Below are 105,540 nucleotides of genomic sequence, written 5' to 3'. Positions count from 1 at the left end.
ATATATGTGTGTGTGTGTGTGTGTAAAATGATAAATATGTAAAACAAATTATTAATTTTCATATTAATTATTATTAAATAATTTTAATTAAATTATTAACAAATTCAATATAAGAAACTCTTAAAAAATATATATAGAATCACGGTTCAATACTTCAAGACATCTATTATTAATTATTATATCAATTTAAAATCCACTATTGAAAAGTATAAAGTATTGAATCAATTCAATATATAAACAAATACGTTGACGTAATACAAACTCACTTATTTATTAAAATCGATGGTGTGAAAAATTCGAATGAAAAATAAAATAAGATGTTTATTTGAAAAAATAGATTATAACTCATTTCAATTAATTTAAATCGATTAACCTCAATTGTTGACAAGAACTTATTAAAATTATTGATTATTTTATCAAAAGATAATTATTTAAAAATTTAGATGATGTTTATTTTAACAAAAATAGATTATATCTCATTCTAATTAATTTCTTACTTTAAAATAAAACTATACATGACGAGTATATTAAAATATTATGATGTGATTTCTCTTTTAATAATTGGTTTGATTTGTAAAAATCGTAGGTCATATGATTTAATCATTTTTTTTACATTTACATTTTATTCAAATATTAGAATCGAACCGTAAGATTTAAATGGATTAAGCTCAAGTCCTTTCAATTTATTTTAATTTTATATTATATTATATTTGTTAATAATTTAATTAAAATTATTTAAGAATAATGAATATAATAATTAATAATCTAGTTAACATTATTTATTATAATTGTAATCATTTTACACCTTTTGTTTATGTGATATAGATTTTGTGCAAGTAGTTTCACAAATATTTGTCTTGGCTCATTGGTTTGGAAGCCATTCGTATGTGTGGGAACTTGAGTTCGAACCGACCGGAACCGGGTGGACCCGATTGGACACGGCCCGGCCACGGACCCGCCTCCCCGTGGGTCGGTTTCGGGTCCTTTAAAACTCAGACCCGGACCCAGACCCCGCCCGCCCCGTGGCCGTGTCTAATTAAGTGGATCACGATTGAACCGGTGCAATTCGGTTCAACCTGGCTTTTTTTTTTATCATTGTATAAAATTTAATATTTTAAAATATTTTTTATATATTTTTATTTATGACAACCACTCTCTTCACATTATCTAACTCATATCTTATTTCCATAATATATAGGTCAATGCATACAAAACTACAAAACTTATTATAACTAAATGACAAGTTCAACTAAATAAAAATATATTAAAAAAACAGTATTTTAAATAAACTCATTTCAATATCTTTAGTCTAAAATACCCTCCATAATATAACCCAGACCCCGCCCACCCCGTGGCCGTGTCTAATTAAGTGGATCACGATTGAACCGGTGCAATTCGGTTCAACCGGGCTTTTTTTTTTTTTTATCATTGTGTAAAATTTAATATTTTAAAATATTTTTTATATACTTTTATTTATGACAACCACTCTCTTCACATTATCTAACTCATATCTTATTTCCATAATATATAGGTCACTGCATACAAAACTACAAAACTTATTATAACTAAATGACAAGTTCAACTAAATAAAAATATATTAGAAAACAGTATTTTAAATAAACTCATTTCCATATCTTTAGTCTAAAATACCCTCCATAATATAATTATTATCAATTCCATCCATTATGCTCTAACTTCCTTAATATTACACATTGACCTCGGATTTAAACAAATATATCACATTAACCCTCATTTTAATAATTCTTTGAAAGTTTTTTTTCCAGAAAATAATTTATTTTCTGAAAAAAAAAATTCTGGCGTTGACTTCATTTTATTTTTTTGAAAACTTTTTTTTTCTGAATTTTTTTCCAGCCGGTCTCTGGCGTTGACTTTTTTCGATTTTTATTTTTCTTGGAATTTTTTTTTTAGAAAATTTTATTTTAATTCATATTACTGTTTTGGCTGCTAATTTACTGTCTCAGACAGTAATATTACTGTTTGAGACAGTAATATTATGAATATTATTTTTCCGAACAGTAATATTAATAATATTACTATCCCAAACAGTAATATTATTGCATATGATAGTAATATTACGGTCGGAGACAGTAATCTTACTGTTGAAGACCCTAATATTACTATCCTATGCAGTAATATTAATTAGTACAGTAATATTAATGTCTCAGGCAGTTAAATTACTGTTGAAGACAATAATTTAGCAGCCAAGACAGTAATATTAATTAAAATATTTTTTTTTTAATTAACCTTAATGGGTTTTTCTTCCATGTAAACTATCATTTTATCGTCTTGTGACTCCATTTTATAAATTTTGTGCGGTTTCAATTTATTTGGATTTTGAGCTTTTTTGGAGGATTTGTGAAGAAGGATGAGGAGGAGGGTGCGAGGGTTTTGTGTGTGGTATTAAACAAAGAAAAATCATATTTTTTATGTTTGTATGGTACTGATTTTCACTAAAGGTGCGTTTGGATGGAAGAATTTGGAGGAAGGATTTCAAATCCATAATAACAAATCAGCGGCGGATATATGTGTTGAGTGTAGATTTTACACCCAATACGTTTACTTTATGTGGATCTTTTGTTTAGATTTAATTATATTTGTGCTTTAATTGATTGATTTTGGGTTTTATAGGTGAAAAACGAGAATTAGGTGTTCATGAAGGAAAAAGATCAAAAAGGAAGGAAAAAAGTTGCAAATAAGGAAATAATCAAACTGAGATAAGGAATCTCGCCACAGCTTTGGCAGTGTTCACCATTTCAAGCATATCTCTCTCATACGAAATCTGAATCAGCTTATTTTTGTGTCATTGGAAAGCTAATTTCAAGAGTTATAATTCTTATTTGCGCAACATTCCAAAATTCGGACTCCAACATGGCAAAAATCGAAGAACAAATCCTGATGGGGGAAAGTAGCGAAAATTGATTCCTATTAGATTTCCACTACTTCCTTATCAAGAAAAGCCTATAAAAGTAACAAGCTTCTACACCATAAGCACGGAATTTTACACCACATCACAGGAAGCGCGAAGATCAACGAAGACTCAAGCATAGTTTATTTTATTTATTCTATTTTGTTTATCATAAGAATTACGAGTAGCTAAGTTTTTAATCTAGGATTTTATTAGAACCCTATGTGGTGATTCGAACCTATTTTTCTAATATTATGCAATTTTAAATTCCATGATTGTTTTTTCTATCTGATCTTATTTAGTGCATGAATCTAGCTAATTTATATTGCTATGTGTTATTGTTAGAATTGAATCGACAGATCGTTTTAATAATTAGAACAGGGATAGAAAAGCCTTCGAGTTGGTTTCACCGTATGAGTGTGTCAATTGCATGTATTATCGTAGACATATAGATAATACCTTAGGTAGCCGTTTACGAGACTCGTTATTAATATTTATTCATAATTGGTTTGCATAGACATATAGTGAATCGTTTATGAATAATAGACTCATAATACATGAGACAACGGGTTATGAGTAATTGAGCGTCTCGGGTTAATAATCAGGAATTGTAACATGCATGATAGAGGCTTAATTGGGTGATGAATTATCGCATAAGGAGAAGATAAAATCCTAGATCCATTTTTATGGATGTTTTCTGGTATTTATTTGCTTTAATAATTAGATTAGTTATTTAATTGATTAAATTTGACAATCTTGCGTAGGCTGGATAAAAATCATAATTGTTAGAATTTGGTACTTAGGATTAGGTAATTTGAGTATTCCATGTGGGATCGACATCCGACTCTCACGAGTCCACTTTTATTACTTGTTTGTGATACGTGCACTTGCGTGTTAGGTATTTAGCCCAACAAGCAAGCCCATTTTTTTATTAGTTCAAACCTACATAAAGGGGTTTATTAGTCCAAGCCCGTAAATTAATCTTATCTTATTACATCAAGACCAAAGAGGACGAATATACCTTTATCCACAAATAATACCCAAACACAAACAAATCCTATTTTTAATTTGTTCAAGACCAAAAAATCAAAAAAAAAAAAAAAAAAAAAAAAAACTCACGACTGCTACGGCCAGACCGCCGCAACGCCGACCAACGAGGCTTCCACCGCGCCGGCGACGACTAGCGACCCACCCACCGCACCACTACCAACAAGTCCTTTTTACTAAACTTTTGTTTGTAAATTCTAAAATATTAATCGAGCATCGATTTTTCATAAATATGCGTGGATGAATATTAATCTATGCTTATTTCTTGTTGGGTTGCAATACTTTAGCCGATTTTGGAAAAAAACATTGAGATTGAAATTGGTTTTTTTGCGTGTTTTCGTTGGCTTCCCAAATCGGTTTACCCATACCGATTTTGTACACGATATTCGGCGTCATAATGCCGATTTTTGTTAACCAAATCGGCGATACAACGTCGACTTTACAAGTAAAAATCGGTGTTGTAATGCCGATTTTTTATTTTTTTAATATTTTCTATTTTTTATTTGGTTTTGAATTCATTAAGGATAAAGCAGTATTTTTATGTTGGAGTTCTTGAACTAATAAAACAAGGGCTTGCATATATCGGCCGCCTAACAAATCCCTTACACTTGTTTGGATTGAGGGATTTGACAAGGAATTTTAAATCTCCACCCCTATTTTTTAGTTGTTTTTTGATCAATAGGGTGGATTTCAAATTACTCTAAATTCAAGTAATTTCAAATCACTTCCTCAAATCAAATCCCTCAATCCAAATGGACCCTAAAGGTATTAATGTCATTACGTATTCATTACATATTTTAGGGTAAATTACGGCTACCTTCTGATATAAGGTCAAATTACGAAACTCCCTCATTTTTGGGTAATTATAATCACCCCCTGAACTATGAATATTCTTACACGTCCACCCTTATGATGTCAAATTCAACAGAATCTTCTATATTTCGTGGAACGTTATCGGATTTGTACTCGTTTTGTGCAAAAATGCAGTTTCTGATACACCACAATCTGATATTTACAAGGCAAGAGACACATCTTATGATCATTTTATTTTAGAATATGGAGCTCAAATGGGGTAAAACATGTACAAACTAAAAAATATTTCATTTAACCGCCCTAGACACGGCCACGACCCGGGTTTGACCCGGACCCGCCCTGTTGACTATGGACCCGGACCCGACAAAGCACGAGGACCCGTCGGGTCCACCCTGATTTTGAGTGTAATAACACAAAAAATGGTGTGATTCAACACCATGAATATACTTACACGTCCACCCTTATGATGTCAAATTCAACAGAATCTTTTATATTTCGTGGAACGTTATCTGATCTGTACTCGTTTTGTGCATAAATGCAGTTTCTGATGCACCACATATTTACAAGCCAAGAGACTTATCTTATGATCATTTTATTTTAGAATATGGAGCTCGAATGGGGTAAAACGGGTACAAACTAAAAAATATTTCATTTAACCGCCCTAGACACGGCCACGGGCCGGGTTTGACCCAGACCCGCCCCGTTGACCATGGACCCGGACCCGACAAAGCACGGGTCGGTTTCGGGTCGAGACCCGACGGGTCTATCCGGCAGGGGGGCCCGAGGACCAGTCCACCCGGATTTTGAGTGTAATAACACAAAAAATGGTGTGGTTGGGTTTCGAACCCAGGTGGCCCGACTGGTTTAGTAAAGTACTAATCACTCAAGCAAAGTTAATTATTATTATATTTATCCTAACGCGATATATATATATATATATATATATATATATATATATATATATATAAAACACTGTAAAATGATTATAATAATTGTATAATTAATGTTTAATAAATTATTAATTGTCATGTACACTAGTATCTATCTATCTATATAATATACTAGTATTCACCCGTGCGATGCACGGGGCGGCATATTTTCAACTGGAAATACATGTCTGAAAAAAAAAATTACGCATATATAAATTATTACGCTCATTGAATTTAAATACAAAACGTGACCAGCAAAATATGTTTTAAGTATCATGTTCTTCATAGTTACATCATAAGAATAATATTAAATATTAGTATATCGTCAAAAATAAATCTTAAAGATAATAAGATTTTCACTGAGCATCCTAGGGACATGACTGAAAATAACATCGCACGGGAGAAATTATATAGAGAAGAAACACCTGCCAAAGAATAAGTTGTTAAAAAAAAAGACATGTTACATGAATAATTGATAAATATGAAAATATTTTCTACCTTCAAATTCGATGAAATACTTCCTTGTACACGATATTTCTAGTAACATTGGTGAGTTCACCCGAATCCGACTTGATGAATATCTTAATGCACCTCTGCTCGTAACTCTGGACAGTGCAACATATAGTTGATCATGGCTGAAGATATGCTTAGGAAGATACAAACCAACATGTGAAAGAGTTTGACCTTGGCTTTTATTGATCGTCATTGCAAAAGAAACAATCAACGGAAACTGTCTTCTCTGATCTGAAGTTAGATGGTATTAAAGTCATCCGAGGAATGAACACCATGTCACCGATATTTTTTCCGGAAAGAATTTTGCAACTCATAACGTGAATGCCAGTTCTAATAATTTGAAGTCTGGTTCCGTTACACAATCCTCTAGCTTGATCGATGTTTCTTATTAGCATAACGTGTGCACCAACCTTGAACTTCAACGCATGAGAACGAAGTCCGGAGCATCTTATTGTGTTGAGGAATTCAGTCGAATAAATTTATGTATTATCATCCATTGTTTGCTCGTCCCTACGCATACTATCTGAACTCAGGTACACCTTCTCCTCTCCTGGAAGGAGAGAGATTAAGTGATCGTTCACATACTCGATGCATTCATTAGTTGGTGCAAGAATTTCTCTCCCTTGAAAATAATCTGGATCATACATGTTACTCAACAAATCCGGGTAAACGAATTCCAGTAGGTCTCTGAATGGATCTTATGAATCACCAATCAACATGTCATCGGGAATCTCTATCGAAGCTTCACCATCATTTTGTTCCCCAACATCCTCATTACCAACCTTCAGTATCCAGTCTCCAAATTATTTTACCTCATCTACGATAGATGGAGAAGAGCATGACTGCAATCTCATGTTCTTAGTCAACTTCATGACACGACAGAAATTCCACAGGGGAGAGGAGTTTATCGTAGCATGTACTATGTCCTGCCTTGATGCTTTGAGCACAACTGGTAAAATTTGCCTAAAATCTCCTCTAAGAACACCCACCTTACCACCAAAGAGTTTGTCAACCTGTAATATTGACTTCATTGTCTTGTCAAGCGCTTCAAAATAGTATATATGCATCATAGGAGCCTCGTCCTATATAATAAGCTTTGCCCTTATGAGCAACTCCCCTGTGGACTTTGTTACGATATGCTGCAGGTGGAACTCTCGTGTACATTTATGGGTAGTTCGAATCGAGAATGAGCTGTTCTTCCACCGGGGAGCAATAACGATGCTATACCACTCGATGCAACGTTAATTACCATCTCTCCCTTAGAACGAACTGCAGCCGAAAGAGTTTACCATAGAGATGTTTTTCCCGTTCCACCATGGCCATATAGAAAGAACATTTCACCATGGTCATTGGATACAACATCCATGACTACATCATAAACCTTTGTTTGCTCGTTTGTAATTCAAGCAAGACACCGTTGAAGTTCCCTACCCATTTCAAACCGGTGGTAATCCAGTTCATCTGACACCAATATGTTTACGTATTGTGTCATCCGCTGAGAATTCGATTGGAACTGGCATGGGCGCGTAATTTCGCAGCCATTTACCATTGCTTTGCAATATTTTTTTCTATTTCGGTGAGAGTATAGTTCTTCAAGCTTTCATTCGATATATGTAAATTTTCAAAAAAAAATTGATAAATTATGTGCATTTAGTTCAAAACGTAAAGAGACAATATTAAAAGAATGAGTAATATTTAAAATCTAATTGAATACCGTGCTATACAAATTGCCGTACCTGGATTATTATGAAGACGTTGTAGTTTGTAAGCAATACCCTCCGCCAAATCCAACCAACAACTTTGTCAAACATGTTCGGGCCGACTTAAGCTATTGGAAAGAAGCATAACTACAAATAACCTTCTTATATAATCCCTCAGTGCCCAAGTATTCACTTCTATTATTGCATATATGTATTCTTTGTCGTCATCTAACAAACCCAACACATAACATGCATCCGTGAACGTAGGGTAGACGTTGTCAAAAACTTTTCTGATGTCCTCGTAGCACGTATATCCCATCTGAATGTTAAGTAGCAATCTAATGTAATAGTCTTCCCCCTTTCCAGGGGGAACATTCGCAAGCCTACCAATAGAAGATCATTGTTTCCTTGGCGCCCAAGTTCGAGAATCATCTTTATACACAAATTGTTGTGGAAAATTTTCGTACCTCGAGTCCCTAGCATGTGGATAGTTCTTCTTGGCTTCAAACCACGCTAGGAACATAGTTTGCTTGACAGATGGCCTATCCAGCACACTTTGTAATGACTGGTTTTCATTGAAGACAAGCGGCTCATGATCGGGGAGATGAAAGCTTAGCCAAATTACGGATGGGTCTCTGCAACGAATATCAAAATTAAACAACCTCCACATTGCCTCACATGTCGAAAGATATCTGCAGTCGTAGTACATCTTTATCGCATCACAAATCTCAACACCGCCATTTGTATTGCGTGTTTCATAAAATGCTGCCGTAACACGGTCATGCCCCTTGTTTACGTATTTGAACATGTATTTGATTGACTTATTATGGTTTCATAACTCGATATTAATGTGAGATCGGTATTTACTTAACAATATACGATTGTACGGGACTACAAACCCATTGTCAAGAGTAGTCTTCTTCTTCGAAACTGTTCTGCCATCTTCCATTCTCCTGTACACAGTAAAAACATGTGCATCTGATTCAATGCGCTGCACAAACGGCTTTGGAAATCGCTTCGTGCAAACTCGATCCTTCATACAGGGAGATTTCAAATTCGCCTGACCGCACGGTCCATGTATCATATACTTCTCCACCAACTGGTACATCTTTCGGTCATTTTCTTCGTCAGGATTTTCAGCACAAATGATCCTATCAATTTCTTCTAGGTTATTGGGCTTATCGCCTCGTTTCTGAAATTCAATTGTGCATACATCTGCATAGAAAATATAAACATTGGTATTAAAAAAATATGCATTAATTTAGTTAAGGAATCAATAAGTAGTTAAACTCACACATGAGCGAATACTTTAATTTATATGAATGTAGTAAATGTATAATTATAAACTGAGATCTAATTAAATACTTACATGCTATAATACGTCCGAATATACAACCCTTCTTGATTTTTGTCATCATACTATTGAGCTTCATCTTGAACACACGACAAAGAATGTCTGGCCGATCCTCCGGCCTGAGATTTGTATCTTTCAACACCCTTTGTATTTCTGGCCATTGAGGATTACATGTGATGACTATGAAGAGGGTTGGAAATCCAATCCAGTTACATATTTGAGGAGCATCAACGACGTTGTTAAACATATAACTTGGACCTGCGGTGAATGACCCTGGAATTATAATGCGTTGTCCAACTGATTTACCCTCAGTGTCTCCTTTAAAAATCTTTTCTTCGATACCCTTGTACATGTCAACCCTAAGTTGATCTTGATTGAACCTTACGAAATTCAACCTATGTGACTCTACCATCGAAAATCCATCAACACAGAACTGCTGAAATAACTTCTTGGAATGCAAAAGTAACAAATGTTATCCACGCCGTTTCTGGATTAGATATGCAAAGAACTCTTGCATGCTTACCTTCATCCATTTTCTATTATCAGTAAGCAAAGATTCTCACAAACTGATATCGTCTCGATAACCATCTTCACCGTAAGGAAATAGAAGAGGATACTGTAGAGGCAAGTAAAGAGGATGGAGCTCACTGATTCGTTGAAGCTTATTTGAGCGTGTCTCAACTACAATATCCCTAACACCCTCTTGTGTGTCAAAGTCCCCGACGATCAAGCCTGCTATTTCACTTGCGTTAGGAAGATTGTACGTCTTGCCATCAGTACTGCAACTCTTTAACAATCTAAGTTTTACTCATTGATGGCCATCATTGGAAAACCGATCTCGAAAAGCACGGTACGGTTGTGCAAGTACATTGTTACCATCAATCATATCTTTCAACGATGCAACGATGGTTGGGCCAAGATCATTAGATTGATTTCCGGACCTGCCAAACAAAAAAAATATAATTATAATTTGTAAGCTCTATACTCTTTAGAAACAGGAATATAATTCCCAAAATTTTACCTGACGACATCAATTCTATTATGAATCTCATTTTTTGTGTCAAAAATGTAAAGCTGAGCAAATTTAGGCCTAGTGCCTTCTTTCGGCAATAAACTGCCTAGTAGATGGTAATTTTGGACATGTAATAGAAATGTGTATGGACCAGATCCGTTATTAATAGATGTATGCACTTTTCCACAAGCGACGTGAAAGAAAACATCATATTATACGATTGTACATGCCCTTGGAAATGTTTGCTCCTTTGATCTGTTCCAAACACAAAATTATTAAGTGTAGGAGGTGCATCTTTTATTTTTGGGAGCTGGACTTTCCCGGACATACAACATAGGCCAAATTTGGGCCTGGATGTTTGTATGTGCTTGTCAATTCTTTCACCGTACCACATAATTGCACCGCAAAACGGACATTCATACGTCTGGTCTCCAAGATCTTTATAATCTATCCAAAATTAATTAAATGAGATTAGTTATTAAAAAAAGATAATGCAATGAATTTATATAATTAATAATGTAAAGATTAAAAGTTGTTAGATTAAAATAATATTTACCAATATCGTCAACTGCATCGTCACTATTCTCATCGTTGGAGACATATTCAGAATCTACATTTAAAAACAAAAAAATATCATTATAGTTGAAAAATATACTGACAATAACGCATAACAATGAGATACGTTATGAGATAATGACAAAGATAATTGCCTCCGTTGTCAGAAGAAATGTCTCTTACCGTCTGTAAATTCTCATCTACCAACATATAGGTACTGATTTCATATCCAACACACGTGTTACAGAGTCTATTGTTTTATGACTCCTTGACATCTTCTTTACATTCTGCACGGTACAACTAACAAAACAGTTAACATTCAACTTCTATCGAAATTAAAGAAAAAACTAATATATTGTCTACATGTATTGCACACTTAATCATTTAAACTCGGGCATAAAATTACTCACAAAAAAATAAGATCGCACCTTTTATTTTATTCATAATAGGATATTGTAACTTGGAATGGATCTTCACATGATGTAGATGCACCATTGTGATAGTACTCAACGTCATCTGTCGTAATAACAAAATAGCCTATTTATTATAAAATTCATTTATAATTATGTAGCGATAATTGTACAAAGATAACAGTATTAACGTCTAATATAAAATCGACACTACAATTAGTCCCCATTTAATTAATGCCGCTCGTTTTAATAGAAAAAAAAAAGTTAAAAAAAAACCACTTGATATAATACCTTTCTTCTTCTTCTTCAATTTTTCTATATATGTTGGAAATATTTTTTTTCGTACAGTATTGACAGCATCTGTGCAAGGACATTGGGAGAATATTATTTAGTTAGTTATGACCTATACGAAATAATGACAACAAATTAAAAAAAAAGCTATATGATTGAGTAGTTTGTGATATTAGTATTTAAAGTTAAATTTAATTACTAACCAATTGAACGATAGATTGTAATGTAACTCGATTGTGTTTGATCCATGTTCACTCGATTTGAAGCATCACCTAGAAATTTTGTGTGTTTAGGAATAATACCTTTAGCCTTTTCTTTTGCAACATGTTCTAAAGATGAGTGTTGTATACTGTGGAATATACATAAAAATCGTGGATATTAATTATATGTGGATATATATATATATATATATATATATATATATATATATATATATATATATATATATATATATATATATATATATAAATTCATTATATAAATTTAGTTATAATTAGATATTTATACTTGTAGTTCAAAAAATATTTTTAATCTTATAATATGGAGAAGATGTAAATATTCATTAAGATCATTCAATAAGATTTCATACATGCGTACTATATAATATATATTAATAAATACGGAATACCCTTATATAGTTAAATGGCTAACCATTGGATATGTCGGTTAGAACGCAGTTATCACGCCTTCGATCAAGATTAATTCCCTAGAAGGTGCCACCAAGCAATTTCTTTTGTTCAGTAACGATTCATTTACCTCGTTTACTTGCAACTTGTTCAATCATTATTTCTTTTCATTTTCCTTTGTCAATACAACCTACACATTAATATTGATAAATAATTATAATATAGTATAGCGTATATAATAATAAATATTAACACTAAACATTCATTAACTACAAAATAGGTATGTATATATAATTGTTAATTTAAAAAAAAAAGTTATTGAGATTTTGTATATGACGTACTATTGTTAGACATGTATTCCAGGCAGTGGTTCTCTTTCATCTGAGTTCCTTCCTTCTACAGTCAACGGGTAGGACTTTGGAAAACCTGCAATTTTTTTTTATGGTTGTAATGTTTTCATAATTATTTGTTGTAGTTTTATATCTGGAAGATATATATATATATATATATATATATATATATATATATATATATATATATATAACGTTTTTTGATAACTTACGTTGGTTCATACTAGTAGGAGACCTAGTGTTGTGAACGTAATCCTGTGGCCATGACCTTGCATCCCTTTTAATAATTGTTTCTACTGATAGATGTGAAGCTATAAATAAAAAAAAAAAACCGATAATACAAACAATAATATTTACATTTACAACGCGAATATGTAGCTTACCAATAGGTACATCGTATAATATAGATTTTTCAGGGGAAGAAGACGTCTTTCGTTATTGTCCATATGTAAATGTAAATACTATGCACATAAACGTGCGAAAACTAAATTGCACAATTAGAAGTGTGTATAACTGTTTATAATAAATATAATTAAAAATAATCAATGTTTTCATCACCAAAAAAAATGTATATTGTGTCTTAGAAGCGGAAAAAAGAATAATATGATTGTAATCATATGCATAGAAAATTGTGTGACTTTCATATAAAAAAAACTTTTCATATAAATTGTTAAATCATTTATAAGAGGTATGTATATAAATACATAGATCTTATATGAATAAGATATACTCGCCTTCAATTTTTTATATGTAAATAAATATAATAAAATTGTATGCGTAACATAAACATACATTGAAACAAATACGAATAAAATTATATAAACGTTCCACAAGATACATAATTTGGACTACCGTGTAATAGCATTAATATATGTAGAAAATTAAAAGTAGATATGTGATTTAGAGAGCCTAATGAAAGATGAAGAGATGATTACAAAACATGATCTATATATGTGATTTAATAACAATACATGAGAAATAACTAATAATTACATGTACTCGTTCGGTAATACTATACTCGAATACTATAAAATAAATGAAAAAAAAAACAAAGTTAAATACAAAATATCCATCTTATATGTCACGTTTCGTAATGCGTGGCTCGGATTGTAAGAATACAATTATACTCAACATTCAGAAAAAGAGAACGATGGCTAAATGATGATTAGATGGGATAATATTATTTTTCTGCACTTTAGACTACTACTGAAATAAATCGTGTATATATAAGATGGTGAGAATTAATTGTTCAAAAATTATAGTAATTGGTTGCTAATTTAATGGTTGATTTGAAAAAATGCAATGAATAATTAATTGCATTTTTTCAATTTTGCCCTTTCTCACTCATACTTAACTAAAATATTATTATTTAAAGATCAATTAATGGCATGGGCATTTTAGTGATTTCCTATACTTTTTGCTATTATCTATGCATATTTATTGAGTTTCTTAATATGTGTGCAACTAACAAAAGTGACAACTATTGACGGAAGGAGGGAGTATTTTCTTGCAATAAATACTCACATTCCATTTAATGAAACATAATTAACTAATTTTCAATAATTAATAGCAATTTTATATTAAAATAGATTTAATATCCGATTTAAAATTGAGTATATATTGGTTATAATAGTTGATGGTTAGTAAATTATAGTAATAATCCCTAAATTATAGTAAATGTTACCAAAAAAAAAACCGGACTCATATATTAATGCCTAAAGTAGAGTAAATGTGAATAATGTCCCTTTTACATATATAATTATTTTCCAACTAATACCTAAATTATAGTAAATATGGATGTTATAGTAAAGGAAAAAACATATATATATATATATATATCTACATATATAAACATGGACATGCAATATTGGAATATATATATATATATATATATATATATATATATATATATATATATATATATATATATATATATATATATATATCGATTATTATATGTGTAATAAACTAAAAAAACGTGTAACAAAAATATATGTTGCTCAAATTGACATTTTTTGAATGTACATAATCATTCATTGTTTTGTTATCATGGTAATCTATTAATTCTTTTATTAATATATATCAATAAAAATATATCCATTTTAAAATTTGTCCTAATTCCCATATCTAAAATATATTCATCTAATAAGTCCTTCACATATATCCAATTAAATATAATTTTATACATAATTTTACACTTGGATATATTATGGGTTTTGTATTAAAATTAAAAAGATAGTGTATACAATATTTTGTAACGATAAATATTAACCTAATATGGTCTTTGATGCATATAACATTAGCTGTATAAATTACCAAAACAATGCATATCTATAACATTTGTTATTTAGATATTGCTAAATTTTTTGCCCAATTTTGTGGCTCTTTGTGTAATATATTATAATTGCTTTATCGTTTCTATATCTTTATTTAGTTTATCATATGGGTAGTCGTTTCCGTGTGGATGCATACAATTATGTTACTGGAGTGCAATGCTCTTTCAGCCATAACATGGCTAGTATATACATTTGATTTAAGTAAATTTTTATATTTGTAGAAATTACAAATGATAGATAAACATAATAAAGGAAATCGAAATTATTTATAAATCGATGCAACTTATATTAATAATAATAAATCTTACAAAACTATGTCCAACCCTTCGTCAACAGCAAATACATTTTTCCACGTTTTTGTCGCGAAGATACACCAACTTGAAAATGATTTCCGTCCTCGTAGCGAAGATTGATAGTAGACAATCCTGTCAACCGAGAAGCTTCAACAAAAGCATTCCTCAAAGGCTGCATATAGAATTGAATGGCGAAATCAAATACAAATAAAGCAATAATTCATTGTTATACTACAAAAGGGACTATAATGAAGATACCAATGCAATTCTTTTTGAAGAATTCTCTCCATATCTCCGGAAAAAAAAATGTATGTGGAAAAGTTGAAGAAAGTGAATGTGTTAAATGGTAATTTAAAGGAGAGTTAGGGAATATAATAAAGATAATAAATAAAGTAATTAATGTAAAATGATATAATTACCTATTTTATCTAAATTAATTTAAAATAATAATATGTGAAAATAAGGAAAATATAATAAAGCTCATATGTTTTTTTAAAGGGGCTCTTTGAGGAAACCCCCTCATTATTTTTTTAATGGAGGGAGGACCAAAATATTTTTCTCCATTTGAGAAAAACCCACACCCTTTTCCAGCCATTATGTTTCCCAGCTTTACCCCTGTCCGCCACATCATCACAGGGTCACGGGCTCAGCGATTTTTTATTTTTTTTCCCGTTTTTTTCCCCTTATTTTATGTATCAGATTCCTTAATCGACTTTGAAGCATAGTCGATTAGCCTTAATCGACTATGCTTCATAGTTGATTAAGGAAATTCTTTAATTTTTTTAATTTTTTTTTTTTTTTAAATTTTCTTTTCTATATCAGGTATATTAATCGACTACGATGAAGCATAATCGATTAAGAATCTGCTACTAAACATAACAAATCACAACTGCAAAAAAATGCAAAATCATCTATATTTTACAAAAAACAAAAAATATACAAACATTATAATTGATTTATACATTTGGAATCAATAAACAAAAAATCCAAAAATAAATAAAAAAAATGGAGTCGATCAACCTTAATTGACTGCCAGAACATAGTCGATTAGCTTAATCGACTATTGAACATGTACATAGTCGATTAAGGTTTCAGCATGCGCGAAATTCTCTACACGCGCTGTCCTCCGTCCGATGCACAAAAAAACTCAAAATCAGCCTCCCATCGTCACCACACCACCCAGAGCTCCTGCCATGGCGGAACTCGTAAGCTTCTTAAGCATGTTCAGCTCCACCAATGAAGCAACGTCAGTCTTGAGCACCTTCTTCACAATCTCCTCCTTGATGATGGCATAGATGGCCTTGCAACCTCTGTTTGTTCTTGCTACCAGGCAACCCTCCGTCGTGGCCATAGGAACCGAGTAATCCTCTCCATCCAACAATAGCGGTCCTGCGATCCCTACCGGAATCTGCATGTAACCCACGGGCATTTCACAACATTGTCCCAGTATGGCCTCGTAATTGAAGCCTTCTAGGGGCAATCCAATGAGGGATTTGCCGGTGATGCGCTGCAAGGCCTCTCGGCGGATGCCGGCGGTAACCTCCGAGCTTCGATTCTAGGGCATCAACCTCCTTGAGCATCAACCTGTCGTAATCGTTAATTTCGTCTTAATCCATATGATCTTCTTCATCGGAAGAACGGGGAATAATGAGAACGAAGAAGCCGAGGAGATAGATGAAGGAGGCAACGAAGGTGACGATGGCGGCGATCTCAAAGAGGCCTTGACGGAGTCGGAATCCTTGGGCAGACGGTGTTGGTCAAGGGAGGCACCTTTCATCAATCTGGCGGCGGTAGCGGTGGACGACGGGGAAGAGGTAGTGGTGGTGGTGAGGGGCAAAGATGGTGAATTTCGGAGAGAGAGGAATTGGGTCAGTGGAGCGTGAGGAAAAATGAGAGAGAAATTAGAGTTTCAAATAATACATTGACAATTAAGGGTAGATTTGGAATTATAAAAATAACATTTAGTGGAATACTAACTAAGGGGATTTTCTCTAATTATTTTTGGGAGGAGGTTTTCCGTAACTACATTTCCTAAATGAGGGGGTCTTGCTAATAATCCTTTTTTTCAAATCAATAACCAATCAAATCATTTGTGAAATTATTAAAATTGCATTTAAGTCCTAAGTTTTTTTAATCTATATATTTATTGTTTATAAAAAACAAATTTATTAACCAATAAAAATACATTATTTTGACATATGGGAGTGATAAAATTTGAAAACCAACAATGTGGAATTATTTCATTAATAATATGGGTGATTCTTGTATGTGGGTTTTTTTTGCAATTGATATAATATTGTGCATAAAATTTACTCAATTGTGAAATTATAAAAATTGCAATTGAGTCCTACATTTTTTAAATCAAAATATTGTTTATAACAAAAAAAAACTCATGAACCAATAAAAATACATTATTTTGACATGTAGGAGAGATAAAATTTCAAAATCAATAATGTGAAATTAATTAATTAATAATATAGATAATTACGATAATTGGGGTTTTTTTGCAATTAATATAATATTGTGTATAAAATTTAATTAACCCAAAAAACGAATTAACGTATTTATTATGAAAAATGGGATTAAAAAAGGAAATTCAATAACCAATAAAAAGACACTATTTTGACATGTAGGAGAGATAAAATTTAAAAATTAATTATGTGAAATCAATTACATAATAATATAGTGATTATGGTAAGTGGGGTTATTTTAAAATTAATAAGAAAAATGTGGACTCAATCTCCTCAAGTGGATAAATTTTATTGTGTATCTTAGTTTTATATATAATATATAATATATAATATATATAAATTGAAACCCTCATGGTCTAGAATTAGGCCATGCGCTCATCCATGTCACCATCCATTTATGCATCTTAATCATGCTCCATGTGTCACTACATATTACATATATAATGTCTATTTAATTATAACTTTCCATAATGAGATATTGGAATATATTAAATATATGAGTATATATATTTCCGTAAATATATAATATATAAATGACATTTTTTATGAAAATTACATATTTCCGTAATATTATATAGATTACTATGGTAATCATTAATTATGTCATTTAATAATTATTAAAACAAATTAATCATAATTAGTTTAAAAACTAATTAAGCCTAATTGATATATATATATATATATATATATATATATATATATATATATATATATATTTGTATGGTTTTCCGTTTAATATTTACCAATTTCCTTTATCTTTCATACTTAATTGTTCATTTTATTTTTTTATTAGATGTTCGAATCAGGTCGTTTGCGGAAAGAGTTATCTGCCGAAATTTATGAAGGAATGCAAGATGTGGTACTACAAGGAGACATGAAAAATTCTGATATCGAAAAACGCATCAAATCGCCTTCTTCGTTTTTGGGGAATAATGTGAATGTTTTACATTTTTTCACATTGTTTTTGTATTCCAATTTATGGGAAAACAAAATAACACCGATATTAAATATGCTTGTTTACTCGGTACTTTTATAGATCTAGTGATAGCAAGGTATGTGTCATATGCGGCGACGTTGGCTTCAAAGTAGGCTTGCGTAGTTGTATACATTGCAAGGATATGATCCACATATATTGTATGGACGGAATGTGGAAAAAATTAGTTTTAATAGTCAATCTGAATATTATACACGTGATGATTGTAACTACATTGGTGAGGTACAAGAGATTGATGTTAATAAAGTTGAGCATGTCCCGTTTCATCAAAGTTTTGTTATATTTTTTAATTTTATATTTTTTGCGTTTGTATTTGTCTTTTATACATATGATTTAGCGTACTTCAACTTCTAAGTTTTTATTTTCATTTTTTTGTGGTTTTGTAGATACGGACGGATTCAATCCATGCGTCGTATGCGGTGAGGTTGGTTTAAAGAAATTTCTAAAGTCGTGTGGATTGCGAGGAGTTCAGGCATATTTTTTGTGTATCTAACTTTGATACAATAGATTGGAACGACTCTACCTTATCTTCTTGGTGGTAGTGTGAGTGTATCAAACGAGTTAGACCCCAATGATGAACTCCTTGATGTTATACATATATGAGTCATATGTTGTAATACATATGAATTAATAATTTCAATAAAATAGATATGATTTATGTTCTTATTTATTTTACAATCATCATATTATTAAATTTAAGTTCTTATTTATTTTACTATGTATTTCCTGTAATCAAATTTAAGTCATATTATTATTAATTTTTTTCGATTATTGATAAAAACAAGACAGCACAAACTTATTTTATATCCAAATTAAGAACATAACTATGTTTTTTAATTGCATTAATGACACATAATTTTGTAAAAATTATAATACAACCCCTATATAGTATTGCTAATTCAAAGAAAAGGCCCATGTAGCAGAACTGTATTTAGTTTTGCTTCATAGGTCTTAATTTGTATTTAGAGAATATTGTAATATTGTAATTTTGTATTTAGCAGAACTGCATTTCGATTTTTCTTTGGTATTTCGTATTTAGAGACACAATATATTTTTCTATTTGAGACAATATCCTTAATACTTTTGCATACAGCTTATTCAATAAAGTTACTTATGTTTTTTAATGCGGCAAACGGATTTATTCATTTATGCCAAATGAATTATGCATATTAATAAAATTATTTATATTTGAACATTAACTGCGTTGTTGTCTATCAAACATGTATACTTCATAACGTTATAGCGTTATACAGATCTGAGTAAATTTTAAAGTATAAATACATTTTTCTTTTATGTTTGCCCTTTTCGTTGCATTCCGTTACAAAGATTATGAGTTGCCATACGAAAGAGAGTACCCACATATATAACATTGTTATATTTACGTAAATATTTGTAAGCATAAATATAATAATCTATGTTATATTCTACGATCTACATACTATATTGTATGAAACATTCACGTATAATCAGATTAATCACCCATGTGTTAATATATTTTAAAATAAAAAGAATGAATTAATACACATGATTAGTAACTAATAAAAATACCGGTGAAAATGTTTTTTATAATTACATGTATTAAATTAACAATAATAAATTATTATACCATCTTTAATAACCAACTTATTCACGCCTAAATGACTTTTCAATATGGAAAGTAAATATTTTATATTCTATTAAAACCTATTAATATTTATGCTCTTTAATATCACATTGTGTTTATGGTAATAATCTCCGATATTTTAATTCACATATACATTATTTAAGGCAAATATATTAATGTACTATATAAAATTTTTAGCCTTTTTGTATTAACTTTGACATTAATTATGAAATTCGTGGACTATAATAATTAAATATTGATATGAATGCAGTGTGTATATTTTCTAAATTTATTTTAGGGTAAATTCCACTTTACCCCCTCGTACTCTGCCCGAGAATCACTTTACCCCCTCGTACTCTCAATTTCACCGATTTACCCCCTTGTACTTGTACAATTTCCCAATATAGCCCTTTCAATCATTTTTTGTCAATTTTGACTCTGACGCCGTTTGGTCAACTCTGTAAATTACAAAATTGCCACTGCCTATAACGGCGTCGTTTCTCCTCCGTCAATATTGTCATTTCTACTTCTCCCACCACTTCCCCTTCCAAGATATCGCCAAATTGAACACCTAACTTAGTAAAAATCAAGACCCAAAAATTGATCGATTCCACCCAGTGCAAAGAAAAAAACATATGAATATGTGAAACTTTCTCTTTTCTAATCTCGAGAGTCGAAATCGAAAAAAATCAATATTTACGTCAATATTTTGACTCTTAACCAAATGGCGTCAGAGTCAAAATCGAAAAAAGTTGACAAAGAGGGTTGTATTGGGAAATTGTAAAGTACAAGGGGGTAAATCGACGAAATTAAGAGTACGAGGAGGTAAAGTGGTTCTTGGGCAGAGTACAAGGGGGTAAAGTGGAATTTACCCTTTATTTTAAATACTCATATATTTTGAAATACTTTGATTATTAATTTATGTAAGGTTAACTTAAATCAATATATTTTTAAAATATTACCATATACCAGTTATTCATAGATTACCGCTCATTTTAAAATTTGAATTTTTAATTTTTAATCTACTTTCCAAATTACGCTTACAATCCATACTATATAATCTACCCAACTCAATGTTATTTTGAATACTCAAGCCACATACTTCAAATTGTTTTACGAAAATGTTTTCACTTCATAATTATTGATTTTATATTTTTTAATCGTTCTTTCACTCCACATTTATCTATGCAGAATATTGTACGGATTTTAGTACCCCCCCCCCCCCTTTTAATATTACAATCCCGAATCCAATTTCGTTCGACGGAAAAATGGAAGTTGAACTAACATTATGCGTACATTACAACAACCATTTAGATCGCACTTTGGATCCATGTATGTGTATTTCATGCAGAGAATCTATCAAAGTCGAACTGTGCACGGGGCCATGTTTTATATGTGGTGTAGTTGAAACAGAAGATTACAAAACTTTTTTCAATTGTGGGTTGTGTGAATGTGTGTTTACACATTATATGTGTATACCGTCGAATGGACGTCGGCACCTCGGTTGTGTATGAAGGTGTGGTCAATGCAATTGCTCTTTCAACATGACGATGTATCAACCATTTTCTAAAGAAAATGAATTTCATTTTGATGACGATGTAACTAACATTAATGCCTCATTCATCTACTTTCAGAGAAAGTTTACGTTCAAAGATCTCCAACAAAAGGTAAAATCATTTCTTAATGTGAAGTTTTCATTAAATGTTATTATAAACTTATCATTATATTTAATCTAATTTTTTCATTTGCATATGTTGTGTAGTATATACAAAAATATTTCGCTAAGAATCATGGGTTGATTGGCAAAAACTACATCGATGTTGAGTTTCACGGTAGTACAACGAGGAATATTATAATACGTACAACAAGAAGACGTAAAATACCTAATGTCTACCTCACTATTGGTTGGAAATCGTTTTGTTCATCTAATAATATGGTTATTGGGAATACATATTCGTTTGCGTTTGACAGTACAAGAAATGTAATTATTGTTGCGCATGTCGATTAGATTATTATGATTATTATGTTTTATCTTTAAATCATATTATCAATAAATTAATTACTTATTAAAAAATATTCCGTACCAATATTTTTTTTAATAATCGTCACTTTTATATAGTTTTTTTTAATGAATATTCAATCAAATTGTGCAGTTATATAAAATTATTATTACAAAATAATCCCTGTATACTATTAATATTAATACAAAACAATCCATGTATATTATTATTATTATTATTATTAACAAAAAACCCACGTGTCCTAAAATTAATTATATAGGAATTTTCATATATTTTTCTTAATCATAAAATTCAAATATATATTATTTAGGTTATTAACTGATTAAATTAATTAATTAATGAGTTATACATAAATTTCCTTATTTAATACACTTTAGTATTTTTTTGCTACGTATAGAATTCATGTAATTATGCCACATTCCCAGCTTTCCAAATTTATGTCCAATTTAAATATTCGTATTATATGGATACTTACATAATTATACCCTATACAAATAACATATATCATTCATTAATGGATTCTTACATAATTACACCTTATAAAATAATATATATCGATCATTGCTTGATTTCATACCTTACAAATCTATTAAAATCGATAATTAATTGATATTATAATCCACTAACTATGGAAATAGTCAATTAATAAATTCTAAACAAATCTTTCTTCAATAGTTGTATTATATGAATATATTTTTCTAGATTCATATAGATTGTATTCGTGAGTCTATATAATACATGTATGTTTATCCAATAACATCTCCATCATTCACAATTTGACGCTTTGATTTGCAAAAAAGAAAAAAAAATTACTACAAAATATGGTTTTGAGAATGTTAACCCATCGTTTATATGTATTATGTTGTCTGCGGATTACAAAAAAGGAATGGTGAGAAGTATATTTTTGTAAACATTGTAATTTTAATATCTATTTGTAAACATGCGTAATGATATACACCATACATCGTCTTATTGTTTCTTTACCGTTTGATTATGCAGCAATTGCCATCTGGATTTGTTGAGCCGTACGAAGAATTATTAACTACTACCACTGAAAAGTGGCTGAAATTTCAATCGGGTAAAAAGATGCGCGTGTTGGTTGAGAAGCAACCCATTGATGGCACGTCTTACTATTTCACGAAAAGGTGGAGATGGTTTGTCCTAGACATGAAATTAAAACACGCAAATGTAGTTCTATTTTCATTTGTAGGTAATAATATATTCGAAGTGAATGCTTTAACAATTCTTGGACAACCAAAGATCGAATTCGGTGGTCCTGCCAGGTTTGCCATTAAAAGTCATTATTGCAGACGATATGGGATATGTCAAGGATGAAGTTGAAACAAATGATTTTGACGTTTTATTCCGAAACAATAACAGTGAAGCTAATCTTAGATTTACCTATATATATATATATATATATATATATATATATATATATATATATATATATATATATATATATATATATATATATATATATATATATATATATATATATATATATATATATATATATATATATATATATATATATAACATATATTGACATAGTTACATATGATGGTTGATCCGAAAATTTATAATTTAGTTATTAGTTAGTTTAGTAGTACCCTTTTATAATATTTTACCGTGTCAGCTTCCATATTTATTCGATGCAATAACTATGCCTGAATATTTTCCTTATTAATTAAATTAGGAATACAAGTTTTAAATTTACGTTTGGTATTAAGCATTTCCGTTTTTACTATGGTGATTTATTGGTTTCAGAAGGGTTATAATTTATACATATGGGGAACATATATATAATTGATATAGGTGATTCGTATTAAAACTAAATCAAACTTTATTAATATAAATGTATAAATTAATTAATAGATAAATAAACAGAGGTTAATTGTGGTATCGCTATTATATTATATTATAAGTTCTATATTTGTACAATTATGGTTACATAATTATAAATTAAATTATTTTTTTTGACTTAAATTATAAATTAAATTAGAAGAGCTTATAATATATTACGACGTTGTAGCTCAAGGGTTAAATCACGAAATCAATTTGTTTTTCATATTATTTAATATTTTCTATTTTAGACTAACAGTAATCAAACCTCCTACTAATATATAAAATCCAACAAAAAAACCAATGAGTTTATATTAATAAAAATCAACCATACGTAAAATGTAAAAAACATTGCAACATTAGATTTAATAATAAACTAATAGGGGATAAACTCAACGATCCTGCTAATTTCCATCAGTAAGCTCCACTGTTAAGACATTTTGGTTAACGTTGTACTAGAAAGAGTACGTGTTCCCAACCTCCATGTTATATTTGACGAACAATGCTGGCCAGCTTGTTGACAATTCAAATCTTCTGTTGCCATAATTACTCCTCACATGCATAGTTATGCCATCTGGTGTTTGCCCTCCATACAACACGTTTATTTCGATTGTCTTCGTGAAACCTGACTGTTTAGCAAAATCTACAGGAATATTCTGCATTGATAATAAATATATTATTATATCTGAAAATATGCTTATATTTCATTGTTAATGAAATAAATATATTTATTAATTTATCAATCTCGACTTATTGAAATGTGTCATCGTTTTTTCAAACTTAATTGTTGTGATGTTGTTCTCCTCATAAATGTGGTTGTCGAGATCTTCATCATCGATTCCACACTCTTCTTCGTTATTTCTTATTTCCTGGTGGTCCTCAATCATTTATTGCGATGCATCATGTTATATCAATACCAAACATAACAGACAAGGGACAAGGATGTACATCAAAGTAAGAAACTACATTGAATTATTGCATAAATGATTGGAAATTACTCAAGTAGTATGTACGGATAAGATATGTATATCTTTTTTTAACCTCAACACTTTCTCCATTATGGATATTTATCTCTTTCTCCTTATCAACACATAGATATTTTGTTGGTTGTTCCGCATCATAGTTGAAGTTGTACCCAAATCCCGGCTTTTCGCACCCATCAGCACCATAGGCAATCACATGCATCGTTGATCCGTTAATAAGTGTGAAATGCAACATATCGTGTTGGCAGATGTTGTTTTCCATTACAAATTGTTTCCAACCAAGTGTAAAATATACCTCTCCGCTATCCGCCATCTTCTCCACGTGAACGTACCATGATTTACCGCTGCTCACTGTCAGTGTCGTTGAACTTGCACCTAACGGCAATGATGAACCGTACATCTTTGTCCGGCACAATCTGCACCGACATATATGTATATATAACAACATTATTATACATATTTTTTTTACTATTAACACATTAACGATTTGAGAACATTTACAGTATGCAATGTCAATGTACGGAAAAATATAACACAAGAACAAATTAATCATTAGTTTCAATTAATACTACTTATGATTCTTTCGAAGTAATCTGGCATAGGATGAATATAAAAAACGACGTTAGACAGAACGTGTTCTCCATTATGTATTCAAAGTTCTTAATTTTTTGTTTATGTTCTATCAGAAACTACAATATTTATATACTTGCATATAGTAATATTCGTTATTTCTTTAATAATACATGTGTGTATATTTATAGTTATATAACAAATATGTGAAGATCACACAATATTTTCTTCCCAATATTCGCAATTGTAACAACAAATTCTTATCTGCGATATAAACAAACAAGAAAAATTGAACAAAGATAATTTTTATTGAATTAAAATAAATAAATTGCGGGTTACAATATCTATTTTAATCCTCTGATTCTTCTCTCTAGAACAATATATGGTTGACTTGAATTTTCGGAGTCGGGTCGTTGACTTGATCTTCTCCAGATTTGATTTTGGATTTGAATAACGTTTTCCAAGGGTCTTGCGACTTGAATCTCGGATCGAACGTTGAACTTTGACTAAATTTGACTTGAAGATCTTGGAATTCTTGATAGATTTGGCCCTTCAATCTTCCAATGATCTTGACTTGAATTGATTAACGTTAATCCGAAGGTTTTGGCACCGTTATCTCGGATCGAACGCTGGATTTGATGAAGAGTGCCTTGAATTTGCTCAAGAACACCTCGAATTTGACGAAGAACACTTTGAATGTAGAGAGAGAATCTTACCTCCTACGAATTCTTCTTCCTTGCTTCTTGAATTGTAGAGAGAACTTTTGCTCCTACGGTCTCTGCTCCTTCAGTTGTGTGTGCTGAATTGTGTAGGGAGGGTCCCTATTTATAGTGGTAGAACAAGAGTCCTTGATGGGCCTTCTTGATGATGTGGCACGATTTGATTGGCCCGATTTAAATTGATATTTATCTCTTGTAACTTGGAAGAGAAGAAATAATTCGATTAGCCAATAATTAATTGATATTTATTTCTTATAACTTGGAAAAGAAGAAATAATTCTATTGGCCAATCTATATTTAAAATTAATTATCTATTTAAATTAAGAATTTATTTAATAATTAAATTCTTAATATTAAAATAGAAAACATATAATTGATATTTAATATATATAATATACATATGATTTTTGCGCATCGATATATAAATGACTTTGAATGTCGGCTCTATGGAAATTAGCAATTTAACTGCTTGAAAATTTGTTCGTCTACAAATGCCCCCTCGAGACTTGTTCACGGACAACGCGTCACGAATATAACCCGCAAGGGTGGCCTAGCGGTTGGAGCAAGAGAGCTTGGGTCAATTGACCCAAGTTCGAATCCCCTTGCCAACGGTCGCTAGGTCGAGCTTGTCACACATGGTTAGCCTAGTGTGGTTTACATCTCTCGTATGGTTTGCAAGCTATTATACGAGAGTGTAGGTTTACCCAGTGCACCTATATGGTTGGCTGCGGGTTCCTGCATTATCAAAAAAAAAAATCAAAAAAAAAAATAAGTCACGAATATATCGAGTTGATTCGTAAATATATTTGGAGCTTTTCATGATGTAATAACCCCTCACGTGCCTACTCTCAGGCCTCTAGTCCCGAGAATATATGTAATTTTGAGCCCAAATTGTTTTCTCTGGTCAATGTCGGCCCACCAATTGCTTTATGCCTATTTTGAAGTTCAAAATATGAATTTAGACATATTCGTTTCTTGTGAGGAGTCATCAGATTTCCATAATAAAATAAAATAAATAAAAATGGGCCCATCATCTTCGGCTGGCCCTTCTTGAAAATAGCTAAACAAACTTGCATACTAGCATGCCCCATATCAACAAAAGCAATGTTCAACGGCTTGTAATATCATAAGCTAGGGCCCACTCAAAACCAAGTACAATGAGAGAGTCCCTATGGAATTATAATTGCAACCTGATTTCCGTGTGGAGAGAAAATCTCAAACTGCGGACGTATTATTCATGTAAAAGGACTCTTCTGCAACTTGATTTTCCCAACTCAAACATGTATTATCCTTCTCCCAGTGGATTTCAAACTCCTTGTGATTGGAAAATCTCAATCCTAACATGAATGGGATAGTTATTTTTCTAGCTTATAAAAGGAGGTGACCCCTACCAATTTTTTCATTCATCAGCTTTCAACCATCGACCCTCTTGCAAAAGGATTTTCACCTCCATCGAATTTAGCTCTTTTTTTTTCGGTGGTTTTGCTAATTTCTTTGGCTCGATTTCAGGTCAGTTCCATATAAAAAAAAAACGTTTCCCTATTATTTTTTTTTTTTTTTTTACACTTGAACGTGCTTTTGATTCCTTTCTTTAACTCACCGGTCCTCTTTTCTTCGTTTTAGGTTTGGCCATTGGGTGGTTTTAGCACGATTCCTTGCCCTCGCTTTTTTTTTTTTTTATATCTCACCACATCGAACTTATCGCTCTTTCTTTGATCTGTTTTGATAGATTTTTCGATGGTTTATTTCAAGCAAGCTTTCTCTTCTTTAGGCGACGAGCAATTGGTAATTCTTGACGATCGTTACCAACTGAACGACAAAGAAACCGTCTTGACGATTTATGCCCCCCTTATCGGTCCTTACACAAAGCAATGGCCACGTCTCACGACTCCGAATCGCATGTCCGTTTGGTCCCACGAGCATCCTCATAATAAGTACGAGTACGTGTACAGTTTGCGAGCATCAAATCATAAACCCGACAGATCCACGCTTCCGGAAGAGTCAAGCAGTCCGAGCCTTCTGCCGACTTTGGGTGGCAACATCGTGAAAGGAAAAGTCAAGTGGGGAGATACTCTCGAGCTTTCCGGCGGCTTTCAGTTCTTCAGAGGGTACTGGGAATGGACCGAAGACGTTCTCAGTCTTTGCCAGCACAAGCTAAAGTCCGCGAAGATCTATGATTCTGTATATGCCTCCCTCTTCACGTACGACTACAACTCTGAAATTATGAAGGCGTTCTTCGAGGCATGGTGTCCGACTACAAATACCCTCTTGACGTCTCCTGGAGAAATGTCTATCTCTTTATGGGATTTGCACATCCTCTCCGGGCTACCGTTAACCGGGCTCTTTTACGATGAAGTTGTCCCTGCCTCTCAAGAACTCGTTGGTTCCGATGCAAAGGGTGTTCGATATTCTCACCGTTCCTGCCGACATCTATTCCATGCCTACCACTTACTTCGGAAGCGCTCTAAAGGTCCGTCCTCCAATGTCTCTGTCGAAAGCTGTATTCAGTTTTGGTCGAAGAAGCAGAAGAAATACACTCAACCTCCTCCGCGCAAAGAAAAGAAGGCTGTTCGCCCCAAGTCAACTGACAATCCTTCCGGCAATATTGAAGCACATGCAAAATGGATCAACATTGAAGAAGCTATGTTTTCGAGCATTAGCGTTGATGTCGAACTGAGGTCCGAGACATACTTGGCGGCCCATTTGGCCTGTTGGCTTTGCACCTTCGTTCTCCCCACTGATGATGTAGGCATGATACGTCCTTCAACGTTCAAGATGGCTAGCACAATGGCGAGTGGCGAAGAAGTCTCTCTTGCAGTTCCTGTCTTAGCAAGCATCTTCAACGGCATAAATAGGATTTCGAGATCCTTGAGACCCCATCAAGAGAACTCTCCGTTTCCTATTCACTTCGTCTATAGTTGGTTGGCGCTTTATTTCAAGACCCATTGTCAAGTTCTGCAAGGCGTAGCCGTCGATGGCCCAAAGATGATATCTTATTCCGGAGAAGGAAGCGCTAGATACTACACTCTCGCGGATGCACGCAAACGGATTCACAAAGGAGATCTTATGTCTTGGACTTGCACCACGATCCCTAGGAGCGAGTCTTCTTTATATGTCGATGATGGAACAACAAAAGGGTCCGAGAGAAATTATTTCATCGCCATTCGCTCGAGCTATCTCTCCTTGCGGCGTGGTAATCGTTTCGTTATTGAGCCATATAGTCCTCATCGGTTTAGCTGTCAATTTGGGTTTTACCAAGATGTGCCCGGAGTACTTGATGAAGACGTTCGCGAGGCTTCTTTAATAGATGGACTCCGTTATTGGCGTCTATGTGTTTTGCTCGAGTCCATGTCTAAAGTGATATTTTCCGTCGTTCCTCAAAATCCGAGAAAGTTTCACACGGACGGCTATAAAAGATGGTGGACTGAAGCTTACGGAACTTATCTTGAAAATAAAGCTGCGAGTTTGGTGAGTTTGGAGTTAAGTAAGATTCCACTTGAAGACAAAGAAGATGGGGCAAGAAATAGTCTCGGCAATCTTTCTCGCGAAAATGTGCTCCAAATCAAAAACCCTCCTAGAGATATAAAGAAGAGGAATGTTTTGCCTCCATCGGATGAGAGTGACGATAGCCACATAGAACGTCATTGGAAAAGGCCGAAGAGGGACCCGCAATCTTCAAAACCACAAGATCATCATATTGATAACAGTGTGGACAGTCATTCTCGAACAAATGACGCTTTTGCTGAGAAGGTTGCACTTAACACTTTTTTTTTTTTTTTTTTATATATATATCATCTTGCCTTAATGATTTTTTTTTTTAGTTGGAAAACGAGATAATTGACGTGGGCGATCGCGAGGAATCTCAAGCTAGTCATCACTCAACTGCCAAGGCTTGCTCAATGGGTGCAGCTTCGTCGCCGACTGCTTTGATGCCTGCCAGAACATCCAAGATGAAAGAGACCGCGAATGGGTCGTACAATGGTGCTTGTTCAGTTTTTGTGGGTGAAAATTTCCTGAAAAATCACAAGCGGGTTTTTCTTCGCCAATTATGGCAAGATCTTCGTGCGAGGATAGTACGGACTTCAATTGATTCCATTTTGTCTATTCAAGAAGATGTCCAATTAGTTCTTGGAACCATGAGGGATCTTGGTGATTTCGACATATCTTGCATAGAGGAATTATTGAAGTCATTATTTTTCCAGGCGACTGCTTATGATAAGGTGAGGTCGTCGAACTCTGAGAAGGCATCTAAAGAGATTCTAGCGCGATAATTAGATGAGGCTAAAGATCGTTTGCATACTGCTCAAGCTAGAGAACACAAAGAGACTCTTCAAGTTCAAGTCACCAATAATGATTTGGAGAGTGTCAAGAAAGAGCGTGCTGCTTTGAAGGTGAGGGTGGGACAGTTGAGATCATCATTAAAACGACAACGAGAACTCCTTCATACTGTTCAAACTGAAATTCGTGAGATTAACGAAGAGATTGCTGCCATTGAAAATACATCCCCTTTAAGTGATGATTTGGTAGAAGAATTGCTCGCTTCTGCCGAGCTTTTAGAAGATGCCAAAGAAAAGTTGAACGATTTAGACTCTTTCGCTTGAGCTAGATTTAATTTTTTTTTTTTTTTTTTGGTTTATTTCACTTTTATGATTCATGAAATAAAAAAAATTCTCCTTTTCCATCTTGCTCCCTTAGTATTCTGCACTTGTATATTCAACGATTTTTTTATTTTTTTTTTATTTTTTTATTTTTTTAATTTTTTTTAAGGAAAGGACTGAACTTAGAGAATATCTAAGCTGCCTACGTACCCGAAAGGGATCAAGTCATAACGTAGTTCAAAGAAAAAAAGATAGATTTTTTTTTTTTTTTTTTTTTTTTTTAGGAGAGGACTGAACTTAGAGAATATCCAAGCTGCCTACGTACCCCGAATGGGATCAAGTCATAACGTAGTTCAAAGAAAAAAGGTAGATTTTTTTTTTTTTTTAGGAGAGGACTGAACTTAGAGAATATCCAAGCTGCCTACGTACCCCGAATGGGATCAAGTCATAACGTAGTTCAAAGAAAAAGGTAGATTTTTTTTTTTTTTAGGAGAGGACTGAACTTAGAGAATATCCAAGCTGCCTACGTACCCCGAATGGGATCAAGTCATAACGTAGTTCAAAGAAAAAAGGTAGATTTTTTTTTTTTTTAGGAGAGGACTGAACTTAGAGAATATCCAAGCTGCCTACGTACCCCGAATGGGATCAAGTCATAACGTAGTTCAAAGAAAAAAGGTAGATTTTTTTTTTTTTTTTTTAGGAGAGGATTGAACTTAGAGAATATCCAAGCTGCCTACGTACCCCGAATGGGATCAAGTCATAACGTAGTTCAAAGAAAAAAGATAGTTTTTTTTTTTTTTTTTTTTTTTAGCCGTGCACAGTTTCAACTCATGCGGCCCAGGAGCCTTCTCCTCCGCTTCATGCGTAGTACCGCTTCAAGAATTTTCCATTTATCGGATCAATTCTTAAACCATCTTCGGCAACCAACTTGTACGCTCCATTTGTGTATACTTCTTTGACGACATAAGGACCGTCCCACTTTGAAGTAAACTTATTTCCCGTTTTATGAGTGACGATGATGGGCCTCCTTACGGCAAGCACCAAATCTCCAACTTGAAACGATTTTGGCCGCACCTTCTTGTTAAACGCCCTAGAAAGACGAGCTTGGTAGCATTCAATACTTTGTTGTGCCTCTAATCTTTTCTCGTCAAGAGCTTCCAAATCTGCAAGACGTAAACGGGCATTTTCTTCTTGAGTGAGTTCTTCTTGTATAGCTATCCTCAATGATGGAATTTGTTTTTCAAGAGGCAAGACCGCTTCCACACCGTACACCAACGCATATGGAGTGGCTTGAGTAGGTGTTCTATACGTTGTTCTATAAGCCCATAAAGCTTCTCCCATCCTTTTGTGCCAATCGCGTTTTGACTTGGCAATCACTTTCTTCAGCAAATTACATAAAGTCTTGTTGAAGGCCTCGGCGAGTCCATTGGCGGCAGTGTTGTACATTGAAGACTTTCTTTGCTTGAAGCCAAACTTTTCACAAAGTTTATCTATCATACCGTTGCAGAATGGCTTTCCGTTGTCTGTGATCACATATCGAGGAACTCCGTAACGGTAGATGATGTTGATGCGGATGAAATCGGCAACATTCTCTTTTTTTACTTCTCGAAGAGGCACTGCTTCAGCCCATTTGGAAAAGTAGTCTGTTGCTGCCAAGATATAGAGATGTCCAGCGGAAGACTTTGTCATGGGTCCAACTACATCCAAACCCCAAGCATCAAAGGGCCATGAGGCAATAGTAGGGTGTAATGGCTCCGGCGGTTGATGAATAAAGTTTGCATGAAATTGACAAGGTTGACATTTTTGGGCATACTCCATGCAATCCCTTACCATAGATGGCCAATAATAACCCATTCTTTTTATTCGGAAATGTAATTTGGGTCCTGACTGATGGGCGCCGCAAATTCCGGAATGAGCTTCTTCTATGGCTTGAATGGCTTCGTCATCACCTAAACATCTCAAAAAGACTCCATCAAATGAACGTCTGTAAAGTGTATCTTTGTAGTAGATGAAACGAGTCGCACGACGTCAAATATCAACTCTTTGACGTGGATCATTAGGCAACTTTTCGTACTTCAAGTAATCCACAAATGATTGACGCCAATCTTCCTTCTCGATTTCAAACACGTAAACCACTCGAGTTTCGTCTTCTTCAATTTCTCCATGTTCAACGATTGGTGGTACGACCCACCTCTTGAAAATTGATATATGAGCTCCGTCTTCGGGCATGGCTAAAGTAGAAGCAAGTTTTGCCAATGCATCCGCTTGTTTGTTATCATTTCTAGGCACATGTTCTATCGTCACATCACCAAGGTATCCGATAAGGCTTTTAGCATAATCGACATAAGGGAGTAAATCGAGCTTCTTAACTTCGTATGATCCGAGTATCTGATTGGTCACTAACTTGGAGTCTCCATATACCTCAAAATTTAGTTGCTTTATATCAACTGCCATTTCTAGCCCAAGGATAAGAGCTTGATATTCAGCAACATTGTTAGAGCAATTTTGTGTTAAGGTAAAAGAGTGAGGCAACACTTCGCCGTTGGATGTGACAAATACTACTCCGGCGCCCGCTCCTTCTCTGTGAGAAGCTCCATCAAAGTACATTTTCCAAGGAGGACTAGCTTCAATCACAAGAACATCTTCATCGGGTAGATCATCGGATAACTCCCACTCTGTAGGGATAGGATGATCTGCCAAGAAATCGGCCAGGTTTTGTCCTTTCACAGCCTTTTGTGGAATATATGTTATGTCAAACTGCTGCAATTGTAGGTACCACCTTGCGAGTCTGTCGGATAGGACGGGTTTTGACATAACATACTTTAGAGGATTCATCCTTGAGATTAGGCGGACAACATGTGCTTGAAAATAATGCTTCAACTTTTGAATTGCAAAAATGAGCGCTAAGCATGTCTTTTCGATTGGCGAGTAGTTCAATTCATTTGGTGTCATTGTTCTACTCAAGTAGTATAAGGCGCTCTCTTTTCCATCATCATTCTCCTGGGCTAGTAAAGCCCCGACAGATCGATCTTGAGCAGCAATATAGAGTATTAACGATCGTCCGGGCACTGGTGCAATCAACACAGGAGGCTTCGTTAAATATGATTTTATACTTTCAAAGGCACTAGTGCAAGCTTCATCCCATTCAAAGGGAACATTTTTCTTCATGAGTCGGTTGAATGGTTGACATCGACCGGCTAAGTTTGAAATGAACCTTCTTAGGTATGCCAACTTTCCTTGCAAACTTTTGAGCTCATGAATGTTCCTAGGCTCGCGAATCTTTAAAATTGCATCAATCTTGGCTTGTTCGATTTCTATGCCTCGGTGACGAACTACGAATCCAAGAAACTTCCCCGAAGTAACACCAAATGCACATTTCAATGGATTCATCTTCAATTGGTACCTTCTCAAGCGCTCAAAGACTTTTCTCAAATTTTGGAGATGATCTTCCCTTCTTTTGGATTTAACTACCAAGTCATCCACATAACATTCAACATATTTATGGAGCATGTCATCAAATATCTTCTGCATGGCTCTTTGGTATGTAGCACCGGCATTTTTCAAGCCAAATGGCATCACTTTATAGCAATAGATGCCCTTAGGAGTGCGAAAGGCTGTTAATTCTTCGTCTCTCGGCGCCATTCGTATTTGATTGTATCCTGATGACCGATCCATAAATGATAATGCTTCGTGGCCCGTAGTAGCATCAATCATTAGTTCGGCTATTGGCATTGGAAAGTCATCCTTAGGGCATGCTTCGTTCAAATCTCTAAAGTCAACACATACACGAATTTGTCCATTCTTCTTTCTGACAGGGACAATACTTGAAATCCATGTTGGGTACTTGACTTCTCGAATGAAACCAACATCAATAAGTTTATTCACTTCAGCCTCAATTGCAGGGACTAATTCAGGTCTAAATCTACGTTGGCCTTGCTTTACAGGGCGAGCTCCTTTCTTCACGGAGAGATGATGTATTGCCACTTTTGGGTCCAATCCGGGCATTTCTTTATAAGACCATGCAAACACATCCTTGAACTCGTGCAACAATTCAATATAAGTCTCCTCTTCGTTGACAGCCAGTAAAGCGCTAATGTAGATTGGTCGAGGATTCTCCGTATCTCCTAAATTAATTTCCTTTAACTCATCGATGGTGGCTTTGACTCCTTCTTCAAGCTCGGGTGGAGCAATTTCAGCGTCTTCCTCCTCAATCACGTCTATTTCACTTAAAGTGATATGATACGATGATGCCACACTTTCTCTGTCATCTTCCTCGTCGTCTTGGATTTTTGTAAAGACGACAGTTCGTATTTTAGCCTTCAACTCTTCACCACATGATATGGTCAAATAAGTACGCCGTTTCATGCGAGATGGAATTGAACTTCGAATCCTTCGTGTTTTGGTGATTTTAGTATTAGAGACACCCACATCTTGCTTGTTCTTTCTGTTATGCCCCCACTTTCTAAGTGGTCCAAGCCTATCAAAGACGGATGGCGTAAGTCTATCAAACCCTCGTTTGTCGCCTTTTTCATGCCCCCACTCTCTAAGTGGTCCAAGCCTATCAAAGACGGATGGCGCAAGTCTGTCGAAGACAGATGGTGTAAGCCTATCAAAGACGGATGTCCTTCTCACTTTTGTTCTACTTTCAAGAAAATCGTCTGTTGATGAGAATTCATCTTCGATTATGTAATTACTGGTAGCTCTATTGATAGCAATACGAATTGGCTTTTGTGGAACAAATCCAAGACCAACTCTAGGACTTTGAATAGCATGTCCCTTTTCTTTCAACATTATCTGAGTAGTATTGAGGCCATGCACCTTTTCGCCAACAACCTCGGCAGGAAGCCTTCCAAGCGTAGAATCTTCACATGGGTTGAAACCAGCTTTCACTAAGAGTTTATAAGCATTTGGGCCAAAACATTTTGTCATTTGGGACTCGGAGAATTCTTCGCATTCCTCTTGGGTTCCTTCTGTGGGATGAACAAATCCTTTAGGTGGTTGAGAAGTTGATCGCTTCTCGTCAATTGGTGTTAGGGGAAACATCAAATCTTTCAAAGCCTCACACGCTAAAGGAGCATTGTCTTGATTATTTCTTCGCTTTGGTTCTTCAACTGGTAGAATTTCTTTGGCCTTTACCGTCTTCTCATCATCAAGATAGTACTTAGCATCGGCAAAGTGGGCTTCTGCCTCGGTGAACGGTTTATCATCGGCGAGTATTATTTTAACTACTCCGTCTCGACAATACTTGAAACATTGGTGCCAAGAAGAAGGGACCACACTATTCTCATGTATCCAAGGTCGTCCGAGAAGCATGCGATATGAGGTTCTTGCATCAATGACATGGAACAGTGCGGTGGACAACATATCATCCATTAACAACTCTATCCTTATGATACCAAGGGCCCTTTGTCCTTCTTGATTAAATCCTTGGATCATCAAGCGACTAGTTTTGAGCTCCTCCGTGGAGATTCCCAATTCCTTTAAAGTCTGCTACGGCAAAATATTGACTGCAGAACCTCCATCGATTAAAATCCTATTCACCTTCTGCTCACGGGCGTAGCCGGCAACAAACAATGGCCTATTGTGTGGTTTGGAACCAAGAAGTAAATCTTCATCAGCGAAAGTCATTGTTGACATGCATTTACCAATCACGGTACAAACTTCATTTGGAGACGGAGTCGTTCCACTAGCAGCGGTCTCCTTTTCAATTATCGCGTTGCATGAGATGTTGATACAATCATCATCTCCTCTGTGTACGTTTGTTGTCGTCATGTCAAGGGACTCAAAAGTGGTGACGACAAAATTTGTAGTGGCGCTGATCTCTTCAAGTGATATCTTCCCTTGGCGAGCTAGCTGCATAACTTTATCTTTGAATACGAAGCAATCATGAATTGGGTGCCCGACCAACCGATGATACTTGCAGTATTTTGGGTCATCGGTCTTGTTAGCTTCTTCGGGGCGCTTCATTTCAGGCAATTCGATAAGTTTTAAACCTAGCAAATCATCAAATATTCCAGCCACATCGGTGTCGAGGAATGGATATTCCCTTGCTTGCATTTCTTTTAGAGTAAGTCTTCTTCTTTCTTGGGAAAAATCTTGTTTTCCCTCATTGTTTCCGTTCACTTTTCCTTGAAATTTGATAGGGGTTGCATTCACTGCCAAAGATTCTTTGCTTGAGGTCTTAGAGAAAACTCTACCCCCCTTCCGAAAGTCTTGTTTTTCTTTGGACTGTCGAGGCTCTTGAACTGGTGGTCCCTCAACTCCACTAGCCATAATGCTCAACTCCATGTCATGCGCTCTAGTGGCCAACTCTTCGAAAGTCTTAGGTTGAATCCCTTGCAGGATATATCGGAGTCCCCATTGCATTCCTTGAATGCACATCTCGATAGCTGAAGGCTCTGACAATCGATCCTTGTAATTCAGGCTTAAATTCCTCCAACGGTTAATGTAGTCAATGACGGCCTCTTCTTTCCACTGGCGAGAGTTTGTGAGCTCGATCATGCTCACTGTTCTTCGGGTGTTGTAGAAGCGATTCAAAAATTCTTGCTCCATTTGACTCCAACTATCAATTGAGTTCGGCTCTAGGTCCGTATACCAATCAAAAGCATTCCCCTTCAATGATCGGACGAATTGTTTCACGAGGTAGTCTCCAAAAGTCCTAGCATTGTTGCAAGTTTCAACAAAATGTGCCACATGCTGTTTTGGGTTGCCCTTACCATCAAATTGCTGAAACTTCGGGGGTTGGTAACCAATTGGCATCTTCAAGTCGTCTACTCTTAGAGTGTATGGCTTGGTGTATGTTGACGATGATTTTGAACCCTCATCAAATTTGTTCTTGATAGTTCCCATGATGAACTCCTTCAATTGGTCTATAGGAATCAACCCCTCTTACGAAACCTGGAATTCTTCAGCTGAGCTCTTCTCCCTGTCGGTTGGATGTCGCCTTGCAGAAGTTTCAGCTTCGGTGTGATTTTCACCTTGTTTTCCCATGTCGTGACTACCGTCAACTTTGTTCCTCAATATCGCGATTTGGGAGTCTTGTTCTTGAATGTGTTTTGTTAGCCCTTCAATGTCCTTGGTCAAGCTCGCCATTTGCTCCTCCATGGTCGTAGCATGTGTTGTCATGACGGGGGCCACCTCAGAGTAGTTTGATGTCGAACGGGACGTGGATGATGAAGCTTCTCCTCTAGATCCTTCCACGTCTTCACCTGTGTTGACGAGAGGTGATGAGCCTTTCTCAATGATTTGCGGTGTCGAGCTAGTCTCGGAGGATGCCTGCAGTTTCTTAGCCATACTCCTTGTAACTACGCCTACACTTGATGAATTCGAAGTAGCAGCTTTCATCGCGAGCGGTTACCGTAACACTTCGAGGAACTTCGAGAGAGAGAAGAGATGAGAGGTAGAGAGGTCCCACCGGGCGTGCCAAAATTTGTAACAACAAAATTCTTATCTGCGAATTTAAACAAACAAGAAAAACTTGCACAAAGATAATTTATTGAATTAAAATAAATAAATTGCGGGTTACAATCTCTATTTTAATCATCTGATTCTTCTCTCTAGAACAATATAAGGTTGACTTGAATTTTCGGAGTCGGGTCGTTGACTTGATCTTCTCCGGATTTGATTTTGGATTTGAATAACGTTTTCCAAGGGTCTTGCGACTTGAATCTCGGATCGAACGTTGAACTTTGACTAAATTTGACTTGAAGATCTTGGAATTCTTGATGGATTTGGCCCTTCAATCTTCCAATGATCTTGACTTGAATTGATTAACGTTAATCCCAAGGTTTTGGCACCGTTATCTCGGATCGAACGTTGGATTTGATGAAGAGTGCCTTGAATTTGCTCAAGAACACCTCGAATTTGACGAAGAACACTTTGAATGTAGAGAGAGAATCTTACCTCCTACGAATTCTTGTTCCTTGCTTCTTGAATTGTAGAGAGAACTTTTGCTCCTACGGTCTCTGCTCCTTCAGTTGTGTGTGCTGAATTGTGTAGGGAGGGTCCCTATTTATAGTGGTAGAACAAGAGTCCTTGATGGGCCTTCTTGATGATGTGGCACGATTTGATTGGCCCGATTTAAATTGATATTTATCTCTTGTAACTTGGAAGAGAAGAAATAATTCGATTGGCCAATAATTAATTGATATTTATTTCTTATAACTTGGAAAAGAAGAAATAATTCTATTGGCCAATCTATATTTAAAATTAATTATCTATTTAAATTAAGAATTTATTTAATAATTAAATTCTTAATATTAAAATAGAAAACATATAATTGATATTTAATATATATAATATACATATGATTTTTGCGCATCAATATATAAATGACTTTGAATGCCGGCTCTATGGAAATTAGCAATTTAAATGCTTGAAAATTTGTTCGTCTACAGCAATATTCCCACATATTTACGTAAAATTGTGACCACATTTAATTCACATTTAATTACATGGCTATATTGCACATATATTCATATATATATATATATATATATATATATATATATATATATATATATATATATATATATATATATATATATATATATATATATATATATATATATATATATATATATATATATATATATATATATAAGCAGGTTTAAATAAATGCAATCAAATATATATAATATCTTTGATTTGAATAGTTTTTCCTTATTAAAATTTTGATTGATAATATATAGATACGATTCTCGTATTTGTAGTATTAATAAATCTTAAGTATCTACCTTATATATTTATAAGAAAATCGAATCTTTATAATATATCTATGGCATCTTCCAATCTATATCGGTCATTTATTGATATAATATATATTTTACTGATATATAGGGCAAATATTATGTCTATATTATACACATATTGAGGTTATATCAATTTAAGGTAATGATCTACGGAAATCACTCTTGCAATTTTAATTCTACATATCTATTCATCTATATATACATACGTATATGCACACAGATTCAACGTGTTACTACAAAAGCTTTTACCACTACCAGATTCTTCTTGAATATTTAACTAAACAAACTTTCGAGGTCAGTATTACATGAGTACGTGAACGCAATTATGCTATTCTCGACATTGTTATATTTATTATACCACTATATTAGAACTTTTATAATGAAACTATTATGATTTGTTTTTAAGATAAGTTTCTCTTATTAAACGAAAGTTAGTTTTGGCATGATTTTCGTTGTACATATTATTAATGTTACGTTATTCATGCTAATTCAGATGGCCGGTCAATACGAATTAATTAATACTCTTGGGACGGACAAAAAATGCCCAAAATATGTGTTCGTGTTCTACACACTTGGATCGGCAAGAGGAAGTATGGAGATTCGCGCGAATTCATATTCGCCAATGAGCAGGTTAGTATTAAAATATTTTATTTATTATATTGATCGTTGCCATTCCTCATTAGTTTTTTTTATAGGGCGACCGAGTACAGGCAACCATCAAACTTTCATTACGTTCTAGGTACGAAGGGAAATTGGTAAAGAATAAGTCATATCTTATTTCGGATTTTTCACTCATTAATAATACTACAATGTACAAGTACAAGCATTGCATTGGTGAATATAGATTTATAACACTAAGATTAGGGAAATAACATTCCCAAATATACCAACTGATGTCATTAATTTTGTGTCATATCCGAACATTGGTGATGCTTCAGAGGACAACAAATTCCTCATTGGTAATATTTTTACTAATTTTTTCATTCCATTAATGCGCATTATTCTTTAAATAAAATTGTCTTTCTTTTTTATCAGATATCATTGGTTCGTTGATTTCTATTAGTGTTCTGAAAACGTTCCCCAAGGATGCGGAGGTAAAGGAGAACGTTACCTTGGATCTGGAAGACCTAGGGTATATATCAAGACAAATATTGAATTATTGAAAATGATTTATCAAATTTATGTAATTGTTTATTATATTCAATAATATAATTGGTTTGTTGAACGGTGTTATGTAGTGGTTTGAAGCTGCGTTGTGTTTTGTGGGGTACAATGGTGCATGCTATCATGCGCTATGTTAAAGAAAATGTTGAGGGTCCATATATTGTAGCACTTCAGTTTGCGAAGATACAATATTATAATATTGGTAATAGTATGTCAACTTTAAAACTTTGTTTTATTTTATGCATGCATTATTCAATTCAACTTTAATGTATATATGTATTAGGTGAAATCGAGGTGTCCAATACCTTGCGTTCGTCGAGATTGCTCATAAGTGTGACATTCCTGAATTGCAAGACTTTAGATGAAGGTAATTGTCCAAATTGTTGTTATAATCAAATGGTCTTTTTCCTATATAAAATTGTAATTTTCAAAATATTAAATAATCTTCCAATTGTTTTTAGGGTTCTTCAAATGAAACCAAATGAATGCAAGTCTGTAATTCATATTTCTTCCCAAAATACGTACTCAGTAGAGGAAGATTTTCTGCGACAAACGACGATGAAAACGTTAGACGGTTTAAAAGAGTCAACACAGGTATAAGTAACGTATTTGTTATACATTTCAAAATTCTACCTACACGTTGGTAAGTATTTGTATTAATACTATCAACGTGATGTTAAATGTTTAAATCGGTAAATGTGTTGTCTATCGAACTATAAAGAGTGTGTTGAAGCAAGGTAGATGGTGGTATGATGGGTGTGCGAATGTAAAGTGTTACAAAAAAGTTACACAAGATTCTGACAAGTGGTACTGTAAAAATTGCAACAAAAGTTGGACGTCGTTGGAAAAAAACGTAAGTGCATATTTAACTAAGTTAACAAGTCGATGTGTTTATTCATAAATCATTTTTTTATACATGTTTTTTACATTGTTGGTTATTAGTACATTAACCAATTTTAATTCAGTTACAAAATTGAGATGATCGTGATGGATGACACAAATGTTGCATCATTCATCGCCTTTGGCAAACAAGCGAAAAAGTTAGTGTTGATGCCGGAGCTTTAATCCGTATCATGGAAGAAAGAGTAAGTAATTAAATCTATCTAAAAAATTATAACACATTTTTACATGTTTATTAATGATATATATAAAGAACCCTAAATATATATTCTTAAGATGTGTATTACTTTTTCGGCCTCATTATTTAGGGTGAAGATCCTAATGAATATCTTGCTGAACTCGATGGACTGATTGATAAGAAGTTTCTGTTCAAAGCCAATGTCAAGCACAATAACATTGATGGCCCTGAAAATTCTACTTATATTATTCTAACAGTATGCAACGACAATGCTATTACTGATTCATTTTTTAAAAAGTACCAGTTGGATGAGGTATTAAATTTAATATTGTTTTTTCCAACATATTTTTCATTTCTTATATCCTATTAAAATATATTTTTAATTTTAATATGTATATGCAGCAAGTTAATACTAACCCCATGCAAGTGTTGATGATAGTTCTTCGGTCTGTATGTTGTCATCAAAGGTTGGTAGTCTTCCAATTTACTAAAACATTAGTATTAATTAATAACAGTTCGTTCAATGGTATTTTATTAATGGATTATGTAACGTTTCAATATAGGAAAACGAGTCCTTAACTGTTTCGAAGGATTCAGTTTTCGATTCCTCGGCAGTTGAAATCATTCCAATAAAGAGAAGTTTTGATTTCAGTCTTGATTCGCAAAAGGATGCGAATACCCCAATGCATTCGACCACTGTTCTCTTGAAGAAGATCAAACAGGAAAAAGTGGAATAACAACCTTGGTTTTAAGCATCACTTATTGTTTCCTTTGACATACTCTTTTCTCGGTGGAACCGATTTAGTTCATGGTTTTATTCGCTAAGACCTTTTACTTTTTGTTTTTTTGGGTATTTTGCACTATTTATTTATTTGAATTAGTATTTAATATTATAATCAATAATTCTATTTTTAAGAGTTCTTTTATATAATCCGTAGAATGTTTTTATCGTAAATCACTAATGTGTCTTTTACTCCATTAAATCCGCTAAAATACAAGTATTGTCACTCTTCTCTAATTGTTTCCCCTTTTTTTCATTAAAAAAAAAATTGTTTTTTACCTACTGTTATATGTTGTTTCTATAAAAAGTCCTATAAAAATAACAAATAATATTATATTCTAAATAGTGTAAAACAATATTTTTTTAAATGAATAATTATGTTAAACAATTAATCAAAAGAATTGCTCGAAACAAATAATTTAAGAGAAAACAACCGAATAAAATAGCCTACACTTGGTTAAATTAAATTTACTAAACAAAATTAAAACAATTTTTTTTTTATCATTTGACTCAATTCAACTTTATTTCACTACACCAAAAAGGCCCTTTTCTAACGGTTATCATCCGTTAGAAAAAATATTTCCAATGGAATAAAGCCGTTAAAAAATCAGCGTTAGAAATAGAGTCCAAAAAATTTCTAACGGATATAAAGCGTTAGAATAATTAAAAAAATCCGTTAGAACAATTAAAAGAAACGTTGGGAGAGAAATCATTTCCAACGCTTAAGTGCGTTAGAAATACCATTGGTAACGGTTCTTACTGCAACACCTCTACCTAATGTCCTAACGGATATGGCTGTTAGAATAATTAACGAAATAAATTTAAAAAAAATCACAATATTGAAAATATAAATGATTCGAATAATAATTATTCATAAATAATAGAATGAAAATTATTCTGTCAAATAGCCATATATTACAATTGACTGAAAGTACAAAAAAGTTCCACGTACAAACCACCATTACAATAAATCATCCACCACCATTCATACATATTAAATCCAAGTCCTTAAGATTTATCAAAAACTAAATAAAATGGAGTAAATAAACTTAATTACATACTAACTCGAGTCAAATCCCATATTTCCCTGCAAATGCCCGGCCAGAGTATCACATAGTAACTATATATTAAACTGTTAATAATATCACCATCTAGAGTTGAGGCTGTCAAACATGCTTCCATTAGCCATCAAGTGAACTACTTCCCATATAATTGTGGTACTTGAAGCAATTTGACCTGAATTTTATATAGAGAAAGTTAGGCAAATAAGAAATTAAAACGCTCATCTATGCTCAATTCGAAACTAAACAATATTAAATATCATTTCGTCAGGCACTTAAATGCATACATATGGACTAACCGACAATTTGAACTTCAACCCATTCAAATTTAGTTAGACGGTTCGAAGACAGTGACAGTTTATTGATTAAGTTGAAATACAACAAAATATCAATACATATAAAACATAACCAAACTCCACTTAAAATCTAATTGGATGAATGGGTTTAATTTATACTAATCAAGCAATGTTTCCTTTAACTAACTACTATTGTGTGCAAAAGAACTTTTGAGCGAGCTTCAAAACACATGAAAAAAATAATACAAGACAGTGCTATGATCTTACCTTGTTGAAGAATGCATCAGAATCCAGTGGTTATACTCATGTATACAAATCATCAAAGAGATCGAACTTGGAGAACCCCTCGCCCCCATTCTTCAAATACTGAATAAGAGAGAAACAATTTCAACTGGATTAACATGTCGTGACATACTCAAGAACAACATATTAATATAGTCATTTGGTATGCCAAAAAGGTCTCAAACATAAAACATAATTTGTTGTCATTTAACGAGGCCTTATATTCATTAATAAAATGGATACTTGTCACTGAAATAGCACATACCTTTTGTTTAAATCTTCATCATCGGTTAGTATATCCAATAATATTTTTTGTCACGAACAAAATACTCATCATCCTCACCAGTAGATTGCTTTAAAGTTTGTAGTATGATCTTCAACATTACCAAATATCCATGGGTTCTTATGAAAAAAAGATACATACAATCACCTAATAAAAATACAAGCATAAACAGAGTCAAATATTTATTCTGGCAAAAGGTGATGTTCATCCTTGCCCATAAATAAAACATTGGCTAATACAAGCAAGGGAAATAAATAGAAGCAGATATAGATTTGACATTTTTTATGGCAAAGGACATATAAAAACACTAAACAAAACCATGAAAGCTTAACATTTGCTCGTTTTTTAAAGAGAACCATCTAGTCTAGTGAGAGGAGCGAACCAATTTTAACCAACAGTGTGAGAACTCTACTGAAAATGAATATCAAATAATAAATGATGGAAAATTGAAAAGTACCAAATTATCACCCATACATTTCCTGGACCTCATTCTTCAAAAGATGCAAATGACTTGGCAAGTATTACCATAGGAAAATAACAAATCAGAGCAAAAATCTGAAAAGAAAAAACAATAAGAACAACTAAGAGACATAGATAAATGCTAACAATTTATCTTTTAGATACAAATAATTGAAGAATTCCAGGAATCATATTTTAGTTAATGAAACTTAAGGAAACCAACACAAAATTGATTATTAATTAAACAATTTTATATGGTAGCATCAAATATAAACACTAAATTACACACCGGGTCTATACTTCAATGCCTAAGGCCTCAATAATATTTTTTCCAATCTACAACTTCATAACATTCCAACAAATCAAATAATCATGAAAATTATAAACCTAATTTTCAGATTTCTTGTACGGAAAAATTAATACATTACAGAGAAATTAAAGCTTGAATATAAAGAATATGCGAATTATAATTACACAATTACCTTAAATTGTCGCTCAATTGTTATTATCACAGCCACTTTTGTTGTTCATATATGCAAATTTTTAACTGGAGTTGTGTGTTGTTGCCGGTGGTTAAAGAGAAAGTAGAAACCCAAACCCTAGAACCAAAACCGCTGACGATGTAAGTCAGGTCGTGTTAAGGAGGAAAGGGCGATGGCCTGTTTTGCGGTGTTGGCGGTGCCGTTGCCGTTCCGGACTTCCGATGCTAGCATCGTGCGATATGCTTCAATTCTCACCTTCTTAACATCGTTTCTTTTCTCTCAGACTATAATATCAAGGGCAAGGGAATGGTCGGTTTCTTAATTAATCATAAATAAAAGAATAATTCTTAATAAATAAGTTTACTTATTATTATTATAATAATAATAATAATAATAATAATAATAATAATAATAATAATAATAATAATAATAATAATAATAATAATAATAATAATAATAATAATAATAATAATAATAATAATAATAATAATAATAATAATAATAATAATAATAATAATAATAATAATAATAATAATAATAATAATAATAATAATAATAATAATAATAATAATAATAATAATAATAATAATAATAATAATAATAATAATAATAATAATAATAATAATAATAATAATAATAATAATAATAATAATAATAATAATAATAATAATAATAATAATAATAATAATAATAATAATAATAATAATAATAATAATAATAATAATAATAATAATAATAATAATAATAATAATAATAATAAAATAGTAAAAGGATATAAGCGGAGTTTAAGTATTACTAACACATTATAACCGTTAGGAATAATTAGATAAATATTAAATAACACTCATTATTAATACTAACTGATAAATTAGAGTTCAAACGGATTTTGACTGTAAGAAACTTTTAATGGATAATGACCGTTAGAAATCATAAAATATGGCTGCTAGAAAAACTCCATATGGTGTAGTGTTTACTGCTACTAAAAATTGAATGGCAAATATATATATATATATATATATATATATATATATATATATATATATATATATTACAAATAATTTAATAACAAAATTAAATTAAAGCAAAAATAACAAAAATAAATTAAAGCAAAAATAAGAAAAAAAAATAATAGCAAATTAAACCGGAAAAGGAGGCCGAATTGAAATTTAATAACAAAAACAAATTAATTATATCTTAATACTTAAATCTTAAATTTATTATCCTAAATAAAAATCAGTTAACATATTACTAACTATGTTTAGGAGTATTCAATCTTTTAAAAATGGGTCCCACCAAAAACTTAAATAATTAATATTTGTTGTCCACATGGCACACATTCACTGGTATACGTTTTTTGGATATAAGCGAACTTATATTGAGCATAAAAAAAATTCGATACTTATATATTTTCAGGAATATATATTCTTATAAATAACATATATCATTAACTAATTGATTTCTTGCCTTACATATCTTGCAAATTATATATTTAGTTATTATTACAATCCAGTAAATACGGAAACATGCCAATTAATCAAATCTTAATAAATCATTCTATATTAGTCGTAATATTTGAAGATTTTATGGTCTTAAATAAATTTAATAACAATGTTGCAATTATATAAATACGCTACTTCATTTTTGTTGTATCACATTGTAAGCTTATTTTTTACGAATATACAATCAAATATTAAAGAAAATGTCCCCCCGCGGGATGCTTTTAAACAGAACAACATTCATGATACAAAAGCTGCAAGGACAAATCGCATAAATTATATCTGAAACAAGAGAACATTAACACTGGCGAAAGGTAACAAATACTTTGTTGTTTGCTAATAAATTCGTGAAAATTGTTTCTTTATAATGTATATTCACAAGTATTCATTTTATTAATCATGTGATTAATATTTCACTCTAATATGGGCCTTACTTGATAAATAAATCAAATAATGAGACAATGAAGGATTTTCAATCGATCCATGGCTGCGTAAATGGAACAAAAATTGTGGGATTGTGCCCATCTAATATTATGAAAATACCAACCACAACAAACAGTTTAATTCTATCTGCTATGACAAATGGTTAGTATCATTTTTTTTATTTATGTATTTTCTATTTTTGTTAATTTGTATTTATATATTGTCACGATGTGTTTACCTACATTTGTTATACAATAATATATGTATCATTGGATGTAATAATACTTTTAATTTATTCATACAGATGATGGATACACCCATAATATGCAAACAATTAGAAACGACGAGGGGAAAAAGCCAATGGACCCCTCAGGTCAATTAAATTATGCATTTATATGTTCGGTTAATACAGATGTCTGCTTCAAATATCATTTAACAATGTCCAATTAATGAAAGTTAGTATTGGACATCCTTATTATATATATATATATATATATATATATATATATATATATATATATATATATATATATTCCGATAATATATATAAGAATTTTCGAAAAGAAATGCAGGCTCTTGTGGAATTTCAATCGATAAATCAAACTTTTACACCATAGAGGAGTTTCGATCCAGGCAGAGAGCTGGAATTCGATTCAAAGATCTTGAATTATATACACCAAATAACCCGACATCACCAACTACACCCAACAATTTAATTCTATCCGATATTACAAATGGTAATGATTAATTATTATATTTGTAGTTTACATACATTTCATGTTACTTAATTCCCCTTACATTTTTTTAATATGAATACATCATTATTAAATGAATTTAAATTATTACTATGATCTGTTTCAGTAATTAGAACTGAAAGAAACAGTGGAAGAGTTGTGAAAAATGTCGCAACAACAGGCACAAACAACATTACCATTTGTAATGACGAAACTCAAAATATATATATATATATATATATATATATATATATATATATATATATATATTATTTCACCTATAATGAAATAAGATTTATCTTTGTTTTACACATATGTGGCGTAATTTAATATATAAATTATATTAAAGAATTATATTTTATATTATGTTAACAGATTTGGAATACACTGTCAGCAAAAAGAGAGTTGCCCACTATAAATGAAAAACTCGAACTTTAAATGATAAAAGTATGTCAAGTGCAGATACAAATGACAAAAAAAATTATAAGAGAAATTGTGAGGTGACATATAACAATGTTGCAGCAAATTGTGAAGGTTTGCACTCTATTGATTACTTATCATCATTAGAAGAATTATTCAACATTTTTTTACGGATGTCTTTAATAATATTTCCAACATATGCTAATTCGTACGAGATAGATGGGATGCATAGCATTGGCAGTGTGTATATTTATGCTAATACATACTACGAAACCATCAAAAGGTACATTTCGTAATATGTCTGAAATACAAAATTAATACAATTATGTAACACAGTTGTATTTAATATGTTACATATCCAATATAGTAAAAATATAATATTTTTTTATTCATTGAATAATTTACAGTTTTTCGGTTCGTACCGGAAAAAGGATATCGAAGAGTCAAAAAACCATACATTCTGTTGCACGTGGTTTGGATATGGATTCAAGACCTGTCACTTTGGTCGATGAAGATTTACAGACTATACGGGAAATTACTTTGGACAGTGGAGGTATGTGTTATAATTTCGATCACATTTATCACGTAAAATTCGTTGTGAATAAATTTTTCATAATAATCAATTGATATCATCATTGTTTTTATTTATTTAAATAGAATAAGAATATGTATCAAATGACGAAACCTTCACTGATTCCGACGACGATGATGGTAAGTACTCCAATATTACTTACGTATGATAACATGTCGTTTTCATCGTAATAACGGATGTCTATGTCCTACGCAGAATACGATGATCCTGGTGATCAATCGTACGAATGCCAATCATGTGGCGCAATGATGTGGTACGGGGAAAGGATCGATAAGCAAAAGGGTACTTCAAATCCTAAGTTTTCAATGTGCTGTAATGGAGGAAAAGTCGAATTGCCCAATTTAATAGAAGCACCAGATCCCCTAAAGAATCTCCTACTTGGTACCGATCGAAGAAGCAAGCATTTCCAAGAACATATACGGTCTTATAATATGATTCTCATTCACATCTTTTGGAGGAAAGATACAGACTACGATAGACAGAGGATCCGGTCCGTACATGTTTCTACTCCATGGCCAAAACTACCATTTAATTGGTAGTTTGTTGCCAGATGAAGGATCACGTCCCAAGTTTGCTCAGCTTTATATATTTGACACAGAGAATGAAGTCAAGAATCGAATGGATGCAGTCAGGTATAAAGTACTTTCAGTTATATATTCTTATTTTTTTATATTATGAGGAATTTACTTTACGTTTGATTTTATCGTTGCAGATCCGGAGACAGTTCCAGTGAATTGGATCATGAGATTGTTTCTACATTGAAGGATATGGTCGACAGCTCAAATGTGCTTGCTCAGTCTTACAGAGCTGCCCGGGACATGCTCTCACAGACAGGAATGGAAGATGTCAAATTGAGACTCATAAAGAAACCAAGTACGGATGGCCGTACTTACAATCTGCCGAACTCCAGTGAAATCGCAAGACTCATTGTTGGTGATTTTGACACCCAAGAGGGTGTTAAAGACATAGTAATTGAGACACAGTCGAAAAAACTCCAGCGAATCAGTGAGTTGCACCCCCTATATCTTCCACTGCAGTATCCGCTAATATTTCCTTACGGCGAGGATGGTTATAGGGATGATATACCATTTAGGGAAACATCAGCGAGTGATACACTTATACGTAAGAAGTTAACAATGCAACAGTACTTTGCGTATAGAATCCAGAAAAGATTTGGCGATAGCGCGGTTTTGTTGCACTCAAAAAAAAATGTGCCAGCAATTCATGGTCGACGCATTTTCAATGGTTGAATCGGAAAGACTGAAATCCATAAGAAATAACCAGGATAAGTTGAGAGTTGACATGTACAAGGGTATCGAAGAAAGTATTTTGAAGGGAGATACGGATGCTAGATCCATTGGCACGAGGGTTATTCTACCAGGCAGTTTTACCCAAGGTCCAAGATACATGTTTAACAACTTCGTCGATGCTTTTCAAATATGCAACTGAATTGGATTTCCATCGTTGTTCATCCTTATTACCTGCAATCCACAGTGGCCGGAAATTCAAAGAGCGTTGAGCGGTACTAATTTGAGACCTGAAGACCGTCCCGATATTCTTGCTCGAGTCTTTAAGATGAAGATCGACAGTCTAATGTCAGATTTGAAGAAAGGCGAAATATTTGGTCACATTAGAGCATGTAAGTATCAATTTGTAAGTTAAAAATATAACATATTATATATTTTATACATTGTCTACTCTTATAATAGTATAAATATTCTATTACGTCAACCATTGAAAATATGTTTATATTAGGTCTGCCCAACTTTCAAAGATGCATGCTTTGTGCTTGGACTACTAGATGACGACAAGGAGTAAATAGCTGGCATAAATGAGGCAAACGAGTGGGCCAGTGGTGACTATGTGAGACGATTATTCGTCGTATTTTTTGTCGCAAATAATATGAGCAGATCGGAACATGTGTGGGAGTGTTGCTGGAAAGAATTCGCCGAGGATATTACGTACAGACTGCAACAACGTCGTACCAATTCAGGTATGAGAATACATCTTACGTTTTTACACAGTTTATTACACACGTTTGAATTAAAACTATATATTTTTATAATCTCCACATTATGCTAACTTTTCATATTATATTATACTGAAGGTCCACCTGTGTCAGAAGATACTATGAGAAACTACGCTTTTATCGAAATAGAAAACATATTGCAAAGCAACAACAAAAGCCTGAGTAACTCTTCCCCAATGCCGATTCCAATTGGGTCGATGACAGACGGCACGGTAAATAGATTAGTTCTCGACGAGTTGGACTATGATGTTGATGCGATGCGTGAAGAGCTTAAGAAATACCTTTCATCCATTACTGATGAGCAGAAAAAAGTGTTTGATGATATCATGGATGCTGTTACAAATAACAGAGGTGGACTGTTGTTTCTTTATGGGCATGGAGAAATGGGACGACTTTCATATGGAAAATTTTATTGGCTGATATCCGTTCAAAATGCGAAATAGTTATAAATGTTGCTTCCAGTGGTATTTCTCCGCTTCTACTTCCAGGTGGCAGAACAGCTCATTCGAGATTTGGACTGCCAATAATTGTACATGAGAGCTCCACATGCAGCATCAAACAACAGAGCCCACATGCAGAATTGTTGTCTAGAGCGAAGCTAATCATATGGGATGAGGCACCGATGATGCACATGTACTGTTTCGAAGCACTCGACAAAACAATGAAATCTATACTTGATTCAGATATGCCATTCGGAGGCAAGGTTGTAGTGCTTGCAGGGGACTTTCGGCAAATTATGCCAGTTGTGTTGAAAGCGTCGAGACAAGACATTGTTCATGCTACAATCAATTCACCACAGTTGTGGAGACAATGTAAGGTTATGAAGTTAAACAAGAACATGAGACTTGAGTGTCCTCCTCTTCCACCAATGCAGATGAAATAAGAGAATTTGCGGACTGGATATTGAGAATCGGCAATGGAGATGCTGGCGAGGTAAATGACGGTGATACCACAATTGAAATTCCCGATGACATGCTGATTCGGAATTCAGAAGATCTCTTTTTGGATCTTATAGAGTTTGTCTATCCCGATCTGGTGACCAACCTTTTCACTCCCGAGTATTTCAAAGGTAGAGCATTTCTTGCACCCACTAATGAAAGTGTTGGTTTTGTGAACGATCATTTTTTGTCGATCATAACTGGAGAGGAGAAGGTCTATTTCAGCTCTAATAGTATGTGCAAGGAGGAGTTGTTGTCGGATGTCAACGCAAAAATATATTCAACGGAGTTTCTCAACACCATATCATGCTCCGGAATTCCACCGCATAAGTTGACGTTGAAAAGAGGTGTTCCCGTTATGCTCATCAGAAATACTGATCAGGCCAGAGGATTGTGCAATGGAACAAGGCTTCAGGTTATTAATATGGGAAAACACGTTCTCAGCTGCAGGATTCTATCCGGTAAACATGTTGGTGATATGGTGTTCATTCCTAGAATGACTTTGGTACCGTCCGCTGATGGTATCATTCGGAATGACAATCAATAAAAGTCAAGGACATACTCTTTCTCACATGGGCATGTACTTACCGAGACTTGTTTTCAGTCACGGGCAGCTCTATGTCGCACTCTCGAGAGTTAAGAGTCGAAGTGGCATAAAGATTTTGATTAACTCGGAATCTGGTGACACGACCAACGTTACAAATAATGTTGTATACAAGAAAGTTTTTCAGCATATATGAAGGTAATTCTTATACAAAAAATTACAATATTCATTGACGACCTTTATTATCTATTATTTTTATATTTTGTTATTCCTCATTTGTAGGTTTATTTTAATTGTACTAGGAATTTGCTATGGACTCCACTAGCTATATTTCATGAAGGTAATCTTTTTTTCACTGATTTTATGCAATTAAACAGTTATATTGGTATTGTTTTGGTAATAATTTACATATTTCGTGTGACCATTGTACAACATATGCATGTCAGTTGCATTGTATTGGATTTGTGGCATGCGTTTATGGCGGTTGGTATCAAACAATTCAAGTTTTCAACGTTCATGTCATTATGGTTGTACAAGTTTGGGACCAACTATATATTCGTTGTTTTGTATGTGGAAATTAAAACCTTCGATGTTTAGTTTTTTTCACTTATTTCGGCTTATTTCATCACTTACACTATACAAATTATTTTTATTTTTGAATATTGTTTACTTCTTTCTTTTACTTATTAACAATTAATATTACTATTTTGAGAACCTTTTTTACTATTCAATATTTGTTTTACGATGAATACCCCGCGCATCGCACGGGTGTGTTGCTAGTTAATATTAAAAATCTCCACTAATAACAAATGCATATATATTTAATTTTGAAAAATATAAAAAATTACGATTTAATTTAAAAGAAAGATTGAATTTTGATTTTTTTTATATTTTGAATTTTTTTCTCAATTATTATTTTCACATATAAGGCGAAATGAGTGATAACCCCCTACTTTTCAAAATATATATGAGGAGACCCAACAAATTTTTCTTTCCTAGTTAAAAACCCAAAATCTGATCTTAATTAGTGAGACCCCCTTAGACAACTTGAAAAACCTATTTTACCCTTTTAGTTTTAATTCAATACATAAAACCTTAGCCCCAACCTTCTCTCTTTCAATCACACGTATCAGGCGTTATCCCCACCCCCTCTCCATATCTCTCTAACTCTCTTTCTCTCTCTAACTCTCTATATCGACAAACTCTCACCCCACCGCTGCTCCGCCACATCTGCTCACCCGCCCGCTGCTCCGCCACCGCCTTGCGACGCCGCTCCCCCACCGACGTTCACCGATGCTCCGCAAGCAGCCGCCGCCCGCCGACGCTCTCCCTCCGCCACCGTCTGCCACCGCTGCCCCCCACGCTGAGAACAAATCCATATTCCACCGCACGGGATCCGTATTTCACCGATGATTTGTACGAGACAAAGAAGAGCGTGGAGAAGTACGAGATCTACATCTTCAAGGTGCTCCATTTTCTATTGTTTGTATTATTTTTCCCCTGCTCCGATCCGTTTTTCCCGTCTTTGTTCTAGATTCGTTTTATATTTTCCCTGCTCCGTTTTCCCATCTTCGTTTTAGATTCGTTTTATATTTCCTCGTCTTTGTTTCAGATTCGTTTTATATTTTTCCCATTCTCTGTTTTCCCATCTTCGTTTGAGATTCGTTTTATATTTCCTCGTCTTCGTTTCAGATTCGTTTTATATTTTCCCGTTCTCCGTTTTCCCCATCTTCGTTTTAGATTCGTTCCCCTACGCATTTGGGAGGTTTTGTTCATTACGTGATTTAATTTACCAAGTTTCTATGGTTTGTCTTAGTACCAAGGTGGTAAATTGGAAACTGCACAAAGCCCAATAATTGTGTTTTGATTTTTTTTTTCGTGTATTTTTTTTTTTTAAATAAAGTATAATGAATGTTGCAGCAGCATCTGGCAGGGATTGCATAATTCATTATCTTAAACATGTGTGAACTTTTTTTGTGGTGTAGATGAATTTTATTCATATGCATATATAGTCATATGATCGTATACATATAGTCATATATAGTCACATATAGTAACATGAATGAACATAACTACATGTGACTATAGTTGACTACATATAGTCATATCTAGTCATATGCAGTAACAACTACTTGTGACTATAGTTCACCAAAATAAATTTATCAAAAAAATGCCTTTCATTGTTTTTTTTGTATTTTTTCACGTAATATAATTTGCTTGTTCTATTTTGTTCTTCGTTTTCTTTAACTTGTATTTTTTGTCACATATTTTACTTTGTGTAACATTATATATAGTCACATATAGTAACAAGAATGAACATAACTACATCTGACTATAGTTGACTACATATAGTCATATCTAGTCATATGCAGTAACAACTACTTGTGACTATAGTTCACCAAAATAAATTTATCAAAAAAATGTCTTTCATTGTTTTTTTATATTTTTTCACGTAATATAATTCACTTGTTCCATTTTTGTTCTTCGTTTTCTTTAACTTGTATTTTTTGTCACATGTTTTGCTTTGTGTAACATTATAAGATGCAAAGAATAAGATGCAGAGAAGTGTCATGTGACGTTTCATTGTAGATAATTGTAGATAACTATAGTCACGTGTAGTAACATATAGTTATATCTGTGTTATGTGTTTTTTAATGTATAGTAATGCGTGTTCATGTTTTGAAGATTTTATGGATGTGATTGTGTTTTCGTTTTTTTTTTGGGTTAGTTGATTTATAATATCAAGATTGAAATTGTAAATTTTGTTGTTCGTGTAGATTAATTTTGGTAAAAAAACAGTACATGATTACATAACATGATTGTGGTATATTATGTGTAGTATAATATAGTCATGTGTAGTCAATTTCGGTACAGTTAATTTATCAAAAAAATTAAAAAATTTAAAAAATTTAAAAAAAATTAAAAATTAAAAAATTAAAAATTAAAAAAAAATTAAAAAAAATTGAATTAAAAAAATAAAAATTAAAAAATTAAAAAAAAATTAAAAAAAATAAAAAAATAATTAAAAAAAAAAGAAAATAGGGTATATATAAAAGAATAATAATAAAATAAACATTTATATTTTTTTATTATAAAAATCTGTAAAAATGATAAATGCAGGCCCAAAATCTAAATGCAGTTTGGCATTATGCTGAATGCAGGGCGAAAATAATAAATGCAGTTGGGCGAAAATACACATAAGGGCACAATAGTACTTTTGGCACTCCAGGGGTTATCTCAAAGGAAGGATTTTAGGGGTGGACCTATCCCTATATATTTTCCATGCTAGGGGTGTATATCAAATGAACCCCACATATAAATACCCCTAATCCAATCTTCACAACTTTCATTTTATTTAGTTTATATCTCAAGATCTTAATCGTTTATTTTTTTCTAAAATTTTTTAGTGTTTAAATTCAATTTTTTTTGTTAATTTTGAACTTAAAGTTAATCTTAAGTTTTTTTAAGTTTCAATTTAAGTTTTTTTTTTTTTCTTGTAATTATTTGAAAAAAAAAAAATCGGTTGGACCCGAACCCAACCTGGACCCGGCTCGGACCCAGATGGACCCTACGGGGCGGTTTCGGGTCCCCTAAAAGTCGGACACGGACCACCCGGACCGGACCGTCCCCGTGGCCATGTCTAATCCGCCCAAATTATTAAAAAAGAAAAGGGAAAAAAAAGGGGAGGGGGGCTATGCAAGATCCCATAGATGGGCTCAAGTGAGAGAGATCCAGTTTAAAATGAGCGAGTCAACTTAAACAGAAACATCCATTCCCCCATTCCATTCCATACAAATACAGTACAGTATTCTGATATCGATTCTTTCAAGTTGAAATGGCTGTGTTTCTGAAAAGACTGGCAAAGGCAGCTGCACCAATTGCTTTCGGAGGCCAAACAAAATCCGGTTCTCCAATCCGGTGTGGAGCACTTGCTGCCATTTCTGGTGGAATCACCTCCTATTACCTCTTTTCCTCATCCCATGATTTGGTACTTTTTCATTTCAATACATATCTTATTAGTACTAGTTTTTTCACCTCCACATATACGATCATATCAGAATCATAAACTCCCCTGTTTTTTTTTTTTTTTGGTTGACAGTCGTCTGGAAATATTTGAAGCAATGGTGGTTTTTGTTTTCTATTTTTTTAATTAGGTTAAAGATACATTTATTCATTTCACAATTTACAATAATTTTTTTTTTTTTTTTCATTGTTGCATCTCTTCCCCTTTTGTATGTAAATATTCAGTTTTTAGCAATACACTGTTTTATGTTAAACACATAATTATTTGACTATTTTTCACTTATTAAATTTTCTAACTCAGGTTTATTTAGATCAACTCAATGAAGATACTACACCAAAAGTTGGTATGTCTTTCTTCCTACCATATTTCTCTATTATCTAATGAAATGTTGGTTATGGTCTCAACAACTTCATTCATTTCTTCGTGATTTCTATCCTGCAATTCAACAACCATAAGAGTGTGATCAACTGAAAGAATTAGACAGATTGATTCTTAACTGTGTTCGGGCTTAAGACTGTTTCCAAAACCCAAATCGTGTAATTAGGTTTTATTCGAGATGAAGCTAAGCCCCTCAATCGTTTCGTCTTTTGACTTAAAGCAAAAAAAAAAAAAAAAAAAAATTAAAAAATAAACCCCGGGTATCACATTGCGGAAACACTCTGGGAGTGAAAAGATAAAGTAAGGAGAATATGATTTATATGTGTGAAGAATACAAACCATGATTGATTATAATGTCTAGATGTGACTTTAGGTTTCCATGGGAAGAAACCACACATATGTAGTTTTGAATCCTTACTTCAAAAAGTTAAATCCTGAGCTTACATAGATAAATAGTTCAAGTGTGTCTGTTTGTGCACATTGCTTGTAAAAATGACTACCGAGCATAACCACTTATATTTTTACAATTGTGAAAATTATTATGCCACTATACAAGTCAAGAACCATCGTAAAAGAGTATTACTCATTTTCTCGATTGAGTTTTCTTTATTTGATAACGTAAGCCTTTTTTTTTAACTCTTTTAGATTACTAAATGGAAGATGTTTACTTAGCCTTCATCTCAACTTGTTAGATTATATACATTTTTAAGTGTTGGTCGAGGCGTACTCGGTAAAATATACAAACAAATTATATAAAACTCATATTTTGATTACCTTGTGGTGGCAGAGACTGAGAGCACTTAATTGTTTGTTATTTTGTGCGGACAGATCGGTAATCTTCTCGTAGAATTGGAGGGTTGTACTTGTTCTCTGAATTAAAGATTTCGGGAAAAAGATTGATAACACAAAATGCATGCAATACAAATTCTATGTCTAGGCTTTCTTATTTTCCTTCACTGAAACTTGATTTTGAAGTACTTCTGTGTACAGAAAGCATCTCTGAAATTTGAATATGATACCTCTAACCCTTTACTATTGAATGACCATCTTATCGAAGAGTTTAAGTGGTTCGTAGAATATATATACTCTAACACTTGCCTTCGTGCTCAGGCTCATCCTGACTATTTTTAGTGAAGCTTTGCATGTGGAAGTTTTTCATAAATGGGTGGAACTTTTTCTTGTAGAGAGGGATTTAACAAATAAATATCATTATTATAGTTCACATTAGACATTATGTGCAATAGAATTAAGTGAAAACACTAAAAAAAAATGGAAATAATCTTCAACTTGCCTGAAGATAATGATCTCATTGTCCAATCACGTACACTGTGAGCTTAGATAGACATTTTCCGATAAAAAATTTCCATCTCCATTTGACGTTGCCTTTGGCGTCCCCGATTGATCCATAACCGTAGATCCTCATATTCTGGCAGTTTTATATTACGTAGTGGTGGTCGAGAGACATTGCTAATGAAATCCCTTTTAAGGTTCAAATTAAAGACTGCACATAAATTCAAAATGCATGACAATATAATTACATCATAACTCAAGAATCATTATTCAAGAACATCTACAAGAATAGAATACCAAATGTTAGACACTTAACACTTGCATAGAATTTAAGAAACTGTAACCTTTGAAATTCAAGATGAAACCTATAGAGCTGCATTGCAGCCATAAGTTGATAATTTCTATCTTGGTCAAATAAGAAATTAAAAATCAAATCAGAGAGAATAAGTTCCAATATTTTGTTGATACTTAAACTAGTGATTTTATTTCATTGGCTAACAATTCTTGTCATGAAGCTTAAGAGTATTTCAGGGCATAACATAAGTCTCTAACTTGTTCTGACGAATCTAAGTAACACTCTGTACCTGCAGTATATCTATAATACTTACAGACTTAGATATGTATATACACATCAATCATTATTGACTTGTAATATAACAATTCTTCATTGATTGATCTTTTCTTTCTCTGCAGCCCTAAATCCTGATAAATGGATTGAGTTCAAGCTGCAAGACAAGGTGCAGGCCAGCCACAATTCTCAGTTATTTAGGTTTGGTTATATTATCTTATGGTTCTTCTAGTAGTGATTTTACCTGTGATTCCTCAATTTCTCCCTTGATTAGAAGTATTTTGTTTGTAATTGAAATTTATTTATTGCATGAGTGCACCCCGTAACTATTTGAGCTAGGAAAGTGGACCATTTCATTGCCACTTAGACTAGTAAATGTTGAGAGGAAGCATGATAAATTAATTGAAAGATTCAAGAATTATATAGGATTGTGAAATGATGACACTATCTGCTTCTTTGTTAGGTAGATATGAGCCCGTTGTAGCTTTGTTAGAAGGACTTAGATATACAAGAATAATGTTGGGAATGGAAAAAGGATGGAATTATAATCATGGTAGTCAAATTCTGGATTAAAATCCTACAATCCTTGGATTTTACGATTTTACTACTTTTACCTTGTGTTATCTTAGTAAAATCCCGATTCAAGCAAATCCTTCAAGATTGGGGGCAAAATCCTTACATCAGTTAAATCTAAGATTTTTACTAGGATTTAAGAATTTTACGCTTGAACCAGAATTGGGATAGTATTGGGTTCATTGGCCCAAACTCCACTTTTTTTTTTTTCTTTCCAAAATAAGTGAAGCCGCATTAAAGCGAGCCATTTTCAGCCCTCCTCTGAATGTTTATGCCATCCACGAATGTTTTCTTCCGTTCTAAGTAACATAACTAATAATGGAACTTGAGAAAACCTAGTGGTTAAATGAAGATTTAGTGAATAAAGTGCGAATGCTCAAGTGTTCTTTATGGTCATATATATATATATATATATATATATATATATATATATATATATATATATATATATATATATATATATATATATATATATATATATATATATATATATATATATTAAGAATGTTGTTAAATGATTTTATGGTTTCCTAGCAAATTGAACTTTTGACATTTCATGAATTTTATTATTGCAGAACTGTTTTAAAAACTAGATAGTCTGATGATGCTCTTATTCTCTATGGTATTATTGGTGCAGTTGACCCAATTTTCTGTTAAACAATTGTAGGTTTTCATTCGATCCCAATGTGAAGTTAGGTCTTGATGTCGCATCCTGCATTATTACGAGGTAATTTCTTTGAAACTTGATACCTTGTGGATATTTCTTTATATGTAAATGTTTGAAGCCTTTTGATATGGTAACCCTGGTAGACAATTTTGCTATTATAGGTTGATATAATTACCCATTCAGCGTTAATTTTCTTGTAGGGCGCCGACTGGACAGAATGCTGAAGGAAAAACAAAATATGCGATTCGCCCGTAAGTCATTTTTTTGAAATGTGTGTTGTGCGTGTTTTGTTACATGTGTAACTGTAAGTCAAGAATCACTCACATGCTTCCCAAACATTAAATCTGCCGTGTCTACTGTTTTTACTTTCACCAAATGTTGTGGTACTGTTAATGATGGAAAAAAGTGTCCTACCTTTCATATTTAACTTTCTGTCTTTCGATTTATAGATTTCGGTAGCTTTTATAATTGTAGAGTTATGAAATGGATAAAAGCAAGTAGGAGTAAGATCGTTCTAAGTCTAAATACGAGCAAAAATCAGTTATTTGTTTTGGACCACTCTGCATTTGAAGATAAATCTAGGACTGGGAAATTATAAATGTGCCAGTTATAAGTACTTAAGATGCATCAACAATTTCCATATTATTTGAAGATAGATCAACAAATAGTCGAGAAATTCTCTGAAGCTCGTTTCTACAGTTACACTCCTATATCGGATCCAGATGCAAAGGGATACTTCGATTTGCTTATTAAGGTATTCATTCATTATACAATTCTCATTGATTTTCCAATGCTTTTGTGTTTATGCATGCCCTTATCATTTTGTACTACATACCCATCTTCAACCTTTAACATTTTTACAGGTGTATCCAGAAGGTAAAATGAGTCAGCATTTTGCTAGCTTGAAACCAGGAGATGTAGTAGAAGTGAAAGGGTAAGTAATACAAGATTAACTCTAAGTTAAGATTAATGCACGGTTAATAACGTATTAATATGGTTCATTATGTCCAGGCCCATTGAAAAACTCAGATACAGTGCAAATATGAAGAAACATATTGGCATGGTATGACCATCATTACAGTTTTCTTTAGTACATAAACTAATGTAGATTAAGGGAACGAGGAGGAATACAAAATCAGGCATGGGATTTTTACCCTAGAAATTCTGATTGTACCATAAAGATGCAACTGTAACATTCTGATAGTTATGGCATTATTTATCTTGTTTTTATTGGAGAATGCTTGATAGGTTTGTTAACTTGCTAGAGTGTTTGTATTCAGATTGCAGGAGGAACTGGAATAACCCCAATGCTTCAGATAATAGATTCCATCCTTAAAAACCCTGATGATAATACCCAGGTAGGCCCGTGAATTCTCTCTCTTGGTTTTTTATTTTATTTTTATTTTTTGAAATGAAAAATAACTGTATTACATTGGTGTCAATATATTCTATGTTTGTAAATGATAATTTTTTTTTTTTTTATTTGTTTAGGTCTCTTTGTTATATGCTAATGTATCTCCCGATGACATACTTCTCAAAAAGAAGCTTGACATGCTCTCCGCCAGCAACCCAAACTTGAAGGTGCTGCCTGATTCTACACAACTTAACATTTATTTACTAGGAAATGAATGAGATGCTGATATTCATTTTTTCCAATACTTATATTCGGTAAAATATATTAATATGTTTGTGAGTTTGTAGGTATTCTACACTGTTGACAATCCAACAAAGGACTGGCTCGGAGGTAGGGGTTTCATATCCAAACAAATGGTAGTCAAAGGCTTGCCTGTTCCCAGTGACGATACTCTTATTCTTGTAAGTTTCTCTGCCATCAATACCAATAACTGATTACAAAACTTATTCGCATAAATTTGACACCTTATGAAAAATTAACTGGGATCTTAGTTTATATGGATGGAGATTCGAACACCACTTTTGATGTATTATATCAGAGGCCCTGTATGTAGTTCTTTTTTTATTTCTTCATGAAGCCGACTTTTTCTTCGATGATTTTTTGTTTTCTTTTTTATTGATTTGGGTGAAAAGCAATTTAACACCTAGAAAAGTGAATGTCATATTCATTAAGGTTGCATTTGGATGGGAGTGTTTGAGGGAGTAATTTTATGTCCATAATAACAAATTCATTGAGCTTGTTTGGATTACATGATTTGACAATGAATTTGAATTCCTTAGCTCTAATTATAAGTTGATTTTTGAGAAACTGTGGTTGATTTCAAATCTGTATTGCATTATCCATGCCACTAAAATAATTTAGTGAATAGGTTTATTGCATTATCGATGCCACTAAAATAATTTAGGTGCCTTTTCGATTTGGTCAACCCCCGATACACCCCTCTTAGTTTATATAGCATCAATTACTTTGTTTACATTGCATTAATATTTACCCTCTTGTGCGTAAGAAAGAAGCATTAAGATAAATCATTTATATATGTCAGTAGTACGTTTGTTGAGCTTTTGTTGATTTTGTAGGTTTGTGGTCCTCCTGGAATGATGAATCACATATCGGGTGACAAGGCAAAGGATCGGTCACAAGGAGAGGTGCGTACACTCACATTCAAAATTCCAAAGAAGCCAATCTCCAATAAGTTTTTTGCTCACTATATTCTTTTATGTATTTTGTTGACATTTTCTTTTGTTATTATGACAGCTAACTGGCATACTCAAGGAACTTGGATACACAGAAGACATGGTTTACAAATTCTGAGTGCCGATTTTGATGTCCACAAACAGTTAAATATAATATGAGCGTGAGAAAATATATTCACTAATTTGGTGAGACATATATGATATATATGAATGCGGCATGCATCGGAGGATTCTCTTGGGCGGCAGCGTGTGTTTATAATCTCAAGTATGAATCTATGATGACAATAAGCTGTTCATGTGTTTAAAACCTCGAGTATGGTTTTATGATGACAAATGCTATTCATAGGGCGGGTTGGCTTTTTGAATTTTGGCTACACATAAAATGGGATTCCATGAAAAGCTACCCGACACTGATCCCAATTATCGGTTATTTGAACAAACACTGGATTTGTGTCGATTTTTCTTTTTTTTTTTTCCTTTTCCCTCGTCTCTTACGACATCGAATAATTAGTGTTGTTATGCTGTCTACGCAATCATTTTGACATGTCAAAACTTGATAATACAATTATTGCCTGAGTTCTATCAAGGTGTGGAAGGTAGTTTATAGGACAAGGGTTCAACTTCCATATGGTAAGGTTGTAAGCAATTTTAATAATAAAAGATAAATAAAAGTAAATAAAAAAATAAAAAACTTAGTATTGATACTGAAACAAATAAGAAATGCTAATCCTTAGATAGATCGATTTCAATCAAGAAAAAAGAGAAAATGTTACACTTGCAAGCAACTGGTCACATCAAGACTACTTGTCTGTTACATAAAGTCTTCGTAAAGTCTTTATCATTGTAGCGTTCTATTATTCGCATTTTACAAATAAATTCATCAACGAGTATTTATTCATAAAGGGGTCCAGACAATAATGTTTTTTATAAAAAAGTCAACGTGGGCATTCGTACACGTCTTGGGCGCCCATCTTGGGCGTTCAATTAATTTTTATTTTTTTTGCACTGGACGCCCAACTCGGGCGCCCAAATGCAGCTTGCACGCCCAACTTGGGCGTGCACTGCATGAATCGGCGTCCAAGTTGGGATTTTACGCGTTTTGGGGGGTTTTTGGATTTTTTTGGGAAGTTTTTGGGTTTTAGAGAGATAAAGTGTTTTTTGTTATAAACCGTAAATAGCGAATCACATTTCTAATTGTAACCCCAATTTACTCAATTTTATCCACAAAAATCCAATTTTGACTTTTCTTTTTCAAAAACTATTTTTTTCAAAACAAAACATTTTTGCCGCCGGATTCCGGCATTGACTTTTCGATTTTTTTTTCTCTTTCGGATTTTTTCGCCGGTCTCCGGCGTTGACCTTTTATTTTTATTTTTTTCCTGGTCTGTTTTTTTCCGCCGCCTGATTCCCGCGTTGGACGCCAGTCTCCGCCGTTGACTTTTTTTAGTTTTTTTTTTCTTTTTTTTTTTGCTTTGGTTTTTGTTTTTTACGTCCGCCGCTAAACGTTGACTGTAATTATGCTGTCACCGACATTAAATTAACGTAATAATATTGTCAATGACAGTTAATTAACGTCATTGTACCGCCGTTGACAATACATTTATGTATCGTTGACAGTAAAATAACTGTAAACACAATAATATTACTGTCAACAACATCAATATTATTATTTTTTTCAGTTTTTTGTTTTGTTTGAGTTATTTACGGAGTAATGTAATAATATTACTGTCTATTATTGTAATATTACTGTAAACACAATAATATTACTGTGGTTGACGGTAATATTACTATTGTTATATTAATATTGCTGTCAACCACATCAATATTATTATTTTGTTTGGATTTTTTTGTTTGTTTGAGTTATTCACGGAGTAACGTAATAATATTACTATCTATTATTGTAATATTATTGTGGTTACAGTAATATTACTGTTGTTATAGTAATATTACTGTTAATATTAATTCTTTTGGCTTTTTATTATTTTTACATTTGTTGAACGGTCAACATAGTACTTTACTCTATTACACAATAATAATGAGTTTTGTTGTGTTAATATTACTGTGCTAGAGATTAATATAGCAATATTACTGTGTTAAACTGTAGTTTAGTTAATTTTACTGTGTTTAACAGTAATATAGTAAATATTACTATCAATCACAGCAATATTGATGTTTAAACGAAAAAAAATGTTACAGAAAGAAAAAAAAAACAAAAAAAAAACGAAGAAGTCAACGCCGGAGACCGGCGTTGACCGTCGGTCAACACCGGAAACCGGTGGTTGAAAAATCAGGAGAGAAAAAAAAATCAAAAAGTAAACGCCTGAATCCGGCTGCAAAAATAAATTTAAAAAAAAATTTGGGTCAAAATTGAATAATTTGTGAAATTTGGGGTCAAATTGAGGTTAAATTAAATTAAGGATGAAATTGGAGCATACTAAAGTATGATGGGCTATCTTAGTCTTTTACAAAAATATGGACCATGTGTAGATTTATTTGTAAATGAGTTTTTTGTCTGGATCTCTTTATGAATAAGTACTCATTGATGGACTTATTTGTAACGACCCATTTATGATATCCAACTTTTACGACTGTAGATCATGAATTTATAATTATATTATAATATCTTTTTAATTGAATTTAATCATAAAAATAATAAAATATAATCGTAAAAATCGTAAGAATAAAATTTTTAATCGTAAAATTTGAATCGATTAAACTCAAGTTCTTTCGATTCGTACACTTTCTTCAAAGATATGAATTGATTTATGTCAACTATTGACAAAGACGTATTAATCAATTTAACTATTTATAATTAAAGTATAATATTATTTTAACATAATTTTGTCATAAAATATAATTCGCAAAAATCCTATGAATCAAATTGTTAATTGTAAGATTTGAATCGATTAAACTCAAGTTCTTTCAATTCGTAAACCTTTTTCAAAGATTTAAATTTATTGAGCTCAACTATTAACAATGACGTATTAATTAAATTAATTACTTACAATTAAAGTCATATCTTTTCAATTGAATTTTATCATTAAAAAATAATGAAATTTAATTTGTAAAAATTAAATCATAGATTGTAAAATTTAATCAATTTTTTTACATTTAAATTTCATAAAAATATTTGAATCGATTGTAAGATTTTAATCTATCAAACTCAAGTCCTAACATTTTTTTTATTTATTGTAACGTTTTGCTACAAAAAAATTGGAAAATCCGGATCGGGCCTAGACCCGGCTTGGACCTGTCCAGCCCCATCTGGACCAGCCCCACCCCACTGCAACCCCGCCTTGTTGCGAGTTAGTTTTGGGCCCCCCAAAACTCGGGTCCGGACCCGGCTCGTTCCTGTCGAGCCCCATCTGGACCAGCCCCACCCCAATGCGACCCCGCCTTGCCGCGAGTCAGTTTCGGGCCCCCTAAAACTCGGACCCTGACCTGCCCGACCCACCTCGTAGTCGTGTCTACGCTCAATTGTTCTCCCATTACTAAAGGAGTGATTGCAAAAGCGTGATTAAGGTGGTGTTTTTGCAAAAGCTTTTACAAATAGATTATGAGCTTTTTTTTGTTCATAATCTTTTTTTTAGTATTTGCAAAATGAACTTATGCTTCTACTTCTCTTAAAATAAGCAACTTTAAGCTATAATTTGTTAAGCACCCATGACCCTCATTTTTTCTGTTTAAGTTGATTTTCCAGTAAATTTGCAAACACCCCCAACTTTTAGAAATAAGTATTTAAAATCAACTTAACTCATAATCCATAATTTTGGCTTTTAAATGAGCTTTTGCAAACACCACCTAAAACTCGGAATAATCACTTATTTACAGAAAGTCAGAAACCTTTAAAAATCAACTTGAAGTAGTTAAAAGTAAGTTGCAGTGCTTGCAATTAACCTTAATTTTTAACTTGTTAAAAAAATATCTTAAATACCGTGATAAAGTAAACAAATATTTAATTTATCTATAATGAAATTTTATTTTTTCCGAATACTTGTTATGACAAAGTACCGAGAAATGATTTAAGACAAGTTCTAATACGTTTTTTTGACAAAGTGGAAAATATAATTTTTTTGACACAACTAAAAGTCTATTATACTAATTAGCAGAAGTAAACACCAAAATCAGTAAATCACATCGACTGCATTATATAATATATATTCAAACCCATGTTAAGATTACGTCACAACAGATATTTCAAAAGAAAACAACATATGTATGTATATGCAAACTCCACAATAAATAAATAAATAAATAAAAGAAGTTCAGCATATACTTCCAGAAATTACACAAAAGGTTGCTGCATATTTTTTGAACCAGTACAACATATGTATTATATACCACACGATGATAGACCCATACAGACAATATTGGTTGAAATTCTTGCTGAAGTGATAATTAAAGCGTGAATATACGAATAGTGGATTAAAATATTTTTACAGCTTTTAATTATTCACAAAACTGCCATTAAACTAAAGGCTGGTTAAGAGATTCTAGTTTAAAACAACTTATTTTCAGAGAACCAAAGCAAGAGTTGTAATTGCAAACACCATAAAATAGATTATGAGCCTAAAAAAGCTTTTGCAAACACCCCCTAAATACTGAATTGATATTAGTCAACTAAATATTAGTTACCTGATTTTTTACAGAGAGAAAGTACGATAAATTACTCGACTAATATTAGTCGACTTGGATTCAATCGATTTGAACTACTCGTCAGTTAATTTCTAAGAATGTGCATAAGAAAATTAACACAAGGAGAGATCTTTATACCTAGATAACATTATAGAGAAAAAGGTTCAAATATCCCCTTGGAAACGGAAAGGTAGGTTAAAAGGGACAAAACACGTCCGAGAAAGCAACCAAGTAAATGGACAATCCCACGAATACAATGGTAACGAAATGCAAAAATATTAAAGAAATTGAGATAAGAACTAACCGATACATTGACGAGAGCAATTCGAAGTTGCAACAAATTCTCCGCTCAAGCCAACCATTTTGCATGAAAAAATCCTTATATATACATAAAGTTTTCACCAAACAAAGGGATACATTGAAAGATTGTACATAACTCGAATAAGTCAGCTCTTCTGGTACAACATTAGTATTGATTGTAGTAATACATTTTTATTTACTAGACATGCGAATCAATATAATTCTCCAAAGGCTCAGCCAAGCAGACTTGTCGAAAACTTGTGCAGATTTAGTACCAAACTTTGCAATAGCCTATATTCTCGGAACTCAAACTAGATTTCACCACCCAAGTTGGATTCTCAACGAACATGTAAGTGTAATGCCTCTGAGGAATCAAATACCTTAAAAATCAAGCCATTTTCAGAGTCTAAGTGACTCTATGATCAACATTGAGCTATCACACTTACAGTATTCTTCACAAAGAGCCTAAGCAAAAAGTGAAAATAAGACTTACATATATGTATATGTATTTGTGTATGTAATATCTTGGTGGTGTGTATGTTTGTGGAAACTATAAATTGGATAGAGAACCTGTGGTGGGTTGTTTCGGGTGGGGTTGGTCGTGATTGACCCAAGAAGAGATGAGATGGTGAGCAATTGCGAAAGGAGCAGGTATAAACATCGAAGCAAGTTCCCCACTTTCGACATTGAAATCTGAAGACAAGTTTTGGCCTTTCCCGACACCTTTGCACATTTGCTCTACTTTAGCTGCTGTTGTCATCTGTGCCTTTTTGTATTCGGCAAATGTCAGAGCTTTCTTTACATCTTCTCTGTTATGCCATTTTGCATCTAACATACGTATAGAGCATCAAATTAGAATAAGTCCGGGATATATCTAATAGTAATTAAATGTCTCGAAATTAATGTGTGTGTGTGTGTGTGTGTACCTTCTAGTTCTTCCTTGTCCACAGTTATCTCAAGTGTTTTAGCATATGCAAAGAACCCAATCATTAGCTGACATGGCATGCTGCTCGGTCCAACTGACGAAAACAAACACCACATAGATATAATTTTATGGAGCACTAATTCCCAACTGAACAAGAGGCATTTGTAAATTGAGGCAACTTTCAGAAATGGAGAGATGAGCACAACGTTAATTTGAATTCCAGGATAAAAAAAAAACAACCTACTACGTTCAAATGAACAATAAAACTACTTCCACATTTTGGTGTGTGTTTTTTAATAATTGAATAAAACTTAAGCCTTTAAGATGTCAAACAATTCTTCTTCTTCAGATTGAAAAGAAGAAGAAAAACGACAGGCTTACGCGCAACTTTCCCTTCAAGAACTATTTAGCTGTGCTCTGTGAACTAATTGTTATTTCTATTTTGGGCTTCATATTTCGTGAACTTCCAGTACTTGTGACCATGTTAACTCTTGTCACACTATTCAACATTTTGATGAGGCCCAACGAACCAGCATATTAGTAATCTAGAAACGGTAAATAATAACGCTAATATTTTTAATTGGCGCATATGGATATGTTTTGAAACTTTGGCAAAAACTATAAAGGTTAACTGAAAAAACCATGCATAAAGTGCTTCTTTATTTTGGCACATGAACCGTATAAATGTGCAAATAAATCAATAATTGAATGATGATGAAGAGAGAGAGAGAAAAGGGTAGAAACCCGGCCATGGCTGAGAACTGTGATAGACAACTTCACCAACTTCAATGCCGGTCTCCTCCCATGTTTCTCTCCTCACTGCCTCTTCCAAGCTTTCTCCTGGCTACGAGCAAGTATGTATGTATGTATGTATTCATGTATGTATCTCTTTAGAGATCATGGATAACGATTTTCAATTAAAGAGATAGATAGATAGATAAATACCTCAATAAAGCCAGCAAGGCAACTCCACATGCGAGGCACAAATCTTGACTGCCTACCTAGTAATGCCCGGTCATTCTCTTTATCTATAACTAACATAATAACCACCTGTTTGTTTTTTCATGTGTATTGAACATACAAGACAATATGGAAATTCAGATACATATATATGTTTTATTTTCAGTTTGACGTAAGAAAGTAGTAAAGAAGAATAAAAGGTGAAATTACTGGATCAACACGAGGATAAATCCTCTTGTTGCACAAGTCATTCGAACATTGTTTGCGCCTACCAGCTTCAATAGGGACAGTCTTAGATCCACAATAACCACAAAAACGTGCCGTATTATGCCATTCCACCAAAGCTCTGCCCTGTCAAGTTCAACAACACACAATAATATCTAACTGCTAAGAAAATGTTTCTATTTCTCTAAGCTTACAATCTAAATCTACATTTTCAAATAATGGTTACAAACAATTATCACTAGTCCTTCTAAAAATAAAAAAAATCAAAGGATATTTTCAAAGGACATTTGAACTGGGACAGGGGCTAATAAAAATTGAGAATTATAAAAAGATAACAACAGGCAGGCAGCAATAGTAATTAATGAAAAAAAAAGATAAACTGACATGGCCAGCAATGGCGAGTTGGGACATGGCTTTAGAATCGGACCAATCAGTGGCGACCATGAGAGTCCTCAACTCGACAAAGCAAAACTGTATAGCTCCCAATTCATCCACCAACCCACTTGCATCTGACACGTCGATACCCCAATACACAAAATCAACTCCATCCTCATTTTGACAACCCAAATAAACAAGTGAATCATCTGTCAGAACAACTTGAGATTTCTCCAAGTAAGATTTGCAATCGGACAGGCTCAACCAACCGAGATGCCACTTTAGCCCTATTGTCGTCGAACTCGAACCGGTCAAAGGCTTCCCCTTTCTGAATGGCAAAATCTTGAAAAAATCATCATCTGCAGATATTTGGGAATTGGTGGAGAGCAGAGTCCTGAGAGTTATGAGTGCAGATTGAGCACATGGTTTCGGGGTTCTTGATTTTATAGGGTTCCCCGCAAACGCATGTGAATTCATCATGTTCATACTACTTCTGATGATGATGCAGAGCTTATTATAATTATGATTATAATTGGGTTTGGTAAATAGAGTTTTGGAGAAGAAGAAACTGTTGTGGATTGACGACCGATAAGAACAAGATAGCATAGCGATAGCAATAGCAATGCCTCTGTGTTACTACTAATTCGGTTAGTTTGGTGAGTCAATTTCTTTTGCGGACTGTGGTGGTGACAAGTGTATTATTGTAACTTGCCTACTTTTTCTTTTTTTTCTTTTGCCCAACATAAATGAAATGAAACCTTGTTGTAAGCTGCAGCATGTGCATATGTAGTAGATGTTCCACGTCTGTTTGTTGTGTCATGTCTCTACACCACACACACCTCTCCCACCAACTTCTCTCACAAAAAGAAGAAAAAAAAAAAAAAAAAAAAAGAATGGTTACATTGGAGTAGGGGTGGTAAACGAGCCAAGCCTACTCGTGAGCCCGATGCGCCGACTCGAAAAAAGCTCGAACTCGGATTCGAGTTTTTCAAGCCAGAGCTTTCTGACGAGCCGAACTCGAGCCAGTTTTTAGTTGTTCGTGAGCTCACGGGCCTTATTTATTATTTTGAGGTTTTTGTGCATAAGTCCATCATCAACTATCTTTATTATTCTAGGTTTAGGAGTTATATATCTTTCGACAATAAGCACATCCCTCTAATATGTAGGAATAATTAGCTATACCCCTTATTTCAAACTTATATGGCTAGGAGTCTAATCTGTTAGATTAGTATAGCTATAGGCCCTTTGACCAAAATTTTTAATTAAATGAATTAAAATTATAAGCATATGGACATGAACACCCTTCAACAATAAAATTATTTAATTATGGAAGCCTTTAATTACCTAAATTGCGTTGAATAAATCTCATATATCACGTTGTTTGGAAGGGAGTTATGAGACGTGGTTTGAAAAAAAAATCATCCTGGAAGAGAGTTTATCGGACGTGGTTGAATTAAAGAACTCATTCGTCATTATGAGATCTTAGACTTGGATAACTTTAGTTTTGTGAAATCAATTTCAATTGGATATATTTTTGTTTTTCATATTGCTATCATCATGAAGAGGAGCTATGTCAACAGGTTTGTTTTGTTGTTGGTTACTATCGTTTTCCTTTGGTTGTCGATCCACAGCATAATTGAGGTTTTTGATTTGTTAATTTCGTTATGCAGTTTAGATTTCGAGATTGAAATTCGGTTTGTTATTTTGTTTAGCAAAATCTCTTGTTTAGATTTCGAGGTTGAAATTCGAATTCAGACTTTTGATTCAGTTTGGCAGGCAATAAATTAAATTTTTTGATTTTTTTAGGGCTGATGATGCAAGATTGAAGGAGAAGATGACCGTAGAGAATGTGATTGAGCCCGCCCGATTCACATTTTTTCTCTTGATTCGCTCATCAGGAGAAGATTTCATTTAGTTTTCTTTTTTGTGCAAACCAAAACGAGTACAAAATGGCTCGCTCGTTCTCCGCCGCTAAATACATTCCTTCTTTCATCGCTAGAGCAAGTCTCTATCCAGAGGCTCAAGGGCATCGACTAAAGCTGATTATCTTGAGATGAAAATTATGTTTGTTGTTGGCTATTTTTTTACACTTTGTTGTTGTATATTTATTTTTTGTTGTTGGTGGTACTATTTGCACTTTGCTTTTTATTCTTGCAGTTTACGTATATGATGTGTTTTTTGCTCGAATATATTTTTACACTTTTGCTGCTTTTATTTATTATTTTAAGTTTTTTTTTCATACTTGATGTTACTATTAATCTATGTTCTATAAATATCAAACTTTAAACATCCATTCATAATACAAACATCAAACAACAAAACATCATTTTATAATGTCCATATCGAACAACAAACATCAAGCTTTTTTCATTTTTTTATGTCGATTTGCATTTTTTTCGATGTTGGTGGTTTTTTGTTTTGCGTTTTGCTGTTTCTAGGAGACCATATCTTTTCACTATGATGTTATATATTTGTATTGAGTTGTTGCCATGGTATTAATAGTTTGATCTTTTGATTGTTATGTTTGCAGTTTGCATATACAATGTGTTTGTTGCTCGAATATATTTGTGCATGTTGATGTTATATATGATGTAATTTTTTTGGTATAACTACACTTTTGATGCCATGTATTTGTTTTTGTTGTTAGTATTGTATTATTTGAACTTTGCCTTTTCTTTTTGCAGTTTGCATATAAATTATAATAGCAAACATCAATCTGTAACAGCAAAAATAAATAGCAAAATAAATATAATACGTAACCACCTACCATATGTCACAATATTATTTTACAAATGTCTTTTCCCAACAACACAATATAGTACTAATGATAATTTGCTCAAACATCAGTACTTCAAGTTTTTTTTCCTCGAACAATATAAAATATTTTTAAAAGATAAAATATGAAATAAAAGATGACATAACAAACCAACAAACTATTTTTGTCTAGGAATAATCAATACATTAAATAAAAAATATTGTACGATACAAATCAGTAGATACAAGCAGTGTTGCAATATAGTGTTGCAATAATTGATTCTGGCTGGGGTGATGTCATAACGGAAATAGTCTCGACGTCCTACTGAATTCACAACTTCCAAACGTCCTCGAGGATCTTCTAGAAACTTGATCGTGTCAATATGAGTTTTGAAAAAGAACAAAAAAATATGTGAAACCTTCCATAGTTATTCCCAAAAAAGAAAAAAAAAACTAATATTAATTTGCAATAACGAGCTGCAGATTAAAAATTGCAGAACTGCCAAAGTCAATTAAGAAAATGGAAAATGAAAACCCCAATCAAATAAAATGTAAGGGACAACCAACAAACTTCAAATTGCAGACAACAACATAAAAAATATAAACTGCAACAACAACAACAACAACAACAACAAGAGAGAAAAGAAAAGGAAAATCTTGAAAATGGCCGCTGCCAACCGCTGGATCCGGCCTGAGGTGTATCCACTGTTTGCAGCTACAGGGCTTGCTGTGGGGATCTGTGGTTTTCAACTGGTCCGCAATATCTGCGGCAACCCTGAAGTCCGGGTGAACAAGGAAAACAGGGATGCTGGAATTTTGGATAATTTCGACGAGGGACACAAGTACAAGGAGCGTGCTCTGAGAAAATATGTTCGTAACCGAAAGCCGGAAATTATGCCGTCGCTGAACAGCTTCTTTACCGACCCACAGAATAACTAGCCTTTGGAAGAATCGATTGGACCGATTTAAATAGTGTTTGAATCCTTCAGATGTTTGTGCTTGTTTTAATAATGAAAACATGGGATCTTAGTACATTGTTTATGATTTTTATCATCATATTGAAAATATGAATGTTGGAATGAAAAAAAAATAAAACAACAACAAAATAGTGGCAACAACAACCAAATAAAAGTATGCAAATAAGCATATCCAAATACAATTGCAAAACCTTCCCCATACCCGCTCCATTGCCATCCCTATACACATGGATGGTTAGTGCTAAAAGCCCAAAACTGAGAGGAGGAAACCATTATTTACAAAAGAAGAAAAATACTGACATTTGAACTCTACGAAATTTTGCTCCAAAGAGTCTCTTTACTCCGACACCAGACAAGCAAAACAGAAAAACTCACCGTATAATTAATCCGTATTAGTCAATTTTGTTCATTGCAAGACATACATGAAAATCATTTAAGTTAGGAGGGTGAAATAGTAATTACTCCGAAGCCCTGTGCAGCTGTGCTGTGTTGAGAAAGCCGGTGATCGGATCGCAATTCGTGATTTTATATACATATATATAAACATAAGAAAACTTACTGCCTTTGGAGAAGTGGCAGGTACATCGATCGCCTTGTAAATGCAGGGATAATATCGGAGATTGATCGATCTGAAATTTATGAGAAAAAAATGAAAATCAAGTTATGAAAATATCAAGTTTAGATATTAACATAAATGGATATCAACAGAAATTCATTAATGAAATATGAACGAGGAATTATATATATTCTGGGAGTAGAGCCCTATGGATTATATGTGTTAATAAGCTTGGAGAGCTTTTACCTTATCAACTACTATATTACCTATCTTATCAACTACTATTAAGTAGTAAGTACTAAAAATATATTAGGGCAAATTGCACTTCACCCCCTCAAAAAATGCATTGTTTACACTACCCCTACATGTATAAAAAAGAGAATGCCCTCTTTATAAATATACAACTTGTTAGCAATTTATCCCCAAAGGCGTATTTCCAGTGAATATCTCGCTGGATTAAGGGTGTATATGTCATTTTAAAATTTGTTTTTCCACTTTAAAAAGTCAATTGGGTCACTTAGTATTTGTAAATTGAAACCATTCGACCAAATTCTCTTCCCAAATTGAAAGTATTCAACAAAATTCTCTTTATTTGCAGCTTTGTTAAGTGTATAGTTTTGCAGTTAATTATATTTTTTAATTTGAGCTTTTGGTGTATTTTATTAATTCTTGGTGTTTAAAGTTTTAATTTATTGTGTTCAGGCACAAAGTGAAGAATTGAATAAACTCAGGGTCACAACTGCAACTTAGTTGTTCTCATCGCCTTTTCTTTCTCATTGGTATTTACAGGTTTAAATATGTCCAAATTGTGATAAAATATAAAGAGTAAAAGCATTTTGGGTTGCATCGAGAGAGCCTTGAGACTATGTCATGGATGGACTTCCGAATTTTTTCGCCGGTTTCCGGCGTTAATTTTTTTTAGTGTTTTTTTTTTTTTTTTTTTTTTACGTCCGCCGCTAAACGTTGACCGTAATTGTGCTGTCACTGACAGTAAATTAACGTAATCATTCTGTCAATGGCAGTTAATTAACGTAATTGTATTGCCGTTGACAATACATTTATATAATTGTTCTGCCGTTGACAGTAAATTAACATAATATTATTATTTTTTTATTTTTTGTTATTTTTTTTATTTTGTTTGATTTGTCTACAAGTCAACGTAATTATATTACTGTCGTTGAGAGTAAAATAACTGTAAACACAATAATATTACTGTCAACAACATCAATATTATTATTTTTTTGGGTTTTTTGTTTTGTTTGAGTTATTCACGGAGTAACGTAATAATATTATTGTCTATTATTGTAATATTACTATAAATACAATAATATTACTATGGTTGACGGTAATATTACTGTTGTTATAGTCATATTAAGGTCAACCACATCAATATTATTATTTTGTTTGTATTTTTTTGTTTGTTTGAGTTATTCACGGAGTAACGTAATAATATTACTGTCTATTATTGTTATTACTGTGGTTGACGGTAATATTACTGTTGTTATAGTAATATTACTGTCACTCACAATAATATTAATTTTTTTGGCTTTTTATTATGTTTACATTTGTTGAACGGTCAAAATAGTAATATTACTCTATTACATAATAATAATGAGTTTTGTTGTGTTTATATTAATGTGCTAGAGATTAAAATAGCAATATTACTGTGTTAAACTGTAGTTTAGTTAATTTTACTGTTTTTAACAGTAATATAGTTAATATTAATGTCAATCACTGCAATATTGATGTTTAAACGAAAAAAAAATGTTACAGAAAGAAAAAAAAATTCGAAAAAGTCAACGCCAGAGACCGCCGGTCAACGCCGGAAACCGGCGAAAAAATGCGGAAGAAAAAAGAAAAAAAAATTGAAAAGTCAACGACGGAATCCGGCGGCAAAAAAAAAATTTTGAAAAAAAAAATTGGGGTCAAAATTGAATAGTTTGTGAAATTTGGGGTCAAATTGATGTTAAATTAAATTAAGGATAAAATTTGAGCATATTAAAGTATGAGGGGCTATTTTAGTCTTTTACAAAAAATTGGACCATGTGTGGACTTATTGGTAAATGAGTTTTTTGTCTGGATCTTTTTATGAATAGGTACCCATTGATGGGCTTATTTGTAATGACCCCATTAAAAAAGGAACATCTAATTTTTTTCTCTTTCAAATAAATCCACTTCATTCAAACTTATTTGCAAATAAGGAAACCCTTTTATATATATTAAAATTACCCTCAATTCATTCAAACCCAATTCAACTCCAATAAGGAAAACCCTTTTATATATACCAAAATTACCCTCAATTCATTGAAACCCTTTTATAATTTTTTTCCCGGTCAACGTCGGAGAACCGCCTGGGTCAACGCCGGAATCTGATCGGAAACAAAAAAATCAGAAAAAAATGATTTTCTGAAGAAAAAAAATTAAAAAATTATTAAAATAGGGGTTAATGTGATATATTTGTTTAAATTTGGGGTCAATGTGTAATATTAAGGAAGTTAGAGTATAATGGATGAAATTAATAAAAAAATATATTATAGAGAGTATTTTAGACTAAAGACATAGGGATGAACTTATTTGAAAGATTATTTATTTTTTTTGACCAATGTGCATTAAAATCCCTTATCACGTCATTTTTGCCATTTGCCCCAAATTCAATTACATGTATTATGAAACAAGTTAGTTATTTTTAGACCTTTAGAGATGCAAACAAATTGTAGGAATGATAACTGTAAATTATAAGAGAGTTTATTTTGTGGGCGAAATTTGGAAATGAGGTAGTAGTCATTGTTGCACTAGCTAGAAACTGACCATCAGTAATGCGAAAAAAATGATATTTATACTAAACTAGAGGTGTAAATTGGATTTGGAATTAAAAAATATTATTCCAAAATTGAAAACAGTTGGATCGAAAATGTTGGAAATTAGGAATTCATTTCAATTTCCATCCCTACGCAAAACATGAGCTTGTAAATCCCTAACTCATGCCCATAATGGACGGGTACATACAAGCCCGTCCCCATCCCCATGCTCGGTTAATTTTTTTTTTTGTCTATCCCCATTCCCGTCCCATATTTTTTCAGGATAGGTGATGCGCGATAATTTTGGGTTAGGGCAGGTTGGGGATCCATCGAGGCGAGGTAAATTGCCATCCCTAATTTTACACATCAATGTTAGCGGTTTGTGGTTTGTCTATTTTTTTAGTTTAGGTATTTAGTTAATTAATGAATAATTATTAATTGTTTATTTAACAAAGAAAAATTAATTACTAATTGGTAGGTAATTAATTTAATTTTTTTAATAATATTTAGTATTTAATAAACAATTAATAATAAATGGTTAGTATAGCCTCTCCGTATTTAAATATCATTTTAAGTTATTGCTATATATATTAAGGAAATCAACAAATATATAGATTATATTAAAAAATAAAGGAAATTACTGAAATACTCTTGACATTAATTATGTCACAACTAATTAATTAGAGTTTTTTTTGTGAAGAGGTCAGTAACCTATCATTTTTATTATTCTAGGTTTATGTGCTATTTATCTTTCGCTAATAATCTCATTGATTTAATATATCTAATAAATAAAGGCAAACTTAATGTATATGATAAAATTACCCCTAATTCTTAAACTCAATTCCTAATTGTAACCCAATCTAACTTTAATTGCATCAATTTGACCAAAAAAAACTAATATTCAATTTTAACTTTTTCTTTATCAAACTATTTTTTTGCCGCCAGTTTTCGATGTTGACTTTACAAAAAAATATATTATGCTTTTTTTTTTTTCCGTCCGCAACTAACCGGTGACAATAATATTACTGTGGTTGATAGTAAAATTACTGTAAACATAATAATATTACTGTCAACCACATTAATTTAATTTGAAGTTTTTGCCTTTTTTTATTTTGTTTGATTTGTTTACCGGTCAACGTAATAATATTATTGTTTACTATTATAATATTAGCATGGTTGACAGTAAAAATAATGTAAACAAAATAATATTATTGTCTTTACATTTAATAATATCATTGACAATAATATGAGTACTGTCAATCACAAGAATATTATTTTTTTGGTCTTTTATTATGTTTGTCTTTGATGACTGGTCAACATAATAATATTACTGTATTACACAATAATTTATTATGTAACATAGTAATTTTGTTGTGTTAATAAATAAGCAGTTCGTAATAAACTTATTTGTAATATCCTAGTGAAAATGAAATTGATAGAAGGTAAAAGTAAAAATAGTGAAATTAATAATTTAATGAAAATCTAAAATAACAAATAATATTTCACTGACACGAACTCTTATCAAATGAAAGATAAAAGTTACTTTTTCGAACTTCTTTTTTATAAACTAGCATTTTTTCCCGTGCGATGCACGGGATATTATTTCAAAAGTGAAAAAATATAAATTTAATTATCTCTTAAGATTTGAGATATATTGATGAAAAATAGGAGATTAAAAATCTTTGAAAATTATAGTTAAAAAATTATTAGATAAAAGTATTAAAAATAAATAATTACAGAAGTATTATTATGGTAGAACTCTTCACGGGTTAGTTTCAATTTCGATAATTGTTAAAAATTATAGTGAAAAATTAGTAGTATTAAAAAAATTGAAAATAAATAATTACAAAATACCATTAGGATTTTTCTAGGGTTGCCCAACGTTTCTTTCTTTTATATATAAGATTTATTATATATGAACTTAAATGGAATAATTTCTTGTAAAAAAACTAAAAAGGGAATTATAACATAATGAACAGTAATTAAATTGAGAAAACAAAAGGGGCAACAGCAGGGGCTTTCGGCTTTTCATCTTCACCATCGAAACCATAAACGTTAGAACTTCCATTCACAATTATCATTACCGAATATTCCCTATGTCATTAATCACACACACTTAATGGCTTATCAAAAAAAAAAAAGAAAAAAGAAAAAAGAAAAAAGAAAAAAGAAAAAAGAAAAAAGAAAAAAGAAAAAAGAAAAAAGAAAAAGAGAAATCACACTATACGCATTGCATTGGGTATAGTACCCAATTCTCTCTCTCTCTCTCCCCTATTAAATCACAATAATGCCACACAAATTAGACCAACTCAAACTAGAAATAGTACCATCATCCCACTGCAGTGCAGTGCAGTGCAGCAGCAATTTCAAATTATATATATATATATATATATATATATATATATATATATATATATATATATATATATATATATATATATATATATATATATATATATATATATAGTACAAACACATACATATATACATGTATGTATAGACGGGTGTTTAATTAGTAGCATCAGTGCTGGTTTTTGTCCTCTTTATTCTCCTTTCCCATTAAACCCTTCTGAACCATAAAAGCACAAAAACCAGAAAAAAGTAAAAAGAACAATTTCCATTTCCCCCTCTCTCTCTCTCTCTCTCTCTCTCTCTACAAGCCTGCCTTGTGAGTTGATCAGGTCATGTCGTCGCCTCCATGGTTCACTCATTCAAGCAGCGCCGGGTCAACACGATCCACTTACCTCCCCCCGCACCTCCGTACACAGCCTAAGATCACGGTCACCATTCCGCCGCCGCCGTACCCGAAACCTGCTGGGCCATTTGATATCTCAGAGAAATTCGACGAGCTGGAGGTCACGGAAGAAGAAGAAGAAGAAGAAGCACTGGAAGAGAATATTATTAAAACGAAGAAAGTGGGGCCAGGGCCAGAGGTGGAGGCGAGTGGGGTTGACATACCGCCAGCAGTGACGTCATTTGATGAAATGGGGTTCGCTACGAAGGCGTTGGGAGATAATGTGAGGAGGTGTAAGTACGTGAACCCAACACCCATACAGAGGTACGCTATTCCGGTGGCCATGGCCGGTAGGGATTTGATGGCGTGTGCACAGACTGGTTCTGGTAAAACGGCAGCCTTCTGCTTCCCCATTATCAATAGCATTTTGCTTCATAAGAATAATAATACTATTACTGGCATTGGGAGCAGGGGTAGTAGTGCTACGGCTTTCCCCATGGCTCTCATTCTTGCTCCTACACGAGAGCTCGCTTCTCAGGTCACTTTCTATCCTGAATTAACGACGTGTTTGGTTTTGCCTATTATATTGTATTTGTTTATGATCCGTTCTTGCCCTTTGTCTCTTTTTTCTATTTTTTCAATTATTATTTTCCTTTAAAATATTCAAGATCTATGCCCACTTATTTTGGCATTTAGTACTACACGAACATAGAATTTGAATATTTTGTATAATAATAGCCTTGATACTAAGTTGTTGTTGTTGTATGGTATAGATTCACGAGGAAGCAAAGAAGTTTTCGTATCAGACTGGTGTCAAAGTTGTCGTTGCTTATGGTGGGGCTCCTATTGTTCTACAGGTTTGATTTTATATTCTTCTTTTCTTAATATTTTACATACATCCATATGAATTCATTCATGGTTTCTATATTCCTTCATATTATACAAGTTTTAATTTAACTTCATTTTAATATTATGCCCCTTGTCCTCTTTACAATATCTATTTCTCTGAACAAGAGCCTCACTATAATAATATTACTTTGTCCTTATTAATTACTTTTAAAATATGTCAGAAATAAACTTTTCAATGAATAATATCATGGATACTTGAATACTCTGGTTTATGGGATATATCTTGGAGTTGTGTTAGGCATATCTTGAACTTTTATATATCAAGACGGGTAATTAGAACTTGATTTTATTCCTTCAACCTCTCTTTGTATGTATGTTGATTGTTGAGTTGTTTTGAAAGAACTGACATGATCATTATTATCGTATATGCTGTTTGATAATTAAAGTGTTTACTTATATCTGATAAAGTGTTGATGTGGTCTACTGCAAGAAATTAGAATTGTGTCTATTGTGGGACATAAAATTTCAGGGTGAATTAAGACCTGATTTGCAGTATAGTTTAACATGTATATATTTGCGTATTGAAATAAAAAAAACAGTTGCAAAATCTGGAGAAGGGTGTAGACATATTGGTGGCAACACCAGGTCGGTTGGTGGACTTGATTGAAAGAAGAAGAGTTTCCCTTAGGAATGTTAAGTATTTGGCACTTGACGAGGCTGACCGAATGTTGGATATGGGCTTTGAACGCCAAATTCGTATGATTGTTCAGCAAATGCACATGCCTCCTCCTGGTTCTAGGCAGACTATGCTTTTTAGTGCTACTTTTCCTGATCAAATACAGGTCTCTCTCTCTCTCTCTCTCTCTCTCTCTCTCTCTCTCTCTCTCTCTCTCTCTCTCTCTCTCTCTCTCTCTCTCTCTCTAGAGCTCTCTCACTCGCACGCAAGCATTTAGCTATTATCTTGATTTTGTATATTCTTGCAGAGGCTTGCATCGGATTTTCTCTCAAACTTCATATTTCTTGCTGCTGGAAAGGTGGGCTCAAGTACTGATCTGATTGTTCAAAAAGTTGAATTTGTTGCTGACATGGACAAACGTGACTATTTGGTCAATCTTCTTCGTTCCCAAAGGACAAATAACACCACCCCTCAGGTATGTCTTTATTGTTGGATCAATGTGTTGTTTCCATCACCTATTGGACTGCTTAAAGTAATATTCCGTTTCTAATTTATACTTTGTAACTGGTATTGTAAAAAATGAAAGAAAAAATAATATTCCGTTTCTAATTTATACTTTCCAATATGTACGTACACATATATTCATTAAGTTGAAGCTTTCTGATCTAATAAATTAAAAAAAAATACCCCGCTCACTTTGGTGAATTTATATCCGTTTCTGGTGTCACATAGACTGGATGACCACCAAGTTGAACTAGTATCTATTAATACTTGGAAAAACTCATCGACCAGTTAATTTATTATTAGTATTATTTATTACTCATATTTGGTTTGCTGAGCAAGTATATTATTGTTGTTTCCCCACAACAGAACAATGCTTTGACCCTAGTCTTTGTGGAGACAAAGAGAGGAGCAGACTCACTCGAGCGCTGGTTGTGCAGCAAAGGTTTTCCCTCAACTGCCATTCATGGCGACAAAATACAAATGGTAATAGTTAGTATATATTGTTTAAATTCCTCATCATATATATAGATACATACTCGTGATTTATTTATGAACTGTGCTACTGGCATATGTATATAGGAGAGAGAGAGAGCGCTGAAATTGTTCAGAAGCGGACGCACTCCAATTCTAGTGGCGACAGATGTGGCTGCACGTGGGCTTGACATTCCTCACGTCGCTCATGTCATAAATTACGACTTGCCCAGAGCTGTTGATGACTATGTTCACAGGATAGGAAGGACTGGCCGTGCTGGTAAATCTGGTTTGGCAACTGCATTTTTCAGTGACAAGAATGCCCCTCTTGCTAAGCCGCTTGCCCAGCTCATGCACCAAGCTAACCAGGAAGTTCCTCTGTGGCTCGATCAATATGCCAATAACAACAACAGCAACACATCATCCCAATCCCATTATGGTAAATATGCTGCACCAGATTATTCTTACAATGACAACTATGCCCTCCCGGACTCATCATATGTGGACCCGACATATGCTTCTTCTTATGCTCCTTATGATGTTGCTCCGTATGATGCACCTGCTGCGTACTATGGCTATAACTATGATGGTCCTATCACTGCAACCGGCTGGGACTAGACTCTTTTTTTTGGTAACTATGTTTTTTTGCTAGCTTAATTAGTGACCAAGTTATTTGCTCAACAGTGACCAAGTAAATGAATGTTGGTTGAACTATCAATTAATGGAATGCTTTTCTTTTTGATGTTATTGGGGATTTCTTGTTTTGTTACTTAATTCATTTATCTATTTTGTAGCATGATCATCTATAATTTAGTAGATATGTTGCACCATAATTGAAAATTAAACAATGGTCTAGTGGGAAACGATTGGATTTGACAGAGATATTTTAAATCCATAACAACAATTTTATTAAGATATTTCAAATAGTGCGGATTTGATAAGAAATTTCATACTTGTTAAGTGTAATTATCTTTTCATGAATTGGTGTGGATTTTCAATTCATACCTGTTTAGAAGAGTCATTTCAAAAAGTTCTTGCATTGGGAGCATCTAAATTCTATTGTTATAGACTGGAGACTATTTAGAATTAAGCGAAAGAAAAGGGTTTTAATTTCATATGAAAAATATAAATTCAACTGATCCGTCACCAGTACATCTCTGGTCGCAAGTAACATTCTCGTCCCATCCACTTGGGACCAAACAACGTCGACGTCCACAATGTGTGTCTGGTGTATTCCAATTAATTTTCAAATATTGGCCAACGAGAATCATTTTTTATTGCTGGGAAGCGAATCTTATCGGTCAATGATAAATTCGTTCTAATATTTATTTTATTAGTGTTCAAAAAACCAATGTTATTAGAACCGGACCGGACCGGCCGGTCCGACCGGTTCGACCGCGACCCGCCGGAAAACTGGTCCGGTCTAACCCCCAAACCCACATAAACTCAAAACCGGGGTCAACTACCAGAAACCCGGTTTGACCGGGTGGAACCCGGGACCCGATGAATCGGCCGCCGACCCGGGTTCGATTCCTAAACGCTGCGTTTTATATATATATATTTTTTTTTTAATATTTTTATCAAAACGACGTCGTTTTGATTATTAGGTTTAAAAAAATAAAAAAAAAATTGAATTTAACAATACGTTAAACATGAACAGACTTGTTTGACAAGTCTGTACCTATTCTGCCTTTCCCGCACCCAGCCGCCGCCCAATCCTCCAGCCGTCAGCCACCGCCGCAAACGACCAGCCACCGCCGGCCGTCGCAAACCACCAGCCATCGCCGGCCGCCGCCAGCCACCGCTGCCCCCACAACCTGCCGGTACCCTCTTTCGTGTAGATGAATCGTGCAATTTTTAAATTCTTTTGTTTAATCATGTGATAATAATTTTGTTTAGATTTCAATTCTTCAAACAAATTTTGCTTGGATGTGAATTTAAAATTTATATTTACACTTGTAGTTTTTTCACCATTTAATATCGTATATATCAAATTATGTTATTTTCTAATACCATATCTATTGTACAAGAAATAATTTTAATGCAAAAGACATTAATGATTTGATCTGCGTTCATTAATTAATTGAAATATTTTTTGAGTGTCGTATTCAACCGTGAAAATATTAACTTGTCTTTTTTTTTTCCCCTTAATTTATTAGAGACTATGGCTGAGCTTGAGAGTAATACAATTTCGTCACAAGCAGAAGCTTCCTCAGCTACTTCAATTAGGAAAAAAAGGGATGCGGCATGAGGATGATTTTGATGAGATACATTATTATTATGGGTAGTTTTTTGGATTGAAGTGAAGTTTTGTATATGTTGTTTAATGTTTTAAATTTTTATTTGGATGTAATTATGTGTATATAAAATTAAAAAATAAATAGAATAAATAAAAAAGTAAAAAACCCGGGTTGACCCCGGTTGAACCGGTCCAACCATGACCCGAATGCCTCGCCGGTTTAATGTCCGGTCCGGTTCTGATAACATTGCAAAAAACTATCATGCAAAAGTATATGACAATGGATATAATTTTGGGGTAAGTCCAGATACATTTTCAAATACAAACTTAAAGCGCGGATCAGTCCCTACAGACGTTTCATAGACAGTTCAGTCCCTAATGCAGAGTTTTACATGCAGTTCAGTTCTTATGTTTGTATTTTTATATTATTTTTTTTCTCTTTCTCTCTCTGTCTCTCTCTTCATTTAATTTTTCTCCCTCTTCATTTTTTCCTTCTTTTCTCTTTCCCCTTTCCTCTTTTTCTCTTTCTCTTTTCCAAGGTTCTAAAAGGCGGTTATCGGGTACGTGGCGGTTTGGGACCGCCACACGATAAATCGGCGCGGCGGTAATTTATCGGAGATAAATCGGAAATATATCGGTTTTTAAATTTAGTGTAATATATTTCTAAAAAAATATTTGTAAATACTCAAAATATATATAACAGAATATTTAAACATAATTATATCCTATCATTCATATGTTATTATATAATTCTAATTACTTAATAAATAACAAAAAATTAAAAATAGTAAGATCATAATCTATACTACTTATAAAAGTATGAATAGGTAGTAAGTTTCTTCCCTTTTTTGTATGGACAAAATTACCCTACAAAATACTCTTCAAACATAGGATTATAAGGGCAATTAAGCTATTTACTAATATATCCTCTAATAATAATAAGTAATAATGAATAATTTGGTTCATTCGTTGAATTCATAGAAAAAAGAATTAACCAAATGTTTTATTGACATTAAATCCCATTAATATTTTTATTTCTAACATGAGAAAAATGACCGTGGAGAAAAAAAATTGATTACTCAAAGGTCTTGAAGGTTTGAGAAAATGCCAAGACTTGGCTAAATTAATTATTAATTATTAATTATTAATTATTAATTAGGGGCCTTTAGCAATAAACCCTTCCAGATCAACATTTATCATATTTATACTGCATATAGTATTTTGGCATTTTTTATTTTATTTTTTACTAATCAAAAATAATTTGGGTTTTTTTTCCCTCTTTCTTGATAAGTTTACTACGTCGAATATGACTATATTCTCGATAAGTTAACTACGTCGAATGTGACTATATTTGCCCAAGTCAACTATCATCGAATATGACTATTGTAACAGTGACTCCAGTGTGACTATATGTGACTATATTTGCCCACAATCAACTGTCTTTATTTCTTCTGTAACAGTGATTCCAATTGTACTATACTCATAATTTAAACGAAAACATAGGAGAATTTAGTCTTATCGTGTTTGATCAGGGGGTCTCACTAATTCAAATTGAAATTTTGGTTATTAAAAAAGTCTTTGAAACCAATTGGATGTAGTTCAAAATATTTCCCATTTGAATGGTATTGCAAACCCCCTATCAATTAATTACTAAAAGTGATAAAAAAAAATCGATGGCAATTACGTAATTCAATTTGTATGCACTAATGATCGGTAATAGTTAACTTCATAGGATTCATATCCTCTAATAATAATAAGTAATAATGAATAATTTGGTTCATTCGTTGAATTCATAGAAAAAAGAATTAACCAAATGTTTTATTGACATTAAATCCCATTAATATTTTCATTTCTAACATGAGAAAAATGACCGTGGAGAAAAAAAATTGATTACTCAAAGGTCTTGAAGGTTTGAGAAAATGCCAAGACTTGGCTAAATTAATTATTAATTATTAATTATTAATTATTAATTAGGGGCCTTTAGCAATAAACCCTTCCAGATCAACATTTATCATATTTATACTGCATATAGTATTTTGGCATTTTTTATTTTATTTTTTACTAATCAAAAATAATTTGGGTTTTTTTTCCCTCTTTCTTGATAAGTTTACTACGTCGAATATGACTATATTCTCGATAAGTTAACTACGTCGAATGTGACTATATTTGCCCAAGTCAACTATCATCGAATATGACTATTATAACAGTGACTCCAGTGTGACTATATGTGACTATATTTGCCCACAATCAACTGTCTTTATTTCTTCTGTAACAGTGATTCCAATTGTACTATACTCATAATTTAAACGAAAACATAGGAGAATTTAGTCTTATCGTGTTTGATCAGGGGGTCTCACTAATTCAAATTGAAATTTTGGTTATTAAAAAAGTCTTTGAAACCAATTGGATGTAGTTCAAAATATTTCCCATTTGAAGGGTATTGCAAACCCCCTATCAATTAATTACTAAAAGTGATAAAAAAAATCGATGGCAATTACGTAATTCAATTTGTATGCACTAATGATCGGTAATAGTTAACTTCATAGGATTCATATCCTCTAATAATAATAAGTAATAATGAATAATTTGGTTCATTCGTTGAATTCATAGAAAAAAGAATTAACCAAATGTTTTATTGACATTAAATCCCATTAATATTTTTATTTCTAACATGAGAAAAATGATCGTGGAGAAAAAAAATTGATTACTCAAAGGTCTTGAAGGTTTGAGAAAATGCCAAGACTTGGCTAAATTAATTATTAATTATTAATTATTAATTATTAATTAGGGGCCTTTAGCAATAAACCCTTCCAGATCAACATTTATCATATTTATACTGCATATAGTATTTTGGCATTTTTTATTTTATTTTTTACTAATCAAAAATAATTTGGGTTTTTTTTCCCTCTTTCTTGATAAGTTTACTACGTCGAATATGACTATATTCTCGATAAGTTAACTACGTCGAATGTGACTATATTTGCCCAAGTCAACTATCATCGAATATGACTATTGTAACAGTGACTCCAGTGTGACTATATGTGACTATATTTGCCCACAATCAACTGTCTTTATTTCTTCTGTAACAGTGATTCCAATTGTACTATACTCATAATTTAAACGAAAACATAGGAGAATTTAGTCTTATCGTGTTTGATCAGGGGGTCTCACTAATTCAAATTGAAATTTTGGTTATTAAAAAAGTCTTTGAAACCAATTGGATGTAGTTCAAAATATTTCCCATTTGAAGGGTATTGCAAACCCCCTATCAATTAATTACTAAAAGTGATAAAAAAAAATCGATGGCAATTATGTAATTTAATTTGTATGCACTAATGATCGGTAATAGTTAACTTCATAGGATTCATATCCTCTAATAATAATAAGTAATAATGAATAATTTGGTTCATTCGTTGAATTCATAGAAAAAAGAATTAACCAAATGTTTTATTGACATTAAATCCCATTAATATTTTCATTTCTAACATGAGAAAAATGACCGTGGAGAAAAAAAATTGATTACTCAAAGGTCTTGAAGGTTTGAGAAAATGCCAAGACTTGGCTAAATTAATTATTAATTATTAATTATTAATTATTAATTAGGGGCCTTTAGCAATAAACCCTTCCAGATCAACATTTATCATATTTATACTGCATATAGTATTTTGGCATTTTTTATTTTATTTTTTACTAATCAAAAATAATTTGGGTTTTTTTTCCCTCTTTCTTGATAAGTTTACTACGTCGAATATGACTATATTCTCGATAAGTTAACTACGTCGAATGTGACTATATTTGCCCAAGTCAACTATCATCGAATATGACTATTGTAACAGTGACTCCAGTGTGACTATATGTGACTATATTTGCCCACAATCAACTGTCTTTATTTCTTCTGTAACAGTGATTCCAATTGTACTATACTCATAATTTAAACGAAAACATAGGAGAATTTAGTCTTATCGTGTTTGATCAGGGGGTCTCACTAATTCAAATTGAAATTTTGGTTATTAAAAAAGTCTTTGAAACCAATTGGATGTAGTTCAAAATATTTCCCATTTGAAGGGTATTGCAAACCCCCTATCAATTAATTACTAAAAGTGATAAAAAAAATCGAGGGCAATTACGTAATTCAATTTGTATGCACTAATGATCGGTAATAGTTAACTTCATAGGATTCATGCATTTAGAATTCAACAAAACAAATAGTCCAACAATCTCAATGCAGTTCTTATAATTATATTGTATATTGATATACTCGGCTATAAAACTTGTATTCTTTACTTTAGGAAAAATAAATTAAATGCAAGAATCTCAAGGGTCTTAGGTAATGGTTTGAGCCTTGAGGGCCTTTAAAATTCAATCAATATAATTTAGTCTCTCTGGCAGTATTCTTGAGTTTTTTCAAGTTCCATCTTGTGTTCCTTAAATCGATATTAAGAGTTGGATCACCAGGCCGAATGTAGCTTTTTCCACGTACCCTGATAAAGTTCGTAAACCTCTTGTAATTGTCGGGTTCATCGATCTTCCAACTATAAATTAAAGTCTTCATATATGACTAGAATGCGCATATCATGTACAAAGCAAATGAGGAACAAGAAGATCGAAGGAGAAACGGAGATAAGAGAAAGTATATATGAAGTGCCTATTGATAAATCAATGGAATTGCATGGGAGGGTTGGTGGGTAACAAGACACGTGCAACACACGTGCACCTGCCTATATAATAACATGACACGTGCAACACACGTGCACCTGCCTAGTATAATAAAAGATTCTTACGAAATACAAATACTACGCAAGTCTTTCGCATCAACAATTAATATAAACACAACAAAGCATAAATTGCGGGGTAGTACTTGGTTTGGTTTTGAAAGTTAAAAAAATTGGAGAAAAACAAAAAATCAAAACATATTTTCATTTAAAAAAAAAAAAAAAAAAAAAAACCGATTTGTTGACCGATATATCGGTTTGACCCGCCAAAAAACCGCCGCAAACCGCCTCGCCGTAAAAAACCGATATTCCAAACTGCCTCAAGAAAATCGTAAAGGTTTATAACCGATACCGATATGGCGGCCGATATATCGACCGCCACGGCCGCTATTTAGAACACTGCTCTTTTCTCTTTTCTTTCCTTGCCTGTTCCAATTCAAAACTCAATTTTCAGTTATTTTTCTTCAAACAACAAACGAAAAGGCGCAAGAAAAAAACTCGTGAACAAAACAAAATGAAGAGACCCATTTTCAAAGAATGGTGAAGGGAAAGAAACAAAATTTGATTTTTTTTCCCATATTTAGAAGGTGTTGATGGTTTGATATAGGATCTGAGAAAGACGATTCTCGTATTATTTTTTGAAACATGTTGTGTTTTAACTGACAGCAGTAGTATATGTCGTATTAAACAATAGCATGGCTAGTGTGGTTGGATGGTGTTGAAATAAGAGATGAAAAGTACTAGTATTGCTAGTCATGTAGTACAATAAACGCGTTAACATTGTACGTTTACGTCTATAATCAAGTATATTTGGTTCAGTAGTGAAGTACGTGTTGTCTAAGTGAGTATCATGCGAGCATTTTGTGGCATTTTGAACTCTAAACGCAACACCATTGTTCATCAGTCTTAAAATAGTCATTTGAAATATATTTTATGTCCCTCTCACACTCACTAATCACTAAATTTATCATGAAATTGGTACAATTCAATTAATTATAATTATGGTACAATTTATTCTACATAAAAATGAATGCATTACATTGGTGATGTACGTGTTGTCCATTCACATAGTACGTTTTTTTTCAATAGAAAAGTAGATGTTCTCCGTTTATATGGTACGCTTGCTTTATAGATATTATTTTGAACCAATGCAACAATATAAACTCATTTTATAAGGCATTCCTTCATTTTATGACTAATTACATAATGTGTGAATCCATCAACATCAATTATGGTAATATTTGAGAAAAATACTAGTCTACATACAAACCTTGTACTATATGTGAATATCATGTAGGAAATCAAACACATTTCTGGACTCCAAAATAGACACGGCCATGGGCCGGTTCCAGGCCGGTTCATACTGGTTCACGGTTCACTTTTTCCGGAACCGGAACCGGCCCGTAATATGTACGGTTCGACGGGCCAGGTAGGCCCGCCGGTTCAATTCAGTTCCGGGTCGGCCCGGAAAATTATATTTATATATATATTTAAAAAAAATACTTAATGGATAAACAAATTAAAATAATTACTTTTAAATAGGAAAAAAACAAAAGGAAATAAATAAAAGGACTTTAACTTAATTTTATAGGAAAAAATGGTATGTAAGGGTACTTATAAGAAAAAATGGGGGGGGGGGGGGGGGGGGGGGGGGGGGGGGGGCAGCGCTAGTTTGATGTGAACTTGGGGGTGGGGGGGTTTAAAAAAATAGCAAATAACGGCCGGTTCACTGGCCGTTATTTGCTTTTTTTTTTTTTGAACTTTTTTGAATTTTTTTGATTTTTTTTTATAAAAAAAATCTGGGTGAACCGCTGGGCCGGCTCGGCGGTTCACGGTTCACCAATTCATAGGCCCGGACCCATCCCGGGGACGACTGGCTGGTTCACGGGTTTCGGGCCGGTTCACCGGTCAACGGTTTGGGTCGGTTCGTCAACGGGCCGTTCCGGGCCCAAAACAGGCCCATGGCCGTGTCTACTCCAAACGTAACACTGATGTTCACCAAACTTAAAATACTCATCTAAAACATAACTTATGCATCTCCCATACCAATTCATCATTAAAGTGTCAAGGAAATTGGTGCAACTCAATTCATCACAAAATATAGTATGTTTTGTTCCACAAGTAAGTACAATGTCTAAACTGGTAAATGTAGGGTTATTCATGCATAGAGTATTGTGAGTTTAGTCATAAAGTATATGTTTGATGGGAATCGGGCACGTGTACGCAGCGGAAAACAAAAAATTTACGTGAAATAAACAATTTAATTCACATAATCACATGCTCGATTCGAATTAAAACAATTAATTGCGTACCTTTGCGCTTCCAGCGATAATTAAAAACAACAATCATGCGTATTAATTTATTCGACAACAAATCACATATCATGCTCGCAGTAAATCATGAATTTCATATCAACACGAAACATATATAAATTCACGAAAAATATACTGCGAATACAAACACATATAATTTAATCTAATTAAATTAACACCTAATGAATATTGAATCCGAAAATTTACCTCTTTGAAGCATGAGGCAAGCACTCGGATCGAAGCAAACTGCCACGGAAACCAATCCGTGCAGTCGGGAGCGGCGGCGGTGTAGCGACGGCGGCGGACGCGCTGGCAGCGACGGCGCGTGTGGACTACAATGCACATACCTCCCACTATGAGAACACACAGGACATCCAAGACTATTCTAGTCATCGAATCTCCGACTACAATGCACAGACCTCCCACTAGATTTTGGACTGCACAAACACTGGCCATTGGGGCGATCCTCGGTGGAACTCAGGACAGGTCTCGATACAGCTGGTCCTCTAGTGAAGTCACGGTAATGTCTAGGACATAAGGACTAATGGTGTACTACTATACCATAGATATCTCTACTTTATTATTGAAAATCACTTGGAGATTTTAGGGTGAGGGAGTTCAGTGAACTCGTCAACTTACAAGCACCCACTTATGCACGCCGATATTGTTAGAGTAGGTGACCAACAAGCCAACGTGTGGCTGTGGTCTTTCATATTTATTATTGTAATAAACGAACCTTTATTCGTATTAATGATAAAACACCTTGGCATTCTATATCTTTGTCCCTTTGTCACAAGCATAGATATAGTCCTTACAGTTATTACAAGTACTAGTAATTGATCGTTAGGATCGTGAGATATTTACTTAAGTATTATAACTGTTAAACGTGTTCCTAGTCGAAGGGTTACGCCACTAATGAGGATATCGGCCTTTCCCATTAAGACTAGCACTTAGTGTATGTGTACTGCATCTCATCAGTAAACGGTATTGTGATATCGGCATGCATAAATGGGTGCTCGTAAGTTGACGAGTTCACTGAACTCCCTCACCCTAGAAATCTCTAAGTGGTTCCCAATAATCGAGTAGAGATATCTATGGTATAGTTGTGCACCATTAGTCCTTATGACCTAGACATCACCGTGACTTCACTAGAGGACCAGCTGTATCGTGACCTGTCCCTGAGTTCCACCGAGGACCATCCCAAGGGCCAGTGTTCGTGCAGTCCGAAATCTAGTGGGAGGTCTGTGCATTGTAGTCGGGGATTCGATCGCTAGAATAGTCTTGGATGTCCTGTGTGTTCTGAAAGTTTGTAATCATTCTAAGTCTCTGGCCAAAGCTGACTAAGTGATGATTAGAGAATTCGATTATCTAAGTCATGCACGTAAGGATTACAACACTTAGAACGATCGCACCGTCATTGAACATATAAAGAGGTCTCGATGAACCAATGCCTCTAGTTCGATCGGGACATATGCATCGAAGGGACTGTACTGTACGTTAACTATATCTGAAGGTTCTTGCAGGCACTTCATTTGTATCTAGGGAATCATGACGCGTAGTTGCTAGACGCCAATCTTGATTCGTTGGGTGATTAAGGTGAAACGAGCTTCATCTTAATCGTAACTCTACGGGACGAGTTTTGACCACAAAGAGTTGTGGGCCCACGGCTAGCTTACACCTGAACCATCGAGGGTCACACTGCTCGTGCACATGAGATCTTTGAATAAACGGTCAGAGATAAAATAGTTTATCTTTGCATGATTGGAAGTCAATACGATTGAGTCCAACATTCGTTATTTGGAATTACGAATGAGAATAAGAAAAGGAAAAGAATAGGCGAACGTTGTAGTGGACTTTCTAAATCGGGAAGTTTCCAAATTTAGAAAGTGCACTGAACTAGGGTTTCCTCTTTTAGAAAGTTGGAAAATGAGAATTGACACTCGTAATGACGAGGACTTTATAATGATTCCGAAAATGTAATCGTTGCAATTTTTCGGTCATTGGATTGAGAGAAACGAGCAAGTAAAAGTACTATCGAACTTAAGCTGTTGGGCCCGGTCCAACTTAAGCCCGCTAGGGTTTTATGCAAGACACTATAAATACAAGATTTATAGGTCTTGCACAAAACAAGTGAAAACCCTAACCCTAGCAGCCGTTCTCCCTCTCTCTCTCGCCCTCTCCCCGCGGCCGTCACCGGCGCCGTCGCCGGAACTTCACCGGAATCGGCCGTTCGTCGGCCGATTGTTTCGGTAGTTTCTTTCGTTCTCTTTTTCTTCCGTTTTTCTAACTATTACGTGTCTAGTGCCACGTGTTTAGTAGATCAAAGTATACGAGGTTATTCCGATTATTACGAGCGAGAGTTAGATGATTATCCTAGATCAAGTAAGTACTCAGTTCATTCATCCTATGCTACTGAGTTAAAAGAAAGGAGATCGTCGAGTCGAAAATCACGGTGGAACTCTTCATCCAACCGAGATAGGGAATCAATACCGAGAGAGGCCACGTTCGATCCTCCATACGAGACTAAAGAAAGAGGTTATTATTCTTCTCAATCTCGTTCAATTCATGATACTAAATGTTTTTGGTGTTTGGGTTTTGGTCATGGCGCTTCAGATTGTTTGGATAAACCATTCATGAATTTGCGGTCGGACTACGAGGAATTGAAGAGAAAGGGTGATTCTTTATCGTCACTTGGAAAGGAAGATACTCGTCAAGCTTTTGAGAATCAGAACATTGTAGCCGATCTAGCAAGTGATAAACCGCTGATTGAGGAAAAGTTAAGTGAGAATGTTGAGGTCGAGTCCAACGGAGAAGAAAATTGCGAACCCGCGCCACCGCTTAAAGAAGAAATTGAAGGTTCGGATTCGAGGACGAATCCTTTTGAAGAGGTGGAGAATGATATGATCCAGCCATGCATCGAGGTTAATGCCGAGCTGACCAAAGTGAAGACTTTCAGTGTGAATGTTGATGAGATGGCGGTGCCTAGAGAGATGCTTCAATCATTCTCTATACAGAGGTTGAACGCATTGGAACTTCAAGCTACAAAATATCCATGTCCGTACACATTCCAATGGCTGCAAGATGGTGTTTTCTGCGATGTGGTACAGAGATGTGTAAGTTTGCTACCGAACAGAGAGATCGATTATGATATCGATTTTGTTCATACTCCTTGTCATATTTGTCCGGATTCGAGGACGAATCCTTTTAAAGAGGGGGAGAATGATACGACCCGCACAAGCTCCGAGACAAAGAATTGGAAGAAGAGAAAGCGAGTGATATTAATGGAGCCGTTCGTGTCGGGATTGAAGAATAAAGGCTCGAATCAGGCATTTGAGGAGTCAGTGGTTTGGAATTGGAAGAAAAGAAAGAGAAGAATTCGTTGGACAAGTCGAATTTCATGCATCCGAGATTCTCGCCTATTCTGGCAGAGTTTACCATTCGAATTATAACTCTCGCATCTGAAGTCCATTTGAGCTGATTCAAAATGATTCGGAAAGCTAACGGAAAGATCTACAACTTTCATGTTTCGAGCGAAGAGATATTCGAAGTGGAACAGTGTCGAAATTGAGCTTTAATTGCATGCACGTGCACAGCCCAATGTCGCGAGTTAAGAAGGGTGATCGAGAAGCCGACTTGAAGATCAAGTTATTTAATTTATTTATGCACGTTTTTAATTTAGGATTTATTATGTTTTTATTATTTTAGAGTCTTTTATGTTTAGGATTTGCTTATTTATAAGTTTCCTTATTATAGTTTAGGTATGAGTCCTTTTCCTTGTGAAAAAGGAGTCTTTTTAGACCTTATAAATAGGTTGCCAATTTGGCTTATTTTATAGGACGAATTTTGATGATTTAATTGAGAATATTCTCTTTGGTTCTTTAAGAACTCTTCGAACATATCGGTGGATTCCGTTTGTTCACCACGACTTATCAATCGATCTTTCACAATCGATTGTGGCGTCTTCACATACCAAGGTTCTTGCCTCTTTATAGGCAACGGGTCGCGGTTCCACCCTTTGAATCTTTGTTTTTGGATGTTTCGATCTTGCTTCCGCATAAGATTATTCTTTCACAATCGATTGTGGCGTCTTCACATACCAAGGTTCTTGCCTCTTTATAGGCAACGGGTCGCGGTTCCACCCTTTGAATCTTTGTTTTTGGATGTTTCGATCTTGCTTCCGCATAAGATTATTGGGTCCCGTAACAAGTTCTACGGGGTTCGTATCAGTTGGTATCAGAGCCAACATCCAAAACAGGTTTCACCTATCTTTATTTTTTGTTGTGTCTTCTAGTATATCTCATCTTTTCTTGAGTTGTGTTGTTTAGAGTGTTCGTAAAAAAAAAAAAGTATACAAAAAATTCGAATATTTATTTTTTGTTTAGATTTCTTTTCAGCCAAGTTAGGGTTTGTTCGTGTCAAAAAAAAAAAAAAAAAGTCGAATTTTATTCTTGTTTAGAGTTCTTTACAGCCCGAGTTAGGGTTTATTAGTGTCAAAAAAAAAAATTGATCATGTCCGAGAAGGCCGGTTATAAAGAAGAAAGAATTGAGCAGCGTAGGAAGTCGTCAATGGCAAAACGATTCCAGGAACTCCAAGATCGGATGGAAGGAATTGTTACCCAACTAAAGGAACTAAACAAAGATCAACATGTTCGAGGGCCATACCTACGACGTGATGTTCACCAACCGGTTCTACCCCATCGTGATAAGGAGGTTTATGGTGATGTAAGATATGGTGTGACTGCAACAACACCAAGAGATGCTTATTTGCGGCGAGGGGCTCAGTTCGATCGACCAAGACGAGGTTATTCCGATTATTACGAGCGAGAGTTAGATGATTATCCTAGATCAAGTAAGTACTCAGTTCATTCATCCTATGCTACTGAGTTAAAAGAAAGGAGATCGTCGAGTCGAAAATCACGGTGGAACTCTTCATCCAACCGAGATAGGGAATCAATACCGAGAGAGGCCACGTTCGATCCTCCATACGAGACTAAAGAAAGAGGTTATTATTCTTCTCAATCTCGTTCAATTCATGATACTAAATGTTTTTGGTGTTTGGGTTTTAGTCATGTCGCTTCAGATTGTTTGGATAAGCCATTCATGAATTTGCGGTCGGACTACGAGGAATTGAAGAGAAAGGGTGATTCTTTATCGTCACTTGGAAAGGAAGATACTCGTCAAGCTTTTGAGAATCAGAACATTGTAGCCGATCTAGCAAGTGATAAACCGCTGATTGATGAAAAGTTAAGTGAGAATGTTGAGGTCGAGTCCAAGGGAGAAGAAAATTGCGAACCCGCGCCACCGCTTAAAGAAGAAATTGAAGGTTCGGATTCGAGGACGAATCCTTTTGAAGAGGTGGAGAATGATATGATCCAGCCATGCATCGAGGTTAATGCCGAGCTGACCAAAGTGAAGACTTTCAGTGTGAATGTTGATGAGATGGCGATGCCTAGAGAGATGCTTCAATCATTCTCTATACAGAGGTTGAACGCATTGGAACTTCAAGCTACAAAATATCCATGTCCGTACACATTCCAATGGCTGCAAGATGGTGTTTTCTGCGATGTGGTACAGAGATGTGTAAGTTTGCTACCGAACAGAGAGATCGATTATGATATCGATTTTGTTCATACTCCTTGTCATATTTGTCCGGATTCGAGGACGAATCCTTTTAAAGAGGGGGAGAATGATACGACCCGCACAAGCTCCAAGACAAAGAATTGGAAGAAGAGAAAGCGAGTGATATTAATGGAGCCGTTCGTGTCGGGATTGAAGAATAAAGGCTCGAATCAGGCATTTGAGGAGTCAGTGGTTTGGAATTGGAAGAAAAGAAAGAGAAGAATTCGTTGGACAAGTCGAATTTCATGCATCCGAGATTCTCGCCTATTCTGGCAGAGTTTACCATTCGAGTTATAACTCTCGCATCTGAAGTCCATTTGAGCTGATTCAAAATGATTCGGAAAGCTAACGGAAAGATCTACAACTTTCATGTTTCGAGCGAAGAGATATTCGAAGTGGAACAGTGTCGAAATTGAGCTTTAATTGCATGCACGTGCACAGCCCAATGTCGCGAGTTAAGAAGGGTGATCGAGAAGCCGACTTGAAGATCAAGTTATTTAATTTATTTATGCACGTTTTTAATTTAGGATTTATTATGTTTTTATTATTTTAGAGTCTTTTATGTTTAGGATTTGCTTATTTATAAGTTTCCTTATTATAGTTTAGGTAGGAGTCCTTTTCCTTGTGAAAAAGGAGTCTTTTTAGACCTTATAAATAGGTTGCCAATTTGGCTTATTTTATAGGACGAATTTTGATGATTTAATTGAGAATATTCTCTTTGGTTATTTAAGAACTCTTCGAACATATCGGTGGATTCCGTTTGTTCACCCCGACTTATCAATCGATCTTTCACAATCGATTGTGGCGTCTTCACATACCAAGGTTCTTGCCTCTTTATAGGCAACGGGTCGCGGTTCCACCCTTTGAATCTTTGTTTTTTAATGTTGCAATCTTGCTTCCGCATAAGATTATTGGGTCCCGTAACAAGTTCTACGGGGTTCGTATCAGTTAGATTAATTAATTAATTTAAATTGTTAAATTGATTTCAATTAATAGAACACATTCATAATTTTGATTATGATTCAACTTAATTAGTAGTACCTCAACATTATTTGAATGATTTATGCTAGTTGAGGTTCTATAATTATTTTGAAAAACTCGATAATTAATTAATGTAATTAATTATATAATTAGGTCGTATGTTCCTCTTAGGACAATATGCGCTTCCATATACCTTTAGAGAACATAGATGTAGGAATCACATAGACCAATCCAAACCTTCCGATGAGATAAAACATTTTAATAAAAATCCCTCATTCTTAATTTAATTAAGAATCATTTCAAGCTATAAAGAAAAATCCAATCTGTTGAGTTATTTCTTTCCTTCTGCCAACGGTTGGATTATGTGTAGCCCTTTACTATAGTGCAGTAAGCCGTGTTAGCGGGGAGTGCTATGGTAGAGTAAGCTGTAATTCAATTGACATAGCGATGAAGGTAGCCATAGAAAAAAGTTATGTTGAATTAACGTGGTCGGCTAGATTAACTAGGGACTGCATTAGTTTGGCATAATCAAGTTCTATGAGCATCTTTGATTGGTAGGTTAGACTTGACACACGACGATTTTGATATTCGCGAGATTAACTTAGGTCATTATCAAGTGTGAGGAAAATTAATTTAGGGTCATATTGTGGATATGATTGATTGTGATCTACCTTTGGGCAAATATGATCGGGCTAGATTAACTACGGGTTATATTTGTCTATTGGACCTAAAGCCCATTAAGAAAATTCAGTTTTCTCGTTTGTCTACTAGAGGGAAGTGGAACTCGATAAAATTAGTGGGAGAACAATTAAATAACATAAGTCCAAACATTTAATTGTAACAATCATTTAACGCGAATCTCTAATAATCCTCTTCTCTATATGTCTCAGATAATCATGTCTAAGAATCCCATAATGTCAATCCTCGACAATAAACTCAATGGCCCTAATTACCTAGATTGGTTGCGTAGTCTTAAGCTTGTACTAACCGTTGAGGGGCGTCTCTATGTTTTGAACGAGAGACTTCCCGCCACTATACCTGACACAGCGACTGATGCTGAGAAGGAAACTTATGAAGTTTGGAAGAAAGATGACACTCATGCTAGGTGCTATATGATAGCCGCCATGGAGCCCGCGCTTGCGAGAAAATATGAGTCTCACTTGCATGCTTTCGATATAAAGGCTCATCTCGATAGCATGTATAGTGAGAATATTAGGGGATCGAGGTACGCTGCTACAAAGGAGTTGATCACGGCAAGACTGCGCGAAGGGACTTCGGTCCACGAGCACTGTCTCAAAATGATCACTCTCCTTGAAAAGCTAGTGAATCTTGATGTCACCCTCCCGGCCGAGCTCTCGTTGGATTTGATCCTGTTATCTCTCCCTAGTTCCTATGAATCGTTCATAGTGAACTTCAACATGAACAAACTAGATCCTCCCTTGGATGAGTTAATGAACATGTTGGTCAGCTTCGAGTCCACCATTAAGAAAGAGAAGTCTGTTCTCATTGCTGCTACTTCTGGAAAGAAGAGTTCTTTCCAAAAGAAGAGAAAGGAAAGAGTTCCCTTCACAAACAGCAAGTTCGAAGTGGGTGAAGGTAGTGGGGGCCCCAAAGCAAAGGTTAGCAAACAAGTTGATGATGCTTGCCATCACTGTGGAAAGAAAGGACATTGGCGCCGCAATTGCAAGGCTTACCTGAAGCAGAAAGGTTCTGAAAAGGGTACGTATTTCATTGACGTAAATTTTTCTGTCAACTCTTCTTCTTGGGTATTGGATACGGGCTGTGGCTCACACTTGTGCAATGATTTGCAGATAATGACAAGAAGTCGAAGACTTAGAGCGGGTGAGACCTTCCTAAGGATGGGGAATGGAGCAAGAGTTGCTGCTGAAGCCATTGGCACAATTTACTTAAATGTTTTGGATTCTAGTTTTCCTATTGTTTTGAACGATTGTTTATTTGTTCCGTCCCTCATTAGAAACCTTATTTCTATTCCTGTATTAGATATTGAAGGTTTTACTTTTGTTTTTGGAAATTCAATTTGCATTATACAAAAGAATGAGAATTTGATTTGCAAAGGACGACTATTAAACAACTTATATGAACTAAATCCAAATGAAATACCTATTAATGTTATATCAGCAAAACGTAAGGAGATAGATCAAAACCCCGCACAACTTTGGCACGCTAGATTAGGTCATGTCTCTTTAAGAAGGATGAACGATTTTGTCAGTGAAGGATTGTTCTCTTTGGAGGACGTGAAATCACTGCAAACTTGTGAATCTTGCCTTAAAGGGAAAATGACCAAATCACCCTACAAAGGGAAAATGGAACGAGCCGAGGGTCTTTTGGATTTGGTCCATACAGACGTATGTGGTCCACTAAGTGTTAGTGCGAAGGGTGGATATAAATACTTCGCTACCTTTACCGACGATTATTCTAGGTATGGGTATGTGTACTTGATGAAGTACAAGTCTGAAACATTTGAAAGGTTCAAAGATTTTAGACACGAAGTGGAAAAGCAACTCGGACGAAGTATTAAGAAGCTGCGATCCGATCGTGGTGGAGAATACTTGAGCATCGAGTTCATTGACTATCTAAAAGAAAATGGGATACAGTCCCAATGGTTCGATCAATGATGGGGTTCACGAACTTACCGACATACTTGTGGGGTCATGCACTTCGTACTGCCGCGTATTTGCTGAATAGAGTTAACACCAAAGCAGTTAAATCCACACCGTATGAACTTTGGCATTCCCGGAAACCCAACTACAAACATATTAGGATATGGGGTTGTCCCGCTTATGTGAAGCGGTTAGTGGGAGATAAGTTGGATAGTAAATCCGACTTGTGCTATTTTGTGGGATATCCCGAAGACTCAATGGGATACGAGTTTTATTATGTCAAAGAAGCAAAGACGTTTGTTTCAAGAAATGCCACCTTTTTGGAAAGGGAGTTTCTATCCGATAGAAAGGGCAGCATGATGGAACTTGAAGTAGTTCAAGAACCACAAAATGAAGTTCAAACGCAAGAACAAGTAATCGAACCAATACAACAAACCACTAATATACCTCCTGAACCCACGGTACATAGATCCGAAAGAGTTCGGAAAATGCCGGATAGGTTATTCCTCTTCGAAAATGATGAAAATCATGTTGATCTTGGACGAGATCCAAGAACATACAATGAGGCCGTATCGGATGCGGAGATGGGACATTGGCTAACTGCCATGAAATCCGAAATGGACTCCATGTACTCCAACAAGGTGTGGACCTTGGTAGATCCACCTTAAGAAATTGTTCCTATAGGCTGCAAGTGGATCTATAAGAAGAAAATTGGAGTGGATGGAAAGGTGTCGACCTATAAAGCTAGATTGGTAGCGAAAGGATACACTCAAAGGCAAGGTGTTGACTATGAGGAAACCTTTTCGCCAGTCGCGATGCTGAAGTCCATTAGGATCTTGCTGGCCATAGCTGCGTGGTACGACTACGAGATATGGCAAATGGATGTGAAGACCGCCTTCCTTAATGGAGATATTGAGGAAGAAATTTACATGGCGCAGCCGGAAGGCTTCATATCTTCTGGAAGTGAGCAAAAGGTTTGCAAGCTCCAGCGATCCATTTATGGATTGAAACAAGCATCCCGAAGTTTGAACATTAGGTTCGACTCAACTATCAAAGAGTTTGATTTTGAGAAGAATCCGGAGGAACCTTGTGTATACAAGAAGGTTAGTGGGAGGGCAGTGATATTTTTAGTGCTTTACGTTGATGACATTCTGCTCATTGGGAATGATGTAGGAATGTTGTAGCAAACGAAAGCATGGTTGTCCACACGTTTCTCAATGAAGGATTTGGGAGAAGCATCTTATGTATTAGGAATACGCATCTATAGAGATAGAGCGAAAAAGATGCTTGGTTTATCCCAAAGCCTGTACATAGACACCGTTATCAAACGGTTTAGCATGGAAGAATCCAAGAAGGGATTCTTGCCAATGTCCCATGGGGTTCGTCTCTCGAAATCTATGTGTCCGCAAACACCTAGTGAAGTCGAGGAGATGAAAAGGACGCCCTATGCTTCTGCCATAGGAAGCATAATGTATGGCATGCTATGTACGAGACCCGATATTGCGTATGCTGTGAGTGTCACAAGCAGATATCAGTCTAACCCCGGCCCGGCTCACTGGAAAGCCGTGAAAGATATCCTCAAGTACTTGCGAAGGACTAAGGATATATTTTTGGTCTATGGGGGTGCCGAATTGAAATTAGAGGGTTTTACCGACTCTAGTTGTCAATCGGACGTGGACGACTCAAAGTCGAATTCTGGATTTATATTCACGCTTAATGGTGGTGCCGTGTGTTGGAAGAGTTCCAAGAAAAACACGACGGCTGATTCCACTACCGAAGCGGAATACATTGCAGCATCCGAAGCTGCAAAGGAAGGGACTTGGATAAGGAAATTCATCCAAGAGTTGGGTGTCATTCCTGATGCTAGTGATCCAGTACCGTTGTACTGTGATAACGCCGGAGCCGTGGCACAAGCTAAAGAGCCGCGATCTCATCAGAAGTCGAAGCATATTCTGAGGAAGTATCACGTGATCCGAGAGATCATTGATAGAGGTGAAGTTAAGGTAGAACGAGTCACCTCGGAAGAGAATGTTGCAGACCCCTTCACGAAGCCTTTACCAAGATCGGTCCATGAGAAACATCGAGAGTCGATTGGATTGCGGTTTATGGGTAGTTGGCTTTAGGTCAAGTGGGAGATTGTTAGAGTAGGTGACCAACAAGCCAACGTGTGGCTATGGTCTTTCATATTTATTATTGTTATAAACGAACCTTTATTCGTATTAATGATAAAACACCTTGGCATTCTATATCTTTGTCCCTTTGTCACAAGCATAGATATAGTCCTTACAGTTATTACAAGTACTAGTAATTGATCGTTAGGATCGTGAGATATTTACTTAAGTATTATAACTGTTAAACGTGTTCCTAGTCGAAGGGTTACGCCACTAATGAGGATATCGGCCTTTCCCATTAAGACTAGCACTTAGTGTATGTGTACTGCATCTCATCAGTAAACGGTATTGTGATATCGGCATCCATAAGTGGGTGCTCGTAAGTTGACGAGTTCACTGAACTCCCTCACCCTAGAAATCTCTAAGTGGTTCCCAATAATCGAGTAGAGATATCTATGGTATAGTTGTGCACCATTAGTCCTTATGACCTAGACATCACCGTGACTTCACTAGAGGACCAGCTGTATCGTGACCTGTCCCTGAGTTCCACCGAGGACCATCCCAAGGGCCAGTGTTCGTGCAGTCCGAAATCTAGTGGGAGGTCTGTGCATTGTAGTCGGGGATTCGATCGCTAGAATAGTCTTGGATGTCCTGTGTATTCTGAAAGTTTGTAATCATTCTAAGTCTCTGGCCAGAGCTAACTAAGTGATGATTAGAGAATTCGATTCTCTAAGTCATGCACGTAAGGATTACAACACTTAGAACGATCGCACCGTCATTGAACATATAAAGAGGTCTCGATGAACCAATGCCTCTAGTTCGATCGGGACATATGCATCGAAGGGACCGTACTGTACGTTAACTATATCTGAAGGTTCTTGCAGGCACTTCATTTGTATCTAGGGAATCATGACGCGTAGTTGCTAGACGCCAATCTTGATTCGTTGGGTGATTAAGGTGAAACGAGCTTCATCTTAATCGTAACTCTAAGGGACGAGTTTTGACCACAAAGAGTTGTGGGCCCACGGCTAGCTTACACCTGAACCATCGAGGGTCACACTGCTCGTGCACATGAGATCTTTGAATAAACGGTCAGAGATAAAATAGTTTATCTTTGCATGATTGGAAGTCAATACGATTGAGTCCAACATTCGTAATTTGGAATTACGAATGAGAATAAGAAAAGGAAAAGAATAGGCGAACGTTGTAGTGGACTTTCTAAATCGGGAAGTTTCCAAATTTAGAAAGTGCACTGAACTAGGGTTTCCACTTTTAGAAAGTTGGAAAATGAGAATTGACACTCGTAATGACGAGGACTTTATAATGATTCCGAAAATGTAATCGTTGCAATTTTTCGGTCATTGGATTGAGAGAAACGAGCAAGTAAAAGTACTATCGAACTTAAGCTGTTGGGCACGGTCCAACTTAAGCCCGCTAGGGTTTTATGCAAGACACTATAAATACAAGATTTATAGGTCTTGCACAAAACAAGTGAAAACCCTAACCCTAGCAGCCGTTCTCCCTCTCTCTCTCGCCCTCTCCCCGCGGCCGTCACCGGCGCCGTCGCCGGAACTTCACCGGAATCGATCGTTCGTCGGCCGATTGTTTCGGTAGTTTCTTTCCTTCTCTTTTTCTTCCGTTATTTCTAACTATTACGTGTCTAGTGCCACGTGTTTAGTAGATCAAAGTATACGAGGTGAAATCCGAGAGGAGGAAGATCGAAGATCGAAGAATCGAGGAGCAGCGCACGAGCCGAAGCCGCACGCTACCCCATGCGCCGCCCCGGAAGACCGCGCGTGAGATTCACGCGCCGCCGTGGCCGTGTCACCGCTGCTGCCGCTGCACCGCTGCTGCCCCGATTGTACGGATTGGTTTCCGTAGCAATCTCGACTTGCTTAGCGCTCCTACCTCACGCTTCAAGAGGTAAACACACGAACTCGAAGTTCTTGTTTCGTTTACGTTTAAACACTATATATTCATGTTTGCTTTCGTATGATTTTATGTGATTATGTGTAATCGTTTTAAATCATTGCGAGCATGTTATTTGGTTTAAACGCGAGCATGTTAATTGATTTAAATTCGGTTAAATTAATTAGCATATATGTTGTTATTTAATTTCGCTGGAAGCGCAAAGGTACGCAATTAATTGATTAATATTATCGGGAATGTGCTTATGTGTTTTAAACTCGTTTAATTCGCATAAAAATATTTGTTTTCCGCTGCGTACGCGTGCCCGAATCCCAACAGATATCACAATACTGTTCACTGATGAGATGCAGTACACATACACCTAGTGCTAGTCTCTTAATGGAAAATGCCGATATCCTC

At 34.1% G+C, this 105,540-nt stretch overlaps 10 protein-coding genes and 1 pseudogene across 13 annotated transcripts; 6 read left to right on the top strand and 5 right to left on the bottom strand.

Moving 5' to 3' along the window:
• Positions 1-6,926: 6,926 nt before the first annotated feature.
• Positions 6,927-9,815, bottom strand: LOC148767488 (uncharacterized). The gene is made up of 8 exons (XM_088824641.1): positions 9,806-9,815; positions 9,298-9,687; positions 8,828-9,143; positions 8,396-8,620; positions 8,087-8,311; positions 7,943-7,964; positions 7,149-7,241; positions 6,927-7,010 (listed from the first exon to the last, which is right to left on the bottom strand). Exons 1-8 carry the CDS (start codon positions 9,813-9,815, stop codon positions 6,927-6,929), a joined length of 1,365 nt encoding a protein of 454 aa, XP_088680767.1.
• A 6,467-nt stretch (positions 9,816-16,282) lies between these two features.
• On the bottom strand, positions 16,283-16,735 carry LOC148767487 (3-hydroxy-3-methylglutaryl-coenzyme A reductase 1-like; annotated as a pseudogene).
• An 11,363-nt stretch (positions 16,736-28,098) lies between these two features.
• Positions 28,099-31,093, top strand: LOC148767486 (uncharacterized). The gene is made up of 2 exons (XM_088824640.1): positions 28,099-30,111; positions 30,183-31,093. The coding sequence occupies exons 1-2, from the start codon at positions 28,099-28,101 to the stop codon at positions 30,630-30,632; spliced, it is 2,463 nt and encodes an 820-aa protein (XP_088680766.1). The 3' UTR covers positions 30,633-31,093.
• Positions 31,094-32,987: 1,894 nt separating this feature from the next.
• Positions 32,988-36,332, bottom strand: LOC105974944 (uncharacterized). The gene has a single exon (XM_088824639.1). It carries the CDS (start codon positions 36,330-36,332, stop codon positions 32,988-32,990), a length of 3,345 nt encoding a protein of 1,114 aa, XP_088680765.1.
• Positions 36,333-36,449: 117 nt separating this feature from the next.
• On the bottom strand, positions 36,450-37,808 carry LOC148767485 (uncharacterized). Its single transcript, XM_088824638.1, has one exon. It carries the CDS (start codon positions 37,806-37,808, stop codon positions 36,450-36,452), a length of 1,359 nt encoding a protein of 452 aa, XP_088680764.1.
• Positions 37,809-40,249: 2,441 nt separating this feature from the next.
• Positions 40,250-42,688, top strand: LOC148767484 (uncharacterized). The gene is made up of 10 exons (XM_088824637.1): positions 40,250-40,339; positions 40,405-40,464; positions 40,554-40,668; positions 40,745-40,841; positions 40,948-41,075; positions 41,157-41,240; positions 41,403-41,467; positions 42,082-42,264; positions 42,354-42,401; positions 42,515-42,688. Exons 1-10 carry the CDS (start codon positions 40,250-40,252, stop codon positions 42,686-42,688), a joined length of 1,044 nt encoding a protein of 347 aa, XP_088680763.1.
• A 6,153-nt stretch (positions 42,689-48,841) lies between these two features.
• Positions 48,842-52,774, top strand: LOC148767483 (uncharacterized). Its single transcript, XM_088824636.1, has 11 exons — positions 48,842-48,951; positions 49,076-49,221; positions 49,456-49,681; positions 49,800-49,892; positions 49,973-50,447; positions 50,755-50,913; positions 51,016-51,074; positions 51,171-51,253; positions 51,368-51,640; positions 51,733-52,101; positions 52,164-52,774. The coding sequence occupies exons 1-11, from the start codon at positions 48,842-48,844 to the stop codon at positions 52,772-52,774; spliced, it is 2,604 nt and encodes an 867-aa protein (XP_088680762.1).
• A 3,658-nt stretch (positions 52,775-56,432) lies between these two features.
• On the top strand, positions 56,433-63,318 carry LOC105966461 (FAD/NAD(P)-binding oxidoreductase). The gene is made up of 13 exons (XM_088823774.1): positions 56,433-56,759; positions 57,096-57,138; positions 59,157-59,232; positions 60,272-60,331; positions 60,472-60,522; positions 60,971-61,025; positions 61,135-61,205; positions 61,283-61,334; positions 61,552-61,629; positions 61,763-61,852; positions 61,973-62,086; positions 62,762-62,830; positions 62,940-63,318. Exons 1-13 carry the CDS (start codon positions 56,607-56,609, stop codon positions 62,994-62,996), a joined length of 969 nt encoding a protein of 322 aa, XP_088679900.1. The 5' UTR covers positions 56,433-56,606; the 3' UTR covers positions 62,997-63,318.
• A 4,556-nt stretch (positions 63,319-67,874) lies between these two features.
• NUDX19 (nudix hydrolase homolog 19) lies at positions 67,875-71,057 on the bottom strand. 4 transcript variants are annotated; one of them, XM_012991021.2, is made up of 7 exons: positions 70,308-71,057; positions 69,909-70,049; positions 69,684-69,788; positions 69,483-69,582; positions 68,740-68,832; positions 68,384-68,641; positions 67,875-68,278 (listed from the first exon to the last, which is right to left on the bottom strand). In XM_012991021.2, exons 1-7 carry the CDS (start codon positions 70,902-70,904, stop codon positions 68,268-68,270), a joined length of 1,305 nt encoding a protein of 434 aa, XP_012846475.2. In that variant the 5' UTR covers positions 70,905-71,057; the 3' UTR covers positions 67,875-68,267. The 4 variants fall into 4 exon arrangements, with proteins under 4 accessions (XP_012846475.2, XP_012846476.2, XP_012846474.2 ...); XM_012991022.2 differs by having other exon boundaries at positions 67,875-68,193; XM_012991020.2 differs by having other exon boundaries at positions 67,875-68,177.
• A 2,598-nt stretch (positions 71,058-73,655) lies between these two features.
• LOC105966427 (uncharacterized) lies at positions 73,656-74,150 on the top strand. The gene has a single exon (XM_088824798.1). It carries the CDS (start codon positions 73,716-73,718, stop codon positions 73,989-73,991), a length of 276 nt encoding a protein of 91 aa, XP_088680924.1. The 5' UTR covers positions 73,656-73,715; the 3' UTR covers positions 73,992-74,150.
• Positions 74,151-79,854: 5,704 nt separating this feature from the next.
• LOC105966467 (DEAD-box ATP-dependent RNA helicase 52C) lies at positions 79,855-83,364 on the top strand. Its single transcript, XM_012991023.2, has 6 exons — positions 79,855-80,655; positions 80,891-80,974; positions 81,566-81,808; positions 81,950-82,117; positions 82,513-82,629; positions 82,726-83,364. The coding sequence occupies exons 1-6, from the start codon at positions 80,068-80,070 to the stop codon at positions 83,233-83,235; spliced, it is 1,710 nt and encodes a 569-aa protein (XP_012846477.2). The 5' UTR covers positions 79,855-80,067; the 3' UTR covers positions 83,236-83,364.
• Positions 83,365-105,540: the final 22,176 nt, after the last annotated feature.

This window comes from Erythranthe guttata, chromosome 10 (genome assembly GCF_056151865.1).
Source record: "Erythranthe guttata isolate IM_541 chromosome 10, IM_541, whole genome shotgun sequence".
NCBI lineage: Eukaryota > Viridiplantae > Streptophyta > Magnoliopsida > Lamiales > Phrymaceae > Erythranthe > Erythranthe guttata.
The sequence above is the reverse complement of the archived record's forward strand: the minus strand, read 5'-3'. Positions and strand labels throughout refer to the sequence as shown.

What these genes read in the sequence shown, in the direction of transcription:
- NUDX19 (XM_012991020.2), bottom strand. Translation starts at nt 70,904, where the DNA reads ATGCTATCTTGTTCTTATCGGTCGTCAATCCACAACAGTTTCTTCTTC. An exon ending in TTTATCCTCGTGTTGATCCA is followed by an intron (nt 69,789 to 69,908) that starts GTAATTTCACCT and finishes AAAAACAAACAG; the next exon opens with GTGGTTATTATGTTAGTTAT. An exon ending in CCCGAAACAACCCACCACAG is followed by an intron (nt 68,178 to 68,383) that starts GTTCTCTATCCA and finishes TTGATTCCTCAG; the next exon opens with AGGCATTACACTTACATGTT.
- LOC148767484 (XM_088824637.1), top strand. Translation starts at nt 40,250, where the DNA reads ATGCCCAAAATATGTGTTCGTGTTCTACACACTTGGATCGGCAAGAGG. An exon ending in GATACAATATTATAATATTG is followed by an intron (nt 41,076 to 41,156) that starts GTAATAGTATGT and finishes TATATGTATTAG; the next exon opens with GTGAAATCGAGGTGTCCAAT. An exon ending in GTTTAAAAGAGTCAACACAG is followed by an intron (nt 41,468 to 42,081) that starts GTATAAGTAACG and finishes CTCATTATTTAG; the next exon opens with GGTGAAGATCCTAATGAATA.
- LOC105974944 (XM_088824639.1), bottom strand. Translation starts at nt 36,332, where the DNA reads ATGGATGATATGTTGTCCACCGCACTGTTCCATGTCATTGATGCAAGA.
- LOC148767486 (XM_088824640.1), top strand. Translation starts at nt 28,099, where the DNA reads ATGGTTTATTTCAAGCAAGCTTTCTCTTCTTTAGGCGACGAGCAATTG. An exon ending in ATGACGCTTTTGCTGAGAAG is followed by an intron (nt 30,112 to 30,182) that starts GTTGCACTTAAC and finishes TTTTTTTTTTAG; the next exon opens with TTGGAAAACGAGATAATTGA.
- LOC148767485 (XM_088824638.1), bottom strand. Translation starts at nt 37,808, where the DNA reads ATGGGAACTATCAAGAACAAATTTGATGAGGGTTCAAAATCATCGTCA.
- LOC105966467 (XM_012991023.2), top strand. Translation starts at nt 80,068, where the DNA reads ATGTCGTCGCCTCCATGGTTCACTCATTCAAGCAGCGCCGGGTCAACA. An exon ending in CACGAGAGCTCGCTTCTCAG is followed by an intron (nt 80,656 to 80,890) that starts GTCACTTTCTAT and finishes TGTATGGTATAG; the next exon opens with ATTCACGAGGAAGCAAAGAA. An exon ending in CTTTTCCTGATCAAATACAG is followed by an intron (nt 81,809 to 81,949) that starts GTCTCTCTCTCT and finishes ATATTCTTGCAG; the next exon opens with AGGCTTGCATCGGATTTTCT.
- LOC105966461 (XM_088823774.1), top strand. Translation starts at nt 56,607, where the DNA reads ATGGCTGTGTTTCTGAAAAGACTGGCAAAGGCAGCTGCACCAATTGCT. An exon ending in GCATCCTGCATTATTACGAG is followed by an intron (nt 60,332 to 60,471) that starts GTAATTTCTTTG and finishes ATTTTCTTGTAG; the next exon opens with GGCGCCGACTGGACAGAATG. An exon ending in GTGACGATACTCTTATTCTT is followed by an intron (nt 62,087 to 62,761) that starts GTAAGTTTCTCT and finishes TTGATTTTGTAG; the next exon opens with GTTTGTGGTCCTCCTGGAAT.
- LOC148767483 (XM_088824636.1), top strand. Translation starts at nt 48,842, where the DNA reads ATGTCTTTAATAATATTTCCAACATATGCTAATTCGTACGAGATAGAT. An exon ending in AAAGATTTGGCGATAGCGCG is followed by an intron (nt 50,448 to 50,754) that starts GTTTTGTTGCAC and finishes TGCAATCCACAG; the next exon opens with TGGCCGGAAATTCAAAGAGC. An exon ending in CTACTAGATGACGACAAGGA is followed by an intron (nt 51,075 to 51,170) that starts GTAAATAGCTGG and finishes TAATATGAGCAG; the next exon opens with ATCGGAACATGTGTGGGAGT.
- LOC105966427 (XM_088824798.1), top strand. Translation starts at nt 73,716, where the DNA reads ATGGCCGCTGCCAACCGCTGGATCCGGCCTGAGGTGTATCCACTGTTT.
- LOC148767488 (XM_088824641.1), bottom strand. An exon ending in CCACATGCTAGGGACTCGAG is followed by an intron (nt 8,312 to 8,395) that starts GTACGAAAATTT and finishes TTCTATTGGTAG; the next exon opens with GCTTGCGAATGTTCCCCCTG. An exon ending in CTGAGGGATTATATAAGAAG is followed by an intron (nt 7,965 to 8,086) that starts GTTATTTGTAGT and finishes ATAATAATCCAG; the next exon opens with GTACGGCAATTTGTATAGCA.